Source organism: Uloborus diversus, chromosome 9 (assembly GCF_026930045.1).
Source record: "Uloborus diversus isolate 005 chromosome 9, Udiv.v.3.1, whole genome shotgun sequence".
Lineage (NCBI taxonomy): Eukaryota > Metazoa > Arthropoda > Arachnida > Araneae > Uloboridae > Uloborus > Uloborus diversus.
Genome location: NC_072739.1, coordinates 70794018 through 70938196, shown reverse-complemented (window position 1 = coordinate 70938196; position 144179 = coordinate 70794018). Strand labels below are relative to the sequence as shown.

Sequence of the window (144179 nt, the reverse complement as noted above, 5' to 3'; positions counted from 1 at the left end):
TGCCCGTAATAGAAAAATTAAAAGGTCTTTTAATTCGCCTGTATATTTACAAATAATATATGGTGAGTTTTCTAGCCAATTGGCTTGTACCCATGTTACGGTTCCACGTTATGATAATTTCGTATCGCGCCAGTTGGCTTGTGCCCATGTTACGGTTCCACGTTATGATAATTTCGTAATTTACTCGTCCATCTTATGATAGTTTTGTTCTTAAAATTGGAATAGAAAAAGAACCACATCGAATTTTTAAAAAATCGCTTCTAGGTGCACACCCCCATGCTACAAACTAACTTTGGGCCAAATTTCATGAAAATCGGCCAAACGGTCTGGGCGATATGCGCGTCACAGAGATCCAGACATCCTACAGACATCCACACATCCTACAGACATCCAAACATGCTCCAGATATCCAGACAGAGAGACTTTCAGCTTTATTATCAGTAAAGAACACTAAGTATTTCATAGAAAATTAAAAAAAAAAAAAGATTTGCTATTTTCTTCAAATAATTTTCAAAAGGCAGTTTTTCCACTTGGAAAATATTATTAAAATATTCTATCGATATCGGCTTTATTTTTAAATGTTTCTTTGAAATTAATCATTTTCTCACTCAATTTTTTGCTTTCATTTCATCATTCCTTACTTCTCCGCAGTTTCCAGCGAATTGTTGTGTAGTTACTGTCTGCTCATGAGGCTTGTGATCGTCTCCCTGAAATTGCAAGGCTGATACAGATCTAACAACTTCAGAGCTTCAAACGTAGTCAATGAATCAGAATTACGTAATTTGTTTCATTTTTAATGTAACTATTACTCTCATTTAATGGATTGTTTCATTTAAAAATTAAACATTAAATTTTAAATTTCTGCGATATTGATTTGGGAGAAGGGAGTCAAAAACGTTTAGGAAAAATTGTAGTAAATATAATTTAATAGAAAAGGAAATGAAATTGCCCTCGGAGGAGTGCGTCGAAAACTTTTAGGAATAATTTTAGAAAATACAATTTTTTGAAAAAAAGGAAAAGGAAAATGCCCTCAGAGGAACGCATCAAAAACTTTTAGGAATAGTTTTAGCAAATATAATTTAAAAAAAAAAAAAAAATAAGAAGAAGAAAGGAAAATGAAAGTGCCCTCAGAGGAGTGTGTCAAAAACTTGTAATTTTAGCAAATATAATTTAAAAAAAAAAAAAAGGGAAAAGAAAAATGCTTTCAGAGGAATGCGTCAAAAATTTTTAGTTTTTGCAAATATAATTAAAAAAAAATAAGAAGAAGAAATGAAAAGGAAAGTGCCCTCAGAGGAGTGCGTCAAAAACTTTTAGTTTTAGCAAATATAATTCAAAAAAAAAAAAAAAAGGAAATGGAAAATGCCTTCAGAGGAGTGCGTCAAAAATTTTTAGTTTTAGCAAATATAATTTATAAAAAAGAGGAAAAGGAAAGTGCTCTCGGAGGAGCGCATCAAAAACTTTTAGGAATAGTTTCAGCAAATATAATTTTTAAAAAAAAAGAACAAAAAAGAAAAAAAAAGGAAAAGGAAAGTGCCCTCAGAGGAGTGCGTCAAAAACTTTTAATTTTAGCAAATATAGTTTTTAAAAAAAAGGAAAAGGAAAGTGCCCTCGGAGGAGTGCGTCAAAAACTTAATTTTAGCAAATATAATTTTAAAAAGTGGAAAAAGTAGAAAATGAACTAAGTAATTTTCTCAACAGAAAAACATACGATTTGAAGTTGAGAAACATTTTTTGCCTGCTTCAATTTGCATTAATTCTACAGAACATAGGAATATTTTTTACCTGTTTTAAAATTAATGTACTTGAATATAAAAATTCAATATTGCTGCTCGGAAAATTTTTCTGTGGTCACATTTACAACAATGCTAATATTCTTAGACGAAAAGAATCTGCAGTATATTACTCCAGTTTGACAAAACTTTCGTTTTATGCGTAAATACTCGTATATATATATCTTTCTGTGCCAGCATTTTAATTAATTCCTCCCAAAAATGCGTTAAAAAGTTCTAGAAACATACTTTCAATTATTGCATGCGTTATTATTGTAACATTTCTCAAAAATTCATAACAGAAAATTAATCAAAGTTCTGTGTCTCGTTTATGGTCTGTTGTAAAAATTATTTTACATGCTGAAGCCCACCCGCCATCTTTTTAACAAAGTACGGAGGAGATTTTCGTATTTTTCTTCAATTATCTGAAAATTCCGTTCTGCCGTGCCTCTTTGTTCATTGCCCAACATCAATTATGCAAATTTTCTCCTTCATCAAAGAAAGACGTTCCAAAAGAACTCCCAAGACGTTCCAGACGCGTAACAAAGAATGTGCCGCGTGTCCAGCATGGATCCTTAATCGCGCTCTAGAAACATCACCACCCTTGTCTAAATATACTTCCAGCGTTAACAAAGAAAATATATTAAACCTTTTTTTTAAATCTGCTATCCTCTCTAAATGAAAACGAAAAGGGAACTAAAACAATCGTCCATTGTTTTTGGTGCGCTCCGTAATCATGTCAGGAGGCTTTGATAAATTGTTCTCTCTAGAATTAAATTGGAAAAGAGTGTGCGCGGGGGTGAAAAGCGTAGTTAACTTAGAGGCCGTTAATATTGCTTTAATTATGGGGCAGCCGCCGGCAATGTTTGCTTTCTGGTAGCGAGCTCCGTGATGAAGTGCGCTGGCGACGAAGCCTCAAGTGGTGCTGACGAGACCCGTCCGCTTTTAACTGCGACCGTGCTCACAGGACGATTCCTGGAGACAAAAGAATGGAACGCTTAGAAGGTCTTTGTAGGGAGGCTAAAAGGAAGGAGGCTCATCTCCTTTGGCAGCGGGGCGAAAAAGTGACCGGATTATTCCATCGCCACTGAAAACTTCCTCCGGAATTTCATTCTGAAAATTTTCTTGAGAGAATTTCATGTCGCACACTTCAGAGGCGACAAGCGAAAATGGCTCCGTGGAAATCTTTAAGAGAGAATCCATAATTTTTTTTTTTCATCCTTTTCCCGCTCTTACTCGTTTTACAAATTTCTTTCTCCGACGCAAAAACGCTAAAACTGAATGAAGTACTCACTACCTCAGGAATATTTTTAACTTTCGGCGTCTTTGAAAAACATGGCGCGCATCACGTGTGAAGGTTGCCTGGAAAATAAAAAAACATTTCGGATAATTTTTCTGCTTACTGTTAAGTATTTGGCTTAAGTAATTCAAATGGTACTTCAAATCAAATGAGCTTAAAAGAGGTGGTAATACTCGGAGAGTTTTAAACGTTTTCCGCTATTTACATTCCTTAATTGCTGAGTGTTTTAATTTGAAAATGCTAGAAACATTTTGCGAAACAACTTGTCTTTTTTAACATTATAGCTAAAAATTAATTTGAAAAAGAACAGAAAAAAGCGCATTTTAAAGAAGTATATAAAATAAAAACTATGTTTTTTTTTCTCTCGGTTTTTCTTTAAAACAATACTTTGTATGTATGTATGTATGTATTTTAAATATTATAAGATTTAAAGGGGCAAAAAATATAGTTAAAATGCTTTGATAATACGTAAACATTAGATAAGGGTTGTAGAGTGCTAGACTATTGGCTGCTCTCGTGCAAACCCAGCCGTCTTCCAGTTTCAAAATAAACTGTTTAAAATCTTCAGGGCCAGACTAAAGTGTGTCCAAAAATGGCGATTTTTGTGTTAGCACAGTAATATTAGTAATTATTTAAGAGTATTGTAAGGCGCGACTCCTAATCTTTGTATGCTCCAGACAAACGTTTTTATGCTCTCTTTAAGCGTCTATAAGTTGCAAAGTAGTGATAATGAGACTTGCAGTAGTCTGGTTTTAAGGTACATCATTTAATTTTGCATACTGACTTGGCATACTGTTTTGATCCTGTGGATTATATGTAAAACTATAGCAAAAGTTGGTTCTCGGTCAGGAACATTAATGCTGGTATGCAATCTGCATCCTGAATAGCCGAAGTTCAAGAGTGGTTTACTGGCGTTTTAAATGGAAAATAAAAATTTCACTGTTGCTTGTGTTGTGTGGACCTGGAACGGTCCATGTCCAGAATACAAAACATCCATGCCATCGATTTGACAAGTGAATGTGTCAAGCCGATGCGAAAGCATAAATTTGCCTTAAAAAATGATTCGGAAGCGACATGCACAACAGTGTCTAAATTACTGACGCAAATTGTATCATAAATAACGGTTTTTTTTTTTTTTTTTTTTTTTTTTTTTTTGTACAGCTGTGAATCAACGTGAACTGTTCAAATTCCCCCTGCTGCCGTTTGGACTACTTGGAGGAAAAAAGCTCGTAGCGCCCCTTTTCTACACTGTAAAAAAAAAATTCCGAAACGTTACTGATTATTTCCGTGTAACGTTTCGGGATTTTAATAGTTATTACACTTCCTGGAAAAATCAAGTATCATTGTCAAAAAGCTTCTTGAATTGCTACAAGTCGCACGAACGCAGACTTCTCACTGTAGTCCATCGGCTTCAGTCCGAATATGGCCCGTCCAGACTGATTATGCTCCCAAAGGAAGCAAATAAATCTGTGGACTGCGTAGCTTTGCAAGAGTTGCAGAAGAGTAAAATTCTTGATCCGTGCTCGCAATTCTGTCCTAGCTTTGGACATGATTGCATTACTGCTATTGAAACTTCCTTGATAAATCAGGAAGGTGCCAAGCATTACCTGACATATTATGTGTACCTGTGTTTACTTAAAAGTTCCAGAGGCATAACTAGCTTTAAACGAGAAGATTTCGGAATTTTTCAAGCAGCTTCCAGGATAATTTCAGGAGGGATACCGAATTTTAGCGGAAAACGTTCCTTGTTTTTGTAAGTTATGTTATAGGCAGGAATTGGGCAGATCAGCTACACATTATTTTCCAGGAACGTTTCTGAATCGTTTTTACTGTGCACATCATTCGCATTATTAAAACGTCGTCTCTGAAAAAAAGATAGCCCCAGAAGCAATACAGCTGAAAATCAGTACAGCTGAAAATCAGATGGTACAAGATTTGAGGTGTATGCAACATGGAATAACACTTGAAAACCTTTTTGTCCTTAGAGGATTTCTGGTGTGTTCAGTAAGACTGAACGTACTGGACTATTTGCTACTTATACTATGAGTACTTATTATTATTGAGTACTACTTATACTTATACTATGTTGCAAAAGTATCCTTTTTCTGCTTCAAGTCAATAACTAAAAAGACGTTTTTCGTGGGTAAGTACATTGATAAAACGTGAATTACCACAAATAAAATTCGTTAAAAATGGTGAACCGGTTTCTTTAGGAATCGCTCCCTTCTTCAATGATAAGGGAAGAGTGGAAAATCTACTGCAAGGAATATACTACAGGGTGTTCCAAAAATAACGATACATTTACTTTGATGCATGAACCCATTAACTCTAATATGTTGAATTCTCTCTATAGTTGTCTGCAGAAATGCTGTCTCAAGAAGAAAGAATATATCCATCATTTCCAGGAAACTGAGTTGTAAAACATGACACGGAGTTCGTCCCAGCGAAAATTCGGAAAACAGCCGTCAACAAGGGTTAAATATCGGGATACTTGATGAAAATTAGTTCAGATAAACCAGTATCGTTAGATGTTGATGGTTGTCCAGCACTATTGATCCAGGAAATGGATGATGGTCCAGAATTTTTTTAAGTTTTAGCAAAACGAAATTGGATTTTTCAACTTTTTAAGAAGTGAATTTCTCATTGCACAGCATTAGATATCAATTTATCCAGCACACATTCGTCAACTCAAAATCGGGATTTTTTTTTTATAGTAAGAACTCCCTTCCCCCAAATATAGTGCCTTAAAAACGTGTTTTTAATTTGTGCTAAATTATTTCTAGTATCTAACTTTTTGCCTTTTTGATACTACACTGTAAAAACAATTCATAAACGTCCCTGGAAAATATTGGGCAGCTGATGTGCCCAAATTTCTGCCAGTAACATATATTTTAAGAACCGGGAACGTTTTCCATTAAATCTCAGTAACCTTTCTGAAATTATTCTTGAAACTTTCTGAAGAATTTGGAAATCTCCCGGTTGGAGCCAGTCAAGTCCCTTAAAACGTCAAGAAAAGTTATGTATGTTCAATTTAGTGCTGAGTCCATTTCGACCATTTTTGGAAAATGTCTGTCTGTCTGTGTGTATGTATGTGTGTGTGTATGTATGTGTGTCACGTCTGTGTGTGACCAGTTTTTTGTGGCCGCTCTACAACAAAAACTACCGCATGAAATCGAACGAAATTTGGTACACATATGTGCCCCTATGTGAACTTGTGCCCATTAGTTTTTGGCGCGAATTCCTCCAAGGGGGTGGAGCAATGGGACGTTTTTCGAGTTACGCGTGCTTGCTATTCCTCAGGAAGTAACTGGCGGAATCAAACAAAATTTGGTCCATATGTTGGTATTAACAGGAACAGGTGCTGATTCAATTTTGGTGTCAATAACTCAAACGGGGGTTGAGCTATAGAACGTTTTTTGTCGTCAATTGTGACTGCTGTATCTCAAGAAATAATGAACGGAATGAAAGAAAAATTTATCGGCAAGTAGCCCTTAGTGGGTATAAGAACTGATTTTATTTTTGTGTCAACAGCTAAAAAGGGGGTAGCGCAATCACCCGTTCTTTTTTTCCATTTTGAGTGCCCTATCTCAAGAAGTAATGCTACGTTCTGGTTGAAATTTGGAATATATGTGAATCCATATGTAAACAGGCTTTGGTTCTATTTTGACGCCGATCGCTCCAAGAGGTGTTGATTTTTTTTTTTTTTTTTGCGAATAAAAATATTTTTATTAATGCAACAATAAGAAAGATAAATCATAATAGATTGTCGTCTGCGTATTTCTTGTGATTTTAATTGTATGGAAATGATAGGAAATATTATCCCAATGATTTAAAATTTTTAACTGTTGCCATCTTATGTTTGTTAACAAATAAAATATTTGTAATTCATTCAAGCAAGGCTTTTAAAATAACTTTCAATTTTCGCTCTTTGCTTTGCTTTTGCAATAATTCAGACATTGGGATAGTCGTCAAGTTTTTGCATGTGTCATTTTGTTTTTGTTGGGAATATTGCTTCCTCGTCAAGCATGGGGAGGGATCAGAAAAAAAAAAAAAGAAAAATATAGAAGAAAGTTTCGTGATGGCCACAACATACTAGTTTTAAAATTCAATTTCTAGGTCATGTTGGTAAAAATCTCTGTGTATGAAGTTGAAATTTTATTGAGTTGTTGGGCCATGAGGGCTCCTTCCTTAGCTAACACATCAGCATATTCAATGTTCATTCTCAGCGATGTCGTAAAGCGCCAGAATTCACTGGAAGGATGTGGAAAAATCCTTTAACAATAATCTGCATTCCAAAATTCTTTGAATGACAATGGTAATTTGTAATATTGCCTGCACAGCTGATTTAAAATCTGAAAAGATTGCGGCCCTTTTTGAAGTCAGATCCTCTTAGTAAAGGTTGCTCAACAACTACTGCAATAGCTTATATCTCACTATCAACGGCAGTAGTGACAAGACCTACTGGCAGGTAGAAGCTGAAGAACTTACTAAATATACTGGCTTCAGCACCATGATATTTGGTATCTGTCTAAAAGGGAGTCATCTGTGAACACATGTAACAATTCGCTTTTTGGAAACCAATCAGAATAAAACATAGCATTATTTGGTATCTGTCCAAAAGGGAGTCATCTGTGAACACATGTAAAAATTCGCTTTTTGGAAACCAATCAAAATAAAATATAGCATAATATGGATGCCTCTATTGCCAAATCATTAAACTCCACTTAAAAAAAAAATATCCTCATTTCTGTTTTAATATTGCTTTAGGTGCATTCCACGGTATTTTTGACATTATGTAGAGTCCGTAATGTGACCTTTTTTTGCCATAACTTTTTTATTTGCCATTTGATTTGCAAATTATTTTAATTTGAGCCGGTGTGTTGGTAGAAAAAGATCAAAATAAAATAATATGCTTATCAAACAGTAAATTAAAAAGTTATGGCAAAAAAGGTCACGTTATGGACTCTACATAAATGTCAAAAATACCGTGGAATACCCCTTTATCAATGCTTAGCATGTGAATTTATGTTAAAGTTTTGGTTCAGTACATTTTTGACCATGTGATGGCAGAAAATGTAACACGAGGGCCTATATACTCCTATGGATAACACCACCTTCATCACTTTTCTCTACTCTTTGTTTTATGGAGTTAGTTGATTTGGCAAGGGAAGCATCCATATGTAGAAGTCCTTCCTAGCTAAAGTTCTTGTCAATAAAACTTCCCCTTTAAATAAACAAGCTGCCAAAAAAGTTCATTTTTGACATTTCTCGAAAGTTACGATGGTATAGTTTAAAAGGGCAAAGAAACAACAGGCCTGATTCCCCCTCTTCAGTAACCTGTTTGTTAGTTTTACTAACATATTTCTGAGTAGGCTTTTGAATGCATTAAAAAGCCTACTGTTGCTTATTTTCCTTTCATGAGCTATTTGGTACTGAGAAGCAAAGGGTTGTAAGTGGACTTTCTGAGTGAAACTAAAGCCTTCACATGGAAAATTTCTTCTAAATCATACTGTGATGCAACACATACCAGGGTTACTACTGCTCTGAGATAGTGAAGCCTATGTATTTGCAGGAATGAGTTTTTAAGGTATTTGAGAAAGTCCTTTTTGCATTCCTATAAACAATAGATAAACTTTTTCAGCTTTTTCGTTGCCAGGAATTTGGACATGACTTGAGACCCATTGGAGGACCAAAATCCAGCCATGTTTGATCAGCTCTGCCAGTTAAAGCAGAGCTGACTGACACTTACTGGAATTTAAAATCTAGTCTTACTGAGCAGTACATCACTTAGTACAGACTGAGTGATGTATTCTGGTGACCGTCATATAATTGAAGAGGCAATGTTACTGAATAGCACAAATATGATAGAAACACTTAATTTATTTTATTCGAATATACACGTATTTACAGTATTAAACATGGCACTGCTCTGCGTTCCGGAAGCACAACATAGAAGTTGAAGTATATAGAGAAGGCGCGACACTAGCACCGCCGAATAGAGAAGAGGAGAGTCCTCACAGTCTCCCCCACTTAATTAAGAAACTCCCTTAAGACAATTGATAGTCCCTTAGGTGTAAAGGAAGTCTTATATTCCTTTGAGAACTTTGAGGCAGTGGCACAACAGGTTGGCTGGTATTCTGAAATTGATGTTTTGAGGTGTACCGAGTCTATTTCGACCATTTTTTGAATATGTCTCACTGTGTATATGTGTCCGTGTCAAGTATGTAATCACTTTCTTGTGGCTGCTCTACAGCAAAAAACTACTGCATGAAATCAAGCAAAATGTGGTACACATTTCTGTCCCTATGTGAACTTGTGCCCATTGATTTTTACTCGAATTCCTCGAAGGGAGTGGAGCAATGGCACGTTTTAGTTATGCTGCTTGCTATTATCCCGGAAGCAACTGGCAGAATCAAGCAAAATTTGGTCCATATGTTGTCCCTAACAGGAACAGGTGCTGATTGAATTTTGGTGTCAATAGCTGAAACAGGGGTTGAGTTATAGAACATTTTTCTCGTCAATTGTGACTGCTGCATCTCGAGAAATAACGAACAGACAACATACTAGTTGTATATTTTGTTAGATAATTTCACCTTGTGTATAAACCTGAAGAATTAATCTATAAAGAGGCTTTATAGCTAAACCACGAAGAGAAGGCGGATGACCTTGAAGCAAAAACATCATTTGTGTCCTTTGTAATAGGTTTTTTGTTACTATTTTTGAACAGATAGGATTAAGGTGACCGTACATCTAACTATTCGGTGCTTTCTGGCAGATTTTATCGGATTACAAATGATACAAATGATGTTTTGCTTCAAGGTCATCCGCCTTCTCTACGTGGTTTAGCTATACCTTTTTTTAAAAAATTGTTACAAATAGGCTCCTTTACAAAATATTGAATATTTAACTAAAATCAAAAGTAAAAATAAAATGTAACTGGTGACCTTCAACATGAAAGCATTATCAGGGTTTCCCACGAGTCCTGGGAAAATGCATTGAAGTGCTTTAGTTCAGTGACCCGTTTAAATGCTTAATTTTGAACAAAAGTTCTTTATTTTGATTAAGTGCTTTATTTTTGATTTTTTTTTTTTTTCAAGCAAGTTCTTATGAAAGGAAAAATGATTTTCTATTATATTTTCTTCTCTCTGTCTCGCTCATTGTTTATTACTTTTACTGAATTTGAAGTTTAAGGAAAAGTAGTTTCTATGCAATAGCAGAAACTCGATGATAGATATAGAATAAATAGCAGAGATAGACTGCAAAGATAGTCGGGGCCACCAATAGGCACATCTTTTTCTAGTGCATTTGCAAACCTATTTTTGCATTTTTATGAATCTATTTTTTTTAATAAACAACAGTATAGAAGCATTTAGATATATTGATGACATTATTATTTTTAATAACAATGGTTTTTACAATTTACATAAAGAAATTTACTCAAATGAACTACTGCTGAAACAAACAAATAAGGATGAGTCAGTTAATTTCCTTGATCTCAATATTCCACTGAATAATATAGTTCCCAGTACAGCTTTGTATGATAAACGTCAGGATTTTGATTTTAAAGTGTATTCTTTAATTAATTTTCACAGTTGTGTGAGTAGAAAAGTGTTCAAAAATATAATCATCTCACAAATTACTGGATATAAAAAATATGCAATAATAAAACAAATCTGAAAACAGCTATTCGAGTTTTAACTGCAACCCTAACTGAAAACCAATATCCGGAGCATCTTACGAAACATTTCATTTGCAAGCTTGTGGAGGATTACCTGTAGGTCAATTTTCAGTTCCTTGAATTTTCTGTTCCTTGAATTTGATTGTTTTACGTTCTTTCTTTTGATTTTGAGTTCAGGTATGAATTTTGTTCTCTTGTGGTTTAAATATTGTTCTATTTTCTTTATATAGATCTTGTAGCTTAAATATTGTTCTATTTTCTTTATATAAATCTTATAGCTTAAATATTGTTCTATTTTCTTTATTTAAAACTTGTATTTTTCGTTTGTAAAAGGTTCAATGTTCTTATTTCTTGTCATGCTGATATTCTGGACTTTCAGTACCCCTATGGCTAGTTTTGTGAGATGTCAGGGACTAATGCTGCTTTTTTAGGCAATTTCGCCAGCAGCACTCACGAAGCATCTCATGGTTTTTCCAAAAATAAATAAATAAACAAAGGAAAGAAAGCTGTGAAAGTGTACTGATCAGTCTTTTCCCAAAAGGCAGTTAGTCTACGTTCTCTCTCTTGAGTACTAAGGCACACGTGTAAGCAACTGGAATTTGACAGTAGGGCGGAGAAGAGATAACGCGACGTATGTTGTTTTTAGAATCCATTTCCAGTTTCATTGCATTCGTAAGAGAAATTGATCTGACCGGTCAACAGTTTCTTACTAAGAGTTCAAATTTCGCTGAAAGCATATTTGTTTATTATTATCGGGCATGGATGAGAGTTTTGACAGCTGCGACGTAGATTGGAATCTACCTTCTGATGTCTTTGTTAGTGATTCTTCTGAAGACGAGGAAATAGATTTCGAAGATGTCCGTGTAAGGTGAAAATTCAACGTTGAGAACCCACCACCACCTCATCCGTAAGATTCCCTTTTACCAACATTCCAGGACTTATATTTCAAGTTCAAGATCCAAATGAGATGACCCATTAGAAATCTTACGGAAATTTTTCGATGGTTTGAAATTCTGAAGTTCATCGTTGACGAAACGAATAGTTTTGCTGATAAGTATTTTTTAACGAATGATGTTATTCGTCAGTGAAGAAGTTTGCAATGGCGTCAGGCAACATTACAAGAATTGCTATTTTTCTTTGTATTAATAATTTTACTAAGAATAATCAAGAAACCTCAACAGAAAATATATTGAACGAAAACGGAGGTTTTTGAAACTCCATTTTTTGGGGAAAATTATGAGAGAAAAAGGTTTAGTTTACTGATTTTGAAGACAATAATTTAGAACATGAAGAACAGGCAAAATTGAAAAAGACGTGGCCTGTAGTAAAGATGTTAGTAACAAGATTTTGTTTTCAAGCTATAGTCTTGAACGAGTTACATGCATCGATGAGTCATTGTTGCTATTTAAAAGTAGATTGGTAGGCTTGAAGTACGAGTTATTAGTAGTAGGCTTGGAAAAAGTACATAGTAACGAAAAGTTAGATTTAGGGTAAAAATTTTTGTTGTTTGTGAATCCTCATCTGGCTATGCATCAAACCTAATTATACACACAGGCAAAGACACAGAGTTTAATCCAAAATTTGCAGAATATAAAGGGGCGACAAGACACGTCTTGAGCCTAGCACTTAAACAAAGGACATTATTTAATTGATGACAATTTTTACACTTCCCCGGAACTGCCAGAAATACTGATACAGCACAAGACGGACACATACGGTACAATGAAGACAAAAAGAAGGATCTTCCAAAAAAATATGGGATAAGAATTCAAAGAAAGAAAATGTAACAGCATTTCATAGAGGAAAAATAATGGTAATGAAGTGGCAAGATAAAAGAAAAAAAAAACCCGTTACCATGCTTAGCACGGTTCATGCTGTAAAATTTCAAGAGTTTGAAAAGCGAAACAAACAGTTAAAATACCAGAAGCAGTAATGGTCTATAACACTACGGACGGCGTCGATAGGATGGATGGCATGCATGCATATCAAATAATGGAGCTAAGCGTTTACGCCATAAGAAGTTTTTTAAGAACATATTTCTTCACTTTCTCAATTTTTCTGTACGGAATGCTTCCGTTTTATATAAGAAGTTTGGAGGTGCTGAAAATCATTTTCATTTTAGAAAAAAGTTGGTGGAGCGAATTATTGAAGAATAGAGAAAGCTGACAGAAAAAAAAAGCTCCAAATTAATAACCCTACTAGATTCATGGGGAATCTTTTCCGTCTTATATACCAGCGACACAGAAGAAAAGGATCCATTCAGAAGATGCGTTATTTGCTCCAGCAAAACCAAAGATAACGGAAAAAGAATTCATCGGGAAACCGGTATTTCTGTGACGTTTAACTTTACCTAGCGCCTTGCTGGATTTATCACATCAAGGAATAACTGACCTTTACAAGAATATCGTCTTTCAAAGCGGCCTTATAGATGCGACGAAAAGAAAAAGAGTGCAGGTGGATGCGACCCCCAGAGAAAAAAAGCGTGCTTGTGGATGCGACCCCCAGAAAAAACGCGTGCTTTTGGATGCAGCTAAACAAAAAGAGTGCAAGTGGCTGCAACGCCCCCAAAACAAGCATGTAGAGCAACAAGAGAAGGGCCCCGGCTCTGGATAGTTGGTTTATTTAATTTTAACGGCGCAAGAGCCCTCGGGGGCTATACTGCGCCAAACGATTCTTTATTTTACACTATTTATTTTTCATTTTCGTATAAAAACTCACATTGGCAAAAGTGCACGTATTTTGAAAAAAAAAAAAAAAAACACCGAACAAGTAGTTTAAGTAAACAGTCATGAAAAACATGTAACGAAAGTAATAAATCAACATGAAATGGTTGAAACAATATCGCTCATTTGAAAATGAATGTCAAAATACGAAATTTTTTTTTTTTTTTTTTTCTTTCTTTCTTTCTTTCTTTCTTTTTTTTTTTTTTTTTTTTTTGTTTGAAAGCCTTAAAAATACGTTATCTTCTTTGGAAAATATTGACAGAGTTTTGGTTAAAATATTAACTACTGGAGAGCACAGCAAATTTACTTTTCTTAATGCAAATTGCCTGAAGAGTTAATCATCAAACGCTTCTCTTGTAAAATTTCATTTCTTCGTATTGTGGCAGTCTTCCTCCAAATGAGCGATATATTGACGATAAACCTTGAGTAAGAACAAAAGGACAATACCACATGACTAGACAAAAACTAAATTAATAAAGAGAAACCAATCACCTGGAGGAAGGAGCATAAATTACGATGGGGTGGGTCCCCCAACAACTCCCTAAAGATTGATAACAATCATTAAAACACTTAAAACGTATATGATTAAAATTTGGACAGTTCCTGTACATATGTAACACTGTTTGATTCACATTACATGTAATGCATGTCGGAGCTCGGTCGCGGCATAAAAGGTATTTATGTGTGAACCTGGTATGCCCAATGCGAAGTCGAGTTAATAAAACTTGTTCTCTTCTGGTAAATTGTAATGGTTTGAAACCTGTCGTCGAGGGCTGTATCGAATGCAATTTATTTTTGTGTTCCAAGATTCCAGGTCCGCTGCCAATGCGTGTTAAGACATTCACAAATGGCGTTTTTAATGTCACTGAAAGGGAAGCGATCAAAAGGAAGGATGCTTGCTGCTCTGGTAGCTGAATCGGCTGCCTCATTGCCTGCAATATCCGCATGACCAGGGATACAACAGAAGAGAACATGAAAATTATTTTGCATTAGATTTTAGTATAAATTATATGAATGAATATAAATGACTAAGGATAGAGAGAGTAATGAATAGAAATGATATGAATGAATGAATATGGTGGCTGTTATTGGAGTGAGTAATGGCTTCTACTGAACTCTCTTTGAGTCACTATATATAACCTACTTTTTGTGGGTTGATTGGTGTTTGAAGGTTAGAGCATGGTTATTTTTTGAATGAAAATTCGAAGGTCATTCTCCATTCCATTTTAAAATTTTGTTATATTTTCATGCACAGAAGATTTGGGTTTATATTGCTTTATAATTATGTGCATTATGTTTATCTTTTTCATGATTTGATTTTGGCGTTGTTGCATAACCTTTTTCAATTTTGAGTCTCAAACCTTAAAGATGGCAAATTCACCGATGTCTCTGATACCCACATTTTCGGGACTTGATTCCGAAAATGTGCAAACCATTTTGGAAAACGTTTCTTAGATTGCGGTATTAGAAAAATAGTCTGGAGCATAAAAGCTAATTATACTTCTTCTCAGAGTAAAAGATAAAGCTCACGAATTTGTAAGTAATTTTTTGAACAAAAACGCTGATGCAAATTTTGATGAAATATCTCAAGAATTAAGGAGAAAATTTTCTCCGTCTATCACTTTTGACTTTGCTCAAAAAGAATTTTTGTGCACATTCAAAAACAGAGCAATCTGTTTCTGATTCGGGGGAAATTATAAGCAAGGCTGCAGAAATATATGTAAACAGTAATAACAACAATGAGAAAGATATTTGTGAATTAGTTGAAAACTCTAAATTTTCAAAACTTATTGTAGCATTAAGGACAGATATAAAGGTTGAAACTCAAAAGCAAAGACCCAATTCTTTCAAGCAAGCTACTAATAGCTAAAAATGTTGAAAACGTCCTGAGCAACCCCAACAATTTTCAAATCTCTCAATCAGAGATAAATGTCTTAATACAAAGCCAGGATGAAACAAAAAAAAAAAAAAAAATCTCACAGTTAACAGATTTAATTAACTTGTTAAAAAGCTCAAATTGATCTAGATGTTTTCGAGGGGTTTTTAACAACTAACACGGAGGAAGAAATTACAAGCCTTACAACAGGAACAATGCAGATAAGAATAATTTAAACTAGAGGGGGCTTTTCGACGAGATAATACTGCTAACCATCAAAAGAGTGGACTTGTTTCAGTGTCGTCTGCTCGATCACGTGATCTCGCCTTGCTCTGAAATTGAATTTAAAGCACGTTGTCGCTGTGATAAAGCTGCGTTATTTTTGCTGCAATTTGCGATTCAATTTTTTGATCATAATAATACCGAGCTCAGGCAGATGGTACAAATTAACTGAGTGCCCACTGTACAGTAATAACTTCAATGCATTGAGCATTTTGAATTATCAGAAGAAATTTACGAATGCTGATGCAGGTAACATCTTCCTCGAGGAAAATGCTAAAGGTTTGAAAATGTGTCTTGAACGATTTATGAAAACAGTGGTGTTTAAAGAGAATGGCCATGATGCATTCAAGATAAACAGCGATGTAAAAGCTGAAATGAAGAAAAAAACTATTTATCAAGTTTGGATACACATATCCGGAAATGACTGTCAGGTATGTATTGATATATTATTATTTTTTAATACTTTATATCATTTTACAATTTTATATATCTTTATTTACATCTGAAATAAATAAGTAATACTACAAATACAGAAGGCAGGCACGTCATTTAGGGAATCGAGCAGGAATTATTGAAGCATAATAGAATAATGCATTGAATTTCGTTTTTTTTTTTTTTTTTTTTCTATAAAATGCATGGAGAATATTTCTTCGCAGGGGCCCTGTCGGGAGGTCACTATGGCCTCTCCATATTTCCTTATTCGGCAAAATTTTCAAGACAATTCGCCAAATTTGGAGACAGTATTGTAACTATAATTATACATATTATATTCTTCGTTATCTGTGCTCACTCGTATTTTGTCATTTGGTAAAATACAAAGTTTTATTCGATCATTAAAAAATTTCCAGGCCAAAAATTCAAATTTGATTTCTGATTCTTTGAACTCCCCCCCCCCCCCACCCCTCCATGAAAGTTTTGAAATTACGGACGAACAAAACATTTTAAATTTAATACTTACACATAAACAAGCCTATTAGTAATTATCTCAAAATAATGTTAACTAATTACTACCATTCTCAAGCAATATCCTTTTTTTTTACAGATAAGTCCTGGCTACAAATTCAACCATCAAAATGAAAATCATAGTCTTAAATTTAAAATTTAACTGTTAAAATTAACTGACATTTGTGTCATCAACTAGTCTAACATTTCGCATGCACAATGTATCGTTTTGATATAGCTATTCTTTCTTATTGTATTACTGATGCCTATGCCCCATGCTATACCAATGGGAGGTGAACATGACTTAATCAAAAATTTCCTAATTCAGCAAAATTTGGAGTTCTATAGGGCAGTAAAAATCAGCTGCTTTTTGCATAGCAACGGAACCTGGCGACCGTTGCTGGTGGACAAATAACATCGCGTTCGCAGCACATGCCCTACGTAGTTGCTAGTGCGCCTTTAATTTTTAATCTCTTTTTTAAGTGTGAAATGTATTCCGAATATTTTGGTTGGGTGGTTGATTTGATTTTTATGGCGCAAGAGCCCTTGAGGGCTATACTGCGCCAAAGGATATTTTATTATGTACCATTTATTTTTTATTAAAGAATATAGTATGTTAAAGCATATTTTGAAGAAGAAAGCATAAAACTTCAAGTGCCAGGATTAAAAAAGTGCAGCCGATAAAAACATTTAAACAATTTGATGATAAAGACAAAATGGACGAAAAAATATCTTGAAAAACAGAGGAAGGACGAAATCACATAATGACGAGACAAACACTAAATTAAAAAGGAGAATCCAATCTCCTGGAGGAAGGAGTACAAATTGCGATGGGGTGGCTCCCCCAGCAACTCCTTCAAAGATGGGTTAAAATTATTAAAATATTTATAACGAATTAGATTAAAATTTGGGCTGTTGCATAAAATGTGCAACACTGTCTGATTTACATCACATGCAATGCATGTTGGAACTGGTTCATGACATAAGAGATATTTGTGGTGAATCTGGTATGTCCAATGCAAAGTCGAGCTAATAAGGCTTGTTCTCTCCTGATGATATTTAATGATCCGAAACATCTTGTGGAGGGCTGGATCGAATGCAGTTTATTTTGAATTTCTGAATTCCAAGTCCCCTGCCAATACGTGTTGAGGCTTACAACGATGGCGTTTTTAATATCATCGAAAGGGACACTATTATCGACCAGGGTACTTGCAGCTCTGGCAGCCGAATCGGCTGCCTCATTGCCTGCAATGCCCACATGACCAGGGATCCAACAAAAGGTAACTTGAAAATTATTTTGCATAAGGTTTTTGTATAAAAGATATGACTGGATGACTATAGGATAGCTGTTATTATTGCAATGAGTGATGGCTGCCACTGAACTCTTTGAGTCAGTGAATATCACCCACTTTCTGTAAACGGATTGAGCTATTGATTGTAGAGATGAAAATATAGCTTTTATTTCTGCAGTAAATACAGCAGAAAAATTAAACACGTCTTGCTCCGTAACTTGATCATTAATTATTGTGGAAAAGCCGACGTGATCGTTTGCTTTTGATCCATCAGTGAAAATGTGTTTATAACCAGAATAATTGCTTTTGATCTCATGAAAGACTTGTTGATAAACTGTATTAGGAGTAGTTTATTTTGGGAATTTTGAGAAATCCTTAATTATAGAAGGTATGACTTCGCAACATGGCTCAATTAGTTTTATTGTGTTAACGATTTTGAAATCTGATAGCTGCAGGTCTGAGAGTACCCGACGCATTCGGATCCCAAATGTTGGGGTCATCGAAGGCCGGTGTAGAAATAAAGCAACATTAGATGGATTAAAAATATGGAGATGTAGTGGGTGATTGGTGCAGGGTTTTGTTTTTAAGTAAAAATTTAAAGAATGTTTGAGGCGTCTATTGTTTAGAGATTGTTCGTGTGCAAGGATATGCAGACTGTTGATAGGCGAAGTTCGAAATGCTCCTGTGCAGATGCGCAGTGCCTGATTATGTATTGGATCCAGACTTTTCAGATAGGTTTTTGCAGCGGAGCCATAAATTTGGCATCCGTAATCAAGTTTTGAGCGTATCAGAGTCCTGTATATTCTTAACAGAGACTCTGTATGAGCACTCCAAGAAGTGTTCGCTAAGACTTTAAGGATATTTAATTTTAATGAACATTTCTTTTTTAACTCTTGTATATGCGGTATAAATTTAAGTTTATTATCAAGAGTGAGACCAAGGAATTTTCCTTGATCTTTTACAGCTATTGGTTGATTATTGAGGAAAAGATTTGGATTAGAATGAAGGCCTCTTTTACGGCAGAAATGAATACAGAATGTTTTTTGAGCAGAGAAAGTGAAGCCATTTTCTTCCGCCTACTGGGTTACTTTATTGATTGCAATTTGAAGTTGTCTTCAAAACGAAGAAACGATAATCATGCTCGTTGATGAGAAAGAAATTTGAAAATCATCCACGAACATGGTACCTTTTACAGCGGGAGGCAATTGGACAATTAAGCTATTGATTGCTATAATGAATAGAGTTACGCTTAGTACACTTCCCTGGGGTACTCCTTCTTCCTAAATGAAGGTATCCGACAGAACAGACTTGAGGCGTACACGAAAAGAACGATGTTTCAGAAAATTGGAGAGAAAGATGGGTAAATCACCTCGCAACCCATACTCGTGCAGGATTTTGAGGATCCCATACCTCCAGGTACGGTCGTATGCTTTTTCAATATCGAAAAATACGCTCACAACATGTTTTCGTTTAAGAAATGCTTCTCTTACTGACGTTTCGAGAAGCATTAGATTGTCTGTTGTGCATCTGCCACGCCTAAATCCACTTTGATATGAGGATATGAGATGGTGTGACTCCAGAATGTGCATCAGTCTGGCGTTTACCATCCGTTCCATGACTTTACATAGGCAACTAGTGAGAGCTATAGTTCTATAGCTCTCAGGTTTATCAGATTGTTTATTTGGTTTAAGGTAGGGATAACTATTGCTTGACTCCAGGATTTTGGGAATCTATGTTCGGAATAAATTCTATTAAAAAGCTGCAGAATATTTTCTAATAAAGACTTGCTTAGATTTTTTAACATGCTATTGTGTACTTCGTCGGAGCCAGGTGATGTGTTTTTACTTCCTTTTACAAAAAAGGAAGTATTGTATTCGCGAAAAAATTTTCACTCAAAAATCGCCCTTAATTTCCATTTTGCTCATCCCCAAATGAATGTTGAGTTTTTTTTTCGATTCGACCACATGCGGAAAAGTGCCTAAGAATGTATAGACACGCGAAATATCCATTTTGACCATCACCGAGGTAATTACAACGACTTTTTTCGTGACGTCTGTATGTATGTGCGTATGTGCGTATGTATCTCGCATAACTCAAAAATGATATGTCCTAGAAAGTTGAAATTTGGTACATAGACTCGTAGTGGGGTCTAGTTGTGCACCTCCCCTTTTGGTTGCTTTCGGATGTTCCTAAGGGGGTCTTTTGCACCTCTTTGGGGGGAAATCATTGTTAATTTCGATGTAAACTCAAGTGGCGTTATAATTTGTCGGACACTTGGCGATATATCGCCAGTCTTTTGGTCGCCAAGTTTTGTCGCCAACTTGGCGACAAATTTGGCGGAGTTTTTTTTTTTTTTTTTTTTGGTTTCAATTTGGCCATTGTTGGTGATATTTAGAGAATAAATATTGAATCACATTAAAATAGCGAATAATGGGGAAATGACATTAAATTGGAGTAAAAGGAAGTCATGTGATGCACACATCAGCTCGTTTTCTACAGTTTTGTTTTGTTTTTGATTAGTTGGTTCGATTTAAATTAATTTAGTTGAGTAACTTGTACTCGGGATTTGTGTATTTTGTACTTTAATTTCATTACTATTTTTTTGTAGAGGCTTAGGAGTAGTGAGCTGTTTATTTTTTGATTTAGGAGAGTTAGTTGATTTAGTGCTGGTTATTGTAATGATTTGAGGATCTGTTTGTGTACCTGTGGAATTGAATACTCTTCTTACTGCTGCAGCATATGAAAGTCCAGATAAAGGTGCACGAGACTGAACTATTTTTCGTGCGTCTGGGTATAATATATTCTGAGTAGTTTTGATTACCTGTATTTCTTTTTCAGAGAGCCATTTAGAGCATTTTCTAGAGTAGGACGGGTGGTCTCCTTTGCAATTGACACATTTATATTCCTTTTTGCATTCATTGCTGTCGTGGCCGGGCTCAGCGCACCTGGCACAAGTTTCTGTACCACGGCATGACAGTTTGGAATGTCCAAAGCGCTGGCACTTAAAGCACCGTAGTGGGTTAGGATTGTAAGGTCTTACAGGACATGAGAGGTAACCAGCTTTGACACGTGAAGGGAGGATAAGCATACTAAAGGTCAGAATGATATGTTTTGTATTCTGCATTACGCCATTGTGTTTGATAGTAATCCTCTTCACTTCACTTACGTGTTGGCTTTTCATTTTTTCTAGAATTTCCTTCTCTGTGTAAATAGAAGGTCTGGCTCCGAAATGCTTTTTTACTGATTGGAACTCGCCGATAAGATTTATTAATGCCTTGTTAATTAAGAATGGGGATACAGCAGTGAATGTTAGATTTTCATTCCTTTTGATAATAAAAAATTTTGCAGACATATGCGATTCTTTCTGACGCTCCCCACACGGGGGAGAGGTATTCTTTATGTTGTCATCCATAAATTAACCTGAGAATTGAGGGGAAAAACTAGGGTCTAGCCCCTGTGTAGCCCCCCTGCACAGGGGTAAGGCTTTTACACCAGGGTTCGCCTGCTATCCCTGACGTCAACCGTTTGAGGCACCGACTACCCCCGGTACCACGCAGTCACGGGCACGGTAGATACACCTTGGCTTAGGGAGTTTTGTCCGAATTTGGTAAGCGTGATGAGGGAAGGAAGGGGACAAAAGTCCCTTTCCGCCGATATTCTGTTTGAGCAACTGGGGGTTCACCACTCCTCCCAAGAGCTCGCCCCGAACTCACCACACCGCAAGCCCCCCCCCCCACCACGACAAGGTAAACGGACACGGGGGGGGGGCGAGTATTTTGGAAGCCTTGATAAGTCGCAGCAAAACGGAGATATTGATTAAATTAAGATCATCAACAAAAATAACCCTTATTTATTAAGTAAAAATGAACTTTCGATTGAGCCGTCTAACTTGTTCGAATTGACTTTTACTGATATTGTAAATTATTTGGTTTCTGGCATTAGTGCATTGTTTGAAGAATTGAAATCTTATAAAAGCTTACTATCTTCTCTCTTGTGGATGGGTTCTGGATGTTTACGTCAAGACAACTTCGGATATGTGTGTGGTGATTGAAATGGTACAGCCAAGTGCTCATACTTGGGACAGTTTTGACTTTTACCTTCAGTAGAATGTTAATCATACGTTTTCCATTCGAACGAAATATTCTATTTTTAGGCTGTATTTTAGTACTTCACCTCAAGACAAGGTACATGTGCAGATATGTCCCTTTAAAATAAAATAAAAAAGTTCATTGTCCCAAGTTAAAAACCCTCCTCCTTAACCCGGGACACTTATTTTTTTGATATTTTTTTCATGTACGCAGCAATAGATAATAGTTTGGGATACCAACTGTCATTTTAAAGCAGTTTGTTTTACAACCCAAGAAAAAAAAATCATTAGATAGAAATTATGTAAACTCTCAATGATTTTAGAACGTACACTTGCCTCTCAAAACATTAAGGCTTTCCCCTCTATATTTGGAACAATAAAAGCAATTGATGAACCTAAACTATTAACACAGCTTATTTTTAGATCTCCATATTCGTTATTTCACATCCTTTCAAATTCAATCTCATTCCTTCATATCACGTGAAATTCATTACAAATAAATTAGCCCCATCAATACTTTGAAACTCATTTGCAATAGTAGAACTAAAAAATGTTATATTTCGGCAAAACGTCTTTTGCTCATCAATAGATTTAATTTTTTTTAACATTGACAACTGTTCTGTCCTGTTATGGTATGACACATTTATTGTCATCAGAATAGCCCTCATTTTATAAATTTTTGTACATATATGTTTTGGTTAATACAATTATACACTTTATTTCCTTAATATTCCTTATAGACACTTTTTGTACCTTCGTATCGTAACTTGGAACAGTGTCCCAAGTATGGAGCGTATTTGCAATTTCTCAAATTTACGAAAAAGTAAGTTCAATTGAATTAGTTGGGTGTAAATGAGGTTGCCCAAATAAGGCACAGGTACATAGCCGAGATGAATCGTGAAACAAATTCAAACTAATGCTGCGCAGTTAGCGTAAGTAACTAAAGTTATTTCCATACTTAAAAATCGCAAATTTTTTCGAAATTTTCAAAATCATGAAACTAACCCATAAAGCGGATACACCAAAGTTACACTTACATAACCTCATAAGATATCTACTCATTTATTCTGTAACACCATTTATCTCTTACTGGTGAAATACCAACAGGTGTACCAGCCGTCAAAACTGAATTCGCCAAAATGTCCCAAGTTAGGATACTGTCGTATGAGTATTTGACTGTACGTAAAAATTACATTTTGCATATGGAGTCTCTCAATGTTTTTGGCGATGTCCTTTTTTATTTAAAACTATGATGCATATTTTTAAAAAAAGGAATCATTTTGGGAATATCTTATTTCTCGTGAGATTGATTCCAGATGGAAATAAAGGTCCATGCATTTATTAAATTAGCCGTCAAAACTGAATTCGCCAAAATGTCCCAAGTTAGGATACTGTCGTATGAGTATTTGACTGTACGTAAAAATTACATTTTGCATATGGAGTCTCTCAATGTTTTTGGCGATGTCCTTTTTTATTTAAAACTTTGATGCATATTTTTAAAAAAAGGAATCATTTTGGGAATATCTTATTTCTCATGAGATTGATTCCAGATGGAAATAAAGGTCCATGCATTTATTAAATTGCTGGACGGATTTTTAGCCACATAATCCTTGCCTAGTAATATATACTCATGTTAATGTTGTATTTATCAGTTAGTTTTAGTTTCAATGAACCATTTATGAATACACATTACTACTGTTTTCTTTTTTTCTTCTAATTCTCAAACTTTATGCTGAACTTTGTTTTCTGGGATGCAGTAACATATTTTATGCAGTTTTGTATGAGATGATGAAAAGTTAAATTGTTCGAATTTCATCAAAAAAAAATCAAATTACTTTTTTTTTTCAGCAATGTTAAATTTTTATTTAGATAATATAAAATAAATTTATTACGCGACACACTCAATATGTAAAAAAACTGAACGAAGTATGTTTCATGACTGTTTTTTATTAAAATGGTTGTTTGGTTGATTTATTTTTATGGCGCAAGAGCCCTTGAGGGCTATACTGCGCCAAACGATATTTTATTATGTGCTATTTATTTTTTATTAAAGAATATAGTATGTAAAAGCATATTTTGAAGAAGAAAGCATAAAACTTCAAGTGCCAGTATTAAAAAAGTGTAACCGATAAAAACATTTAAACGATTTGAAGATAAATACAAAAAGGGCAAAACATATCTTGAAAAACAAAGGAAGGACGAAATCACATAATGTCGAGACAAACACTAAATTAAAAAGGAGAATCCAATCTCCTGGAGGAAGGAGTACAAATTGCGATGGGGCGGCTCCCCCAGCAACTCCTTCAAAGATGGGTTAAAATTATTAAAATATTTATAACGAATTAGATTAAAATTTGGGCAGTTGCATAAAATGTGCAACACTGTCTGATTTACATCACATGTAATGCATGTTGGAGCTGGTTCATGACATAAGAGATATTTATGAGTAAATCTGGTATGTCCAATGCGAAGTCGAGTTATTAAGACTTGTTCTTTCCTGGTGATATTTAATGATTTGAAACCTCTAGTGGAGGGCTGGATCGAATGCAATTTATTTTGGATTTGTGAATTCCACGTCCCCTGCCAATACGTGTTGAGGCTTACACCGATGGCGTTTTTGATATCATCGAAAGGGACACTATTATCGACCAGGATACTTGCAGCTCTGGCAGCTGAGTCGGCTGCCTCATTGCCTGCAATGCCCACATGACCAGGAATCCAACAAAAGAGAACACAAAAATTATTTTGCATAAGGTTTTTGTATAAAAGATATGACTGGATGACTATAGGATGACTGTTATTATTGCAATGAGTGATGGCTTCCACTGAACTCTTTGAGTCAGTGAATATCACCCACTTTCTATGAACAGATTGGGCTATTGATTCTAGAGATGAAAATATAGCTTTTATTTCTGCAGTAAATACCGAGCAAGATGTGTTTAATTTTTCTGCCGTAACTTGATCATTAATTATTGTGGAAAAGCCGACGTGTTCGTTTGCTTTTGATCCGTCAGTGAAAATGTGTTTATAACCAGAATACTTGCTTTTGATCTCATAAAAGACTTGTTGATAAACTGTATTAGGGGTAGTTTGTTTTGGGAATTTTGAGAAATCATTGATTATAGAAGGTATGACATCGCACCATGGTTCAATTAGTTTTATTGTGTTAACGGTTTTGAAATCCGATAGCTGCAGGTCTGAGAGTACCCGACGCATTCGGATCCCAAATGTTGGGGTCATCGAAGGCCGGTGTAGAAATAAAGCAACATTAGATGGATCAAAAATGTGGAGATGTAGTGGGTGATTGGTGTAGGGTTTTGTTTTGAAGTAAAAATTTAAAGAAAGTTTGAGGCGTCTATTGTTTAGAGATTGTTCGTGTGCAAGGATATGAAGACTGTTGATAGGCGAAGTTCGAAATGCTCCTGTGCAGATGCGCAGTGCCTGATTATGTATTGGATCCAGACTTTTCAGATAGGTTTTTGCAGCGGAGCCATAAATTTGACATCCATAATCAAGTTTTGAGCGTATCAGAGCCCTGTATATTCTTAACAGAGACTCTGTATCAGCACCCCAAGAAGTATTCGCTAAGACTTTAAGGATATTTAATTTTAATGAACATTTCTTTTTTAACTCTTGTATATGCGGTATAAATTTTAGTTTATTATCAAGGGTGAGACCAAGGAATTTTCCTTGATCTTTTACAGCTATTGGTTGATTATTGAGGAGAAGATTCGGATCAGGGTGAAGCCCTCTTTTACGGCAGAAGTGGATACAGAATGTTTTTTGAGCAGAGAAAGTGAACCCATTTTCTTCTGCCCATTGGGTTACTTTATTGATTGCAATTTGAAGTTGTCTTTCAATGATACTCATGCTCGTTGATGAGAAAGAAATTTGAAAATCATCCACGAACATGGTACCTTTTACAGCGGGGGGCAATTGGTCAATTAAGCTATTGATTGCTATAATGAATAGAGTTACGCTTAGTACACTTCCCTGGGGTACTCCTTCTTCTTGATTGAAGGTATCCGACAGAACAGACTTGACGCGTACACGAAAAGAACGATGTTTCAGAAAATTGGAGAGAAAGATGGGTAAATTACCTCGCAACCCATACTCATGAAGGGTCCTGAGGATCCCATACCTCCAGGTACGGTCGTGTGCCTTTTCAATATCGAAAAACACGCTCACAAGATGTTTTCGTTTAAGAAATGCTTCTCTTACTGATGTTTCGAGAAGCATTAGATTGTCTATTGTGCATCTGCCACGCCTAAACCCACTTTGATATGAGGATATGAGATGGTGTGACACCAGAATGTGCATCAGTCTGGCGTTTACCATCCGTTCCATGACTTTACATAGACAACTAGTGAGAGCTATAGGTCTATAGCTCTCAGGTTTATCAGATTGTTTGTTTGGTTTAAGGATAGGGATAACTATTGCTTGACTCCAGGATTTTGGGAATCTATGTTCAGAATAAATTCTGTTAAAAAGCTGCAGAATATTTTCTAATGAAGACCTGCTTAGATTTTTTAACATGCTATTGTGAATTTGATCTGGACCAGGTGATGAGTTTCTTGATTTTTGTAAGGCAGTATTTAGTTCATGAAGGGTGAATTTTGTGTTGTATTGAATAAAAATGTCTGAATTAAAATCTAGAACTTTTTGTTCTTTGCGTGATTTGATGGTTAAAAATTTTGAGCAATAGTTATTTGCACTGGAAACTTCTGCCAGATAAGTCCCCATGCAGTCAGCCACCTCTTTGTAATCGGATAAAATACGACCATTATTCTCCAGAATGGGTGCACAAGATGTATTGTAGTTGCCAACGATTTTTTTTATTTTACCCCATACGGTCTTTGATGGGGTGGACGTCGTGATTGTGCTGACATAGGTCTGCCACGAGTCCCGCTGGCTCTTCCGTCGAATCCTTCGAGCTTCAGCACGAGCTCGTTTAAGTGCCACGAGATTTTGTGTGGTTGGATAACGACGAAACGTGCTCCATGCCTTTTTTTGTTTCTTATGAGCCTCCTGACAATCAAGGTTCCACCAAGGCTTAGGAAACTTGATCCTGCCTTTAGTGGTTTTTGGTATAGCAGCGTTAGCTGCGTTTAAGATGATGTCGGTTACTCGCTTTACCGCTACATCGATATCAATATCAGTCACGTCTTCTGATTTAATTTCTGCCAACTGGGTAAATGCTGTCCAATCAGCTCGATCAATGCGAAGTCGAGCTTGCTGATGCTGCTGGTAGCTGCAGCGTCCAGTATAAGTTATTTTGATTGGAAAGTGGCCACTGGTGTAGAGACCACCCTGCACCTGGAAATCCCAAAGTGGCAGAAAGGAAGGTGAGGATATTGCAAGATCGATGGCATGGTAGGTTTGCGTAGGAAGGTGGAAATAGGTGTTTTCACCGTCGTTAAGAACACATAGATCATTGTCTTCAATCAAGTTTTCAATAATTAAACCTCTGCTGTTGGAGGCTGGGCTTCCCCAGAGAGGATTATGGCCATTAAAATCCCCCAAGAGGACAAATGGGGGAGGAAGTTGATCTACAAGTGTTTGCAATTCCACGCCTCTCAAATCGTAAGAAGGTGGAATATATACAGAACAGATTGTAAACAGCGAGTGAAGGTGAACTCGCGCAGCTACTGCTTGCAGGGATGTGTTGATACTGAGCTGGCTGGATGCATAATCATTAGCGATTAGCAATGCCACTCCTCCACAACGACGGTCACCTGACAAGCAGTCCTTGCGGTATATGTCAAAACCTTTCAACCTCGGTCTATCAGCAGGGGACAGAAATGTTTCTTGCAGACAAAATATGGCCGGTTGGTGATATTCGACAAGATCTTTGATGTCTGTGACATTATGAGAGTAACTCTGACAATTCCAAGAGAGAATGCTCAGGGCCATGGAGAAAAAAGGAAGGAGAAACGGCCGGAAGGAGAGGGAGCAGCTCATGAGGGAGGATGGTCCGTCCACCCTTCATCGTCGGATGGCGGAAGATCTTCAAAGTCAACATCCTCGTCCTCCTCCTGGGGAGGAGGTTGTTGGAGTGTTTCTATTTGTGATTTTGTCAATTTTACTTTCTTGCTAGAAAGCAAAAAGTCTTCCTTTCTAAAGTTATAAAATTTTGGGGGCCTCTGTTTAGAGGCTACCCCGATTTTTGTGCGCATTTGTAAAAGTTTCTTTTTTTCAATTAGTTTTTTCGAGTTCTGACTGGATGGTTTGTTTTGATTAACAATAACAGATACATTATCTGTTTTTTTTATTTGTTGTTGATTTTGATTAGTTTTCTGAAAAGAAGATTTGGGGCTATTATTTTGTTTATTTGATTTGGTTGTGTTTACAGTTATAGCATTAGGTGAGTTCGGTATTTTATTGCTGGTTACTTTGTTTACTGGAGGTTCAGTTTGTGTGCTTATGGAGTTGAATACTTTTTTTACAGCAGCAGAATATGAAAGTCCAGTTGTAGGTGTACGAGATTGGACAATTTTTCTCGCGTCTGGATATGATATTTTTTGAATGGTTTTGATGACCTGTATTTCCTTTTCGGTTAGCCATTTAGGGCACTTTCTAGAGTATGAGGGGTGGTCTCCTTTGCAGTTGACGCATTTAAATTCCTTTGAGCATTCATTGCTGTCGTGGCCGGGCTCAGCACATCTGGCACAGGTTCCTGTACCACGGCATGACAGCTTGGAATGTCCAAAACGCTGGCAATTAAAACATCGTAGTGGATTTGGGATGTAAGGTCTCACTGGACAAGAGAGATAACCAGCTTTGACACGTGAAGGGAGGATAGGCGTACTAAATGTCAGAATGATGTGCTTCGTATTCTGCATTTCGCCGTTGCGTTTGATAGTTATCCTCTTCACTCCACTTACGTGTTGATCTTGCATTTCCTCTAGAATTTCCTTCTCTGATGTAAATAGAAGGTCTGGCTCCGAAATGATTCCCCGAGAAAAGTTTAATGTTGAGTGTGCTGAAACTGTACAAAGGTATGGGCCTAGTTGTTTGATTGCAAGAATAGGTTGAACTTGTTTAGGATGTTTTATTTCGACTAATAATTCACCTGTACGTAATTTTTTAACCGATTGGAACTCACCGATGAGATTTATTAAAGCTTTGTTAATTAAGAATGGGGAGACAGCAGTGAATGTTAGGTTTTCATTTCTTTTGATTATAAAAAATTTAGCAGAGCTGAACGAGTCTTTCTGACGCTCCCCACAAGGGGGAGAAGTGTTCTTTGAGTTTTCATCCATGAACGAACCAGAGAACTAGGGGGAAAAGATGGGGTCTAGCCCCTGTGTAGCCCCCCACACAGAGGTAAGGCTGCGTACGACAGGGTTCGCCTGCTATCCCTGAAGTCTCCCGTTTGAGGCACCGACTACCCCCGGTACCACGCAGCCATCGGCACGGTTGACACGCCTTGGCTTAGGGGTTTTCGTCCGCATTTGGTAAGTGTGATGAGGGAAGGAAGGGAGAAAAATCCCCTCCCGCCGATATTCTGTTTGAGCAACTGGGGGTTCACGACTCCTCCCAAGAGCTCGCCCCGAACTCACCACACCGCAAGCCCCCCCACCACGACAAGGTAAACGGACACGGGGGGGTCGATGTAGCGGTAAAGCGAGTAACCGACATTATCTTAAACGCAGCCAACGCTGCTATACCAAAAACCACTAAAGGCAGGATCAAGTTTCCTAAGCCTTGGTGGAACCTTGATTGTCAGGAGGCTCATAAGAAACAAAAAAAGGCATCGAGCACGTTTCGTCGTTATCCAACCACACAAAATCTCGTGGCACTTAAACGAGCTCGTGCTGAAGCTCGAAGGATTCGACGAAAGAGCCAGCGGGAGTCGTGGCAGGCCTACGTCAGCACAATCACGACGTCCACCCCATCCAAGACTGTATGGTGTAAAATAAAAAAGATCGCTGGCAACTACAATACATCTTGTGCACCCATTCTGGAGAATAATGGTCGTATTTTATCCGATTACAAAGAGGTGGCTGACTGCATGGGGACTTATCTGGCAGAAGTCTCCAGCGCAAATAACTATTGCTCAAAATTTTTAACCATCAAATCACGCAAAGAACAAAAAGTTCTAGATTTTAATTCAAACATTTTTAATCAATACAACACAAAATTCACCCTTCATGAACTAAATACTGCCTTACAAAAATCAAGAAACTCATCACCTGGTCCAGATCAAATTCACAATAGCATGTTAAAAAATCTAAGCAGGTCTTCATTAGAAAATATTCTGCAGCTTTTTAACAGAATTTATTCTGAACATAGATTCCCAAAATCCTGGAGTCAAGCAATAGTTATCCCTATCCTTAAACCAAACAAACAATCTGATAAACCTGAGAGCTATAGACCTATAGCTCTCACTAGTGTCCTATGTAAAGTCATGGAACGGATGGTAAACGCCAGATTGATGCACATTCTGGAGTCACACCATCTCATATCCTCATATCAAAGTGGGTTTAGGCGTGGCAGATGCACAATAGACAATCTAACGCTTCTCGAAACATCAGTAAGAGAAGCATTTCTTAAACGAAAACATCTTGTGAGCGTATTTTTCGATATTGAAAAAGCATACGACCGTACCTGGAGGTATGGGATCCTCAAAACCCTTCATGAGTATGGGTTGCGAGGTAATTTACCCATCTTTCTCTCCAATTTTCTGAAACATCGTTCTTTTCGTGTACGCGCCAAGTCTGTTCTGTCGGATACCTTCATTCAAGAAGAAGGAGTACCCCAGGGGAGTGTACTAAGTGTAACTCTATTCATTATAGCAATCAATAGCTTAATTGACAAATTGCCCCCCGCCGTAAAAGGTACCATGTTCGTGGATGATTTTCAAATTTCTTTCTCATCAACGAGCATGAGTATCATTGAAAGACAACTTCAAATTGCAATCAATAAAGTAACCCAATGGGCAGAAGAAAATGGGTTCACTTTCTCTGCTCAAAAAACATTCTGTATCCACTTCTGCCGTAAAAGAGGGCTTCACCCTGATCCGAATCTTCTCCTCAATAATCAACCAATAGCTGTAAAAGATCAAGGAAAATTCCTTGGTCTCATCCTTGATAATAAACTAAAATTTATACCGCACATAAAAGAGTTAAAAAAGAAATGTTCATTAAAATTAAATGTCCTTAAAGTCTTAGCGAATACTTCTTGGGGTGCTGATACAGAGTCTCTGTTAAGAATATACAGGGCTCTGATACGCTCAAAACTTGATTATGGATGTCAAATTTATGGCTCCGCTGCAAAAACATATCTGAAAAGTCTGGATCCAATACATAATCAGGCACTGCGCATCTGCACAGGAGCGTTTCGAACTTCGCCTATCAACAGTCTTCATATCCTTGCACACGAACAAACCCTAAACAATAGACGCCTCAAACTTTCTTTAAATTTTTACTTCAAAACAAAACCCTGCACCAATCACCCACTACATCTCCACATTTTTAATCCATCTAATGTTGCTTCATTTCTACACCGGCCTTCGATGACCCCAACATTTGGGATCCGAATGCGTCGGGTACTCTCAGACCTGCAGCTATCGGATTTCAAAACCGTTAACACAATAAAACTAATTGAACCATGGTGCGAAGTCATACCTTCTATAATCAATGATTTCTCAAAATTCCCAAAACAAACTACCGCTAATACAGTTTATCAACAAGTCTTTCATGAGATCAAAAGCAAGTATTCTGGTTACAAACACATTTTCACTGACGGATCAAAAGCAAACGATCACGTCGGCTTTTCCACAATAATTAATGATCAAGTTACGGCAGAAAAATTAAACACAACTTGCTCTGTATTTACTGCAGAAATAAAAGCTATATTTTCATCTCTAGAATCAATAGCCCAATCTGTTCATAGAAAGTGGGTGATATTCACTGACTCAAAGACTTCAGTGGAAGCCATCACTCATTGCAATAATAACAGCCATCCTGTAGTCATCCAGTCATATCTTTTATACAAAAACCTTATGCAAAATAATTTTCGTGTTCTTTTTTGTTGGATCCCTGGTCATGTAGGCATTGCAGGCAATGAGGCAGCCGACTCAGCTGCCAGAGCTGCAAGTATCCTGGTCGATAATAGTGTCCCTTTCGATGACATCAAAAACGCCATCGTTGTAAGCCTCAACACGTATTGGCAGGGGACGTGGAATTCAGAAATCCATAATAAATTGCATTCGATCCAGCCCTCCACTAGAGGTTTTAAATCATTAAATATCACCAGGAGAGAACAAGTCTTATTAGCTCGACTTCGCATTGGACATACCAGATTTACTCATAAATATATCTTATGTCATGAACCAGCTCCAACATGCATTACATGTGAAGTAAATCAGACAGTGTTGCACATTTTATGCAACTGCCCAAATTTTAATCTAATTCGTTATAAATATTTTAATAATTTTAAACCATCTTTGAAGGAGTTGCTGGGGGAGCCGCCCCATCGCAATTTGTACTCCTTCCTCCAGGAGATTGGATTCTCCTTTTTAATTTAGTGTTTGTCTCGACATTATGTGATTTCGTCCTTCCTTTGTTTTTCAAGATATTGTTTTGCCCATTTTGTCTTTATCTTCAAATTGTTTAAATGTTTTTATCGGCTGCACTTTTTAACACTAGCACTTGAAGTTTTATGCTTTCTTCTTCAAAATATGCTTTTATTTACCTTATTCTTTAATGAAAAATAAATAGCATATAATAAAATATCGTCTGGCGCAGTATAGCCCTCAAGGGCTCTTGCGCCATAAAAATCAAACCAACCAACCAACTAAAATTACGAACGTGCATTTTTATCCAAACAGCTTTGAAAAAATGAGAGTTGGTTATGCGTTTAATCTTTTTATCTTGGGTGTGATTAAGGGATTTTACTTCTATGAAAAACATGTTTGCCATTATAGTAATGAACCTACGATTGAATTTGTAAAAATGATAAATGTTCTGATCACAGCGATGACCTCAAGGAGATGGAATGCGCAGAAATAGTTGCCAGGAAAAAGAAATTTCGAATTTTTTAAGAATTTTTATCGCTATGGAAGAAAAAGTGTTGCAAAAGTGGTAAAGGATTCCTCAGTAAAACTACGGCTATTGGTTTTCAAGTAACTTGGCTTAACACTCTCTCCCTATTAGAATACTTGACTGAAGTTGTTGAATTCAAGTTTTTAATGACATCTAGACTCAGTCAGGACAAAATTGAGAACCTGTGTGGTATCGTTAGAGCTTCTAAAGGGTGCCAGACCACCAGTTACAGGAGGTAATGCCTTAAGATCCCCACACAAAGTTCTTCAACTATTAAACAAACTTCTATTGAGTTAGCAATTGATCGTTTAATTGAAGCAGGCAAATTATCGGATGTTGATTATCGGATCATGAAGGAGGATGGTCCGTCCACCCTTCATCGTCGGATGGCGGAAGACCTTCGAATTCAACATCCTCTTCTTCCTCTTGGGGAGGAAGTTGTTGGGATTTTGTCAATTTAACTTTTTTGCTGGTAAGCAAAAAGTCTTTTTTTAAATGACATACAGGGATTATGAAATTTTGGGCTTTTTTAATCCAATTTTAGCACGTGTTCGCATAATTTTCTTTTTTTCAATATTTTTTTTCGAATTCTGTGTGATAGGTTTGTTTTCATTATCAACGGCATTTGAAACACCGAAGCGGATTTGGAATATAGGGGCGAACTGGACAAGAGAGATAGCTGTCTTTAACACGTGGCGGAAGGGTGGGTGCACTAAATGTCAGAATGACATGTTTAGTGTTAATCATTTCGCCATTGCGTTTTATGGTGTTTCTTTTTACTGCACTTACGTTTTGGTCCTTCATTCCCTCCAAGATTTCCTCCTCGGGTGTAAAGAGAGGGTCAGGTTCAGAAATGATTCCAAGTGAAAAAATAAGAGTTTTATGATCTGAAGCAGTTACAAGATATGAACCAATTTGTTTAATAGCCGTTATAGATTTAATTTGTTTTGTATCTTTAATTTCAACTAAAATTTCACCGCTGCGTAGTTTTTTTACAGACTGGTATTCTCCTATTCAATGAGTATGTGCTTTATTTATCAAAAAGGGGGAAACTTTACTTAAATTAAGGTTTGGATAATTGCGTTTAATTAAGAAAAACTTAGCAGTGCTCGAAAAAACGTTCTGACGCTCCCCACAAGGGGGGAGAAGGGTTATTTACGTTATCTTCCGTAAATAAATATGGGAACTACGGGGAAAAGTGGGGTCTAGCCCTTGTGTAGCGCCCCTGCACAGGGGTAAGGCATTAACACCAAAGGTTCGCCTGCTATCCCTGACGTCAACCGTTTAGGCACCGACTACCCCCGGCACCACGCCGCCATCGGCACGGTTGACACACCTTGGCTTAGGGGGTTTTGTCCGAATTTGGTAAGAGTGATGAGGGAAGAGAAGGAACAAAAGTCCCTTCCTGCCGATATTCTGTTTGAGCAACTGGGGGTCACTACTCCGCCCAAGAGCTCGCCCCGAACTCACCACACCTCAATTGGGGTGTGGTGAGTTCCTCCAGTGACTCACCACACCCCACGAGTAAGCCCCTCCACCACGACAAGGTACAGGGTGCGGCAAAAAAATGGCAACTTTTTTGTATCAGTCTTTACGCGGACATGCTTAAATGCAGCCACATGATTCTTTTATTATTAAATTCTCAATATTTTTCTGTGCCAGTCATTTATCATGTTTCCATCGATTAATTGACATGCTTTTCTATGCAGAATGTCAAACAAACGTGTTGCAATTTTGGAGCTGTTTCGACAAGGAAAACGTCAATGTGAAATTGTGCGTTTGCTCGGTGTTGGAAAGGACGTAGTGTCTAAAGCAATTAAACGATACAAGGAGCTTGGCCACGATGGCTGCCGTCCAGGAAGTGGCAGAAAGCGGACTGTCAACGCGTCTGCTAACCGCAAAATCATCAAGAAGAGAGTTCAACGAAATCCGAGAGTCTCCATGAGAAAAATCGCTCGTGAGAACGGCATAAGCGATCGGTCAGTCCGCCGAAAGGCGAAAGAGGAGCTCAACTTCAAGGCCTACAAGTTCCAGACAGTTCAGCTTCTCACCGACGACAACAAACGCGTACGACTGCAAAGATACCGCCAAATCAAGCGTCGGGCCGCTACTCAACGATGGGAGCGTATCCTTTTCACGGACGAGAAACTGTTCACCGTCGAGCAAGCGCACAACCACCAAAACGACCGAATATGGTCCGTAGAAGCTCCAAGTACCTCAGCAGTCGTCGAGCATCGTCAAAATCCCGCTTCGGTGATGGTTTGGGGCGGGATCTGCGCCAGCGGCAAGACCCCACTCGTTTTTGTGGATCAAGGAGTGAAAATTAACCAAGAAGTCTACCGCCGCGACATTCTTGAGGCTGTTGTGCTTCCCTGGGCTCAGCAGCACTTCGGCAATACAAATTGGACGTTTCAACAGGACTCGGCGCCGGCTCACAAGGCAAAAATGACGCAAGACTGGTGCAGGACCCATTTTCCAGATTTTATCTCATCGGCGGAATGGCCGCCCTACTCGCCGGACCTCAATCCAATGGACTACAGCGTGTGGTCCATTTTAGAGGCTGAGGTCTGTGCTAAGTCCCACAGAAATTTTGAGGCGCTGGAGCAATCCTTGCGCCGGGAATGGGCTCGATTGCTGCCGGAGGACCTGCGGCCCATCGCTGAAAATTTCAGGTCACGTCTGGACCTGTGTATCGCCGCCGGAGGAGGCCACTTTGAAACAGGCTGAATATGTTATGACCATAGGTCCATGCTATTGTTATTAAATGTTAAAAAAAAATTTTTTGATAAAATTATACAAAAAAATAAAGTTGCCATTTTTTGCCGCACCCTGTATACGGACACGGGGGGGGGATGGTAAGTTGCTTTCTGATCTATTATTTTTAATTAGCTTAATATAAATAAGGAATGTTCGATCATCTGTCTTATATGGCGGAGGAAATTTTGATCCATTCCCTGGTTCCCAGGATTCATTAAAATTTTATATTTCCAAGGTATTCATCAATCTATTTCTAAAATAAATCATATTGAATAAGGGTCATTTCACGTCAAACCGCCTAATGCCGTGTGCCGTCATGTCTCAGATTTTGTCCATTTTTTTTTACGGACATATCTATGAGAAAAGCCCAAATTATTTTTTTAGATTTTTTGAATGAAAACTACGTTTTGTAGAATTTTTCCAAAAATTCAATTTTTGATCATTTTCGGAGTCACCGTTTCGGCATGAACTCAGAAAATCTCCGTAATTTCTTGATTTTTCAACCAATCAAGCTGAATTTGGTATCAATTTCAGGCTAATATTTTTCTCTTTCAGTGTGAACGACAGAAAGTATTCTATGAACAGTTGGGTATTGCCACTCTTTATCTAAAGTCAGTTTTTATGTTTTTTCAATTGGGGGATTAAATAAGTTATATCTCCGAAGTACCTACTACGATCGGCATCTGTTTTTTCTTTTCTTTGATTTAAATATGCTACAAAAAAAAAAACTCTTGTTATGTAGAAAAAAGTAGAAGGGTGTTTATTGTTGTTTTTAAATAAAAAAAAATGAAGTTTGTTTTGCAGAAAATACAAGTTTTATATTACTATAAATCCCTTTTAAGCTTAAAAAAGGCCAAAAACTTTTCAGAACAATTGATACTGTACTCTCAAAAGATTTGTATCAATAGTTAATCGCTAAAAAGTTGTTTACTTTTGAAAAGAATTGTGCAAAAACCTCCGTTTCATCAGACTTCGCAAAAATTAATAAGAAAATAAATAAATAAAAGCACTTTTGATAGAAAGTGTACTAAATATTAAGAATAATAATTTGAAGAATAGTATAAAAATATTTTTGTTAACGCCTCTGCGCGTGTCCCAGAGCGATAAGGAGCAACGCTTGGGGCCTTGGCTCTTGGATAGGATCTTGCAAGGATACAAGCGTATCCTATTATTATTTTACTATGCTTATACCTAATTGTAAATAAATTAAATTGTTTATTTGTTTTACCCACGACTCATCAACGCAGACACCAGTTCTTACAATACAGGCCTACTGCCGGAAAATTAGTTTTTCTACTGAAGCCAGGCGGCTTTAATTTTTAATGGAATTATTATTATTATTATTATTTTTTTTTTTTTTTTTTTGACATTAAAGGATGGAAAAAAAAATACTGTTGAAAACTTTTCTAAGCATAATCTTGTTTGGATTACATTACACCTGACAATGAACTTCCACTCTTACAATACTCATGCAATTCGCATCATTCTTCTTTCGCTTTGAAAAAAAATCGACACATAGCTTTCGTCGATTATAAAATGTGAAATGAAAGGCATGCTTGTGCGGACGGCATTTTTTAAAAAATTACCTATTTCCTGTATATCAGAAGATGAAAAAGTAAGAATTTCTATCAATAAGTTTCAAAGCGGTTTTAAACTATACTTCAATCAGCAAAAATAATCTTCTTCAGAGAAATCAAGAGTTGTGGAGTACTTTCTGTAAGTGTGGAAGTTCATTGTCAGGTGTAACGAGCATCCATTCTGTTTGGAGCTGAAATCACATCAAGATGTATGAATTATGACACTTGCTAGGAAGCTCCATCAGATCTATCGAAAGTAGACACATGGAAATACTTTGAAACAATGGTCAAAATTCAATCCTTATTCATTCATGTAATTTTTTGATGTAAGAGTTACAAAGGGTGTAGAGAAGTAATTACTTGAGTACAGCCACACTTTCTTTAAGCCAGGAAAGGGGCACTTTAATTTACAAAACTTATGGAATATGATTGTTAGGCCTTATTCATTCGCTCAAAGATGTGGCATGTAGAATCGGTTAATTTTGAGTTTTCTATGACAAAGGGTCTTTCACGTCAGAAATTTAAATTGTCTGTGAGAGAAGAAGATAGGAGACGACTCGAAGAACAGAGCTGGCTGATGGTTGCTTATTGGAAATCTATGACTTAATGAAAGAAAATAATCTATTAAATTGTATGATTTCGTTGTTGTTTTTATAGGATGTCGGGATCATCATTGCTGACTATGTGCAGGAAGAAGATGGAGATAGTGTTGGAGAATCACCCTTTTCTTCATGCATACTTGCTGCAACTCCAATGATTTTAACAGCGGCACAATCCCAAACAACTGCAGCTAAGGCACAAACGCCAGCAGCTGAGCCACTAACACCAGCAGAAGAGGCACGAACGCCAGGGGCCACGGCAAGGCCTACGCTGCAGCTTTTTCGCCGCAACGAAAAAAAGCCAGTGCAGTAGCAAAATTCGTCTACCCTGGCTGCAAAAGCTATTACAATGGAGTCTGAGAAATCGTATAAGGTTGGATAATCTCAGAAATGAAAGAGAGGGGGAGAGACACGTGCTAGAAATGCAAATATTGAAACCTGAACATCAATTAAAGCAAAAGGCTCTTAAGTTGATAGACACTGATCCTGCAATTGCGATGAAATATCTTCTCCCACGTTCCTTGACGAAATAATGTGTACATTTTTCTTTAAAAAAACTTTTTTTTTTTTTTTTCAATTACAACTTTGTTCGTGATTAATACTTATGACAAAAATAGTACAGAATTGCAGTTTTGTTTCAATCATTTGTGCTGTAAACTGCAAGAGCACTTATATTTCGCGAGCTCATTGAAATTCCGAGGATTTAAATCTCGCAAAACATCTTGTAATATTGAGGTAAGTTTTAAATTTTGAATGACGAGCCGAAAAGAAGAACAGAAAAAAAATTCAGTAATACAAAAAATGTTAACAGCAAAATAAAGACAATACAAACACAAGGACATTTTTTGGGTTTGAAATGTTGGTTGAAACTCATTGCACGACACACCCTTTTTCATGTACTATTCTTTTCTGAAAAGTGACTTTCATAGAGAAAGATTTTTTAATAACTGATAAAAATGTTATGTATTTAACAATCATGGGCAATCAGCTTAAAGCGCGACTGACTACAGAGAGACATTTCTTTCATTGTAGAACATAGTATACTGGACCTGTTTCCATAAAATTTAGTAAAGGGAGTAGTAATAACGGTTACTTTGCACTTTTCATTTGCCTATCCAGTAAATATATACACATTTAAGTATACTCCTGTTTGTGAAAATTGCAACACCACGAAGGACTTACGCAAGCAAACTGAAAATTGCAGGAAATGTAAAATAGGGCACGATATGCAAATGATTAGAATTGCAGACCGGTAGCGTATGCTGAGCAGCGCCCTCTGAATGGCGGATCGAACCGAATATAAATAGACGGCTGGAGAGAGGCGTGTATGATTATCGGTGGTTATATGCTAGAGTAGACGTTAACTGAATCTCTACTATGCCTCTTCGACGAGAGAAAGCGATATTTGAGCAAATATCGGAGTTTGAACGGGGTAGAATCGTCGGCCTTCGTGAAGCTGGATTGTCTTATCGTGCAGTAGCCGCTCGTGTGCAGCGTAACAGCAGCACAATCATGTGTGTCTGGAAGCAGTGGACGGACGAAGGTCGGACAGCTCGGAAATCCGGGAGTGGACCCCGAAATGTGACGTCAGCTCGCGATGACAGACAACTAATGCGTATGGCGCTGACGGACCGCACAGCTTCTTCTAGACAATTGGCAGCACAGTGGTCAACAACTACAGGTGTTTCATTGCGTGCTTCATCAATTCGGAGACGTCTGCTGCAGCGTGGGCTGCGCGCAAGGATTCCTTTATACAGGATCCCTCTCACGCAAAACCATCGCCGCCTGTGGCAACAATGGGCCAATGTGCATAGAAGCTGGCGTGCTGATTGGCAGCAGGTCGTCTTTCCTGACGAATGCCGCTTCAATTTGTGGCACCATGATGGCCAGATTCGTGACAGGCGCTAGCCGGTGACTGGCACATTCCGGAATGCATTATCGAACGCCACAGTGTACGATCACTCGGAGTTATGGTGTGGGGTGCCATAGAATATCATGGACGATCACAATTGCTACGAATTGTGGGCAATTTGAACAGTACCCGATACATAAACGAAGTTTTACAGCCCCATGCTATTCCTTTCCTGCAAGGATTGCCAGGGGCTGCATTCCAGCAGGATAATGAACGTCCACATGACGCCAGGACTGTCAAATCCCACCTTGATTCGCAGCAGGTACAGCTTCTTCCTTGGCCTGCATATTCCCCGGATATGTCACCGATTGAACACGTGTGAGATTTCGTTGGGCGGCGCCTCGCTCATGATCCTCGTCCTGTTGCTTCGACAGACGAACTTTGGTTGCGCATACAAACAATATTGAATACGCTTCCGCAGGCAGATATTTAAACTTCGTTTCACTGTATGCCGAGTTGTGTAGCAGCTCTTATTGCGGCGCGTGGTGGCCGCACAAAATACTAATTTCTATCTCTTTTTACTGTTTGTTTGGTTTGAAAATGTAATCATTTATTTGTACCAGTACAACTCAACTGTGTATTAAATTTTATTCAACTATGATGCTTCCTTCTTGATATTGCAATTTTCACAAACAGGAGTGTAGTTAGCGATCTAAAACAGAACCTATCATTGTTGCTTTGCGTCGCTTTAGTGCTCGTCGCGGCATCCGTCGCCATGTATACAGCGACAACACCACTAATTTTCGTGGGGTTCATAGAAAGCTGAAAGTCAATTAGATTCTGTCGTTGGTTACACGACACGGTTTACAATTGAATGGCCTTCCAGTCCTCCCTCTGCCCCTCATTTCGGGGAAATATGGGAATCTGGAATTCGATCTGTAAAATGTCACTTCAAACGAGTTTTAGGAGAGACGACTCTAACCTCAAAGAGCTAGCAGCATTAGTCACTCAAATTGAAGCACTACTAAATTCACGTCCAATCACAAGGGTAAATATCAATGATATTGACTCTATAAATGCTTCTACTCCTTCGCATCTCCTAACTGATGATGTGGTTGGTTCAGTTTCGGATTCTGCAACTCTGAGCGAACATAGTTTGAGAGGAAAGGGGGAGCTCATCCAGAATCTCCTTAAAGGCATCTGGAAGCAATGGTCTAATGAAAACCTATCATGTTTGCAAAACCGTCAAAAGTTGACTAGTCCTCATCTCAACATTCAAATCAACGATCTGGTGTTACGAAAGAAAACCTCATCGCCTGAAGTGCAGCCCTCAGCTTGAGTTCTGAAAGTTCATCCAGGAGCAGACGATCCGGCCCGCGTAGTAACCGTTAGGACAACTAAAGGAATCTTGAAAAGGCCAATCTGCAAATTCTCTCCTATTCCCATGTATAAAGGGTGGAAGTATGTTAGTTAATATGCAAAGGTGCTGCCCACTTGTTAATGGAAGTATATACAATTAAGCTCGATGAGAACGAGAGGCTTCTCACCTTATGACACCCAGCACTCCAACATTCGGACGCACATCAGTTCCTCTACACGTTGCAGAATAATCATAAAACCAAAAGAACTTTTACTTTACGCTTAACTATTTTTTTTTAGCTTTCTGTACATATGTTAATAGCCAATGGAATATTTTTAAGCAGTCGTTTAATTTTTCTTCCGTACAAAAACACCTTAAAAAGAGAAAGAAATTTTCATTTGAGGGGTGACGGAAATTGCTCCTATTCAAATTTAGAGACTGCTTTGGCATCTTTTTCGAATTTAAACAATTGTCAGGTGCAGTATAGCCTAGTAACTCTTGCGCCAAGAAACCTTATCTAATCAACCAATCTGAAAATACTTTTGTTTCTACTCCACTTTATATTTTATCAGCAAAATTAAAGTTTAGGGAAAATACAAATTAAGTTTTAGCAGATATTTATGATATTTAGTCTCCTGATTTCCAAAATGACCCCTATATTCCTCCGTCACGTCAGGATTTTTTTGTAAAATTGACTGTTTTATTTTTAATAATATTTTCCTTTAAAAAATATAAATGGGAGAATATACGGTTAATGAATTTTTTGCGTCTCGAAAGAAAGTCATCTGTTTAGTTTCGACATTCATATTTTGATTAGTTGCTGTTATGTTTGTGTTAGTTAAGATTATAACCAGAAAATTTTTGAATTTTTTCAAGTTTTATAAGTACTCGCGAAGGGTTTTGAGGATCCTCCATCCCTAAGTATGGTCGTATGCCTTTTCATGTCGAATAATACGCTCACTAAGTATTTTCTTTTAAGAAAGACCTCTCTAGTTGATGTTTCTAAAAGCAGCAGGTTGTCGATGGTGTACCTGCCGCGTCTCAATCCACTTTGGTTTGGTTGGTTGGTTGGTTCGTTGGGTGGTTTATTTATTTTTTTATGGTGCAAGAACCCTTGAGCTTTTAGTAATTCAGTCATATTTCTTGCACGAAATTCTAAAAGAAAATACGTTTTGAACAATATTCGTGTGAATGGTGAAATCACCGAACAGTGCCTTTTTTTTTAATGGAAAGCATGTATCCGCATGCTGTCGAATGCGGTGTCGGAAATAATAACGAAGCTAAATCCAGAGAGCCTTCAACTTCACTCGTGGATTCTTTTCTGTATGCATCAAACGGAAATATACCTTCAGATGCGAGTGCAAACAGTGACTGCATATTCAAAGAAATTGATACTTCTACCGACGAACAATCAGTGTCAGCTAATGAGAACCAAGTCGGGAAATCAGAACATTGGAATCTCCGAAGATTGGGAGGTACAAGAAATATTGGCTCGTCAAATGAAGTGGAACAAAAAATGACAGGAAAAAATGCAAAGAAGACAAAATAATCAAAAAGAAGCGTAAAAAAAAGAAAACATTCTCCTGAGTCTGAAGATGTGGTTGAAGTCTGCGAACAACTCGGCTCTTTGTCCTTAATAGCTAGCAAGCAAACGGTTCGACCGTTAAAAAAAAAGACCTGGACCATTATCGCCATTAAATCAAAGTTCCTCAGTTTTGTTTGAGGGTGTAGATAAGGGACATAAAATTAAAAAACGGAAGCTTGATGGTTGAATATACGGTTAATGAATTTTTTGCGTCCCGAAAGAAAGTCATCTGTTTAGTTTGCATATTCATAATTTGCTAAAATGCTGTTACGTTTGTGTTTGTAAAGATTATGACAAGACGATTTTAGAATTTTTTTTTTGAGTTTTATAAGCACTCGTGTAGGGTTTTGAGAATCCTATATCGCCAGGTACGGTCATATGCTTTTTCAATGTCGACAAATACGCTAACAAGATGTTTTAGTTTAAGGAATGATTCTCCTACTGATGTTTCAAGAAGCAGCAGGTTGTCGATTGTGCATCTGCCACGCCGAAATCCATTTTGATATGAAGATAGCAGATGCTGTGACTCTAGGATGTACATGAGTCTGGCGTTGACCATCCGCTCCATTACTTTACATAGCTTGTGAGAGCTATAGGTCTACAGCTCTCAGGTTTAGCAGATTGTTTATTTGGTTTAAGAATGTATGGATAACTTTTGCTTGACTCCAGGATTTTCGGAATCTATGTTCAGAATGAATTCTATTGAAAAGCCGCAGAATATTTTCTAATGAAGACCTTCTTAAAAGTTTTAACATTCTATTGTGAATTCCGTCAGGGCAGAGTGATGTGTTTTTTGATTTTCTGAAAGCAGTATTTAATTCTTTAAAAGTAAATTTTGTGTTGTGTTGATTAGAAATGTTTGTGTTAAAATCTAGAACTCTTTGTTCCTTATGTGATTTTATATCTAAAAATTTTGAGCAATAGTTTTTTGCATTAGAGACTTCAGCCAAGTGAGTTCCCTCGAAGACAGAGGGGGAGTTTCAATCTGTCTTCGAAGTTAATGCCTTAGCTTATCATAATATAATCAACAATCGTAGGAAAAAAATCACGGCGAACTGGAAGGCATTTAAAGTTATTTAATATCTGAAACCCCGCAGATGCCATTACTGCCTCAAATTCGGCCATATCAATACGGAATGTAATACAAAGGAACAGCACTGTACAAAATGCTCTCGTGATCATGCCAGAGCTGACTGCAAGGCTGTGGTTTCTTACTATACCAATGGTGGAACAGCAAACAAGGAAGAAAATAGTAAATTAGACGTGATGCATGAGCCCATAAGTCCTGATTGCCTCATCTACAAGTACCATATTAAAAGAATTCAAGACTCGACTATCATATTCAACCTTAAAATAGCGCAGATTAATGTTAATCACTGTAGAAAGGCACTTGAAGCTCTTAGCCACCAGTCTAATTTCTCTTCGCCCCCTGACTTAATTTTGTTACAAGAACACCTAATACAAAATAATCAGCTCCAAAACGTTCCACTTTCGTGGACGAATTACTTCCTTGAAGATGGTAGAGTAGCCATTTCTATAACTAAGCCCAGCCTAAACGTAACAGTAACTAGGCTTAAGAAAAATATAATTGCAATTAAAATTAAGAGAAATAATAAGGAAACTAGTTTCCTTTCAGTATACCTTAATAGGGACCTCTATCGAGCAATCGATAACATTAATGACCTACAGACAATCATAACTGGCCTAGTTAGGCTCCTAATTGGCGGTGACTTTAACTCCAGTCATACTCTTTGGGGATCTACCCAGGCAGATAATAGAAGTGAAAGAATCATTGATTTAGTTAACTGTAATAATATAGATATATTAAACTCTACCGATAGCCCGCCAACTTATCTCTCCTCAGTTGGAAGAAGTTCGACCCGACTCTCTGCTCTGCCAACACAGCAAACCTAATATAAGACTGGGAGGTCAGTAGCAAAGAGACCTTTAGTGACCATTGCATAATTATTTTCTAATTAAATTTAAAACAGAAATCGAAAAGATTAAATTCATCAGTAAAAGTAAAGTAAAAATAGAAAAATTGGTCAGTAAAAATTCCCACCTATTTGAAAACCTGGATAGGGACCATGATAGCTGTAACAGCCCAAAGGATCTAAATGAAGTGGCCAAAAAATTCAACGATGCATTAGAAGAATTAGTCAAAGAAAAGTTAACAAGGTGCAGATCAAAAAAAATAATAATAATAAATGGTGGAATATGGGTTTAAATATTTGTAGAAAGAAAACTGGGACACGGAGAGGAAAATATAAAAGCACAAAAATATGAAGATCCAAATTACCTTAAAATTGTAGTAAGTTACCAAAAGCACCGGGCGAAAGACAAACGACTTATAAATTATGACAAGCATGTGTGATGGAAACACTACATAGAAGAAAATAAAAGCGATCTTTTAGGGCTACCGTACAAAATAGCAAATGCAAAAATCCGTAAACAGACTACAATAATTAACGAAGAAAACAAAGATAACGATAAGATAATCGCAGAAATAATTGATAAAATCTTCACGGATGATAAGTACTTTAACCGATACAATCGAACAAACAAATATACGAAATAGAACAAGACATGAAAATAGCACACTAGACAAATCGTTCTCGCATAACGAGGTAAAAATTATTGCAAATTCCCTTAAAAAGGCCAGTGGCTCAGATAACATCTCGAATTAATTAAATAGATCGAGAGCAAAAACAACAGTTTTAACAAACTTATATAATAAATGTTTAGATTTGGGAACATTCCCCACAGTATGGAAAACAGCTACAGTTATCCTAATTAATGAGACAGATGAAAATAGTAAACCAAACAACAAATATCGACCGATTACACTATTAAATACCTTGGGTAAAGTATTGGATAAATTAATATTGCACAGGATAATTAACCACCAAACACTAACGAAACTTATCCCAAAAAACCAGTTTGGCTTTACGAGGGGAAGAGGTACGGAGGAGGCCTTTACGGCTCTTATTAAGTAACTTAGAGAAAACAGATCACAGAATAACCATTCCGTGATAATAAAAATTGATATCACATGTGCGTTTGACAACGTCTGGTGGCCGATTATCCTTAAAACTCTTGAGGACAGTAAACTTCCACAGAATAAAATGAATCTAATTAACGATTGCTTTAAGGATCGGACCATTTCTCATATTAACACACTAGACAAAATTTCGTACACTAAGCAACTAAACAAAGGATGCCCTGAAGGGTCAAATAGTGGCCTAGTGTACTGGAATACACTGTGATTGCGGACCTACTAAATAACTATAGGGTAGAAGATACGAACATCCTATGTTACGCGGACGATATTCTGTTGGTTGCCCAAGCTAATTCTTTCCACAAATTGCAGAAGGCAGCTAACGAGGGAATCGAATACATTCATAATTGGTGTAAAAATAATAAACTCGAAATTAACAAAGAGAAAACTGCGGCATACTCATCCCTCCTCTTCTTCCTTCAAGCACTCGGTCTCATTTAAAACGAATAACAAAAGCATTAAGAAAAAGCATGAACTTAAGTACCTCGGACTAACAATAGACAAAAAACTAAACTTTGACGCAAACTTTACAGAAAAAAGAAATAGAATTGAAATACTACTGATAAAATTCAAGAGTCTTATATACAAACTTGAGTACAGTAATAGAACTAAATTACTTAACAAAATAATGACAGTAGTAGTTCAGCCGATTCTACTTTATGGATATGCGGCATGGAGACAGAGAGTAGTAGAACTCAAAAGATTAAGGACAAAGTTAAATAGTTACACAACTATTTAACTATTAGGGCCTGGTTGATAGCAATAACGGGCTGTTACAGTACTAAATCATCAGATGTCTTGTATTTGCTGTCTGGACACATTCCCTTTTTCCACTTAATGGAAGGACGCCTACAACTATCAAACTTAAAGTTACGTTTAATCAATGAGATTATACTTCCGCGAACGACTTGGAGATAGAGCACTGGGACACCCATCCAGCTGATATTGAAAATATAAATTTTGATCAAGATCCCCCGGAGCCATTGCAGAAGTACAGCTTATACACTGATGGCTCCTAATTAAATAACGCGACGGGCTTATCGTTCGTACTATACTACCACGATAGCCTAGTATTGATCCACAAGAAAAGACTAGCAAATTATAATACAGTCTCTCAAGCAGAAATGAAAGCACTTGAAGAACCCATTGACTACGCGAAAAATCTAAGGGACGGTGCTACCATACCTACTCAGATAGCAGAACCTCACTCCTAACTCTCTCCCATCCCAAACAACTAACCAAAATTAATAGACAAATCAATAAATCAATTAATAACCTTGCTAATAGGAATATAAGAGTGAGGCTACATTGGATTAAGGCTCACATCGGCTGGATGAGTAATGAAAGGGCTGATGCTGAGGCGAAGGCAGCAACAGAATTAGAGGTATAGGAGCAATTGAATATTAGTCCAGTCAATAGATACATTTTACCTTGCAAAAAATGGGGTCAAAGATTTTTTTTTTTATTTGTACGTATTGGTGCCGACATGGAAAAACCAAGTTATCCAACAAGAAAGACCCCGGGAGAACTTTTGGGGGCCGAAAAAATACAAAAATTTATGACTTTTTTAGTTTTTTCCAAAATATCTCCGAAATGGTTCAACTTAGAAAAAAGCATTAAATATAAAGTTTAAAGAACATTAAATTTCCTACAGCTTTCGTATTTACAACTTTTTTGTAGCACAAATAGCAAGCTTGCTATAGCTCTTTGAAGATAGGCAGTTTTCCTCCACTCCGGAAAAAAAAAAAAAAGCTTTCACACCGAAAGCGAGGCGTCACAATTATTAGAACTTGAATAGAAGCTTTAGTTTCAGAGTTTTATCGACAGTTTGAATTTCTTGCTACCCCCCCCCCCCCCCCACACACACACCGGACACTGAGTAGCAATTCTGGCTGACAGATTAGTTCCCACTAGACTCCAAAAACAGACGATGTATTATGAAACTGAAATACATATATAGACATTCATTTAAAGCATATACGACGATGCAATAATAATAATAAACAAACCTTCCCCATTGCTCACGAACTAACATTTGTTGATTGACAGTCTTCATCAGACTCAAATAACAGATGATATATTGCAGTTTGTAACTGGATTACACAATATATACATTCATTTGAGGCATATGATTTGTACATTCTTGCCTAATTATTGCAAACAAAGATGCGATTTTTAAATATTAATGTGAAGGCATGATTATTACGTAGCTAATAAGCTAACAATCAACAAAATCATGCATCCTATGCTGATACAATAATAATAATAAACCCTCCCCCACCGCTCACGAATTAATATTTTCTGGTCTGACAAAGGTAGTCTTCACCGGACTCCAATAACATATGGTTTATATTACAATTTGTAATTGAAATACATAATCTTCACATTAATTTAAAGCACATAATTCCTACCGTCTATTCTATTATAAGCAAAAATGCGATATTTGAATATAAATGTGAATGAATAAATATTAGTGTGCTAATAAGCAAACAATAGACATAATCATGCATAAATGAAGTTACAATAGCAATACGTAATAAACACTTTGAAAAAATTCTGCAGAAACTGACTTTTTGAGGTATGAAAAACCCAAAAGAATTACCTTTCAAAATGAAAATCCAACTGTAGAAGCATAATCATACATCTAAATTACAGGGAGATTTATTCTACCTTAAAGCAAATAAAGAAAGGACAACAAAATACGTTGTTTATCTTTTTCGAAGCCGTTTTGAAGGCCCAGGTTCTCCCGGTTCAGAATCTGTAGGGGGTTAGAAAGATGCTGTAGTCCTTTAATTGTTCATCTCCTTGTTGCGATAATTACAAAATCTCCTGGAACAAATCATCTTCTTCGGCAGTCTCATCCAAAGATGAAACTTCTGCAACATTTTCACAATCTGTGCTACTGCAGTGTTTGCACGTACTGGAGCATTTTAAACCTGCCTTGCGACAAGAACAGGCTCTAGTACAATTTTTCTTGCAGGTACAAGATACAATCTTCAAAAGAGTCTGAGGAGCTGAATCTCTTTTCGTGTCAACAGGCATTAGACCTTGCGTTCTGCGTTCCCAACCCCATTTCTCTAGATCAATTATGTTGCCCAACCAACTTTGAATTTGGTGGTAACACCGATATGAGTGATAACGTCCAGCATCGCAAGTTCGAGGTAACCCTGCAAGATTTATTTTGGCTCTGTATACTAGTTTTATAAGAAGATTAAAGCGCAAAGTATCCAAAGATAGGTTCAAATACTTAACGTCACTTGAGTGTAATATTTTCAAAATGTTTTCTCCAGTTGCAGCTACGGCATCATGATGACTGATTGGGTCCATAAATACTGCAATAGCTTCCTTAATTTCAGGATTTTTTTTGACTATGTTGCACAACCTAATTTTGCCTTGGCCAAAGATTGCATATGCCGTATCACACCCATTAAACGCATGGATGAAAAGAATATTGCTGGGGTCACACTTAAAGGATTTAGTGGGGGGGGGGGGAAACAAATCACAAACATTCTCTCTTCCAGGTTTTAAACACAACAAGTTGCTGAAAGTCTGTCCTAAAGCTGTCATCAGCACCAACAGATCTATATCCTCTCGCCCACTATAACAACCTTTTCAATTTCCTCCGCCTTTGAAAGAGCAGTATGTAAGTCGGCATCTTCTTGAGTCTGTCTGACTTCAATGCCACACTCTTCGAAATATGTCTCAAGAAGTTGGATAAGACGATTCTTGTTGTGATAATTTGCCAGAAATCTATCTTGAGGAATTTTGTTAACATGTTAGATTCAACCATTACTTCAAGTTCAAGTCAACCATAACGTACAATCATAGGCTCTTTGTACTATGGTTATTTTGTCTTCTCTGTTGTAGGTTCAAATGTCGGACGACATGAAAATTTCTAAAGCCGAGTGCTCATGTCCAAGGGGGCAGGGTTTATGCCACCATATGGCAGCTCTACTAATTTACGGCCATCACAACATGTCCGTGACGGATGACCGTTGTGGATGGCTGCAGACCGGTCCTAAGGATACACCAAAAACCCGGACAGTCTCATCTTTATTTCCGCATGCTGGGTCTTCGCTTCACTTAAGCGAGGAAGAAAAGATAGCTACTATCAGTGAGGTAAGCAGTGAGTTGGCCCGCTGTGAGGAAGTTGTGGGATTCAGCTGGCTGTTAATGATGAATCACCGGTAGAGGAATCTGGTATTATTGGGATAAAAATGGAGCAACTGATATTTTCTGAGGAATATGATTCCAGTGATAATAAATTCGGATTTTTAGAGAATTCTTGCTCATTACCCGTAGACCTTATTCCGGTGATTGCGGAAGAAACAATTGGCCAAGTCACAAATTGGAAATGGGCTGCCTACCGCTGTTATTGATTAACAGCGAGCAATTTCGGTTTCATTTTGGCGGCCATGAACAGAAATAGGTTCCCACCCACACTATTTAAGAGACTGCTGAGTTTGTATAATCTACATGGTGTAAAATCAGTGAAACGTGGTTCCCAAAAAAAGCACACTGTATTGCAAGTGATGGAACAGCATCTAAATAGTAAAATTTGCAAAACAGGTCTCTGGCTGCACCCATGTGGCTATCTAGGTGCCAGCCCAGACGGCATAGCTACAGATTACGCTGGTGTGTCCTACCTTGTCGAGGTGAAATGCCCCTACAAATATCGAGACTCTATGCCATCTGAGGAATTAAAAACGAATAAAACGAATTTTATCCATTTCGATGAAGCTAATACATTGAAGGTAAATCATAATCATGAATATTACCACCAAGTTCAAGGGGAACTATATTTCACCAATTTAGACTCCTGTATTGTGGGAGTGTAGACCCCTAAGGATTGTGTTCTTGTACAAATTCTTAAGGATGCTGAATGGGAACCAAATATTGAAAAGTTGAAACATTTTTATGTTGATACATTTGTACCATGGGTTCTGGAAAATCCCATGTAAATGAAGCTTCTTTTATACATGGGATTTTCCCATTGTATCCCATGTAAGGAAATTTTGTTCGTCACTATTTGGAGTCGACTAGTGATTATGCACAGTGCAACTACCATACCGGGAGGCTGAAGAAAATGGCGATTTCGTTTGGTATTTCAGTCGGGAATTGCGATCCCATGTTCTGTACGTGGCCACTTATCATTCAGATAGAACAGAGGCGGGGCAGGAGGTGTTCCTGCAGTTAATAGGTAGGATTGAACCAGATGTAGAGCTGACTATCCGGAACAGGAGGCTCCTTACCCGTAATGGAGACATCAATGGTTTAGGTAGAGATATATACGGAGATGCCATGCCTGTTGTAACTCACGCTGCACAAGCAACCCCCATCGCTGTTCTTTGCGTGACTGATGTTCGCAGGGCGGCCAGAATAGCAGGAGTAACCCAGGATATGCTTGCCAACCTTATAGGTACCGCTGAAGTAATCATAGGATAGTTTCTGTCGTTTGGCCAGCTTGTCGACCCCAACCTCGTACAAGTTCTGGCCACTCAGCACCCGGGTCTAGTTATTAATATTGCTGAAGATCGGTTCTTGCAAAATCTGCAATGCAACCAGGTAGTAGATGGTTGATGGTAGTAGATGGTCCCATGGTTGATGAAAATCTTTTTTGGGTCCTTGAATTGGTGGTTCTTGGAATATGCGGCAAAGCAGCAGACACCAGTAAAATACAATAGACCTTTCAGAAAGAGCAAGCACCTTTTTCGGGATACTAGGCTCGACCGAACCTGCGTAAGTGTTGCATGCATTAATGCAATAGTGTTGCTAATGCATTTTTATTGTTTTAAAAGAATTCTTGAATCATACATACATGGTTACTAATTGCGTGTTTAACATTGGATTCTTGTAGGCGAGCCATCTTGGATCACCTTGTTAACGTTAAGCAATGGCAGCAAGGAAATCGGTCATCAAAATACACGAGATTGTAGATTTCTTTAAGGATGAAGTGTCTTTAATAAAAAGAGGGGAAGATGACATGGAGGCTAAATATGTTTCCTCCATTAGCTACGACAATGTCTCAGGCGTAATAGCCGGATATGTCGCAGCTAGCATGAAAGATAAAACTTATACAGTTAAGGTGCGTAAAGGTTATTTATTTTATTAGTTTAAGTTTTGAAATATTTAGAATGTACTTAAATGTAGTCTTTCTGATCCGTTTTGTGAGTACATATATCTAAATATGAAATCCATGCATTATAGTTATGTATAGAAAGTTTGGGTCCTAAGCGTTCGAGTGATCCAAATGTGATATTTTACTTTGTAGAATGCATAGTAATAAAAACATTCAAAGGATAGTAAATAATATTTTTTTGAAAGTAGTAACACTAAGTTTGAATATTACCAGGAGAGAACAAGTTTTATTAGCTCGAATACGCATCGGTCATACCAGATTCACTCATAAGTACCTCTTTTATGTCGTGAACCAGTTCCAACATGCATTAAATGTTATGTAAATTAGACAGTGTTGCACATTTTCAGTAACTGCCCAAATTTTAATTATTTTAATCCATCTTTGAAGGAGTTGCTGGGGGACCCACCCCATCGCATTTTGTTCTCCTTCCTCCAGGAGATGGGTTTCTCCTTTTTAATTTAGTGTGTTGTGTCGTAAAATTGTGATTTTGTCCTTTTCTTGTTAAGCAAGATTATTGTCAACCTATTGTTTTATTCATTTAAATGCTTTTAACATTTACATGTTCTTCGCAACTTATTTTAAAGTACTGAAGTTTTATACCTTTTACGTCAAAACAAATTTATTTTTACAATGTTATGACTTCATATAAATAATATTAAATAAAGAAAACGTTTGGCGCAGTATAGCCTTCAAGGGTTCTTGTGCCATTAAAATTAAATAAACCAAACAAGTTTGAATAATCTCTAGTGTTTGCTTGTGTTCTTGTGTCTGGTTCAAAATTCATTTAGCAGGCTAATTAATTTCGAAAAAATGAACATGTTGCAATTACTACATTTAAATATTGAATTCTTATCAGAAAGATTACCATTGAATAAACATTATATCATTATTAATAAATATGATTTCAAAGCTTCAAAAAATTATTTCGTAAATGTTTCACAACTCTGTTCCATTCTTGTTTATTTTTATTTATTTTTATTTTTTGAGTATTGAAAAGGTTTTTTTATTTTAAAAACTATCCCTGGTTATCTTATTCTAAATTTGAAATAATTAAATTCATCATCCCAAATGCAAATTAATAGTATAGTACGTCACTAATTCTGTTGGTGTTTAACTGTAATTCAGAATAAATCAATTATTTATTTCTGGATACATGATTTGATAACTGATAATAATAGTAACATGTTATGTTTTATAAAGAATCTTGTGGATTAATTGGATTTTGAGTTTCTTTAAACTTGCTTTTGCGAGGTTCGATTGCACTTATATTACATGCGAATACAATCCATAAGTTATGGTTATTAAATGTTGATTGCAATCATTATTTTATTTAGTCAGTTTTTAAATGAGCTAATTTGAATCTTCATACATTTAGTGTCTGATTCACGCCTTCCCATCTTTGCACTTTCATATGAAACTGGGTTCACCCAGGGTATATTATTAAGAGAATCTCATGTATGTTGAAACAATTGGAGAGGATTTATTATGATACTTTAATGAGTCGTGCTATTTAATTCTAAGTTACAAACGCAAATATTAATAATCAAAGTTAGCCAACCATTGTTTCGGTCACTCGTCTGGTATGTGCCAATTCTATATATTAGCTACCAGTTTGTTGTGCTCTCTTGGCTCCCTTAAGACGTTTTCCACCTCCAGCTCAATTACTTTCCTATTCCGGGCTGATGAGTGCTAAAAGCAGGAACCTACAGTCCTCAGAAGAAAATGACTGAGCTGGCGGTGTATTTTAAGTAATTCTTCCCTGGCTGTAAGGCAAAAATTAACTGAATTTTTTTTTAATGGCATGGACACTTTGCGGCACCCTTCGCCTCTTTTTACGGTACCCCTGGGTGCCGCGGCACCCTGTTTTAGACTGAAAAAAAAAGCTTTATTACTGGCTAAGTTTTAATTTCTCATATGATGAGTATTATATTCAACTACGTAGCCTTTTCAAAATGTTACTTCATAGAATTTAAATTAAAAACAAGTGCTGTACACTTTCGGCTCTTTGTACTATGGTTATTTTGTCTTCTCTGTTGTAGGTTCAAATGTCGGACGACATGAAAATTTCTAAGGCCGAGTGCTCATGTCCAAGGGGGCAGGGTTTATGCCACTATATGGCAGCTCTACTAATTTACGGCCATCACAACATGTCCGTGACGGATGTCCATTATGGATGGCTGCAGACCGGTCCTAAGGATACACGAAAAACCCGGACAGTCTTATCTTTATTTCCGCATGCTGGGTCTTCGCTTCACTTAAGCGAGGAAGAAAAGATGACTACTATCAGTGAGGTAAGCAGTGAGTTGGCCCGCTGTGAGGAAGTTGTGGGATTCAGCTGGCTGTTAATGATGAATCACCGGTAGAGGAATCTGGTATTATTGGGATAAAAATGGAGCAACTGATATTTTCTGAGGAATATGATTCCAGTGATAATAAATTCGGATTTTTAGAGAATTCTTGCTCATTACCCGTAGACCTTATTCCTGTGATTGCGGAAGAAACAATTGGCCAAGTCACAAATTGCAAATTGGCTGCCTACCGCTGTTATTGATTAACAGCCAGCAATTTTGGTTTCATTTTGGCGGCCATGAACAGAAATAGGTTCCCACCCACACTATTTAAGAGACTGCTGAGTTTGTATAATCTACATGGTGTAAAATCAGTGGAACGTGGTTCCCAAAAAAGCACACTGTATTGCAAGTGATGGAACAGCATCTAAATAGTAAAATTTGCAAAACAGGTCTCTGGCTGCACCCATGTGGCTATCTAGGTGCCAGCCCAGACGGCATAGCTACAGATTACGCTGGTGTGTCCTACCTTGTCGAGGTGAAATGCCCCTACAAATATCGAGACTGTATGCCATCTGAGGAATTAAAAACGAATAAAACGAATTTTATCCATTTCGATAAAGCTAATACATTGAAGGTAAATCATAATCATGAATATTACCACCAAGTTCAAGGGGAACTATATTTCACCAATTTAGACTCCTGTATTGTGGGAGTGTAGACCCCTAAGGATTGTGTTCTTGTACAAATTCTTAAGGATGTTGAATGGGAACCAAATATTGAAAAGTTGAAACATTTTTATGTTGATACATTTGTACCATGGGTTCTGGAAAATCCCATGTAAATGAAGCTTCTTTTGTACATGGGATTTTCCCATTGTATCCCATGTCAGGAAATTTTGTTCGTCACTATTTGGAGTCGACTAGTGATTATGCACAGTGCAACTACCATACCGGGAGGCTGAAGAAAATGGCGATTTCGTTTGGTATTTCAGTCGGGAATTGCGATCCCATGTTCTGTACGTGACCACTTATCATTCAGATAGAACAGAGGCGGGGCAGGAGGTGTTCCTGCAGTTAATAGGTAGGATTGAACCAGATGTAGAGCTGACTATCCGGAACAGGAGGCTCCTTACCCGTAATGGAGACATCAATGGTTTAGGTAGAGATATATACGGAGATGCCATGCCTGTTGTAACTCACGCTGCACAAGCAACCCCCATCCCTGTTCTTTACGTGACTGATGTTCGCAGGGCGGCCATAATAGCAGGAGTAACCCAGGGTATGCTTGCCAACCTTATAGGTACCGCTGAAGTAATCACTGGATGATTTCTGTCGTTTGGCCAGCTTGTCGACCCCAACCTCGTACAAGTTCTGGCCACTCAGCACCCGGGTCTGGTTATTCATATTGCTGAAGATCGGTTCTTGCAAAATCTGCAATGCAACCAGGTAGTAGATGATAACACTCCCATGATTGATGAAAATATTTTTTAGGTCCTTGAATTGGTGGTTCTTGGGATATGCGGCAAAGCAGCAGATACCAGTAAAATACAAGAGACCTTTCAGAAGAGAGCAAGTACCTTTTCTGAGATTCTAGGCGCGACCAAACCTGCCGGTGTTATGTTTCAAACAGCTGTGTACACGGCTATAAAAAGTACCTTTGAAGCCTTGGCTATGACCGGGACCACCGTAACAAAAATGCGCGCTTTCTTCGGTCCTTCCGAGCCTGGAACAACTGAGAAAAACCTAGGTGGCGCTACAGTCTAAGCGATTGAGATTCAAATCAACAATGCAATGTTTTGCTTTACGTTTTCCAACGACCGTTACTGAAAATGTTTGACCTTTCACCTTTCTGTAAGCAATGAATTGATGATTAACTGAAATAAAGGTAAGTGATCTGAAATGTTACTTCAAAAGATTTAGTAACCTTTATTAAGGTTATGTTTTAATGTTTGCGTAAGACAGTTGTTTCACACTTCTTACAGGTTGAATTTGTTGTTAGTCTCTCTATTGCTTTTTTAAAGGAATCCTTCCGATCTTTTAAATTCAGCTTTGCACTTGCATTAAAGATTAGTAAAAACGTTCAGATTATCATTTTTATTAAGTTAAAAAATCTGTGCAACGATTTAAAAGGAAAGTTAAGAATTCGATTGCTGAATCTCAGACAGCATATTGCAAGTTATAGTGTCTTCAATTTACAATGTAGTGCTATACCTACAACATCAAATATCTTGAAGTTTTACATGAATAACTTTAATGTTAATTACTTTCTAAAATGCCATCTTTCTAGAATGGATAAACAAGTGAATAAAAGTAATTTCATAAGTTTAAAATATTGAATTGGTATTTTGGAAGTAAAAATGTTATACCAATCCAAATATCAACTGAATATTCGGTGCATCTGCAATTGATTATCAATGTTTAATGAATATTTAGAAAAAAATATTTTTTTAAACTTTAGCTGCACATTTGGTTTAAATTATAGGAGAATGAATTTAAAGTGCTAAATTTTTCTCTTATTTCCTTAGTAAAATATTCAATTATTTAGTTTATTTATTTTGGTTATATGCATGAGTATATAACGTTTTCTATGTTTTTCTCTTTTTAACCTACTATTTTTACTTTTTGAACTAATGCTGGTTATTTTACAATAATAATTGTTCTGATAAGTACTGTGTTATAGAGAAAGAGATATGAGAACCTTTCCTGTGTCTTTCAAAAGGAAGTCTTAACTCTAAATTTGACCTATCTATTGAATTTATAAATATGCTTTAGTATATATATTCTTGAAAAACCATTCAACTCAATCTTACTTAGTTGGGATTTGTTTTCAGTGCAAAATAATTGTACACAGAAATATTTTTATCTTAAGACCTATCAAAAAATGACATCATTTTCAGCCTTTCTTTGTTTTTGTTTTTTAATTTTATATTACATATTTTAATGAAATTAAGAGTTGCCACTAAAAGGCTCGAAAACGTATCGATATTATCTTAAACGTTTGATGGAATGTATATTGATTTTTAAATTACAAGATAATAATGATAACAATAAAAAAAATACCTTGTCTATTTATTGGTAAACACATTTTCATAGTATTGTCATGTATAATATGCAATTAATAATTTGTTTCTGTTGAAAAATATTTTTTTTTTTTTGGATAATCAGGCTTTTAGCAACGCTTTCAAGAAAATTTATTTTGAAGATTTTCACCATTTTACTTTTTGTTGAGAAAATATTTTGCTTCAAAATTATTTGTTGTTATTTTTTTCTTTTTACTTTAATCTGTGGAAAAGAGTTCATGGGTAAACACATTTTAAGAAAATTTAATTTGCTTTTTCAATGAAAAAAAGCTTGCAATCGAGTCTGTCAGCGAACGAAGCAAAACGTTCGATCGCTTAGCGTGACTCACTCAACTGTGTTCCGGGCCCGGGTAGAAAGAACGCGCGGCGACGAATGGAGCACGCGCTTTGTCACGGTGGTCCCGGTATGACTAAACAATAACTACCTATGTCGTAACCTCAGCTGTAGTGATGAACTAGCGAGGATTAACCGGTGGTTACACACCTTAATGATATTCCTTAGCCAGTTTTTGTTTTCCCACATTTTCATGTTAATATTTCTGTGATTTTTTTTTTTTTTTTGGTATTGTTGGTTGCTGGGATCAATTCCGTGGATTCTCTTTGCGTTCAAAGTGTAGGCCATACATCAACATCTATTAGTAAAATAACAGATGGGCTCATGTCGATCTCACCAATGGAATAACCTTTCGATCAGGCTCGTGTGTTGCCTGGAATACATATGATTAAAAAAAAGAATCCACTGTCAGCAGGAAGTTTGAAATTATCAATATGTTCCCAAATATAAAAGTCTAAGCAAATTTGACAAAGTGTGTGAAGTTGGTTGCGGCGGGGGAGCGTCTTAGAGTGAAGGTCTTGTCAAAACTATAGAATCATGGAGCAACAATTATAATAGCGTTATAAGGCCTATAAAAAATGAAGACGGGGTCGGCAATGCTTTTTTCTTTCTAATGGTACGATTTTATGACAATCACAGATACAAAAGAACAACTGGATAAAGGATAAAAACAAGTGGGCAAAGATACAAAAAATAAATAAATAAATAACAGAAAAGCGCGCGGACAAAGATACAATAAACAACAAAAAAATAAAATAACAAAAGAGCAACTGTAGCAAACGTCTATGAATTCAAAAGGTCCCTAAACTCCCAGTAGCGGTTCGCAAGCGAGCGTTTGGAAAGAGTAGGGAAAATGACGAGACGGTCAGCGTCCATGATCCGTCTCAGTTCACAAGGATTGCAGAGAAGACTTGAAATAATTCGAAAACGTACGTTGTTTTGGGAGATAGTCATGGCCATTTTGTAACTGATGATATGTTACTTTTGCACGACTTTTGACTTATTCTCAGAGCGGAGTACTTATTGAACTCCTCTGTCATAGTATTTTCGATTTTATAGACAATGTTTTTGCTCCTTATTTGAATTTCTATTATGCATTAAATTGGTTACCTGGTGATATTTGTACAATACATGAAGCTGTGTTTAACTACGACGGCTCTGGGGGAGGGAGGACTGTATGAGGCAGATAAAGCGTGCGCATGGGAAACATAACGATACGTAATCAAGAAAAAGTTGCCAAGTACAAATTATAGCGTGATAACGTTAAGCATCAACTCAACGATGAGGGAATACCACAAAATTATTTAATTTGGCAAAACTGGTATTAATTTATGCAAGAGATTTAACAATGAATAGCAAAATGTTTAATCCATTGCATAAATTAAAGCATAGGGCGCATTGGCAGTGAGCGTGAAGAAAGAGCGTTGTTGAAAAAAAAAAAGGGCGCATTGTCTGATCTTGATATGAAACCAGTACAAAGTCTGTCAAATCATACCATTGATATTGTTAAATGATTTTTTACAAGTGATGAAGGACTTTGTCAGTGAAAGACAACAGCATAGAAGGAAAACAGGAGGTGTTGTTCATATTCCTGCGGGAGATTGGACTTTTATCTCCAATTTAGTTTTTGTTCTTTTGTCCTTGTGCTGTTATAAATGTTTTCATGCTGCTCAAAATTATTTTTCCATCTACTCTTTTGGCTTATTTTTCAAAATTTAAAACTTTTCTTATGTACTTTCTTCCGTTATTTTTTTTACAAATTCTTGAAGTTTTAACTTTTAATCACTAAACAATCTCTCTTCTTTGGCTCCTTCTTCGAATTTAAGCAATCGTATGGCGCAGTATATCCTCTTCAGGCTCTTGTGCAACAAAAAAACCTAATTATAACCAACCAATCAAAAAGGTTGATACTTAGTAATTTAAAAGAAGCGGTTAGTTTTCAAAGAAAATTTTCCAACTTCACAAAAGTGGAAATTTTAAGTTTTCAGAACTTAGGCCTAAAAATTGTGTACTATCAGGCCATAGTGTAACAACCTCAGTCTGTGTGTGCACCATTCATCAGAATGTGAAGCTTATGTTTGAAAATGCAAGAATGAGTTCAATGACAGATGGCAAAATGAAAACAAATAAGGACTGCCTGCAAATGATTGTTCGCAGCCCCACCATCTACTGATTGCTTCTTTTCTAATTGTGTTTCATGTCCAGGTACCAAACGGATTAGAGGAGAGTGGAAGAAAGCTGGAAAAAGCATATGAAGACAATGCAATTGAGACTGTCACATACAGACAGTGCATCTCTATGGACCGATGTAACTTGGAAACAATTCAAAACCCGGTTTGTAAATTCATTGAAGTATTTTCAGAATAATTTCCTATCTTACTTCGTCATCACTTCACAGCAAAAGAACGAAGTGCACTTCTCAGACATATTAAAGCAAATCTTCTGGAATGTAAAGTGGCTGTCATTTGTGACTTTTCTGAGAATTATTCGATCATTTTGCAAGATGAGGCTCAATCATATCATTGGTCAAACAGTCAGGCAACCATTCACCCTTTTGTGGAGTATTTTAGAGAGAAAGAAGTCAAATATGTAAATTCTATAACAATATCAGATTGCCTCATCCACAACACTACAGCCGTCTACCTGTTTCAAAAAAAGTTAATGGAATATCTCACTTGCAAGTTTCAAAGACCTCCCAAAAAATTCCATTTTTCGGACGGCTCTGTGGACCTTAAGTAAAGATCAGTTTGAGGGAATGATTGAACTCATCAGTACTCAGCATACACCTGATTTTACGAGAGAAAAAAAAGGATAAATGTTTTACAACCACTTAAAACAGAAGTAAAGCAGAGTAAGTGAAACGTTTCCTCTACATTTTAGTGTGTCATTTAGTTTGATCAATAGTCTATGAACATTTAATAAATAAAAATGTTTTGTTTTATACGGAGATACTACTTAGGCTCCTACGCCTAAACACCCCTATCTAACCAAACATATAGAGCTATTCTTAAATTACTTAAAGGCCAATTTGGGAACAAAAATGTAGGAGGACAAGAGGAACTTTTTCTCTTCATGCTCAAAGCTATTACTTCTCATCAGTGGAACGTAAATATATGATGTTACAGTGATCAGAAACGGTAATCTAGGAATAATGTTTTACATGTGTAAATCACCAGCACCTAGAATTAAGTGTTCAATTGTTATGAAGAGGATTTGCAATTGTCTGCATATTATGGATACCATGAGATAAAACTGTTGGGATCACAATCTATTCTTTTGAAGGTAAGTTGCATGTCAGAGATAAAATAACTTCTTCCTTGTTTAAAATGAATATGGTTCAATCATCACTTTTATTTTATCTCCAGTAGAAAAACTAGGAAATATTTATAGTGCAGATCATGAATACAAAACCCTTTTACCTCAAGTTGTACCAATTTACTTTTGATCACAAACAAAAATAAGGTATACTGCAGGTTTTATGGTACTCTGTTGTTTAAAATGAAATCTATATCTCCTCATGCACACAAGTTTTTAAGACATTGATGAGACAGATAAGGCTTACACTCTGAGCAGTAGTGAAGATGACGAGGACTCCGAAGATTCAGATGATGAGGAGGGGGAGGTGATGAACACATAGGAGAAAGTGCTCTTAGAGATATGGACCAAAAAGACTCAGGCGACGTCCATACTCAAGCAGCTAACAAAATTCTAGTCATAAAGTTAAGTTCGATTAAGTATAGTTAGTTGAAGTTCTAAAAGCTAGTTAAAGTTTGATTAAGACTTAATGGAACAAGAGACTTGGGAATTCAGATCCAAATGCTAGAATTTCGTCAACCCCAATGAAGGATCTGTAGGAGCTTACCTGAAACAAACTTATGATCACTCTTTCAAGGGGTGACGATAGAACTAAGATAGTTTAAAATGACTACTCATTGTACATTGCGCATTCTAATAACTTAATTTTACTTCACCCCAAAACAATTGCTTAACTTTGTTCCAAGTTTAATACAAACCCAGTCAAAGAGCCAATAGATTCAAATTTCTTAGGTTATATTAAGAACAAATTTCTTTATTTATCTTCTGACGATATTGCATTAACTTTGATATAGAAAGTAGTTTGATTTCAAAGGGGAAATAATGTTGGATCAGCTCCCGATTCTATTGAGGCAGCTACCTCTGCTTATGTGATTATGCTCAATAGCTTATTTTCTTGTTACAAGACGTAATACATATCTTACCAGTGGAATCTTAAACAGCCGGTAAATTGCATCAATTAAGACGTACCATTGGGCATTTGATTAAGTCCAAAACAAATTGTTAAAAAATATACTCCCAAATCTATTTTCTTTCTTTTGCGATTTTTAGTGCAGGGCGTAAGAAAGACAATACGCCAATAATTTATCTTGACTAGTTTCAAGTTTTTTCGTAGATACTGAATACTTCTGATTTGCATGTAATGCACAAAATGAATTGCATTAAAATGCAATTAATTTGCAAATGTTTGCAAAATTAAATTAAATTCATGTGATTTGCAATAAAATAGTTGACTTGTCACTCGATATAACATGACGTAAGTAGTACTTGCAGTATACGTTGGAATTTCAATTTTGGCATTACGATAATTATAACAAGAAAGTTTGAGTCATTTAATAAAAGAATGAATATGACATTTGCGTAAAATTGATTCGCACTACAAAACGAAAAGAATCAAACAATTCATTTGTTAAACAGTGACAAATCAAATGAAATTAATAATTTTTCCTTGTACAAATTGTTAATTGCACAACGTTTAATGTATTCAAACTTTTTTTCTTTCATTTTTTTAGATTGTGAAATGAGCCAATGAAAAATAATGCAGATCTGGGGCTGAGTTCAAAAAAAGAGCTGAACTAAAATCAGAGCAGACCAAAACATAGTGATGTCTTAAAAAATTGGCTGTCACAAGATAGAAGTGCGAAATTGAAAAAAGATGACAATTCATTTTTATAGACTAATAAATAGTAGTACCTCACCTGTAGGAGGGAAACTAGGGAGACTTGACCCAATTTTAGGGTTTTTTTTTTTTTTTTTGTGAAATAATTACAACGAAATATAAATATCTTGCTTTTTTGCACAACATTATGGCTAAAATTAACAGCCTAAGTCTAATAAGAAATAGTACAAAGAAATTATATTCCTAGTCTGCATATGAGCCAAGTGCCCCTTGATCTGCAAAGACTTGATCCAATACTTAGTGAGACATGACCCACCTTCATGAGTGCAAAATTCATAGATACTGAAGACAAAAACGCAGGTCTGATGGTGTTTTTTTGCTTTAATATGTTAAGTGATACTTGAAGTGGATGAACAAATTTTCACTCTTTAGGTGAAGTGTTACATATTTTGTTTAAATTAATTTTGCTCCACATCAGCAGAAAAGCAGATGTCTAATTCAAAACGTAATCACGTAATCAGCTCAGACCTAAACAATATTTCAGTAATTATAATGAGTAACAAATCATTAGGCTTGAAGATTATTAGTATTTTAGTTATTTTTTATCAAATAAAAACTACTTATTAAACCAAAATATTTTAGTTATTCATAAAATTAAAAAAGAAAATCAGGCCTTCATATTCACAATATTAGAGTTATTGCATAAATAAAATCATTAGGCCTAAATCACAATATTTTAGCTATTCATAACAAAAACATCAAATTATTCTTAGGGTCAAGTCTTCCTAGTTAGCTTGAGTCATCGCTCCTCAGGTAGCTCTCTTTTGTTTACCTTAATTTTTTAGCAACTTAGATTAAAATTACATAAAACAGCTGCATATCAATATATAGCTAAAAAGTGACTAAAACATGAACAACTTTAAAATTCATTTCCCTCAAAAATGGATACTAAAATTCAACAAATAACAAAATCTTCACACTTTACTTGAAAGGTAAAGTATCATTTACCACTGAATTTCTTGTAAACCACTAATAGTGAAATGGTTTCTCCCTGCAAAATACTGTTGTGTGATTGATCAAACGTGTAAAATTTTCCCTAAATATCCTTTTAATGAAAAAAAATCCCCATGGGCCAAGTCTTCCTATGAGTCAAACCTCCCTAATTTTTCCTACTCTTCCTCCTGCACCTGAACCAGTCTGAGCCAGATTGAAGTATTCAATTTGAAAAGAACCTGGTCATTCTCGGATGTGAAAAGTTCTTCCACAAGTAAAGATCAACATAAAACTGGAAAAAAACTTGCAAATGTGGAACATTTTGTTTTGACCCTAATACAGCAAAATGGACTTGCATGATTACGGATCCAATAATGGTTAGGTCCAAAATAAAGATGCAGATGTTTTGCAAACAAAGAAGCTGTATGGGTCAACGTTTTTAGTCTTTACCCATTTGTAACATTAACAAGAAGTTGGCCAACTGAGAGAAACAAAACAGAACATGATTGGTGCACCCTGACTGTAAATGTGCAGTCGTTTGTGGCCTTGCCATCTTTTCAGTTCAGAAACACCAGCATCTTCTGTGAAAGATTTAGTGACTGGAAAAATACATCCTCCACAATAAAGACATCCTACAATGAGAGTTAGTAGAAGCAAACTGGTAAAGTATCAAAAATTCAGGGATGTTAATGCTTATGGGACAACTGTGCTTAGCGTACTTCTGAATAGAACACTGAAGAGTAAATTAGCTCCTTAAAATATTTTTTACATAGAATTTTATGTAACAATTGTATTAAGTGTATTTCTATATAGTGATATAAATATAAAGAAGCTCTTTGAAGTGTTTTTATTTAGAATTTTATATGATTTTGAATGAAACGTATGCTATTTTCATATTTTGACGAATGATGCCAAAATATCCTGATCTCAATGTAAATTCCATTATTGATTGTTCTGCTGAACACATGTAAAGAAAATGTTACTCTAACACAACAAAATACCCCAAGTGTATCTTTTTTACATATACAAACACTTTTGAACTAATTTCTAAGAAATTGATAATATTCTCACTGTGTAACCATTTTGAACTAGTTTCATCAACTGGCTCATGGGAGGAAAATAGTTTTTGTTGTCCAAGGAACAGAGCACCGTAGGGTAGAAGTCCGTCTTAGCTCTTTGTCCATTTTAGTCGCCTCTTACGACATGCATGAGCTACAATGGGACTATTCTTTCCCACCAGTCACCATACGGGCAATATATGTAACAACGGGCCTATGTCAATATTAATACTAGGGAGCTCTATCCCCTGCTCCCTTCACTCGCCAACTCCTGTTCAATGGCTGCGCCTTGTGACAATTGATTTTAGTGATTTTCAGTGCGGCAGAACATCCCTAGATGTTCCAGTTCCTTAAGGTTTAGAGGAATGAGACAGGGCAGAATCGCTTCCCCTGGATGCCCTACCATCTAACGGTACCAGTATTGACATGATTAGGGATTGCAATACCAGACCGAAAGTTCAATACCGATATACCGTATTTGTAAAACATACTGGTTTTTGAAATTTCTTGGAAAAAGTCTTTAAAACATATGGTTTTGTTACAACACATAATACTTTTTCATAAATAATACAATTTTTGTACAAAAGTATTGTGAACACATATAAAATGAAGGAACAAATATAATAAAAAAATAAATATTAGTAAAAACAAAATGCATTTATTGAATTATCTGAGCCAGGAACACATTTTAGCACTTCACTTTCCTACAATCGAAAATACTCTTTCTGAATTCATGCAGGTCAGATGTACTGTTAACAATGTTTGATTAACCACTTTTGTCTTCAAATGATTTGATCTCTTTCAAGTTATTTTTGGATAAATCCTTTAGTGTGTGTTGCTTTTGCATTGTGTGTATTATTATTATTTAAATTTAGAGCTAAACGTAAATTCTTTCCGAAAGCCGGATTAAAATAAAAGACGGACTTTTCCAATATTAACATAATTTTATCTTGAGCAGGAGAGGTTTGTGTTTGTTTTTTGTTCGATCTCAGGTTTAAAATTTACGATTAACTTGACTAAATTTGACCTTGTTATCTTTCAAGGATGAAGCCACATAGCAAGACAGGATAACAAACCAATACTGGTGACAACGAATTACTATTTGGTATGCTAACAAGAAAAAGTTTGTCAAAATTTAGCACAGTTGAGACAATTAGAAAAAAAAAAAACAAAAAAAAAACAAGTATTACTGCAATTGTTGGTTAGAATAAATTGTTCATGTGATCATGTGACATGCATTCAAAATTACACTTGAAATTTACTTTCACAAAGGGAAAGTGAGTGATCAGAGAAATTGAAAAAATAAAAACATGATCCATAAAAGCGCACAAAAATGATTCCTCTCACCATCTAGTAATAACTATCATTTTGCAATCTTCCGCTACTTTTGTTTAATGATATTCTATTAATTTGTGCTTTTGAAGCCAAATTTTTATATCAAAAGATTGATTTTGATTCTGCATCATGGAAAAAGATATTAAATATCTACTTATATTTTAAATGTATATAAGTTCAATTGAAACTATTTAATATTTTCAGCTAATATCAAAAATACTTGTATTTTACCTCAGCAAATACCGGTATTACGAAATTGCAAAATCAGTCATAATACAGGTATACTTTGATTCGAATCACTAGATATAATAGGACATTGCCAGTCCGTAGATAGGATTACAGACATATAGGGTTACACACACCGATGTCCACAGGTTTTAATAGTATAGCCAGCATACTTCATGATTATATCACTAACCATAAAAACTTTAAACATAAAAAAGACAAATACAATTCAGAAGATTCAATACTACACAGGATTAATTCTCATTTACCAAAATGAAAATTAATGAATTTAAAAGAAAAAAAAAGCAGTAAGATGTGACTAAATTAAAAAAAAACTTCAATACCTTTCTTAAATTGTGCAATATCAATTATTTTGTCTAAGGAATGTCTAAAATATTTTGTAAAATTCGTCATAAAAAGCAAATTTACCTATAAAAACAGTTGACAGCCTTGATGCAAGAACCAGTTAGGTCCATCTTTTTTTTTTTTTTTTTTGTAATTCATTTTTGCGCGTGGAACATAAGAAATCAAATAACTAAAAACAAATTTGAAGCAACCTACGATTCACTTTCACAACATCAATAGGATTGCCAAAGCTTGCTCTTGTCAAAGTTTTGAACATTAGTCGTTGTAACTTGCAAAAAAGCATGCCTTAATGACCCTTTTAATGTCCATCATGGGTGGACATTTTGACTTTATGCTTGCTAATATTGCTAATACAGATTCACAGGGATATGTGGGGGGAAATGCTATAAAATCTTTAAAAGTGGTGATAATGTGGAAAATATTTACATTTGATCTCGAATCTGAATAAATTCCAGTTTGTTTTACTTCCATATTTTATTTTAGAAAACATTTTTGACTCCTTGACATTCTCTGGCACTCTCCTAGGTGAATGCATCCAACCATCTTGAAAACCCCTATAGTACATCATCAGCCCCCCCCCCCCTCATTTGTGCACAAATGCAAACAATTAGTTTTCAAATATAATTATGTAACATTTACAATCAAAGAGAACAGCCAAAACTAGAAAAAACTGCTTTATGAAAAAATGTAAAAATGTACAAATGTTGAAATTCATACAATATAAGTTATTGATTACATTCATAAAACTCATCTACATGGTATATTTACATCAGATTCAAATAATATGAAACTGCAAATCCAAGTGAGAACAAATATAATTCAACCTGAAACAGAAATTTAATTGAATGAAATGAAAAGATGAATTATCTCATAAAAAAAGAACTAAACATAAGTAAAATTAAACTTTAAAAGAACAAAGGGATACCCGGAAATAACCAACGTTGTTTAGCACAAATAAACAGATTACAGAATACACCTGTTTCGGGGTTTCAAGGAACCGCTTTTTTAATTCAAAGGTGTGAGCTTCTAGATGTAAAGACACCCAGTAAAAGCAATGAATCTGTAATCTGTTTATTTGTGCCAAACAACATTGGATATTTTCTGTTATTCATCGGAACAAAGCAATTTATTTATTGCTTAACAAAGGGATAATTCCAAAATTTTGTAAGAAGCCCAGTTTTTGAAAAACATTAGTAAAAACCCGGGCTGTAGAGACAGAGTCAAAGAGTCTGAGTTGGACAGATTTTTAAGAAAAGGAGTCGGAGTCGAAGGTTCAAAAGTCCAAGAGTCTGAGTTTGTCATTGACCCTCAAAGTCCGCAACTGTGCCAGTGCTTGTGGAGTCGGAATAGGACTGATTTTGGGGTACAGGATCCAAAAGAATAGCTTAGATACATATCAATATACAAGTTCGAACAATTTAGTACAACAAAACAAGGTTCAAAGTTCAGATTGATTTAGACCAGGTATAAAATTTTCCCTGTCAACACCTAGAACAAAAAGTGTGCTGATATAAGCGCAATTAATTTTATGCCTACTATAAGTGTTCTTGGACTTAAGTTTTTTTTTTCTGGTCATTTAAATATTCTAGCATTGAAATTCATATACACTATGCATCACTTCAATGGTACATAATCTATCTCAATGAATCTTAATCAAGCTAATTAGGTAGTAAATGAAGTTTTGGTTGAAATATGCTTTCTGGACTATTTAAGGGGATAAAACTATTTGGAGACACAAAAATACCGACTTTACTGACCAAAATGTATAAAATACTGACCAATACAGACTTAATACTGACCACATACTGATTAAAATTTAAAAACTTAAACTTTGGCGTAACAAAAAAGAGTATCATACTTAGTAAAATAGATGCTAGCTTTATTTGTAATGTGCAGCAACATGATGTAAAGCTTATTTGGTACAAAGTATGACTGAAAGTTGCGACTTTATCATTTGCTGAATAATGAATAAAACTTTTTTGAAACTAGGAAAATAAATTAAAAGATCTTGTAACTGGTCAAAATATTATTAAATGATTAAGAGCACAGTGCTTCATTCACAATTTTCTTTCAGAACTCACTGGAAAACACAACTTTAAGAAAAATCCTGATATCAGGAAATACAAAGTGAAAAAAAATCTATAAATTGTACAAGGCATGTTTTTAAAGTAAGGTTGTTTTGAAATTGAAAAAAAAAACAAGTACAAATAGAGCAAAGAAATTTATTGCACAAAAATCTACCACCGTAACGATATATTTCGACATTACTCCCGTGATTTTCCAAGCATTTGTCATAGCGTGGTACAGGTTTTTGTAGACATATTCGTAGAAAATGGCCACCTGTATAGTCAACCATGAGGACTCTTACAGGGCTTTGGTTGGGATGTTTTTGAACATTGTCGGACTATCCCGACCTCGCTCGCAGCAACTTTCATTTGTTTCGGAATCTAAAGTCTTTCCTAGGTGGTGTGTGGCACAACAGCAATAATGAGCTCAGAGAACATGTTACCTCATGGTTGACAACACAAGCGGCCATTCTGTACCAGTAGGTCTACAAAAACTTGCACCACACTATGACAAATATTTGGAAAATCACGGGAATAATGTCGAAATATAGCGTAAAGGAGGTAGATTTTTCTGCAATAAATTTCTTTGCGCTATCTGTACTCATTCTTTTTTCATTTCAAAACGGACCTTACTTAAAAAATACCCCTGGTTCATTTAGCCCTGTTAACTTTTAGTTTAAAAAACATTTTAGCAAAACCCAGAATACATTTAGAAGATTGTTTTTTATTTAAACTAGTCAGCAAATATTTTTTGTGTACAGAAACTAAGGTCACTTATACAGCAAGAACTTATGACGAAAGTTAAAGGCAGCAAATCAAGATAACAATTTAAACATTAATTTTTTCTTATCTCAAAATTTTACTCAAATGCATACCGTATTGCTCTAATATTATCTTCATCTTATTTTACACTTTGGACAAAAAAAAGTAAAGTTTCTCTAAGAGATTTTTCAATGATTATAAAATGTATTATAAGAATGTAAAGCATAAAAAATTGGTTGTATAAATTTAAATATTAAACATCCAGGCAATGCTTTTCTGCAGTGAAAATAGAATAGAGTTTAGTAAATATGCAAATAAATTGGAAAATACTAGTTTGTTTTCACAGAAGTTAGTATATAATGTGTTCTTGTGAGAATTTATCACATGCAATACATTTTAAAATATTGTGGGCATGAGCAATAGACTGTAGTGTATAAAAAAATACAGTAGTTTATCTATGATACTTGAGCTATACTTTTGTTAAATATGTAATGCAATTTATTTTATTATTTTCAAAGATTATTCATGCATTTATATACTTGATAAAAGAGAAAGTATTAAGGGGTAAAACTGCTTGCAGAGTCAAAAATTTTAGTGACCAAAATTTATTAAACACTAACTAAATACTAACAAACATTTTAAAATACTGCCGAGCCCCCCAAGTAATTCAAATAAATACTTAACTTACTTTTAGTGAAAATATTACACGATGTAACAGCTTTGCATTATACCTTTATGTAATTGCAGTATTATCAATATCGACTATATTTTAATGCAAAAGAAAAACTTCTTTCGAAAAAATATATCAGAGGGGTAACTTGCAAATAATATAAAACAGATGTCATAATTATGTGCCCATTGAAAAGGATTACAATGAACTTGGAAGAAAAGCATAAAAATTTTGAGCTAATAAACCGTTGCATTAACTAGGATAAAATACTACAAAATTCACTTATTTCATGAAATCTAAATATATAAAGGTGACGGTGTTTCTTTCTTTGTTTCTTTGTATCCGATGACTAGAAAACCCCATAGCACCTACAGCCCTGAAACTTGGCCCAAAATTCGAACGTACTCCAGAGGTCTGCACCTCGACGCCCGAATTCTAAATTTCGAATTAGTTTTTTTTCTAATTAATTAAGCTAAAAATTCACATGCTTCGCCAAACTGGTAGTTGAAAAAATCCCCCACATCCTAACATTATATATCGTTTGAAAGGTTTTTTTTTTTTCTTTTCTGAACAACGGAGTGTTTGTTCCATTTCTCTCACTTAATTAGAACCGGAGATATAAGCGATTCTAATTGAGCCAGTTTTCAAGGCTTCTTTTTGGAGAAATTGCTATAACACTAGGTCCACTTTGCAGACAATTTTCAATTATAACATTAGGTCTATTTTCCAGACAATTTTTCAATTATTTTCTTTTTAAACATTTTGGAGGAAGTTGCCTTAGTTGCTTATGGATATTTTACTTTTGTTACTTTATTTTAAATTCATTGTGGTATGTTAACTGATTTTCTTTTTAATTAGAAAGTCGCTTGGCGAGTTTGGCAATGAATTATGCAGTTTCTTACATTTGAAAGCTACTGCAAATGTAATTTTGATGTAATTTGTTTTTCTTTAATTCAACGGATTTTCTTCAAATTTTTAGCACAGGCATCGCTGTGCGGGTACTGCTAGTATGTGATAAATTTCAAATTTTATTTGAACATAATTTCATTCTTTTTTAAAACCATATTTCGCGAGGTTTGAATTTTCGCAATTATGACGAGTTCTGGAAAATTACGAAAATGAATGCCTTGCGAGAATAAGTGCTTTTAGAGTACCCAAAATCATCACATAAATGTTATCCTGAATTATTTTTGATCTAATGAACTAGTTTTCATGAGCTGAATATCTAACTTCATGGTTTCGAAAAGAGCCTTTTGAGTATGCTATTTAAATAGCTCTATTCGCGAATTAATTCACCTTGAAAGTGCTTATCCTAAACTTTTTTTTTTCGGGTCCCTAACAGCCAAAATATGGCTAGGTGGGTATGGGGGGCAAGGGCATATAGAGGAGCCGAGGCACCCCATACCAAATCAAAAAATAAAATAAATACTGGAAGTTATTATTTGGTTTTCGTTTGCTCCACAAATAATTTGCAAACTAAAAAAAAACAAATAAATAAATAATGACAGCGATAACAATAATTATAATACGTTAGATCAGAATTTTGTGAACTTGGTGCCGCAGGAAGAGGTGAGAGGAGCCGCGAAGTGTCCACGGAAACAATAATTATAAAGAATAATTAACTAGGGTGCCGTGAGAAAATTATTCTTCAAAGGATGCCAAAAGGGGTTAAAGTTTGGAGCCCCCGCCTTAGAGGTTACCATTGGTGTTCAGAAGGGATCAGGGGATTCGTGCCCCTTACTCAAGAAAATATCGTGTCTTAGAAAAGCGAAGTTATTTTAACAAAAAGAAAGCGTTGGGGAAAAAAATCTCAATTCTTTCAAAAAGAAATCTTTAAATTAAAAATTTTTACAGATGCGGATTATTGCTTAGCAAATTAAGTCCTCCTCTCTTTCTTTCACAGCCCCTCCCCCCTTTTTTCCCTGGTCACTCTGAAAAAAATGGTCTTCAAAATATTTCTTTCTTTAACTCTCGTCCCCTGCAAGAAATTAAAAATAAGTTTTAGTTTTTCGGTTGGAGTATTAATGGAAATTTATGTCCTAAAAACGCATTTATTTAGGCGTTTTCCGGACATTTCTGAGGGATGGTTCCCCAACCAACATTCTTTCACTGAGTTAAGAACCGAAAATAGTCTGAAATCGTGCCTTTAATATTTCAATTTTGAAAAATTTCAAAGGAATATCTCTAACCGCTCCAAACAATACTCCAAAGATAACCTGATATTGTGTTTCACCTTTCAGGATAGCTCCTAAAACTCCTTTTTTGGTTGTGCCGCTAAGCGTGACAGTATGAAATCCTTTTCCCACTTCGAAAAAAAAGACAAAACTAGGGCACTGTTGCCCCCTTCCTCACTAAAACAAATTCAAATTTCAAAAAAAAAAGTGGGAGGGAAGCTAATCCTTGTTATATGGGCCCCTCCAGGGGGAAAAAAACAAATGTGCACCACGGGGGGGGGGGGACCACAATTAGGAAACTGAGGTGGTCCGTATGAAAGCACACAGAAAGCACTGGCTGCCATGAGACAAGGCTCATAAAATCAGCTATATTGTGACACCATATTATTGAAAACAGATTAATATATAGTAGGGGAATGTGGGGCAAAGTGAAATGATAAAATATTTACTCTGCTTTTAGCGCCACCTATCGAGTAGTATTTTAACTATGTTGTAACACGTATAGTCTACTCCAGTCAAGAAAAAATTATATCTGAAAATCACAGAATATGATAATACAAACAATTTTCAAAATTTTATACTCTTATTGAAATATTTTGTTGCAAGTCGAAAATTATTTTTGGCATTATCAAAGGATAAAGTTCTTGTAATTAACATTTGAAACATTTAGACCTTTAAATAGTCGGTGCAGTTAATATTACGCATAATTTATTTAGTTTAGATTAAGCTTACTTGTATCTTTAATATTTTGTACAATTACATGCAGGGCAAATTGGATGGAGCAAAGTGAAATAGATAATGTCATTAAATTATTCAATCACTTACTAAATCTCTTACTTGTTTATTTCTTTGTTTATTCATTCAGTTATTGTCTTGTCCACTCACTCTTTAACTCACTCCTTTATTTGTCCTCATGCATTAATTAATTTATTTAATAATTTTTCTTTTTCAGTAACATTTCATTTATTTTCAACCTTTTATTTACTGATTCATTTGATCAAAAATATTTTTTATAAGCAAATATCGGCTTTTCCCCTTACTTTTGATGTAACATAACACTTATCAGTTCAATCGTGACTTTATCCTTATCAAATAGTCTAACTGATGATAAAGCGCTATCAACTAGCAGTTTTTTGTCACCAGGTAACAGTGGTACCGATGGGTATGACAGAAGAGATAAAAACGTGGTTCGCCTTATTAGTATTCCTGTCACCAGGTTTGGGTGGAGGATATGATCCATCGCTGCATATGCTGCTCATTTGCATGAACTGTGAGCAGGAGGGAGCGAAAAATAGAAAATAACGAATTACACTGTGTGAATAAATAAATAAAGAAGTGCGGGGTGATGGGAGAAAACAGTGGTTATATTTGGATCAGAAGGAAGGTCGTTTTACATAAGAATCAGAAAGAATGGTGTTCCCCTAATACATTTAAAAAAATATCGAAAACGCTATATTTTTTTATACTAGGGTCTGTTTTACTTTTTTTTTTTTTCATTTTTCGAGGTAAAACCAGGGTTTTGAACTCTTGTATGCCCCATGTCCAAAAAATGTTTTTCGTTATAAAAAATGTTTTAAACAGGGCATGAAAACGATACATGTTGCATTCAAGCCGCACCACAGATCTTCAATAAAGGGATACACCTCCCCCATCTTTTATCACTATATCAAGAACAGTTAGGAGGCGGCCCATGACAGTGACAGTGAAGACGATCTGTGAGCTATGGAATAGCAGCAATGTTATATTGCAAAAAACTTAATTAAATTTTTAATCTTAAATATTTGAATAAAATAATTTGATTAAAACAGTTTTTGAATATGGGGTTTATAGGAGTGAGTCCGATACTCTCAGGTTTTACACCAAAGAATTACTAAGCAGGGCTCCCAACACATTTTAGCTTCAGGAAAGGGTAAAAGAGGACCATTTTCAATCAAAAAGGGGACTAAAGAGGACCAGTTAGGATCAAAAAGAGGACCTTGGGAGGACCACTCATAGTTTAACCCAGGGAAGCACCAAAAGGCAAATTAGTTGCTTGCTGCTAAATTCGTGAAGATAATTTGTTGATTAACTATAATAATGAAATACAATTCTTTTATCACCTGCATGTGAAACTGATCTTTTTATCCATACTATTTACACAAATATTTGGATGGGGGGGGGGGCACTTAGTTCAGCACTTAAGGCAGCCTCTTTAGAACTAAATGGCATAATGATACATTTTGACTTGAATTAGTGATGCTGGTAGTCTCGCTGAAGGATAGATAAAGCAGTGCTTCATCTTTATTTAGTTTAAAATTATTTTTATGTTTTTTCTGTCTTTTAATGCTTCTTAATGTAACGTTATCATACACCAAAAAAAAAAAACGTTATTCTCTTGTTGTTTTCCCCAGTCTCTAATTTTGTTCCCATCTTCATCAGTTTCATCTAACTATTTGCTGAGAAATTTGCACCTCCTCATGACTCACACTGAAACCTAAAAAATATTGTTTTGATTTTCAACAAAGCTACAACTGAGTTTATAGTAAAATTATTTTACATTTGAATTTTAAATTTAATCTCTTATCACAGGGGGCATACCTTATAGGGAGAAAAAAATTCATGAACTTTTCAAAAGTAAAAAAAAAAATTCAAGGTACTACCCAAAATTCGCGCTATAAATAATACATGCAGATTTCATTTAATGCTAACATGTAATAGATTTAAAAAAAAAAACATGATTGCAAGGCTATGAGTGCTTTGAACTTTTATGGGGGGGGGGACTAATTCCCCCTCTTTAGCAGGCATCATGACAATGAAACGATGTACATAAATTCAACTTTAAAAAAATTTTATAATTCAACTTGGTTTTAAATACAAACACTAAGTTAAAATGGTATGCACTCAATTTTGTTTTTACATTTAATATCTCCCCTCCCTATAAAAAAAACAGTAATAACCGAAAATAAGCTAATAATAATTAAAATTAAGTTTGAAAAATTAGAAATTTGAATTTAAAAAAATTATTAATTTTTTAGTTATTTAAATAAAAATTAAAACGAGTTAATCTAATGTAGCATGTCAAAATAACTTTAAATGTCCAAAAATATAATAATATTTATCAGATACAAAACAATTGAAACCTCAGATAAGCAAACTTTCACGAACCAAGTTCAATTTTGGCATACTTCCCATAAAATAAATTTATTTATTTTCTACTAACTTAAACATAAAACATGCTAATCTTAGGTAGCACTTCGGGAAAAAAAAACATTCGATTGGGCAAAATATTTTAATCTTTTCATGATGCAAAAAGATTGAAATTTCAAACACTAAAACTCATTTTCCCGCGAAGTCTGAGTAAGTTCAATGTTGCAATGGTTTCCAAACTAATTCCTTCGTTAATTATTGAAATTAAACGAAAAATAAGCTAATCTAAAGTAGTATATGTCAAAATAACTTCCTGCTGTCAAAAACATCAAAATATTTACAAGATGCAAAAGGATTGAAATTTCACACGCGAGAAGCAGTTTTCAACGAAGTCCGAGTAAGTTATTTCCAAACGAATTCCTTCGTTACTTATTGAAATTAAACAAAAAATAAGCTAATCTAAAGTAGTATATGCCAAAATAACTTCCTGCTGTCAAAAACATCAAAATATTTACAAGATGCAAAAGGATTGAAATTTCAAACGCGAGAAGCAGTGTTCCGAGTAAGTTTTTTTCAAACTAAGTCCTTCATTAATTATTGAAGTTAAACGAAAAATAAGCCCTCATGGAAATGTTAATGGTTATTATACTCCCTTCTTGTCCAAATAAAAATTATGGCCATGAAACTGTCCAAAACTGAAAGAAAAGGGGAAGGGGGATGGAGATGGGGCGTTAAAACTAAGCCCCCCTTCCAAAACCTTACCCTTTTCCAACCTACAATAGTCTAATACCGTACGGGGCTCTAGATTGCGTAGAATGTAAAGAAAAAATAAAAATGTGTTATTCATGCGTGTGTTACTTTAAAATAATACATGTGTGTATTTTTTAATACGTTTTTTCAATTTCAAAAAAATCTGCTAACTTTCTCAAAATGTCTTTTAGCAAAAAATCTAGCATTTAAATGCTTTTTTCCCCATCGTTCAAAAATGGCTGAAAACACTAAAGGCAAACTCATTGCAAAACTTGAGTTTTTTTTTTGCTTCAAATCGACATTTCTCTCTCTCTAGCCACAATAGAAGTTTTTCTTTCCTAACTCAACGTGCCGATTCTGGAAGTCCCCTGGTCTTCCCTGGGGTGACCACGTGCGTAGTAAATAGTAAACAAATCAAAGCAACAAGGGGAAACCTCAATGCCTGAAGGTTGTCCATTATTGGGATTCCAGCTAATAAATAACATGTGAGGGGGTCCTAGATACAGTATCAATTCCTTCTCTGATTGGATGCTCGCTTGTCAATCATGTGAGCTTAGCACATGCCTTCTCGCCATGTCGAAAAAAGATCTCTAGTGAAGTGGTGGGCAACTTTCAAATTAGATCTCTATCCAGCGCCACCTGAAGGGATAAACGGCTGAATCGACCAGAATCATTTGAAAATGGGTTTTGAACCATTGGGAAAATAAGGGGACAACAACATTTACATCTACATTACAACATTTAATCTACAACATTTTTTTAACAAAAAATGTTTTTTTTCCAATGGTGGGATAGGGGGAGAGGGGGGGGGGGCGATCAGGCAGGCCAACAGACACATTTCTCCATCTCAATACCTTGCTTTCAAAATTTTTATTTTGCAATATTCATTAACTTAGTTATTTATTTGACATTTATTTCTTTTTAAGATATTTTTACAATTGAATATGCATACATTTATTCTTTAAAATATTTGTGTAAAGTTGACTAAAAAGCTAACAGCAAATTATTCTTATGAAATAGTGCAAACTTTACCAGGTTGGCCAGATTAGGTTGCAGCATTGGCAATGTCTCACATTTTTGACATTTTGTAAAGTTTATACAGAAAACAGGAAAAATACCAATGCTGATATTTTTCTTAAAATGAATCCGGCAAATTAGCAAAAAAATACTGACTTTACTGACCAAATTTTGAAAAAACTGACAAATTCTGAACAAGATGAAGAATACTGACTTTTACTGACGTGTTTTATGCCCTGCTATTTTGAAATGCAAGACTGAAAAATAATGATAATTGAATGAATAAAAAAAGAGCTACTTGGCTTTTTTTCTCCATGTAATTTTAGAAATACTTAGCTGGTCTGCCTTGTATATTTATGTACCTAATAGAAAAGCTGCATTGATTAAAAAAAAAACAAAATAAAATAAAGGAAGAATGAAAAACTACTTAGCAAACTTGAATTACTTTAAAAAAATATCAGTTTCTTCAATTATTTAAATCTGTAATTTATCAATAAAGCTTTGCTACTTACTTTGCATCAATTGATTTTACTCTCTGCAATAATATGTAAAATTCATGAAAACATTTGAGAGAAAATGATGAAGTTTTTCCAAAAAAAAAACCATTTGAAAAAAAAAACTACATGTTTTTTTTAAACTCTTTAAATTTTTTATTAATTTAATAGGTTTTAATTGGTTTAAGCCATGCTTTAAACTAAACAACCCTGTTTCCCCACTAAACTGAATTGACACTTTTTTAGAAATATACACAGGGGTACTTTTACAAAGAACTACAGTGGAATAGACATCTCAAAAGAGGGGGGGACTAGAAAATCCGAAGGATGACAAATGGGATATTTTAAGTCATTTTGTACTGTTATCTTATAGAAAGTTCTGTCAAAGCATTCAAGAAGAAATATTTTTTGTCCAAATAACTGTTCATTATTCGGGTTAGTGTCCGCTATTCAGAGTGAATTACACGGAACAACCTATATTGAAGGACTGGAATTTACAAAAATTACTTCTAATTAGAGGTGTCCCCCCTTTGGGAGTGTCCGTTAAAGGGGGTTTCATTTAATATAAATACTTCAATTCTTATTTTTATGTTAAGTAAACATACACTGAAGAAAACAAAATAATAAGATACCTTTTTGTTCATGCTGCAGAATTTGAACTGGACACAGTATCCACTGCTACCTGCAAGATAAACAAAAGGTCTTGAAAATATTTGATAACTTGGTATATCAGGGTGGAGACAAGAACTGGAAAAAAAGGTTCCCTGAATTTTCCCTGATTAAGTTCACCAAATTTCACTGATTTACGTTACGATAATGGTTTTCTTTTCTTTTCTGTGTCCTACCTGAAAAGCATTGCATATTAAATAAAATGCAATGTTTAAAACGGTTTTAAGCTGTTAATTAAAAATATATTTCGAAAAGATGCTTTTTTTTTTTTGGTAAAAATTGTACATTAAATTATTGGTAAAGAAATATTGTAGGAAATCTAAAACAAATACTTTACGTTCAGGAACCAGTTAACATAAGAATTCTAAGAAATAATTAAAACCACTATTAAAGACCTATTTAATCATGATAAAACTAAAAAATTTAAATGGAAATAATCTTGAACTGAATTTTTAAGCAGTATAATTGTTGCTGCAAGAATAACAAACAAGTGATAGTTAAAGTACGGAAGTAATGCAGTTTTACTTGCGTAAAAATTACTGCCATGTGCAGGTAAACGGCAGGTACTTGCAGAAATTAGTTTTCAAGATATTTGAAGAAATGTGTGGTGGATTCAGTACTAACAATAGAAAAAATGTTGGAATTCGACGTTTTTTTTTTCTTTGCCCCTCTTTTTCAGCGGAAACCAAATAAGAATGTATGTAATAAAGGTAAATGTACCATAGATGACAAAAATGTAAAAGAAAATGAAAAATGTTTAGTTTCTGCCCTTTACCTGTACAAGGCAGAATAGACATATTTATGTAAAACAATTTGAACTCTTTCAACAACCAGTCATACTGAGCTATTCTCTAATCAAGAACTTAGGTTTTAATGAATGATTACAGCATTTTAACTATTAAAAAATAATGAAAATATTTACTTATGTACACAACTCAATTTCAAATGATTTCATTAGTTGTCGAAAAAAAATCTTTGATTACTTTAGTAACAAACAACATTGAAATGCAGAAACAATTATTAATTTCAAAATGTGTATGGTTTTAAAATAAAAGTTTTAAAGGCTGAAAAAAAAAACCTTCCTGTAATCTGAAGTGACAGCAAATAATACCATGGCGAAAAAAACATATTTGATTTTAAGTCAAAATTCAATTTTAGCAAACTACCGTAAGCATAGGCTACTTGAGCCCAAAGGTCTAACTTGAGCCCAAAATAAAAAAATGTTTTAGCGTACTCTCTAGAGTAGCTGGACAATAAGTACTACTGGGTTTCAAGATTTTCTGATAGGTGGCAGCATTTCCTAGAGCCTGAGATAGTAGTTGCGTTTCTGGACTCGAGATTTTAGTGCACTGTTGCAGTTTGTTGTGTGTTTCAAGAGTTGGTTAATTTTTATATTTTGTTAACTTTTAGCTGTGCATCGTATATTTAAAGCTTCTGGAGCTCAAGTAAGTGTATTTTTTATTCTTTATTTGGTCCTGAAATGATTCCTTTCATAAAATAGTGCAATATTTAGTAGGACTCGACCGATGCATCGGCGCCGATGGTTCAACAATTTAGCCATCGGCATCGGCGGCCGATGCTAAAGTGCAGGAAACATTGGCCCATCGGCCTTAAAAAACATCGAAAAGCCGATGGAATTATCCGATGTTTTTGAAAAAAAAAAAGGACCTTTGTTGTTTTACTTTTTAATACGAAGTAAAGGGAGTTATAATTGTTTTCATATAAAATTGTTTACTTAAATTTCAGTATGAATTTCTATTTTAGTCACCCCTGAAAGTTTTTTTTTATACAGCATTCAGGTACCAAATAAGTTAATTGTTGCGTTGTTTCTTGCGGCTGGATGTACTTATCTCTCATAATTCATAACTCAAAAATGGTAAACTGAAATTTTCGCATGTGGGGGTGTGCGTGGGTTCCAGTTGTGAACTTCATTTTTTGTTTTCGATCGGGTGTTCTAAAAAGCCTATTTACTCATTTTTTGTGGCTATTCATTACTTATTTCAATGCTAAACTAATATAGCGTCTCATACTGACGATCATTCGGTGATATATTGCCGAATTGGAGACTATGGAAACAAATATGAGATGGCGAAACCGGTTTTGTTTCATTTTGTTAGATTCCAGTTAAAACGACAATAATTTTTAATTTTTCAATATTTGTAATATGAATCACAATAATGCAGTCTTTTCTGTATTGCTTCGGCGGAGCTACAAGTTTGAGGCCCCTCGAAATACATTTTGGGGCCCTATTTCTCTAGAACAGAAGTTGTAAAACATTTATCACAAGCATTTTTGTAACTCCTACGGTTCCCCTATGGTTATGGGGCCTCTTGCGCAATCGCAACATTTCCTATATTTTGAATCCGCCACTGCACGGCAAAACAAACTCGGGTGCAAGTTTTAAAAGGGTTTTCCTGGCTCAATGTTTATGATTATTTTGTAATCTATTTTTTCCGATTATTTTTTGTATTTCCGAGAACACTTGCGTGCCCCTCCTCCAAACCGAACAATTTCTGAAATTAAACTGTAGTTGTACTTCTGAGTTGTTTAAAACTAACACCATTTATAAAATTAGAGATTTTTTTTTTTCAAGCTTTATCTATAGTTGTCAGAAATTGATTAAAGGCGTTTTTGAATGGAAACATAATTTGGAAACCAAAGGGACTTTTGAATTTGTTCTTCGAAAGTGCTGAAGTAGATTCAGAAACTCTTCCGAGGTGTTGGTGGTAGCGGTTCTGTACTAAAAAAATTGAGGCTGAAGTTTAAAGTTGTGAGTCACTCCAAAATCAGAGGGTGACCCCCCTAACCCACCCTCGTCGTTTCAAGCACTTCTTAAATATTTAGCGATTATTTATTTTGGTCAAGAAATATCATCTTGCGTATTTCTTATACTTGTTTCACCTATATTTCGTAATGCGCCATCTTTTTTGCATCATTAGTAGTGATCGATTTTTTTTTCTGTTGTAACTATTTATATACAGGGTGTACCAAAAAGAATCATCCGATTTCAAAAAATCATAACTATTCTGTTTTTCGAGCTAAAGGCGCCAACAACGCACTGTTAGAAAGAGGAAACTCTCAAGTTTTACGTGATTTTTTCTTGTGGGGATTTATCAAGGACTCTGTATATGTGCCTCCTCTACCAACAACACCTTTGAAAATGGAAGGACATATGGAAACTTTTTCAGTTTCCCTTTCATCCAAAAAAATTTGTAATTGCATATGTTTATTACTGTTCGAAACATAGACATGCCAAATCAGATGATCCTTTTTGATACACCCTGTGTGTGTGTGTGTGTATATATATATATATAAAATAAATGAATAAGTTACTTTCGTTTTCATCATATTTTTAATAATATGTTATAGAAAAGTTTCTTAGGATTTTCTATTATGCAATTTTTTAAATTTCAGAATACTATTGTTAAATTTCAAAATTTAATTTGAACTTGTTTGTAGTGCTTCATAAAAGATTAAACAATTAAATTGTTCAATATTACGTGTGAAAACATCAGATCAAGTAGTATATGTATTCAGTTATTAACTTGATGTAAATATTGAGTTTGTTTATTGTGGCTGCGTTTCAGGAACCTCGCTCTTTTCGTGGCTATTTCTTTTTTTTTTGCAAAATTTATGTCACGGTTATAGCTTTTATGAAAAATTCAAACTTTTCCTTTAATAAATTTTAAGTAAGTATAAAAATATTCCTATTATGATTTAATATTGTAATTTATCTGTTCCCTTTTTTGTTTAATTTGATGACTAAAAAACGTCTACGTGCAATCTTTCCACTTTAACTGCATAATTTGTTGATGGTTTCATAGTTTTATTCTTTTTTTTTGAATGATTAAACAACATAATTTAATGTTTTTTAACGATGTTTAGTGTTCCTAAATCCATACATTATTACAATATTACTGAAATCTTAGTTATATGTTCAATTTTTTTAAAAAAGTCAATTGGTTATTAAACAGTCTCTTTGTTTCTCTTCCTTTATTTTTATTTTATTTATTTATTTTTGCTGTTGTTCTTTCTCTTCCATCATACAGCAGTCAAAAAAGGAGAAGCATAACTACACCCTATACAGATTGTACGTAGTACGATCCAAAAGTTCGGGGGACAAGCTGTATAAAACCTTACCCAAAATACTTCACATTACCTAAGCACATGCACCTTCAAAAGGGCACCTTGAGAGACTGTGTACTTCTGCTAGTTTTCATGTAACTCTTGGAAACACTCCTGGAAGCCATTTTTCGCTACTTTCTGTGATGCAGCTTTATCTTCTCCTGACGGAAGAAAGCGGCGTCCATGCAAGTGTTTTTTTTTTTTGCTGGGAACAGGTAAAAGTCACACGGAGCTAAACCCGACGAAACGTTATGTTATTTGTTTGTCACATCAACGTTGGCAGAAGTGCATAGTCATTCAAGGTGAGTATTTTGTAGATAGATGTACTTCGGTAATGTGAACTATTCAGGGTAAGGTTTTAAACAACTTGTCCTCGAACTTTTAGATGATACTACGTACGTATGAGTTTTCAACTTACTATTTCATAACGTTTCTGAGTGACGCAAGTTTACATGCATGAAGCCATCACAAGAGAATTTGCGATAATTAACTAAGGAGGAGTTCAAAATAGATATTTCGGTCATCCATATGTTCCAGGGTTCATGTTTACGCGCTATAGCGGGTTTTTTTACGCAAATTCGCGGGAAAGGGACGCAACTTCCGCGAAAAATAGAGTCCCAGGGACCCAGAAAACCTAAAAGATAAGAACCAGAAAAAAAATGGGAGAAAATGCTAAAGATCTATTTAGTAAATGCTTTTAAGCTTCAAAATGACCAGGAGAATCAACAGAAAGGGACTAAAATGACCCTATCGGTTTATCAGCTATTCAAACACACCCCAATTGTGGACCAGTCAATGGAATTTTAGTGATAAGACTGGAGCTTACAGTGACCTCCTGGGCAGAGTTCAGGGAGCAAGTTCACAAATAGCCCATTGTACTGTATTCTAAGAATAAGCTTTCCCTCAACTTTTATCTTGAGGAAATTCCTAAAAACAGAAATGAAGACTAAAAATGAGAGAGGCTTTCAATGCAATCTTCAGGATTAATACAAGACAATTGTACAGTAAAAATATTGCAATTTGGCATTCATGTAACCAGAATTACTTTTGAAAATCATCATTTTGCATCCCCAATAAAAAGACAGGAGAAAAAAATGGCGAACATTTTCCAGATCGCGCTAAACACAAAGAGTTCGGAACTTTACATTTTTCTTGTTAAATTGCTTATGAATACTTGAATTTTATACAAAAGCACTTTAACCTTGTTCTTTTTCTAGTAATTCATCTCTTTCTGATGGGTTATTTTTATTTGGACTTGCAAAAGTCGGGTATTAATCGATCGCGCCATTTTTGCGCACCATTTTCAAAATGGCGTGATTTTAAAAATAGAACAAAAATCAAAACAGATATTTTGAACAAGTCAAAATAAAGTCAAATATACTGATTTAAGATTGCAAATGAGCAATTTTCACACTCATATGAGAAAATGTTTCGTTTTTGCGATCGCGATTTTTGCGTTGGGTTCATTCGCTTGCGATTTATTATTATTATTATGTAATTGCCAATGATAATTGGGAAGGGGGGGGGGGGGGGGGGTCTGTTTGTTTTTTTCACTAAGAAAAATTTCCAGGAAAACAAAAGTTAAAGGAGTGCTTTTTGCTTGATCAATCAGAGGCACTTGTTTTATATTTTATGGTAGAACCCATTTTTAAAGTAAATTTTGAGTTAATCTAATTGTAACTGACCAAATAGTTTCTCACATAACTGAGTCTTGCAAGTGTATTATTTGAAAATAATTTTACAATGATAAAATCACAAAAAAATTAGGGCAAAAATAACCAATTTATTTTATTTCATGCCTCCCCCCCCCCCCAAGTATAAATATTTTTATATTATTCATTTACACACTAAGATTTTCTGTTTAAAATTTAAGGGACTCATTTTTTTCCACCAAAGGACCCAAATCTATTTCATTAATGGGGCCCTGGGACCCATGTTACAGATAGTTGAGCGCGAACACTGGTTCTTAGGTACATATGCATGTACAGATGTGCCGAAAAAACTAGTGAAGTTTAAATTGGTTGATCGTAAAATAAAAATTTAGGTCGAAATCCGATTTTTTCTTTTTTTTTTGTGATTACAATTCCTTGTTCGTAGAAAGGAAGTAAAGTGAAATGAATCAATGATGCTTTAAATCCCTGACAATCTTATCAATTTATTTCTGTTAGATTTTTTTTTTTTTGGCATCGGCCAACGGCATCGCCGGCAATCGGAGGGAAACAATCGGCCATCTTTGAACAATCGGCATCGGCCCATTGGCCAAAAAATGCCATCGGTCGAGCTCTAATATTTAGTGGATGTGCTTCATATTCCTTGAATGGTTAGAATGTGTCAATTTAACCTACAAAACGGGTTTCTTGAGCCCAAAGCAATTTTGAGCTCAAGTAATCTTTAACGACTTATTTTGTAGCTACATTTCATATTAACGAGGGCGCAAGCAGTCTGCGCATAATTTTGCTATTTTATTATATTAAATTTTTATTATTTGTCACAGAGACGGTAATGCCTTCCAAGTATAAAAGACTTCCTGGTAGTCGGAGGTATGCGGACTACACTAGTGAAGCTTTAGAAGAATGTCTGGAAAGTGTAAGGACCAAAAAAATGACGCAAAGAGAAGCAGAGACTTTTTATAAAATAAGTAGGGCTACAATTAAGAGAAAGTTTAAAAATCAACATCCAAATAGTCAAGGTCATCCAACCGTGTTTACACCAGAAGAAGAGCTGGCATTTGCAAGCCATTGAGTCAAAGTCTGATTATGGTTTCCCTTGCGATGAACTTGACTTAAGGTTCATTGTAAAAGCTTACTTAGCTAAGCAAGGAAAAACTGTAGCAGCATTTCAAAACAATCTCCCTGGTAGAGACTGGGTGAAGTCATTTTTAAAGAGACACCCTCAACTCTCTGTGAGGTTTGCTGCCAACATAAAAAGAAATCGAGCAGCTGTTGATGAAAATATTATAAGTGAGTTCATCGAAAATATTAGTGATGTTGTTAAAGATGTTCCTGCAGAGAACATTAACAATTATGATGAAACTAATATGAGCGATGACCCTGGGAGGAAAAAACAATAACAACTGGTGAACAATATTAATTTTTACAGATAGCATTTGCTTAAATCAATTTTGATGCAACTGGATTGACATTTTCAAGTGGGCGTGGCAAGAAGACGAATTTACAACTTTACAGATATGTACAAACATGTAATGAAAACAAAAGATAACAAAGGTTGAAAATAATGATCAGTGCAAAGTTTTTCTAGTCAAAGGAATAGAATCACATAAAAAATTAAAACGATCCTGTTTTTCAAAAGCGGATGCAATTGGATTTTGAAATGCGCAAAAAATTGTGACTAAGCCAAAAATCATATAAACAAGCTCCTAATGCATAAAATTGATATTCTGCCAAAACTGCCAAATATGCTAAAGGAACTGCAGCGTTAAATGCTAAATTGCAGTTTTGGCGCTAGTTTGTCCAATTTAGGTACAGGGAAGTCCATTCGGCAGTCTTTTGGAGCAGTTTGGCGCAGCTGCACATTCCTGTATGATAATTTCACAAGATGTTTTCAGAAAAAATAAGGATACTTTAACAATTAAAATACTGAACATAAAAAATGAAAAATGAAATTAATCCATAATAAGTAAAATAAAACATGTCATAAATATCATTTATTATAATAAATTGTAACAAATTAATCTTGAGGCAAAAATTATCAAAATTTCACTCTCATCATAGTTATCTTTTCAACTTCATTTTATCATGTTAACTTCCATCTGAGCTATTGCTCAACATCCAAAGGCCAGTTCCTTTTTCATTCAACTTAACGTCAAAAATTGGATACGTATGTTAAATTAGCAACTAGAAGATTATAAAATACCCTTGTTATATTTATTTTCCAAGAATGCCTCAAACTAATTCCAAAAATTGTTCCTTTCACCAGCGATGGACTTTCTGGCATTGATGTTGTATTCTTGTTGAACAGATTTTTTTCATTCAATATATTGATTGAAATCAGAAGAATCATTTTTCCGGCCTACTTGTAATTTCTCTATAGGCTGTGTCTTACATTTCAGAGTATACAAAGTATCAATTTCATCTCCTTAACTTTTTTATGAGCTCAAGGAAAGAGACATGCGACTCCTTTGCCAAAAATTAAACTCTGCCATGCCTATACACACATTATTATTCTAAATGAAACTAAAAACAATTTTGCCTTGCAATGATAAGTTAAGACGACTGAGGGGCTGACATGGGGAAGACAGTAAGTCACAAAAAAGTAGATTAATTAACTTTGAACTCAATTTTTCACACAATTTAGAAAATTGTGTCAGGTGACAAATTTTCTGACTAATAAATAAATCAAAGTTTATGTGACTTCACATATTTGCCTTCATTGAATTATAATTGCCTACATTCGTAGTCTGGAGCTTCACAGTCAAAATACTTACACTGGATTCACCATTTGAGACACCTGTACTTGTCTTCAGCCTTTTTGCTTCTGCTTCATTTCCAGCTTCTTCTGGCTTCTAAAAAACACAATGATTATTATTAAGAGTATTTATAACTAAGATCTAGGTACTATAATCAAACAAAAAGAGATGTAGAACAAATATTAAGTGTAGGTTAAAGAAAAATAATAAAGCTTTAAAGATTTTTTTTTCTTATTAAATCTGAATATAGTGAAAGGTGTATTTTCTTGTTTATAATATAGTTGATCTGCTTAAACTGGATTTTTTTTTTTTTTTTTGGAAAGGATTTGAAAAAGTTAAATTAGGTGGGAAATAAAGCGATCTCTTGATATAAACTACTTGTTTCTGCCTTTGCAGAACAACTATTAATGATTACATTTGTAAATAAATGAAAGAAATAATGGTTTGGATCAAGTTTTAATTACAACACTATAATATTTAAAATAACTAATACTTCTTCATAGTATAAGTAAATAGCGTTGTGTTATTAGTTGTATTATTTTAACTTTCCGATGGTTTTACACATCTTATCACGCCATAGCGAGCCTGTTTCAAAAGTGTTATACATATATTTTTTTAATGCTAAATGTTTGTTGTCAAAGGGTCCGAGACACAGAGCCGTAGCGAGGTATTGATATAAGGTAAGGCACTAGACTTACATGGCAGCTTACTCCAAAAAATATTTCAAGGAGAAGAATTTCACGCATCTTACTCATGGCCCAGGACTCCCAAAGTACAAGTTGAAGATAAACCTTTCTAGTTATTTAATGGTCAAAGCAGGAGTTATAGTGGACATACATTAAAAATACAGAAAAATTCTTCACACCAGAGTTTTTGCTTTTCTGTATTTATTTTAAGAAAACAGCCAGTATAAATGGAATTTTTTATGAAAGTTTCAAAAATGAAAATATTTTGTAAAAGTAAATATTTGTCCAAAATATTCAAATAATAAACTTCTTGAGAAAAAAAAAACGACTTCAATTTTTAAAATGCCACTTAAAACTTTGACCCTGACCTTGGATGAATGCACAACTTAAAATAATTTTCATGATTTAAATGTAGAACATGACATTTCCCACTATTAAATAGCAAGCCCAATGTCACTGCATGCTAAGAATTTTTTAGTGCCCTAAGATTAAATCTTCTGAAAACAGACTACAGTAAACTCCTGATTATCCACAACCTTTCACATCTTCAAAAAGAAAAAAAAATAGCGATGATTAAAAGTGCACACATTTCAACTTAACAAGTGCAAAATCTCTGCTTAGACATACCTATTTGATTCTTCCATCTCCCTTCCAATAGCATCAAACCTTCTGAAGTCACCAAAATATGACTAGTTAAACTGGATTTTTACATCCAGCACTACTTACTGCTTCAAATCTAAACTACTTACTAATTTTTTGATATATCCCATTTACTGAATTTTAGATCAACAGTACTTATGTACGTAAACTAGTGACTGAGAAGCCTTGAGAAAAATTCTCCATCCCACCCTATGCCTTTTTCAGTGTAAATTAATTTTATCTGTTGCAGGTAATCAGTTAGCACGATCTACTTGCTCATGTGTGTAATCCGTTTGCAACAATAAAGGATTCTTCTTTTAGCTTTTAAATGCTTTTTTATATACACAGTTATCCTTTTAGCTATAGTTCAAATGTATGCAATTGTTACTAAAATTTTTAAGCTATTGCACACTAACACTTTTATCTTGTGTGTAAATTATCCGCGAATTTGCTTATTCGTGGTTATCGTGCCATCCTATTCCGCGGATTTTCGGGAGTGTACTGTATTTGATTCCAGCTGCTCTATGAAAATTAGAATTCTATGGGTGTAGTCCTGCTCCTGAAAAGATTTACAGACTAACAAAAACTAACATTGAATACAGTTGATCCCAGCAACCTTGAACTTCAGAGGAAATAGAAAAATGAGAATACAAAAAGTTTCCATTTTAAGGTTTAGATAAAATAATTTTAAAAATGGCAATAGTTAAACAAAAGTCTAAAAGTTAACATACTCTTTCTAATAAAATTTTTCTATATTAGTGTCATTGAGGACTTTACCATTTAATACATATTACATTTTGTTAATATTAGCAATTATATTCATAAGTAACGTTTTTAAACATACCTTCGGGAGAAAATGATTTTTCAATGATTGTTGTTCGAAAACCTTCAAAGTTTTACTTTTATCACAATGCAAAGAATATGTAACTTCTTTTTCACTTCTCGGTCATTCCATGCCAATTCAACACAAACAAAAAAAGTTATCTTGTTTCCCCCTAGATTTCCTTCAAATTTAGTACAGATTTACTTACTGTTTGTAATAGATGAAAAACAATCGAAATTTTACTGAGACAAGAGCATTCTTTCTTGAATTTGGTGGTTGTAAAATTCATAACAAAGGATTCAAAAACAAGAAAGAAGAGCGGTATGAATCGCTCTAAAATTTTTCCTATTGAAAAAGACACAATCAGATCTCATTTATAGCATTTCGTCTGCACCTTCTTACAATATGAAAAACTGTACCAGTTGTGAGATTCAAAAAAACAAAATCCTAAAATAACCCCCCCCCCCCTCAGCTTCAAAGTTTTCAATTTCTTTTTTTTTTTTTTAAATAGAACACAACATTGGACCTTGACTGGGAAACTGGGGAAAATCAGGCAGCATGTGCTAGTTTGCAAAGATCTTATGTAAACCAAATCCAAAGCAGGTTCAGATAAGCAATTTCATGAACAGATTTGACTGCATTGTAGAAAGTAATCACCTGACAATCTTTGTCCCTTTTTTAATAGGTCTAACTTGTAGCCTAGTGTTAATGAATTCAGCTCATAGAAAAAAATATCATCCAGATTATAATCTTGAAATTGTGACCTTTGCTGTGGAAAACAAAGAAAGGAGAAGGTTATGACATTATCAAACTATCATTGAGCTGCCTGGTGGTTTTCATAGGCATCAATATACAAATGCAAGGCAGTTATTCTTACATGTCTTACAACAAAGTAGCTTTACCCGAAGGTGATCCGAGCCAAAAAAAACAATGAAATAACTTTGGAGAAACTTAGACCATTAAGACTCCAACGTAATTTCACCCAGTGATACAAAATTAAAGCTAAACATTGTTCACATTAGGGCCTCAATGGACATTTTTGACCCTAGAAAAACCTGCTTTTCACCGCCTTCCGGTTATTAGCGGGGTTAATGTGGAATCTTTCTACTCCTGCTAGCTTCTGGAGTGAAAGCGGTGTTTTTACCCAGAATGCATTACGCGAAACAAGTTCGTCTACTAGCCGCTAAGGATGCTGGGTAAAAACCACTTTCTCTGTTACAATGGGAGAACCTCCTTTTACATGGAAACGAGGAATTTTTCAATCTGTTTTTTGTGGTGGCAGAGTGGGGATTTACCAAGTCGAAAAGTTTGTTGTGAACGCGGCTATTGCGGAGGCCTAAATCCAGCTATAACAAACTCAAGCAATTTAAGAGATTAAGCTTTATCTAAAAACAGACTAAACAAACCTGTAACTTAAAATGTATAACACTATAAAAGTACCATAAGAGTTTAATAACATGTGATTGAGTCATTTAATAATTTTACAATTTTTTAATGTATTAAAAGGGAAACTGAAAACTTGTATTGTATCCATGCTACTCAAAGACATTTTAAAAACTATCAGCAATGGGAACATCTTTTTAAAACAAAAGCTTGATAAATATAACCAAAAATTGCACCTTCCAGTCACTTTTATGTGATGTACTCTTATTATTCCCCCCCCCCTTACTGAAGTTTCAATTTTTTCCTTTTTTAAAAAGAAGTTGCTATGTTCACAAATTTATCTGTCCTGAAACACTGTGCTTCCATCTTTTGTTATCTCATATTCAATGAGGTTTTCTTAAGGTAAATGAACCTAGTAACTAATTAAATTAAGTTCTGTTTTTTTAAAAAACTGCATAAATTATTGTTGTATACAGGCGCATGAGGGTGGTTCAATTTTTCTTTTAGCTAGAGTCCAGGACACCCCCCCCCCCCCTTTTTTTTGGCTTACTAATAGTATTATGCTGTAAACATTTTAGCTTTTTAATCAAATTTTAAGATGGTACTCTATGACTCCTTCATTTAACATTACCGTAGCATAGAAAATGCAACAAATTTAGAAACATTTGATTTCCGAAGCTGTTTTTTTTTTTTTTTTTTTTTTGTAAATACAGTACAGTCTCAAAAATCAGAGTCTTGAAAGTTCAAGGCTCTGCTTAATCTGAGGGGCTTCATTAATTTTTAAATTTAATTTTTAGTCACTCAAAAAAAATTTTCATTAAAATCTGAAAACAGAAATTTTACTTCTGTAAAACTAATTAACATCCAACAGGAAATAAGGAAAAGATTGAGAACTTTGTTTCAACAACTCCCAAAGAGACAAAATATTTGATTAAAAAATATGTATTATGACTACAAGATATATTTTCAAAGATGCCTTAGAGATAATTTGATACGCAAAATTGACATTGATTTTCAACAAAGAACGCATTAACGTCTTTTGGAGTATTTGGTTGCAATAAACAAAAAGGTGCACAACTCGACGCCACATGAGTTTCAAAAAGGAAATTTAACCCTATCACAACTGTTTTTTTGTTATGCAAGATACATCTCATACATACACACTCCGATACAGAAAACTCTTTGAAATGGTATCGGGCGCAGTCAAAATGCATGTTTTGGTTGCTTAAAACTGTGCACATAAATACGCACTGATATCGTGAAAAACTAAAATCATAATTTGTTTCGACGCAATTAAAGGGTAACTTTATGTGGAAATTTGAGTAATAAATTTTGCCTGAAGAAAATACTTTTTTGCACAAGGAAGTAAAATGTGTCCCTCCTATGTCGTCCGAATAGTGTCAATTTTCAATCTGAAAGAATTTTCTGGATAAAATAGGTTTTCATTAATCCGAGGAGACAAGCCCCAATTAGGATTTTCAAGACTGTACTGTAATAATTTTATTGCAAAGTATATTACTAATGTATACTATAATATGCAACATTGTTTTTCCAGTTCAATGTATTTTTTCACCCCCCCCCCCGCCCACACTAATGAAGTTTGGCGTAGGGGGTTGAGCACCCTCTTTCAGTTGAAACAGAAAGAAAACAATTCTTCCAGTATACCTATCAGTATCCACAAGTCTAAAAATATTGAGAGGTGTCCTGTTATCTAGGAGGAACTTATTTCTTACATGTATTTTTGAACCACCCTAAGGGTATCTAAAATGTAATTATCGCTGCAGGTAGGTTAACAATATATTTGGTGCCAGGACCATAGAAAATATTGTTGTAGACATGTTTATTGTTACAGACAGTATTGTTATACATTGGTTTCACTGTATTTGCACTTGATTCCCGGAATTTTAAACTTTGGCTTGTAATTGTGACACAATCGAAAATAAAAAACTAATATCTATTATGATATAAAGTATCCACTTTCTAAAAAGGTATTTGTGTCTTTAAAATATAAAGATTTGTACATCTTGTGAATGTAATCGTAGTCACATCCGCTACATACACAAATCATCTTAAAGAGCAAAACATTTTTTTAGAAAGTTGATACTTCATATTATGATACATAAAGATTGGTTACGTTCGATTATATCACACTTAAAGCCTTAAGTTCAAAACCCAGGGAATAAAGTACAAATATATCCGTAAAAATGACATATCCTTGCAAATGAATAAGCAAAAGGGAATGTAATGAATTTTCATTTGGATTCATAGTTTCAACTAATAAAAGCTTGTAAGATCTATTTTAATTAATTACAGTCGATTCCAGTCAATAAGACCGCATTGGGACTGGATTATTTTGGTTCTAATAACACGATGATCGAATTAAGCAAACGAGACCTGTGAAGCTTGACCAAACAAGCTATACACACAATATATAAATGCCTTTATGGTTTTTGTGAGACCCATTTGTATGGTAAGTATACAAAGAAAAAAAAATGGCTATTTAAGAAATTTTATTTTAATTTATTTTTTAATTGGAAAAAGAATAATATGTTTACACTCTTTCAGCAAAGTGTTCAGACCACTACGGTTTTAGTCATTCCTTCCAGTCCGTAATGATTCAGTTCAATAACCAGCAGTAACTAAAAATGTAATAGCGAAAAAATAAGCGATAAAATGTACTAATTGGTCATTAAAATTCCAATGGAACGTATATTACGTATTTTAGAACTAAACATTTTTTGTTTCAAAAATATAACCATATTTTTAAACTTGCTAACAGAACTGAAGAAAATTGAAACTTTACTGAAATTTTGATCTATACAGGAACAGTGCCACTATGCAATGGGAGTTCTTTAACCATATTTCCCCCTACAAATATTTCCAAATTTAATTGCAAGTTACAAGGAACCATTATTAATTCTTATTGCTCTAACTATTAACTGCTTTAACATACTTGAAACTCGTTGCAAGTGGGTGATTTTTTTTTTTTTTCAAATTCGTTCTCATGTTCATTGGTACGATAAAGCAAATTTTTGGTCCCAATAATGCGAATAATATTAGGCTTGTGTAATGGGATTTGTTTTCGTTCTTTAAGATTTGGTCTGAATAAGTGGCTGATCCGATTAACCGGTGGTCCTATTAAGCGGATACTGTACCTTAAGTTACATAGCACAAACTACATAGGAGAAATTTTTGAAGGCAAAGCAGTTTATTTGAATGGGGGGACAGACATTTTCTAATTAATAAATGCAGTTAAATGCTTCAAGGAAAATAATTTCAGAATATGAACCAAAAAACTAAGTTAAACAAGCACATTTTATGAATATATTTCTTTTATTTATATCTAAATTAGCTTTGTATAAAGTAACAAACATGCATACAAATGACATTCAACCAACTTACGATTAAACATTAAATATAAAAAATTGCACTGTATAAATATTTTTACAAAAATAAAGCTATCTTAATGTTCATATCACATGTAAATGGTTTGAATCAAACATAGTTCACCTTGCGCTTCAGCAGATGTGTTATGTTAGACACAGGCTTACTACTGCTACTAGTGCTGCTTTCACCAGCTGATTGGACCGGCTTTAAACCCTGAAATAATTTTAAGTGCTCAAAATTAAATTCAATTTAAACTAAATTATGATAAACATTTTGATGATGTTATTTCAGTCATAGAGCAATTTATTATGTTTATTTTCGGCCAAATAAAATTACTCATGTGCATGTAAGTTAATCAGACATTGCAAAAAAAAGTTTTAGACATAATACTAAAGTGTTTGAAATGGATATTAACACTCAAAAAAGGTGTAGAATTTGAAGAAAGCAAAAATGGCTTACACTTCCATCAATCTAACTATATTGAAGAAGTATGTAAAAGATTTAGTGATTATAATTTTCTTATCTCGTCATTACCAATAAGTAAAGGTATTATCTATTCAACTAAAGATTGTCCTAAAAATGACGATGAGATCAAACAAATGTCAAAATTACCGTACAGAAATCTATTAGGATGCTTAAGTTTTATTGCAAATCATACCAGACCAGATATATCTTACGCAATTTACATTTTCAGTCAATTTCAAAGTAATCCAGGTATTATTCTTTGGAATGGATTATTAAGATTACTAGGTTATGTTTCAAATACAAAGAATTCAAAATTAAAGTTAAATTGTTAAAAAATCCAAATCAGTGCTTATACTGATGCTGACTTCGCATTAAACAGAGATGACCGAACATCGGTTGGAGGTCAGTTAATCTTGCTAGACAATTTGCCATAGAATGGCACACTTATAAAGAAAAATGTGCAAGTCTGTTGACTATGGAGGCGGAATTTATAGCAATGACTGAAACTGTCAAAGAATTGCTATGGTTTGATAGGATTTAAAAGGAGTATTGAAACTAAAATTATTAAAAGTAAAGTAAAATCTTCGTTATTTGTTGATAATCAGACTGCTATTCAATTTGTTAAATCGTCAATTGAAAACCACAGAAGTAAACACATCGACGTTCAATTGTTTTTCATTCGAGATTTGATATATAAAGATGTTTTTTAACATTAAATATGTCAGAAGTAAAGATAATTTGTCAGATATATTTACAAAACCAATGACCCACACAGAATCGTTAAAATTTATTGAAATCTTTCCTAAATTATAAATGTATAACAATATTTTTAGCGCATTGAGTTAAAACAAATTTTTTGTTTTTCAATATGATTATACTACTAAAAATTTATCAGTTCTTATACATCAAGTACTGATTTGAGCAGTTACTTTTTGTATATTATTATTGCTATTCTCAGACTGATTGTGCCTATGGACTGACATGTAGGACTAATTATTGTTGTTGAAGGATGAAGGTTATTTTCTCTACAATGTTACAAGAAAATTTTTTGTGATATAGGTTACTGTATTTATTCCCGTTGGAAAAATACTTTTCATATTTTCTACTAATATTGTTCTAAAGGAATTTAACATATGTAAAGCTTGAAGCCATATGACTTATTTTTAACTTAATTATTTTTGAATTCGTAAGAAAATGAGATGGGGGAAAAACTGATAAACATAAGTTTATCTAAATATATTATCAGTAATTTATTATATGTATCTCAAAAATTTACAAACAATTATAGTCATGTAAACGTAAACTTACTGGGAATATTCGCGGTGTAATGATAACCTAAGAAATTCACTTTACTAAGCAATCTCGCGATAAAACAACTTCCGGTATGAATGAAAACAAGCCGGAATTTTCTCCTTTTTGCCTCCGGATCAGAAGATAAGATGACGTCATGATTGTTCTATCACGTTCCATGAAGTTCTCGAATGATTTGCACGCGTCTCTTTCCGAACATGGCAGACATGCGACGACACAAGTATGCTAAACAGGCACGCAGTATTTATAGAGACTTCAGCTGTTGAATCTCTTTCTCGTGTTTGGTTTTAGTTTGCCTGCTGTTAGATTTCAGTAGGGGCTTTTGACTCTCTGGCATTATCAAACCATCAAGTTCCCCGTTCATATATTTTAGGATGTATTAATTGAAACTTAGTTTTTGATTGTCGATAGATATGATTGAATCATCAAGTATTATCCAAACTTAGTATTCGTTGAATATCTTGAATTGATGTTAGTATCTAGGAATGCAGATCATGGAATCTTTTTTGATACCATCTTCGGTAATAATAAATTGGAATTAGTAACTAGAAATAAGATTGAATTTAGAAATGCTTTAAATGAAGTTTAATTTTGAATATGGCTTTGAGTTAGTAACTTTTTCTTTGATTTTAATTTATACAATTGTTATTCATTAATAAACTTGTTATTGTTTATAATAGGACTTTTTCATCACTTAGTTTAAGATGATTCACAAAACATAAAAATGAATTTCAAATGGATAGTTTGCTACACTATTTATGTATCACACTTTGCTAATTAGCTTTGAAATATTAGTATTCTTAGCAAAACCTGGACTATTACTACCTATGCAATATGCTGAAATATTATTGTCCATCAGTCCCCTCCCCCTAGTGGGCACCCTTGCATGATGTTTTTTCTAATAAATTAACCTTATCTTGTGCTTTATGTACTGTTTATTATTAGTATACACATTTGAAATTAAACATCCTACCATTCATATTTTTACTGTGAATTGTATTTTATGTTTGTGTCTATATTTTTGAGACAGGTTGTAAGTTCATTATACTGCAAAAAGTTATGATGAAAGTGAAAGGCAACAAATTAAAATAAGAATTTAAACACAACAAATTTTTACTGATATCAATATTATACAAATGCAGCTTTCATGTATACCTTATTACTCGAAAAACTTTTCATCTTACCTTGTATTTTGGGAAAAAACAGGAAAATGTTTCTAAGAATGTACCCAATATCAAAGGGTGGGGAGGGGGGAGCTAGGATTTCCATAAAACTAAATCATCCCAATCGAATAAAAGAACAGTAAAGATCTTTATCAAGTAAAACAAACTACCAGGTAAGGTATGCCAAATTGGACTCCTATATTAGCAATTTATTGCTTTGGCATTTTTTAAAGTTTGTCAAAAAATGAAAACAAAATCGGCAGTGAATATTATCTTAAAACTAATTTAAAATAAAATTAAATGGGAATGTAGTAGAGGAACTTTGAATACAACTTACACAACCTATATTCAGTTGGTTCTGAATTACTGCAATGAAGTTTTGATCACAGCCTCAGACGAAGTCATGAAACCCCTTGACACCTTCAAAAACCAAGTGCTCTGCATGATTACGGGAGGAATTAATACTCCTGTGCTTTCCATGCAATTACTTTGTAACCAACAACCAATGACTAATTTAATACAGAGGAATGCAGCCATTCTATATAATAGATTAACTAGACTCCCAAATAATTTCTGGAGAGATTAGTCATTGTGGAATTCGTAATCTAAAGACTCAGAGAGGTTTCATTCAATGTGTTTGTGAGAACTCCCAATACAATGACATTAATGATGCTCCCAATGAACTTCTGTCTTTTGCGAACCCACTGAACCATTTGGAACTCGATGTCAGACTAGACTTGGTTCTGGACGCAAAAAAATGCGACCTAAATCCTACTGAATTTTGCGCTATTGCCTTGGAAACAATTAACACTCGTTTCCCTCCAGACGAATGGCTTCACATCTATACTGATAGGCCCCTGTTGGATTTTTCCCGGGGTGCCGGCGCTGGAATATTTTGTGACTATTTTTCTTTTTATCAACATGTTGGATCTTTCACAACCCATGTCGATGGAGAACTTGAAGCCATTCATGTGGCAATACAACAACTTGCTTCACATCTTTATCCCTTCCAAAAAGCAGTAATACTTTCAGACTCAACCTCTGCTTTACAGGTTTTGTCTAGTAATAACCATGAAAGTAAGGGGTCTCGTATTCAGAGCCGTAAAAAATTCCTGAGGGGTATTGAGAAAACTGTGGCTTTTCAGTGGGTATCATCCCACTGTAATCTGCCCGGAAATGAGAAAGCAGACTTCTTGGCCAAGAACGGATGTAATATTCTCCAAAGGTCTCGCAGACCCTTGCCGCTCCTTGGATTGGAGATTAAGAGAGTGCATAGGGATGCGTTTCGTCGTGTTGCTTCCCGGGCTGCTGAAGGTAAACCCTGGGGGAGACTGTGCAATGAGTCCAACTGTATCCCGAATTTTCCTCGAGCTGCTGCTGTGGCTGCTTCTAGACTTTTAAGAGGACACGATTGTCTCAATGCCTATTTGTTCCGCTTTCAACTGAAGGATTCCCCGACCTGCACTTTATGCAACTCTGGAATATTTTTAAAAAACTGACTTCAACTAACTTTTACTGACCAGTTTTATGCCCTGGAGTGACAGTAAAACATCTAATCCCAGAAATAACAGTAAGATATCCTACTCATGCTCTGACGTGACAATACAAACTTTGTCGACATAGATGATGATCTTCAAGTGTGTGGAAATTTATCGGATAAAGACATAGTTGACGAGTTTAGATCACTCTCAGAAGAGGAAGATAAGTAGATTGAAGAACTTATCAATCCAAAAATGATCACCTTTAAAGACGCAAAAGTGCCATGTATGTCATGAGGGCGTTCATTGAATCAAGACCTGATATGGACAAAGACATACAATGCTATTTCCCATCTGGAAAATGTAACTGACGTGCAAAGAAAAAAGAATACCTGTCAAACTCTTTTTGACAGTTATTTTAAATAAAGTATGGTAAGTTCTTATTTTGTAATTGATTTTGTTAATTTGGTACATAGTACTTATATTAAATGGAATGATTTTTTGTTAGATTTTTGATAACTCCCTTCGATTTCAAATTAGCAAGAGTGGACTCTATTAATATCTTTTTCTAAAAAGCTGTTAAAAACCAATTTTATTATAATCTTTCTTAAATAATTTAAAGTTCATATTCAAAATGCTTTTTTTTTATTTTAAATTAATACATTTAGCTGAATATTTGGTCAACTGAATATTTAGAAAATGCAGACTACTAAACAATGACATAATATTCAGTTCATCCCTAGTTTTCACATACCATAATCATGCATTTATTCGTAATTCCCTTTGTGAATTGAATAAAATATAGTGCTTAAGAAAACATGAGCAATCAAGAACAGATTTAAAATTTAAAGACAAATTTCAAATTTAAAAACAAAAAATAATAATACTTACTAATATTCCATTTGCAAAGGCATCTTCCAGCTCTTTCTTTGTATTACGTATCAATTCCTCTGTGTCTTCAACCTTTTCTTTAATATCTCCCAAAATACTTTCAAGATCTTGGATTTCTTTGTCAATATCTGCATTTTTAAAACTGTCTTTCTCATCGGGACTTTTAGAATTTCTGAGATTTTTAATCCTCAGTTCAAGAATGTCCATTGTAGTTTTGAAGTTTTCTCGTGCATCAGAATACTGTTTATCAAGCATTTGAGCTAATCCCATTTGGTAATATCTAACATAGGTTAAGAATTTCAAAAAAAACTAAGTCACATATAGGTAACTAGCAGAAAGTGCAGTCGATAATTTAAAAGAAAAAAACATGAAAACTAAATCCATTATTCTCTTTGAATACATAAAAAAAGTTTTCACTAAGTTTTCAGATAACTATGATTACAAAACATACAATATTTTATTAAGGAATATGACTTTTTTCTTTTTTAAATTCTGCATGCTAGTTTAATGCTTTTCTTTGCAAAAATCTAGTTTGCTACGCGAATCAGAAATTTAACTTTATTTAATTTCAATTCTGTGACCAGAACAGCAGACGATAATTAAAAAATGAAGATAAACCTTGTTGTAGAATATGAAATCAACTTAAAATAAAGAAATAAGGGTCATTCTAGTTATTCTTCAAATTTTGACAACAGTTCATATTCTTAGTTAAGAGCTTCTAATGCTGCAAAAATCAAAGAAATGCAACTTTTCTTTTGATGAGATACTCGCAAATTAATGATTTTCTATAAAGTTTGAATAAAAATTTTGGAATACTTTTGATGAAAGGCAGTGTATTTTCTGTTCTGCATCCCGGATAATATGTATACAAAATTTCATAATGATCGGTTGAGTAGTTTAAGTCATGAAAGAATTACAAACTCACTTTTGTATTTGTAACATTAAAGATAACAGAAAAAACTAACATACTTAATGTTAGTTAATATAAGTCACTTGTCATTTAAAAACACATAGCAACAACAGTTACCAAATTATGCTTCAGAATTGGTCAAGCTAATTATTTGTGATGGCAATATGGAAGATTGCTTTTATGGAAGATGTTCCGTTTGTGGAAATTTACAGAAATTTCACAATGTCATGGAAGAGCTAACTGAAGATTTGAATTTGGAAGAGGAAATTAAATATTCACAATGGATGAGAGATGAGACAAAAACCCTTTTCAGGGGAAATGTTTCTTCTACTTTAAAAGATGCTTTAGAAAAATTAGAATCTAAACTTCCACAGTTTTTAACACATGTTTATATCAAGCGACAACAAGATACTTTTTTTTTAGAATTGAAGGCAGGCATATCAACCAACACTTTGCTATTACATTTCGACTTCAGTGAAAATTATAGTTTCTTCTATCAAGATGAGATACAGTCGGCTCATTGGGTCTCGAAATCGTGCACAATATACACGGCCATAGCATATTTCATATATCAAAATGAAAAAAAAACTGTGCCAATAGTTGTAGTATCAGATTACATGCAGCACGACAAATACGCAGTAGCTGTATTTAATGAAAAAATCATAGAGAAAATTCAATGCGACTATCCTGAATTGTTTATTTCAAGACTTATATACAAATCAGATGGAACTGGACAACACTTTAAGCAAAAATATTCAATCTGCATCGCCATGTTCTAAAACTTCCCCATTGTTGAATGGCATTTCTCTGCAACCAGTCATGGTAAAGGACCTATTGATGGACTTGGTGGCACGGTGAAGAGAAGGGTCAAAGAAGCCACCCTCTCCAGGAAAATTGATCCACATTCTGCAGAAGAATTTTTTCTCTGTGCACAAGATATTTGCCCAAGCGTCACATTGTTATATATTTCTGACAACAACATAAAGGGAGAAATAACTAAACTCAATGATATTTGCTCTCCAAACGGAAAAGAAATATTTCCGATTCCCGATACTCAGAAATCCCACTGTTTCATTAAAGTAAAGAAATACATACTTAAATTTTCAAATGTTTCCTTGAACCCCAAAAAATTTTGTACAGTTGATTTAACCAATGGACATGTAGATACAGAAAAAGATGGAGATGTAGATGTGGAAAAAGATGTAGATATAGAAGAAGCAGATGAAACAGAATTTGATGTCGGCGGCTGGGTTTTAGTACCATTTGCAGGAAAGAAAAGTGTCAAATATTTTGTGGGACAGATATTAAGCAAAGATTTGTTTTCGATAAACGTGAAATTTCTGCAATGTAAAGGAAGTTACTTCACGTGGCCTTTCAATGAAGATTCGTCAGACATTGACATTGAAGAAGGTATTAAAAAATTACCGGAACCTAACTTTGACCGGCGGTTACATATCACTTTTCCCACTTATGATTTTACCATGTATGCAATGGCTTAACTTTAATTTACTATATATACAGTGACTAAACTTCCATTTACAAGATTTAAAGTTACTTAAATTTGTTCAGTATCCATTGTTGTTATAAAATTTACATACTGTAGTGTAAGTCACAAAATTAATGTAGTGTAGGTCACGCACAGAAATGCTAATAAATATTTTTCTTTAATAGTTAAACATTTGTTTGTATTCAATTTTATAGCTTTAAACTTTGTATTAAAAGAATACACTGACAGAATGTTAAATTACTGCACCAGTGAAGAAGAAAATTGAATTTAGAATGATATCTAAAACTTGACTTCCTTTCCTGTAGTGTAAGTCACATCATGACAATTTTATGATTTTTTGGTAAAATACAAAATGTAAAAAAGTTTTTGTATATTGCTAAAAATACTACATGTTCAGAGGTAAACTGACATACAATAAGATTTTTTGATTAAATGAAAATTGATTATTAACTATGCAAACAATACTTGTTAAATTGTCAATTGTACTGTAAGTCACGCATGGAAATGACCACTGGTAAATTTAAGTGGTAATCACATTTTTGCAATAGACCCAACCCTTTGCAGTTCTTTGTGGCCCCCTGAAGCTCATAGGACACCTTCTGGAATCAGTGTGTGGTTTTGACTTGTCAGCTAAATAAATTTGTTTTCTAATGGTGACAATCTAATGTTTGCATATTTCATTTGAATCACTGACTCAAGCCTCTTACAATTAATTTTTGAACTGCAGAAATAGCTTGTGACTTAAATTTATAAAGAAAAACCTTGCTTAGTGCGATCTATTCTATTACACCACTCGCAAATGAGCTCCTTATGAATGCTACTTTCAAAAATTTAGAGTAATTTTAAAATCTCTTTTAAAACATTAGTACAATTTGTTAACTTACATAATTTTTCATTTCAGGAATGCTCTTCAGACTTCAAACTTCAAATTGCATTTAAACTAAAAAGGATACGTTTCTGCGAGAATTCTATCATCTGGTTTAAGATGTTTCTGTTGTATCGTTAAACACTCTTTCAGATCAATTATGGCAGCTTGATTGTTGTCAGATTCCATGCTTATTTCAGCTAACAACTGCAAAATTTCTGCTACTTTAAGCTGATATTGAACACCTTCTTGTCTACAGTAAAATTAGACAAAAAGACTTTTTAGAAAAAATGAAAATAAGTGCATGCATGATGAAATATATTTTAAGGCAAACAAAATGGACACATAACTTCAAAAAATTAATAATGATCCAATGACTTAGAAAGCATATTTTCAATTCATTTATGAAGCATAAAAAACTGTCTCATAGAACCAAATCTTAATAACTAAAATTCAAAATAGAAAACCTTTTTTTTTTACCTGGAAAATCTTGATACTAAGTCGGATACTTTTACCTCAGTAATTACACTATTTTAGTTCTTAATTATAAAATCAATTAAACTAATTCCCAAATTTAAAAAAAAATGAAGTGCCTCTATAGCTTTATAGTAATTTTAAATTTGGAATCCCTTAATACTGATTACTCATAAATAAATTGCTTTGCTAAGCAACCTCATTTTATATGCATTTATTTATTCTTTTTTCATGGCTTAAACTTATGCTTTTCCTTTCTTTAAACCCAAGTTTTAAAAAATACACTATTGTTTCAAAAAAGAAAACTTTCTATAGTATTTTGGAAATGTGCAGCATTTTGTAACCTTATGCATTCAAATCAAGACTAAAATTTAATTTCGATAAAAAGTAATATTAATTTGTAACTTCAAATTCTGATCAGAATACACAATATTTGACAACAAAATATGAATTAAGTTTGCTTAAACTCATGCATTACTAAGTTTGTTAGTATTCCAACCATTTGAAGGAGATATTTACTTAAGAACCATCATTGATTTCAGCATGCTAGTTTACAAGTTGAGGATCTTAAAGTAATGAAAACAAAAAGATGTTTAAGAGCCATAAGAAATTGATTGTTATAATACGTAAATTTTGAGCAACTCTTTACAAAAATACTGCATTTTTGTTAAGATTTCTTACTTTTAAAATTGAGGTAAATTTTATGCATCAGAGGTTACATTATCCTAAGTTTCAAAACCCTAAACAAATCTGCTTCTTTTAAAAATGTATATCTTAGCTAACTCTGGAGCTAAAGTAAAGTTTTAAGATGGTTATTAAGGTACAAGTTTATTAATTTGTTTTTTAAAAAAGTGGACTTGTTTAGCATAACTTTTCATGATATATTTAAATTGTTAATTTTACAAATGTCTGCCTCTATTTTTTGGACTTAAAAAAATCAATTTAAAATATTACTTTTAATTATAGATTTAAATTTGTTAATTTCTTTTTGTAAAGGGAATGTGCTTAGCTTAAGTCTGAATAATACATTTAAGATGTAAATTTGCCCCTTTAAAGAGAGTAACTTTATTTTCTGGAATTATAATAAAATTTTAAGTTTACTGTCTAAGTGCATTAGTCTGTTTTAAAAAAGTAAACATGTTCAGCATAACCCTTGATAATATATTTAAGATGTTATCTTTTAAGACCTAAATTTTTTGGAATTTATATTTAAGGTTAATTTGCTTCTTTTAAGAATTTTCATCTATTTTCTGGAATTAAAGTGAAGTTTTAAGATGATTATCAAGGTATAAGTTCAAAATTTTGTTTTTAAAAAGTCAACTTGTTTAGCATAACTCTAAATGATATATTTGGGTGTTAATTTGGACCTTTGAAGACTTGTGTACCTGTATTGTTTTAGAATTAAAGAAAATTTTTAAGTCGCTAATTTAACTATGAGTTTACTCATTTGTTTTTAAAAAGGAAAATTGTTTAGCATAACTCTTAATATGTTTCAGATGTTATTTCACATCTTTTTAGAATGCATACCTGTATTTTTTGGAGGAAAAGTTTGAAATTTGTTTTTTAAGAAATGAACTTCTTTAAAATATAGCTCTAAATAATATATTTAAAATGTTAATTTGCTTCTTTTAAGAATGTGTGTTTCTATCCTTTGGAAGTAAAGTAACATTTAAAGTTTATTATATAAATATAAATTTATTAATTTGTTTTTTAGAAAGTAAATGTGCTTAGCATAAATCTCAATAATAAATTATGTTAATTTGCACCTTTAAAGAATGAAAAAAGTGAAGATGGGCCGTTTTAGTATTTTCTTTTCCTACTTGAATGTTAGAAAACTTTTACATGTATACTGTTCTTAATAAAAAGAATAACAAAGCAAAATTTTGTTTATGTCATTACAAAACTGGAAACAAGAAAATGTATTACTTTATAACAAGGTTATTCCGTCTCTATTTTTTTTTTTTTTTGAGCAATCACGATTGCTTATTGTTCTCACTTGACTGTTTTTGGTGTGCTATCATTTTATTTTCCCACCAGCACCCTCTGCCAGCACCACCGTCGCGTCGACCAGCCTCACGATGCTGCTCCTCTTGCGAAAACAGTCTAAAGGTTGGGTCCATATCCTACACACACATACACTCATGCCTGCGCACAAGCACACACTCTTACACACTTACACATACACACAATCATGCCTGCACACAGACACCATATGCCTACATACACACACACAAACGTCTACACACACGTGCGCGCGTACACACAGCACCGCATACACAACACGCACACACATGCATACATACATACCTACACGTGCACCCACACACATAGGTCTAAACAAACAAACATGCGTCTACACAAGCACACACGCGCATTCATACACACACGCTCGTGATTGCGAAAAACATAATTTGAATTCAAGATGCCAAAAATTCAAATTAATACATATTTTTTTTCCAAGTCATGTAAATCTACAATTATGACTTATCGTAAAGATAAACGTGAACAATAAAATTATTTAATAATATGTTTTTAAAAAAATGATGTGTGAAATAAGCGATTCATTATTTTGATGCAGCATTACATAAAGTATGTGAAGAAGCAATGTAACCAAAAGCAACTATAAAGCCAGATATCCTCAGGATATCCGGTCCACATATCCGAATCCGGCAAATGAAGAGATACAGGATATCCGGAATCCGGTATCTGGCAAAATCACTTTCTGGTGCATCTCTAGTGCATAAGCAAAATTGTTCCTCTCTTCACCTTAACAAAAACACTTTTTGTCCTTATCCATATTCTACAACCTAAGAAAACAATTCTATCAACACTTCTCTTGAAAAAGAACCATTCTAAATAGTTCATGGAGAAGTATAACCATGAAAAATGCATCTATGCTCTATTACTAGAAGTGTTTAATTATGTCTTCAAAAATTACCATTTCGTAAGGATATTAACAAACTACAGTAATTGTCTTATTTTTTACTGGGATTCATTAATTTAAAAAAATAAATAAAAATAAACAGACTCTTCAATTAAAATCCCAGAATTTCAGGATAGCCCCCAAAAAAGCCTCCCCCCCCCCCCAAGTTTCATGACAATTCAGCAATTATCTAGTTCTACAGCCACCATGACAAAAAATATCATAGCGAAAAAGCTGTTGAAATTAAATATTTTAAACTGAAATATTGAATATCTATAACACAATCTTAGAATTTTTCATTAAAATACAGTAACGTTGCAATTTTAACACTAATTTCAAATTCCTTGACAGAAATTAAATTCTTGTCAAGTAAATAATTTTTTTTTTTTTTTTTTTTTTTTTTTTTTTTTGTTGGATTGATTCAATCGAAAACAGAAAAACAAACAATTTAGTAATCATGACTGGTAGGTTAGATACATATTTAAAAAAATATTGCAAAAAAAACCTTTTGGCATTGTTCAGTCTTTTTTTTTTTTTTTTTTTCAATTTATCTAAAACAATGGCAAATTTAAATACCGATATACAAAGTTTTAATGCTACTTTTTTCAATGCTGAAGGGGGATGCCATTTGAATTTTAATCAACTAAATCCTGTTAAAACAAACTCCAAGGGGCCATAAATTTTGTTTGTTACAAAGGGAATTTCATTGTATTGGTAATTGCTGTAACAAAGTTTTATTGTAGTTAAGGCATATTTGAATATAAAAATGACCCTTCAACAAAATTTAACAATTGCCATTATGTAATGTGCATTATTTCTAATACATCTCTAGAACAAAAAAATATTCAAATTATGAAATAATGTTTAGTTTTTATTTCTCATCTAAACTAAAAATAAAAAACTCCCGTTCTATCCCTATTTCTCCCTGATCTTCACATTGTTGCCTGCTGCATTTAATTTATGAAATGAAAATATTTTACTTTTGTTTCTTATGTGAACATATGTCACATTCTAAACAGATCTATTATCTCAAGGAACAGTAAAACAAAACAGAAATTTATAGTCAACATAGAAAGTTGTGGTATGCATGTATAGTAGGGTGTCTCAAAAAAACAGCTTTCAAAAGTTGAAAGTCTCACCCTCTTAAAAGATTCTTATGGTGGACATTAAACCACTGGTAAAATTTTATAACTCTACGAAAATATTTCGAGGTCCCTCAAGAGGGTTTGAATTTTGCCAAAATGTCCCAAATTTAGCAAAATTTCACTAAAACAAGGGTTTACGCCCACTAACGCCCCCTACATTACTTTAAAATGTAACCATTTATACACATACTAATACCTTAGTTGCAAACAATTTACTTATGAAAGGGTACCAATTATTTCAACTGTAATCATATCACTGTAAACTAGTAAAGCCATTTTTTCCTTCTTTGGATTCTATGCTGGTGACATCAACTGCTGGTGATAAAAAAAGGGATATATAGCTCTGATTTAAATTCCTGAATAATATCTATCAGTACTAGGAAAATGATAATGTATGGCTCATTGAATCTGAAAATTAGGAAAAAAATTTCCCTCTGGTAGGGTTGAGGACACTAAGAACAGTTTAGTGAGAGAGGCTGTTATGGGTAAGGGGTTAATTAGCTTCAAGAGGGTCTTTGATCTTCATTGAGGACTAACAAACTGACTAGGACCAGCCTAGCTGGGCCCAGAGCCTGTTGCTTGTCATCACATTTGTATATGCATTTGAATAGCCAATTAAAAAAATTCCATTTTTAAGGAATAAGTTAATCTGCCCTTTTAACATGCCCTTTGAAGAGCTCCTGGTTTTTGAATGGAGTTTTAACATTTGTTCCAACCATCAAGACAAAGATTCAAAAGTTCTCTGTGATCATTTCAAAAGGATGCTTGTGATGAAGGAGCTGGCACATGAACTGATGTGGATGAGACTGTCAATGGCTTAGCATTGTTTTTCTGATTTTTCTGTTCTTTTTTCAAGGATAGTTAATTATTTATCTAAAGCACCAATACATCCTTCCCAATATAGTTGCAATTTGTAGAACTGACTGTCCTCATAATAATTTACAAGTTGTTTTGAGTAGGCATAGTTTATATCAAGCAATTGATCAGGATTTTTGATTCACCTGATCTCTTGGATAGTTTCTGTTTCAATGCTTTATTAAGTTTGCTTGCTTTTTGTATAAATCCTTGACATTCCTTGATACATGTTGTTTTTGACATTCTTGGCACTCTAGAATTTTCCAAAACTTTGATCATACACTAGAACAGTTCTGTCTTTGATTGTGCGCTTCTTGGTAAGATGAAAAAGATGTTTTGCATTACATCTCTTCCTGATGGTAGTAGTGCACTTGTATTTTTCTTATTTGGATATTCAAATACAAATGTGATGACCAGCAACAGGTTCTGGGCCCTACTAGTCTGCGTCTTAGTCAGCTAATTAGACCCCAATGAAGATCAATGGTCCTCTTAAAGCTATCTACTCCCTTACTCATTACAGACTTTTCCGCAAATCTGTTCCAAGTGTCCACAACCCTACTGAAATGAAATTTTTTCCTAATTTCCTTATTTAATGAGCCCTACATAATCATTTTTCCTAGTGCTGATAGATGTTATTCAGAAATTTGAATCAGAGTTATGTATCCTTTTTTTTTATCACCAGCAGTTGATGTCACGAGCATAGAATCCAAAGAGGGAAAAAAATGTCTCTACTAGTTTACAGTGATATAATTACAGTTCAAATAGTTGTTACCCCTTTTTAAGTAAATTGATTGCAACTAAGGTATTAGTATATGCATAAATGGTTACATTTTAAACTAATGTAGGGGGCGCTAGTGGACGTAAACCCTTGTTTTAGTAAAATTTTGCTAAATTTGGGACATTTTAGCAAAGTTCAATACTCTTGGGGGACCTAAAATTCTACCAGTGGTTTAATATCCACTATGGGAAACTTTTTAGAGGGTGAGACTTTCAACTTTTGAAAGTTGGTTTTTTTTTTGGGCACCCTAATGTATAGCTAAATAATTTTAATCTTTAATGCAATTTAGAAACATTTAAATTATATTTAACATACATTTTAAGTTCATTAGGGTGGTTCAAAAAAACTTTTTTTCAGCTTAGAGTACAGGACACCCTCTATTTTTTTTAAGACTTACTAATAGTATTATGCTTTCAAAGTTCTAGCTTTTTACTCAAATTTTAAGATGGCGCTCAATGACCCCTTAATTTAACATTGGTCGTAGCATAGAAAGTATACGACAAATTTAGAAATATTTAATTTTCCCAGCTGTTTTCATATAAATAATTATTTTATTGCAATGTATATGCAGGTTACTAGTGTATATTATAATTAGCAACATTGTTTTTTCAGTTCAATGTACTTTTTAACCCTGCTCCTCATACTTTTGAAGTTTGAGAGAGGGGGGTTGAGCACCCTCTTTCATTCGAAATAGGAAGCTAAAATTCTTCCAGTATATTACTATACACATCTAAAAATATTGAGGGGTGTCCTGTTATCTAGGAGAAACTTTTTTTTTTACATGTATTTCTGAACCACCCTAAAGTATATGCACATGTATACCTTTTAAATATTTGTTTTGCTGTCTCCAGTGTGTTCCATGCTAATTCTAAATCATCTTCCTGAAATGAATGATACATTAATAGAGAAACACTGCCTAGATTATAAGATAAAAATTTAATACCAAGCATTCTATACTTTTATGATTTCATATTAAAAACATTTCGACTTGATAGAAGTGATTTTGCATTACTTTTCCAAGACTTATTTGTGTAACGAACAGGGCTCTAGAAATTCAAATAACAGAATTAAAAAAAAAAAAGATGCTAAGCACTTTTCATAAATGTGCTCAAAAGGACAAAATAACTTTTCTGGGTCAGAAAGGACAATTTAAGTATTCCTGTAGTTTTAAAAAATTCTAAGAAAATAACACCACAAACACAGAAAAGTGTGGCTCAAGTCATGAAGAGAATTTCTTATCATTATCTAGCTTTCAATCATAACTTTGAGTGTTGAAATATGCATATTTTTCTTGTTGGGAAAGTAGTTCAGTTTGAAATGACTAGAACTGCACTTCTCTTCGTTTGTGGCATCATTTTCTTGGAATTTTTGAAAACTACAGGAATACTTAAATTGTCCTATCTGACGCAAAAAAGGTTATTTTGTCCTTTTGAGTGCATTATGAAAAGTGCTTTTTTTTCGTGTGTGTTTTTTTTAATTCTGTTATTTTATTAAAACTTAAAGCAGTTGGCACTAAAAATGAATCCTTTTTCCTCTAGGGTTTATTTTTTAGCTAATTTAATTAAAACCATTAAAGGTTTCCCAAACTAATTTATGTTTCAAAATATACAAGTTACTTGTGATAAAGATCCTAATATGTATCTTTATTTGTCCCCATAATCGATTATTGGCATAGATGAGAGCTTGCTCCAGAGAAGCCATCACTCAAAATTTTCATTATGATAACTATTAATATTTCTGTTGCAAGACAATGAATATTCGTAACAATGGGTTTTATATTTAATCATTTAATGGGGACATTACATGAAATTTGCTGTTTTCCCATTCAAACCGAAATCACAATTTTATTTTAGAACTAGTGGTACCTGCACAAAGTCTCTAAGTGGTGTAGATGCTGAGATATAAGCAAAAGCCGTCCTTGGACTTCCCTTGACTAACATTCCAGGTTATTTAAAAGTGCTTAAAAAGAAGTGGTATTTTTGAAATTTCTGATAGGCCACAGTATTCATGTATGCCTGGATGAGATCAACTTTTAGAATTTAAATGCTGAACAGGTGAAAGAAAATTGAATAATTCAACAAAATAAGCTGAAGTATACTGAATATTTTGCATTTTAAAAAATTAAATGAAATACAGTATTGGATACAACTTGAAAAAAAAAGCAAAGGTATCTGGCGGGGGGGGGGGTATTTTTTTCATTAATGCTACACTTAAAGAAAACATCAATTGCCAGTTCTGGGTATGACAATTTGCTTAATGCTTCTAATTACTATAAAATTCCAGTCTTTTCTAGCATAGAAAATAAAATTTAGAGGCTGCAGAAACACAAGTACAATTCTGGCGATGCTAGGTTTGAAGGTTAAAAGAATTACTTGAAAAATCTTACAAAATAAAACTTGGATTTCTATTACCACAACACAATTTAAAAAGAAATTTTTAAAAGCCTTGTAATTTACCTCAGAAGCCTGATCCTCTTTACCCTGGCTTTCTTGCTCTGCAGAGTCTTTTGGTTCTTCATTGCTTTGCTCTTCATTCGCTTCATTGGTTTTACTGTCTTCATTTCCCTCATTGCTTTTTTCATCTTCATTTGCTTCATTGCTTTTGAGCTTTTCTTCTTCCTTGTTTTTTTGTTCTTTACTATCTTCTTCCTTGTTCTTGACTTCTTTACTATTTTCTTCAACCTCACCGGCTACTTCTTTCGCTTCAGTACTACTTTCATCCAGAATTTGTTGAGGTGAATCAGTTGACTCAGAAGGCTCGTTTTCCTTTTCTTGCTCGTTTTCATCATTTTCTTCACCTTCATCTAAATTACCATTAAACATTAGAATAGAGAATTTCAAAACAAAATGACAAAGATCACTACGATAGACCAGGGGGTTCTCTACCCAGCTAGGCACATAATCCTTTTAATGTACCATTTTTAACTGGCCATACCCCATACATAAACTTATTGAAGAGTTATATTAATTGAACATTAACTGCTTAACTTTAATGAATGAATTAATAATTAAAATTAAAAACAAAGCTAATTCAATATTTGTTTACAATGTTTGGGCAGATGTTTGGTCGAATACAGCAGTAAATCATCATCAACATTAAATTTGCTTCTGTACTTTTTTCGAAGGTAAGTTAAACAGGTACCCCAAGAAGAAAAGTCATTGTAATGTCAGCTAGTTTTTCCTGTTCTTTTGCAAAACCAGTCCAAAAGTTAATTATTAAAGTATTAAAATATATTTACATCAATAGATCATACTAGATAACTTAAAGTTCAGCCAGTTAAAATCTAGCTTTATCAATCTTATTTTGAACTCCTTCTAATAGTTTAAATGTCATGCCCCTGAGATTTTCGCATATTAACGGTTGAGAACTATTTAGGTAGACCAAAGATTAACAATGAAATTAAATTTTGATTTTATATAACTGCTAGTCCGGAAGTCCCTCCACTTCAGGTGATACAAGCAAGTTATAGCTCATAAGACTGACAACTTAGTGCACAAATGTGAGATAATTTTTTTGCAGAGCCGAAATATACTAAGTACAGAAAGTAAATGCATGAATTGGAGATAAACAAAATAAATCAATTGCAAGTACTTATTATTGTAAGATATTTTTAATGCTGTAATCTGAGTTAGCAACTTTACAAAGTGAAAATCTGGACGTTGTTATAAAAAATTGGGAATGTTCAACTCAGGGGTCTGTCCAGGATTTTTCACAGGGTCCGTTTTTGAGAAAAATCAAATAATTTTGTGAAAAATGAATTAATTTTGTGAAAAACCAAAAAATTTCGCGAAAAAACCAAAAAATTTCGCAAAAAAAAATTTTTTTTTTTTGTTAAAACAAAATTTTAGAATTTAGAGATGGCACAAACTGCATCAATTAAACTTAAAGTTGAGTGTTTTCCTCTTCTACGTTGAGAAAATCGTTCTGGATTTTTTTTCTGATATTTGGCGGGGGGGGGGGGGGGGGGGGGGGCATCGCTCTTTCAAGTATCAATATTTATCTACCATTCTACATTATGTTAAATTATACTAGATATATTTCTGTACAGTACTTAAAATAATTGTAACAAAAATATAAATAAATAAAATAAAATTCAAAATAGGGTTCAGCATTCAACTTTTTGACCCAAGACACTCTTAACTAGTATGTTGTGGCCATCACGAAACTTTCTTCTATATTTTTCTTTTTTTTCTGATCCCTCCCCATGCTTGACGAGGAAGCAATATTCCCAACAAAAACAAAATTACACATGCAAAAACTTGACGACCATCCTAATGTCTGAATTATTGCAAAAGCAAAGCAAAGAGCGAAAATTGAAAGTTATTTTAAAAGCCTTGCTTGAATTAATTACAAATATTTTATTTGTTGACAAACATAAGATGGCAACAGTTAAAAATTTTAAATCATTGAGATAATATTTCCTATCATTTCCATACAATTAAAATCACGAGAAATACGCAGACAATCTATTACGATTTATCTTTCTTATTGTTGCATTAATAAAAATATTTTTATTCGCAAAAAAAAAAAATCAACACCTCTTGGAACGATCGGCGTCAAAATTGAACCAAATCCTGTTTACAAATGGATTCACATATATTCCAAATTTCAACCAGAACGTAGCATTACTTCTTGAGATAGGGCACTCAAAATGGAAAAAAAGAACGGGCGATTGCGCTACCCCCTTTTTAGCTGTTGACACAAAAATAAAATCAGTTCTTATACCCACTAAGGGCTACTTGCCGATAAATTTTTCTTTCATTCCGTTCATTATTTCTTGAGATACAGCAGTCACAATTGACGACAAAAAACGTTCTATAGCTCAACCCCCGTTTGAGTTATTGACACCAAAATTGAATCAGCACCTGTTCCTGTTAATACCAACATATGGACCAAATTTTGTTTGATTCCGCCAGTTACTTCCTGAGGAATAGCAAGCACGCGTAACTCGAAAAACGTCCCATTGCTCCACCCCCCTTTGAGGAATTCGCGCCAAAAACTAATGGGCACAAGTTCACATAGGGGCACATATGTGTACTAAATTTCGTTCGATTTCATGCGGTAGTTTTTGTTGTAGAGCGGCCACAAAAAACTGGTCACACACAGACGTGACACACATACATACACACACACACACACACACACACATACACACACACACACAGACAGACATTTTCCAAAAATGGTCGAAATGAACTCAGCACACCTGAAAACGTTCGAATCCGTCAAAATTCGAAATTCGAAAATTTGCACGAATCCAATACTTTCTTCTATATATTAGATATAGAAGAAAGTAAAAAGCACAGAATTTGGTTTAAAACTTCTAAATTCCGTGATTTTAACAAAAATAAAAAAATATTTCAATCGTTTACCTCTTAACAAAGCGTAATAATCATTAAAAATTCGAAAAATCGGATTCCCATAGCGGATGCAAAGAGATCGCAATTCTCAAAGTGAAGGCATCAAAAGTATAAAAACAGCTTGTAAAAGAAATATTTTTGATAAAATTATTTTAAAATTGCATTTTAGAGTCCTATAATAAACATATCATTAATATCTGTGGACACAGTTGACCCAAAAAATAAAATAAAATAAACCATCTATTTAGCATTTTAAGTTTTGACTCATAACAGAAAATGGAATTTTGCTTTAAAAACTTGAAATGAGAGTTCTAACAGAAATAAAGAGACTTTTCATTTATTTGAATCCTAATAAAGCGAAGTTAGCTTGAAAAAAGAACAAAATGTGATTCTCATATCGGATGTTAAAAGATTGCATTTTTCAAAATGTAGACATCTAAAGAAAAAAAACGGTAATTAAAAGAGTTTATTTAAAGTTAATCATCCTTGTTAGCATCGAAAAATCAAAACCCATATAAATTTCTCACAAAATAACAATTAAACATCGCACCACACCGTAAAAACGCAAATATTGACAAGCTGGCAAAATGATGAGAATATTTTCTAATCAAGTCATTATAAAGGTTCAACGCCAGACACTAAGTTGTGATAATTTTGAAGTTGGTAACACTATCTGAAGCGATCATATTTTTTCCTCACCCTTACTATCCCTTTGCAGTTCTAAGTTCATTTCGTAGATATATATTATTATTGTTTATTAAATCATGAGCGGAGAAAAGTGCTTACCAATGCTTTTTCAGAAAAGTTTACAAAAACACCGCTGCTAATTAGCTGTGATAAAACAAACAACCATTATATTTATTTGGCAGTAGCCATTTTTTATCGCTTGCAGCATTCCAAGAGTGCCGATATTTTTCTTTTTTCAAAATTAGCCGATTTTGTGTAAGCTGATCCCTCTACTTTGACTTAAAAAAAGGTTCCGAAAATTATCGGTTTATACACAGAAATATGCGTTATTTTGCTTTCAGATTTGCTCTTTCAATAAACAATTAGTGAAAGATCCGATCTTGTTTATTAGAATTTTGTGAAGGGTCCGTTTTGTTTGATCGAGATTTTGTGAAAGGTCCGTTTTGGTTGATCAGATTTTTGTGAAGGGTCCGTTAACGGACCCAAATATCCTCTGGCCAGACCCCTGCAACTGGAACCAAAAATCAAATTCCTGCATAAAGCAAGAAAGCTACTGATTTAGACAGCATCTTAATACTGGAGTTTAAAGGCAGAATACCAAATGAATGAAACATTTTACCATTGGGGGGGGGGAGAGATGTGGCAATTTATTACTTATTCAGGTCAACTAAAATAATATGATTTCAATATAAGTTAGGTACAGCAGACTAAACTTCTCATACGCTTCAAATCTGGTTATCAAAGTCATGTATCACTTTTGGAGCATAATTAGATAAAAGTAAAGAAGTTTGAAAAAAAAAATATTCCCTTTATACCATTCAACTTAACTAACAATATCTAGGTTTCCAGTTAGCAAAAAATAATGTAATGAGCTAAAATCAAACAGTATTGTTACAAAAAGAAAAAAAGAATAAGTTATTTTATGTAAATTATGTAAATGTCCTTACATAATTGTTGTAATTTATTGGAGCAACAAAACAGATCTTGCTTTTTCGAAAATGTAATTTCAAGCATTTGCTCTTATGTTCATAATTTGTAAATGCAATTTTCATTACATTCTTTTACAGGATGTTCAATATTCAGTGGGACAAAAAGAATAGTTAAGTATATAATAGCAATTCTGAAATTAATCTATTAAGCCAAAACAAATTGATTCTGATGCTACAATCACAACTGTTATACAGCATCAGAGAAAAGTCTTCTGGTTATGATATTGTCGCTAGGTTGAGCAAAATAGCACCATCTGCCAAAAAAGAGAAAATGCGTACTGTATAATACTCTGAAACATAATAGTTAATCGCAGTAGTTCAAAGAGTTATGCATGAAATCTGTTAAATAATCACTACATAGTCCAGCATCAAACGGTGGAAGAAGCTATCGTAAGTTCATAGTTTGTTCATATACTGGGACCAATTTTTGAACAGAATAAAAAGAAAATTATATTAACAAATATATCTATAGTATAAAAAAGATTTATAAACTTATCAACTTTGCTTTTTATTTCTTTAGTGAAATTAAACCCAAACAATTATAAATTTAAATGCACTAATTAAAAAAAGGAGGGGGGATATCTGTTTTATACATTAGTTTAAGAGAGGAGATAAAGAATCTTTCACACTAATACAATGATACTGGTGGGAAGTACATTACAATGAGCAATGTAATGAGGCAGGCAAAATTCAAAACATGAGTATATTCTGAACTTCATATAATGTCATATATTATTTAAGATAAAATTAAGATTTATTATTTTATGAAATGATCACCAAGTCCCTTAACAAATATGACCTTTCAAGGAATTTAACCAACACAAATAATGCATTAAAAATTAAATACAGAATTTTGACTCACCTGAATTTTTTTCACTTTCATTTTCTTTACTTTCTTCACCTTAAAAGATAAATTATTGAACTGTAAACCTTTGTAACACTAAATAAGCACTTTGTTTCAACTTATTTGTAAACAATATGCTTACAAGCTTTTAAAACAGTACCATTTTTACCAACTTGTTAACTCCAAGGCTCTTAAAAACTAGTATTAAAATAATAAAAAAAGGACCGAACAGATTTTATTTTTTAGAAATAGTTGCTCTCATTTCTTTTTAATGATATGTATTATTTACATTTAACCCCTGCAACTGTTAATTTATATGACTAGGCTTAATTCATGCCAAACAAAACTAAAATCCTTTGGTTGAAAATCTTATTTAGAGTTCTGCTATCATAGGATTTTAAAATACCGTAGAAGCTCATTATAATGAGCCTTTGTAGTCAAACCAAAACAAAATCAGTCCCTATTGAGAGGTTGTCATAACATAAGTGTGAAAGATCTTTTACGTTATTTTTACATTTGTAAAAATAGAGGAATAATTTTTACAAGTCATGTTTTGTTTTAAAGTACAAATCAAGAAACCGAATTAAAGAAAAGTATAATTATACTAAAAAACATAGTTGCCTCAGAGCAACAGTATGATAGATTGTTATTTCTGGTCTTAGATGTCTGAACTAATGCTCGGAGCAATGATATATCACTCATTTGAAAAAAAGTACCACAAGATTAAACTTTTAATTTTCTTTTTATTTCCAGGGGTAGAAGTGGTCAACTTTTAATACATAGGACATTTTTCACCAAAAATATAGGACAAATATAGGACATGTTTTAGGAATAATACTGATATGAAAAAATAAACAATACATAGTATATATAATCTAGATATTCTTGCATAAATTACTATCAATGATTTCAATTAATCATACTGCATACAGTTAAAAAACCCAAATAAAAGTTATAACTTTTACTTAGAATGAGTCTGCAGTTCTTGAATGAATAGCTTCAGAAAAAAAAAGTTTATGCATATATATGTATTTACGTTTGAGGCCATTTTCTATGCCTTGACTGCCTACATTAATCAGACTGTGCAAAATCAATTTTTCACTTTTTTTTTTTGGAAGGTACATGAACCATTTCTTTTGTCTCTGATTGTTATGCATCTCTACAAAAATTTCCCATATCTTTATGAATTTTGTAAAAACGGAACTCTTTTCTTGGTAATGCACGCATAATTTATTGCTTTGCCAATTGCAGTACCTTAATTAACTTAAAAACTCTTATTACAGAGTTAATGCTTTAAGATGATCTTTCTTATGTCAGTATCTTTTTGTTTGCTAGAAAAACCTCTTTCAACTGATGCTACATCTTATAAAGGTGCTAAAGACTTTCATTACTAAAAAAACCTAAGTATTTGCATCTAGAAAGCTGATCAATTTTTATCATTATAAAGTATTTTTCCAAAATGAATTAATTTACATCCAAGTAACATCCAATCCCCATTCCTCAAAATTTTTAACAAGATAATGACATATCAATGGAAGGATCCTGTAAAAATTTTATTTTTTTTTAATTTCTGAAAAGCTTTTTTTTTTAATAACCAATTCTGCTAAAAATAGTGTTCAAATAATGTAAAATTCTGATTTTAGTAAGAAGTTCAAATTTTGAATCCAGGCAAGGTTAATTTATCTTTTATATATTTTTTTTACTTTTTTTTTTTTTTTTTTTTTTTTTTTTTTTGCATAAATATTTACATTTAAATATTTTAAATAGACTTTTTTTTTTTTAAACATTAATAGAGGCTGAATCTTCCCACATTTTGTTAGTGAAAATTCATTGGCAAAGTGCTTCATCAACAGTTTGGAGAGCTTGTCATAAAATATAGATCACTGAAGCTTTCTCTTAAAACAAATTGAAAATATTGTCAAAAATACTCCACAAAATTTAAGGAGACAGGAGCTGGAAGAGATTCCAAAAAAAAAAATACTTTTTTTGTAAACAAGCATCTTGTTTTTAAGCAGTCTTGAATTAGAGAATCAAGTGATCAAAAGGCTTTTCAATGGTAATTTTCAACAATTTTTTATAACAAACTATAAGAATACAGGAAATATAGGACAATTTCAAAAATATAGGACACTTTTGATGCTTTTTTTGAAAATATAGGAAATATAGGATATATAGGACTATTTCTACCCCTGTATTTCTCACTTAATGGGCTTCAAATAACATTAATTTCTTTTGAAAATAATGAGATTTTTTCTTCTAATATTAAATATTGGAGAGCACAGCAAATTTACTTTTCTTATAGCAAATTTTCTGAAGAGTTAAATTTCAAACACTTCTCTTATAAAATTTCTTTTCTTCGTATTGTCGCACACTTCTTCCAAATGAGCATCTATACGCGTGTCTCTGTTTAACCCACAAGACATCTATTTTTACAACCATTAATCCTAGATGCATACTTCAAATTGCAAAAATATCAAAAGATGCAGAGTTAAGATATGAAAAGTTTGAAGAAAAGAAAATTAGCACAAAACCCAGATTTATAAAACAGGAAATTAAAAGCATGAAAAAACATTTCAACCACAAAGAGTTACTTTAAAAAACACTGCCAATATGAATAGAGAATGTTTCTTGGCTTATGTTCTTTCCGCTCGGTGAGTAAGAGCTCAAACCACCTGCTGAGACAGAAGAAGGTTGTCATCAAAACTCTTACTCACCAAGTGGAAAGAATCTGCGAAACCCCACATTTTGATTAACTGAAACATCTTGAGCAAGCATTTCTAGCTAATGGATTCACTACACGGGAAATTAGAAAAGCCCTTCATCCCAGGAGATCTTACAGAAAGGAACAGACGGCTACCCCACCTGAACCATTAGGGAAAGTGTTCTTACCCTATCTACACAGAGTTACAGACAGAATTGGAAAACTTCTAGAAAAATACAACATTAAGACAGTTTTTAAGCCCACAACTCAACTAAGGAATTGTTATCGCCCTGTGAAGGACCCTCGTGACCCTTTCTCTACATAAGAAGTGTACAAAAATTCGTGCTCTTGTGGATCAGTCTACCTTGGAACCACCAAGCGCAGCATCAAGATTTGCCTTTCGGAGCATGAACGTCATTGTGATTAGGACACTACGAAAAATCAGCAGTAGCTGAACACAGCCAACAAGGAGTCCATGACATCAAATTTAGACACTGAAGTCCTGGCCAAAACATCCCATTACTATGCCAGCCTTCATCGTGAAGCTATTGAAATCTTCAAACATCCGATAAATTTGAACAGAAAAGAAGAGAACTTCAATTTGCCAAAAACATGCCACCCTGCCCTTAGATCTGCTTGCCACAATGGCTTAAAACAGAATGACATCCTCTCCCATTTTAAATGTGAAGCCACTCTCATTTTCCATCAGTGCACCAATTAGAGGAGACCACCATTCAACAAAAGGACGCCATCCAATCAAGAGTCAGCAACCACCGGCAGTTTTTGAACGCCATCCAATAAGGAACCGGCACCCACCAGCAGTATGTCTAAAATACCAGAGCAGCAGCCATTAGTCACTGCGAACCCATCCACCAATGATGTCAGCCACAGAGCGACGAAACGTTTAGTTTTTCTTCTTTTTCCTTTAGACCTAGGCCAATAAGCCCGGAAATGTTCTCTTTCCACGGTTACACTTTAGTATGGCTAATATTCACCAAGGTATGAAACACAGCGTTTTGCGACTTACACCACTTTACTCTTGCAGTATACAGCACCTTTTGGAGGGTACGAGCTTTTGTTGTGTTTTTACGTACTATAATGGGGGTGAGCTGGTTGGTCCTCGTCCTGCCCCTGGATAGCTGTTTTTGTTAACGGTGAACGGAACGCCAGCACTCCGTTTTGTGACCGGAGCAGAATAGTCCCAACGTAGTCCATGCGTGTTGTAAAAAGACTAAAATGGATACCCAATCTAAGGTGTGAGGCACCGTGCTGATGGATGAATGGCATCTGGGTTTTCTGATGTCTCAAACGGTCCCTTCGAGGAACCAGGCGAAACCTCGTTGTATCCAGCCTTGCACCTGTACAGGGAGGCTATGCTGGTGTCGACATTTTTTCACCTCCCAGTTCTCAGGTTCCCTTATGGATGATTCAATTACAAATGAAGAAATAAAAAATGATTTGGAAAATAGAAACAAAAAAAATGAAGGGTTGGGTTCTTCTGCTGAAGGTACCCAATCAGCCTGTGAAACGGCTCCTATGGAGCTGGATCCTGGCACAAAAGATGCAACAAGCAACCTTGCTGTTGGAGGCGACGAGGATGCAGTTCTGCAATCTGCCAACTCTGCAGTAGGGGGACAGGGTGCACCTTCAAAATCACAAAAGCGCAACATGCGCGACAAGAGAAAAGAAAGCAGGCACGGGAGGCGAAAGCTACTGGGCCAGCCATTCCTGAGAAGGTTGGTGGAACCAAACGGCTTCGGTCGGAGGTTTCAATCCCTTCTCCTGCTCAAACTATCACAGCTAAAAGAGTGAGGACAGGTCACTTGCCGACCTATGCCCAGGCAGCAAGTATGTTTAAGATGGCTGTCATTAGAGAAACCTATCCAAGGGAGAGGTTTTCTCAAAATGAGGCGGAGAGGATCCAACTCGAAATCCTCAAAAGAACGGATCTGATCCCCACTGGGGAGCATACGCCAAAAATCCAAAGGGCTGTCGCACATGCTGGTGCATTGATTGTCCATTGTGACAATACTGAAACCACTGTGTGGCTCCGGAACATACTCAACAGCAATGTTGAAGTTGTTGGTGGCACTGCACTAAAGGTTGTCTGGGCTAATGAGTTACCAAAGCCTATTAAAGTTGCCTTCAAAACCAAGGATGTCTTTACTAGAGATGCAGGAGTGCTGCTTAAAAGAATCAACAGATTAAACCCCGAGTTGAAATCTGAGGAGTGGTGTTTCATCCACAAAGTGGAGGAACAATACACCATAAGATGGATCTTTGAGGTTGATCTGGAGTCTGCTGAAGCAATCAAAAATGCTGATTATGGAGCCTGTACTGGCCTTGATCGTGGTACTTTAGAGATTCTGAGTGATCCCAATATCAAGACCGGTGTGGCTCAAGTGGAGCAGGCTTCTACATCAAAGGAGCAGGGTCCCCCTTCACAGGAGGAAACCACAAAAGTAGCTCTGAAGAAGAGAGTACTATGCTCTCTCTTAGTATGTTAGAAATTGACTCTGGTTCTGATGAGACTCTCGCGCCTACTTTGCCTATGTCGCAGGATGAGACTTTATCCGAGTCTAAAGGGATGGTGGCCTTTCAGATGACGATGATGTTAATGATAAGACATATTTACCAAATATATTAGAAGGAGAATCAAGTTCAGAAGAGCATGATGAAGAAAACGATCGAGATATTTCTGTAGAAAACAACGATATGGATAACTCTTTACCATCAAAATCCCCTGATGTCATTCCCCAGAGTTCTACCTCCAAAACAGCTAAAGTCAAAAGGAAGAAAAACGAAAAGAAAAAGTATGAATGGGAAGTAAAGAAATTCGTTTCTGTTCCTTATCCTGGACCATTGGTGTTTTCTCAATTGAAGGTATTTTTTAATTGCTACATTTTATTTTAAAAAGAGAAAAATGCTAAGAAAAATAAAATAAAAATAATTTTATTAACGAATAATGCACAAAAATAATAAAAAGAAACTTCAACAATTTCAATATTAAATTAAATATAATCTTCTTTGAATTAGAAGCCTCTGTTAGTGACTTTCCCAATATTAAAAATTTTATTTATTTTTGACAGGTTCCAGAACCAGTAAAGACACTTTTGCAGTATTTTGTTCAATATTTCCCCGATCAGTTTTTTGAAGACGCTGCTGAGTATACTAATCAATACTCCATCACAAAATCAGGAAAATTACTAAAAACTAATGCACGAGAATTAAAATTATTTTTTACTGCCAATTTGATCATGGGATGCGTAAAATTTCCTAGATTACGCATGTACTGGCAAACAGAATATCGATATCCGCCAGTAGCCGACATTATTTCGCGAAACAGATTTTTAGATTTGAGAAATACTTTCCATATTGTGAACATTAATAAACCTTCTGCAAACTTGAATGAAAATAAACTGTGGAAAGTTCAACCTATCCTGGATGCCTTCAGCACAGTATGTCTAAGTTTACCACGAGATAATATATCATACTCTATAGATGAGCAAATGATTCCGTTTACGGGCCGTTGTCCAATCAGACAATTTGTTAAAAACAAACCTAGGCCTGTTGGACTGAAAAGTTTCGTTCTCTGTACATCAAATGGCTTAGTATTGGATTTTGAAATTGATCAAGGAATTAGCTCATCCTGAACTCTGACTTGGACCATCTGTCATACTTAGATTAGTTCAAACTTTGCCGCCAAAGAGTTTTGTGTTTTTTGACAGGTATTTTACAACTTTGCTATTGTTAGAAAAATTGAATGAAATGAACATCTTTGAAACTGGAATTATTTCAGGGAATCGCATTAGTTGTGTTGAAAAAGTTAATGTGGATAAAATGGATCGTGGAACGTGCATAGAACATGTTACGAAAGACAATAAAATTGTAATTGTGGAATGGAAGGACAGTAAGAAAGTTATAATGGCATCGAATTGTTTTGGTACCGAACCAGTAGAAAAAGTGGAACGATGGTCAAAAAGCGAAAGTAAATATATAGAAATATCATGTCCTTCTGTGGTGAAATCATATAACCAGTGCATGGGAGGTGTAGATGTTTGTGATCAGCAGATGGAATATTATAGAACATGGTTCAAGACAAGAAAGTGGACATGGAAGGTCATTTTGCACTTTTTGGACTTAGCTGTCACCAATTCTTGGTTTCAATATAATCGGGATGCAATATCAAAGTTCCCCAGAAAAATAGAAAAGACTTGTTAAAATTTAAATTAGAAGTGGCTGAAGGTCTTGTAGCGACTCGGCCTGTTAATATGAAATTTTAAGTGATGATGAAGATAGTGATGCCGAAATTCCTCCTGTGAAAAGATCAAAATTTTACAACCCACCTGCTAAATTACCATGTGAAGATAAAAGATATGACGGGTATCTCCATTTTCCACATGTTGATGACATTTCAAGAGCTCAGAAATGCAGATTAGAAAACTGCCAAAGCAGTTCGAAAACACGTACGTTGTGAGAAGTGCAATGTTTATTTATGTCTATCAAAATCGAAAACATGTTTTAAAGATTTCCACTGCAAGTAAACAGTCAATAAAATAATAAAACAATTTTTTTCTATTAATTCAGATCAAGAAAATGCATAAATTGACAAATTTTTCATTTAATGTTTTCACAGGTAAAACCCAACCCGCACCAACGTGCGGGTGCAGTTTGTACAAGAAAAGCTCAACCCGCACGAACGTGCGGGTACCCTCAACACGTCAGGAGGCGCGCAATTTTTTTAAAATTATTTTTTAAACCATCAATGGAGTCAGTATAGATGTAAAAACAAGGTAAAGTAAAATTTAATTGAAAAAAAAAATTTGGGTCTTAAAGGGCTATCCTTTGGTGTCTTGTTGTAGATTCACTGCTTGAAAGCATTATTTCTTCTGGCCTTTTTTGCTGTGACTATGCTGATGATGTGGTTATTATGGCCAGAGGCAAGTTCTTAGACAGTCTCCTCAATCTTATCACATGGTTTAAAATGTGTGGAAAGATGGTGTCATTCTGAGGGTCTTACTGTAAATCATCTTAAGACCATTATGGTTGCTTTTACATGTAAAAGAGCAATCCAGGAGAGTAATATTACTTTTTTCGGACAAACTCTCAGCTGCGCTGACGAGGTCAAGTATCTTGGGATTTATTTTGACTCCAAGATAAACTGGAAGAAACACTTCACTCACTGTTTGGCAAAGGCTAATAAAGTCCTTTGGTCTTGCAAGAGAGCTATTGGTAGAACCTGAGGGCTCAGCCCTAGGGTTATCCATTGGATCTACAAGATGGTTATCTGTCCCATCATTACGTATGGCTCTATTGTCTGGTGGTCAAGAACTAAACTTGACATTGCTAAAAATGAGCTTAACAAGCTGCAGAGGTTAGTCTGCATAGCCATGACTAGCTGTATAAGGACAACGCCTACTGCTGAGCTGGAACTACTTTTAGGTTTGGGTCATTTCATGCGAAATCAACACAGTGATTTTTAGTCACCATCTCCAATTTCGATGATTTTTGGTACAGCTGTTGGTTGTATTGATATATGACTATGTGTCAAATTTTATGAATTCTAGTTGATTTTTACCAAAATTATGAGTTATTGATTATTTAAATTTTGATGAAAAATTGCTATTTCCAAATCTTCAAATTCACTTTTGGGATCTCTATGGGAGACAAAGATATGGCACATAAATGGTACTCATGTTTTCGGAAAAAATAAAAAATCGCAACTTACATTATAAAAACATTGAGCAACAAAATTCTGCATTAATATAAAAAGACAATTCATAGAAATATAAGAAACTTACAATCCATCATTGAACATTGTACTGAAGGAAAACCATTTCAGTTTTTTTATAATCAAGTTTTGAAAGTGCATACGTACGCCCTGTAGCAGTTACTGGGTGTACAAGACACAAAATGTATTTCGCTGGTATCCACAACACATCTGGCATTTCAGAGTACGTGTACGATGGAGATTGCCCTGATGGGGGAAGAAATGTTAGTTTTATTTCCTCATCTTCATTTTTTGCAAGAACATATGCCACCCACCACTTTTCACCATACACTGCTGTGACATATCCACAGATTTCGTGATAATCTACCATACATGTTAAACGTTCTTGTACAGAAACTTCGCTTTTTGAGAAAAGTTTAGTTAGAATTTTGGATTTACTTTCCATAGGCAGAAAAGCATGTAATTTTCGAGTTCCTTCGATTGTACATATGTTTTGGAAGCGATTTTTTAAAAACTTCTCCGATTCAATATATTCTGCATATGGGACAAAACAGAAATCCATCCCTGAAATGTTTTCTTTTGTCCAGTTGTAGAGTTCTATTGGTGTCGTTAACTGATCAGTATATGGTCTTTGAAGACTTGCTTTTCGAGCAAGTCTTTTCCCTGTTCCTCCTGCACCATCGCATGGCCCTTTCACATGAGCTGTTGCGAAAAAGTGCCACTCAGCCTTCACACCAAAGTCTTCAAAATGATAACATAGATTTACGAAGTTTTTTTTTTTTGTATTGTGAGGCAGATCCATCGGAAAAATAATAAATTTTTGTTAATGCTGTCAGTTTAATTTTCAAAAAATTCATAAGTTCCTTTTGAAATGTATACATGGCCACAGTATTATGTTCCAAGCAATCTGATATAATTATAAAACAGAAATGTTCAATTTTTTCAGGTCCTTTAAAATAAACTACGAATGGATGTATAGTTGCCTAATTATTACTCCAATGGAAAGATTGTGTCTCATCTTGTAGCAAAAATCCATAATTTTCTGCAAAGTCCGCTATTACTACAATTTCAGAATCGGGTAGATTTTCTTTTATTTCACGAAGAAATGAACTTTGTTGTTTGGCTATGAAGTCATGTTTACAAAGAACTGCAATATTATCAGAAAAAAATGTGGCAAAATCTTCAACTGAATTTTGAACAGTTTACAGTGTACACCTATCGCCACTACCTGAGACCCATTGTTTAAACATTACAGTCTCTATCATTTGTTCTTCAAATGCATTTTGAAGCAATGTATCAATTACCTGTACTCCAGGACAAGAATCACAATTTCCTAAGGAACAGTTAGTAGTTGCTGGTGTGCACATTATCATTTGAAGGCAATCTTTATATGTTTGTATAACTCCAGATGTTACAGAAGATAATTTTGCATTTTCAATCATTAATTTTATGTTTTGATGTACACTACATACACAAACACTATGTGTACCGCTCGAACCAGCTAAAACACAATTTTTGGGACGCAAAGAAGCAAATTTTGAAAATCCTATTTTAAGATCTGGATTTGTCTCTTTAAATACACGGAAAGCTTCTCTCAGATTAAGAAGTAATAAACGTTTGGGAATGAGTCTTTTTTGGACAGAAACACAATCTTTCATGCCTGGCATTGCCCTGCTGATATCATCACTTTCATAAAAGTCTTGAACGGCTAAGACTACGTCTACAGGGATGCTTTTTCCCCACTTTCTGGTCTGGGGTAGATAAAATACCCTTATTTATCACAAGTTTCTTCGCCTGTCTTACCATATGATCTGGGGCATTGAACTCTTTCTTTATTCGCCTAATGCTCCAATTTTCAGGAAGTATTGTTAATAACATTAATTTTTTCTTCCTGCTAAGAGTTGGAAATTTATCTTTTAGATGAGTCATGAGTGTTTCTACAATTTTTTCATCTTCATCAGAAGACTGAACTGCAGAAAATAACTTTTTATGGGAAAACTCTTTTGGCTTTTTTAAATTTTTTTGTTAGTATTTTTTTTTTTTTTTTGTTTAACTTTCTTACCTTTAATTGGAGACTCTCCTAATTCTTGAAGTGATTTATTTAATCCTCCTAAAGTTTCTTCTTGGAAATAAATATTTGGGTCACCTTCAGAATCAACACTGATGTTGGAATCTAAATCATTATGGCACAGTATAACTACAACTGGGTAAGTCAGCATTTTGTTGGTCCTTCATTTTGTATGCTTTTTTTCTACAAATATCACATATTTTTGAAAGCTTTTCTTTTTCTGGAAATAAGGTAAACATCCACGAAGCTAATGGCCGTAGTCCTTTATGCACACGCGAATGGTTTAATAATCCAAATGGGTTGCAGCAATATAAAGCCACTCTATTGTCTGCCATTCAAAACTTTTAAATATTTTTTTTTTAATATTTTTTTTCTTAAATTAAAGGTTAAAGATATAAAATTCAAAAAGAAAACATAAAAAAGCATTAAGTTTTCAAACAAAAAATGGTTGATCAATTAAGCAGCCTTGGGCAAGAGCACCTGTTAACTTGTTAAGAGGCAATATCACTGGGACAACTCTGTTAAACAAATGTAACTACAAATGGATGATGCTATCACTGCACAGTGATTGCATCATCCAATCTGAGATCATGTGTTTGGATGATGCAATTGTGAATGATAGCTAAATCATTCAGTATCAAATCACAAAATAAATTAATATCATTTTTAAAGAAAAATATTTTTGGAATTAATTTTAATCAATTAAAAATTAAAATTTAATATATTATTTTTTATTGATATCAATTTTTAAAAATTCATTTTATTTTGAAGATTGTACATTAGGGTGGTCCAAAAAAGGCCCTTTTTTAAAAATTCCTGATTTTTATTGGTCCTACCCCCTCATTTGGTTCCATCTGATTAAAAAATAATTGTTGTGAAGTTTGAGCTCATAATTTTAACATTTAGAGGTAGCTCAACAGCCTTAAAGTTCCTCGTTTTACCATTTTATGCCATAAATGCAGATAGAAATAAAATTGACGCTAGGAAAAGTATATAATTTATTTAATTAAAATTGCCAGCATTTTGTAAGTTAAAAATAGTTACATAGTAATAATATTTCAACAGTTATGTATATGGCTTTCCATAGTACACATTACAAACTGCTTTTTACATCCGGGATAAGCTCGTCAATGTTCTGCGACAACTTGCGACAAGAATTGGAATTTTTCTTCATTGCCTGTCATTTTTCCATTAAACTCTTTTATAAGGGATATATCCCTTTCAGCATTATCATTAACCACTGAAATTCCTTGAATAATCCTTTTTGCTTTCTTAAAATCCTCCTGAAGCTCCCAGATTTCTGGATCTACGTTAGTGAAGGTATCAGGTAAACCCATGCTTTGAAAAAATGAAATTGACCCCTTTGTCACAAGTTCTTCAAATTTCATATCCATAAAATGTTTTAGCAAAATCTTAGAACACTTCACCACATTTTTTTCGTTTAGTTCATTCCTCGCCTTCACCATCTGTCTTTTAATGCAGTGTGGCACTTTATTGGCAGAAAGGGCTAATGCCATGAGTTCTGTTGATAAATACCACAGGTGATTGGTAAATTTCTGCTTTGCAGTTTTGCTTACATTTTCATCAGTCTTTTTATACTTCAATAAAGATTTCATTAAAATCGTTATACGGTGCATTTTTAGGCATAGAAGCAGTCATCCAAGCCTTTAAATAAACACTTACAACAAATATGCACATTTTTTGCAATCCCTTTTCTTCCATTGACGTAATGGTAAATTGACAGTTAAACATCCATATTTTGAAGCAATACAAAATTTTGGACAGCCATCTAGCATGATGCATAGCCCCAGGTGCTACAAATTTGATACCATGTGGAGGAGCTTTACCGAGAAATATTAAGCAAAGTTCAAGACATTCTCGATAATCATCTCTCGCTTGCGTGTCATGCAGTAATCTTTCAGCAAATACTATTGTATCATCCTTTACATCTGTCACTTGTGCTAAAATGTCCTTATTGTTGATGCCTATGATGTCCTTGTCTATGAATTCTCAGTAGGCCTGGATTCGTTTGAAAAGAGGTACATCTGGTGCGGAAGAAAAAACCCAAACATTTATTAAATACCGCACCAATAATTAATTCCATAATGTGATCTCGACATGGAAAATATAGTAACCTTTTCTTTAGTTTTTACTCTTGTAAAACACAGGTACCCTTGCTTTCCCCGGTGTCGACACTCGTTGTGTCAAAGCACATTTCAGAAACTTCGTCAGTTAGGCCCCAGTCCTGCAAAGCTCACCTTCTTTATTTTTTTGTGTCATTGTACTTCTGTTTTTTTTTTTTTTTTTTTTTCAATAACTTCCATTCTTAATAAAGTTTTTCTAACTTGGGCTGACAGTTTTGGGGTCTTTGTACGGGCATTCTGACTTTCTGCCAAAATTTTGTTATTTCTTCTATTGTATTTCTTGAAGATTCTCTTCCGATTTCTTTAATTCAATATGGTTATGAAGAAACGTACCCAATGCCATACAAATTGAAGGTAGTTTACTACCTGTCAGCTCACTTATGGTTGAACTAAGAAGATAAGCCTCTGATTTTGATCTAATTGATGTATTTGCCATGCTCTGTTATTTTAAAGTAAAGAGACATATGCATTTCAAAAATAAGTGCAAACTGCCATTCCAACAGTGGTGAAATCAAGACCAAAACAATTTAGAATACATACATAAGCAACAAGTTGAAAATTTATTCGATCACGACTGTTAAAGGAATAGATTTTATGTATTTATTTGTATTTACAAAAGTATTTTCATAATGGCTATTGTTAAGTCTCTATATAAAATAGCAATTTTATAAAGCAATTGTTTTCTTGTTAATAAAAATAGCAACTGTATTTTACCTTAGTGAGGTCGATGGTCGTGTGTCGTACGCGTTCTATTCAGCAATGATGAAAACTTTATCTGCGTTGAGCTACCTCTAAATATTATCGAAATGTTTTCAAATTTTGTCTGATTTATTTTTTAATACATTGGAACAAAATGGGAAGGTAGGACTCAAAAAATTTACACCTTCGAAATTTTGGACCACACTATTGTACATAACAATATGCATATGTTGTACTGAAGTAATATTCACAGAATGTAATAATTGAAATATTAGTTGAAACATATGTTCATTAAAATATTTACCGATTGAAAATGCATGATTTTTTATTTTTTCCGAAAACATGTGTGCCATTTATGTGCCATATCTTTGTATCCCATAGAGATCCCAAAACAAAACTTTGCATGATGTAAGGAGACATTACAAACTTACTGTGAAAATTTTTTCAGAATTTTAAAATTGTCACTTTTTTAAAAATTTAAATTTTAAAATTTAAGAAATTTAAATTTTATAATTTTTTTTTTGAAAACCAGCTCATGTTACATATTATATTAAAGGTCTTTTAAATACCTTTAAAATGAGACCAATTTTTATAGTGGTATCTTTAGTCGTTTTTGCTCTACATGAATTTAAAGATTTGAAAATAGCAGAATTTTTAATCAAAATTTAAATATTCAATAATTTATAACTTTGGTAAAAATCAACTAGAATTCATAAAATTTGGCACATAGTCATATATTAATACAACCAACAGCTGTACCAAAAATAATCGAAATCGGAGATGTTGATGAAAAATTTTATCAAAAATTGTTTTGATTTCACATGGAATGACCCGTTTATGTCCGCTCCATATGCGGATTGAAGCTGAAGCTTTCTTGTGCATGGAGAGGCTTAAATGCTCAAATCAATGGAAAGCCTACTCTTGTTACCTTTCCTGGAAGTACTTTGATGAGGATGTACTTACTCATCCTCTTTCTGGCCTGCCTAGTGACTACATGCTTGGCGAGTATGCTTTTGATAAGCCATATCAGGTTATCTTTCCTTCTAGGAGTGACTGGAGGGATGTTACCTTAACTCATGGTAAAGATTGCACTCTCTGGTACACCGTTGGTTCTAAGATGAATGAAGGGACTGGGGCTGGGGCTTTTTGTCCCGGTGATGGTATTGAATATTCCTGTCCTCTGGGCAAGTTAACCTCTGTTTTTCAGGCTGAAATTTATGCTATCCTGGTGTGTTTGTGGTATTTGCTTGAGTTGTGGCTATAGAGACCGTTGTGTTCATATATGCTCTGATAGTCAGGCTGCCTTAAACGTACTCAAGAAGGTTGTTATGACATCCCACATCGTTTGGGAGTGCTATAATTTGCTCTGCAATCTTGAAAAGCTGAACAAGGTTACCCTCTGCTGGGTACCTGGACACTCTGGAGTGCAGGGAAATAAAAAGGTCGACTATCTTGCTCGGAATGGTTCTGATATCCCTTTTGTTGGCCCTGAGCCAGCAATTGGGATTTCGAAAAATCTTATTAGAACTGCTGTTTTTGATATTTTTGGTAAAAAACAGTATAATAACTGGCGCAACCTTTATGGACAGCGGCAGGCGAAAGAACTTAATAGAGGTTGCCCTAGTATTAAGGCAAAGGAGCTCTTAAGTCAGAACTGCAACAGCGTCAGAAGAGCTATTGGCCTCCTTACTGGTCACTGTACCTTGAAGCGGCATCTTACTATTATGGGCGTCACTGTTGACCCAATTTGTAAAGGCTGTCGCTTTCATAAGGAAACTGTTGCACATATTCTGTGTGATTGTGATACCTTTTCTGCCTATAGGTTTGAACACCTTGGCCGCCACTTACTTGATCCTTGGTCAATCTATGATATTCCCATTAAATGCCTGCTAATCTTTGCTACGGCTACTGGTCTTTTTTAAGATTTTTGTTTGGGGTTTGGTACAATAGACCTCTGGTCGCAATGCTTGGCTCTGCTGAGCCCCCCACTCCTTCATTTCATACGTACTATAATAGCATTACATTTGCTTTTTTTTTTAATTCCAATGAAAAATGTTTTTTTTTTTCACTTCCACAACCTGTCATTCTTCTGAAAGGGTGGTAAGTTCTAATCTCATCTTTTGCATGGGCCATTAAAACATTGAACTCGAATATCTCCTTGAGTTTTAGTAGTAAATGTTATAAATTTTTTGTGTTGGAATTATTTTTCAATGGAAATAATTTCCCTAAACATAAATTAAATCCCATATAATTTTGTATCTTTTTTTTTCGTTTTAAGCTTCTAATATCTTTATTCTGCACCTTTTTGGCCATTTCTGCAATAAAAAATTGCATCTAGGACTAACAGTTATAAAAATATAGGTCTTGTTGACACTGTATACCCCCCCCCCCCACTATTCACAAATAACACATAACTTCAAAATATATTTGAGGACAAAATGCAACATGGTTTGCTTTTGTTTTGTGTAATACTGTTTCAAATAAGCTATACTTTTTCCTTTTGAATTGATGTTGTAGAATCTTTCCTCTTTTTTGACTTTTTCATGTTAATTTAAAATGTCCAAGCTGTTTGTGTGCCATTCTTGGCAGTTTTTTGACCCTTTCACTACCAAGTAATCTTTTTAATGGAAATGTTTTACCATAAGGATAACAACATACATAAAAGCTAAGAGATTTAAATAATAGTTTTCTTACATAATGTTGATAATTGAAAAAAAAATAAATCTTGGTTGTTCTATCGAGGTGAAAGGCTCAGTTTTAACACTCTAATGGACACTTAAACTGAACTTTGAAGTGGATATAACTTGGATATTTACACATAAGTTTAACACATGCTTTCTGAAAGCATGATTTATAAAATAGTGATAATGATTTCATTAATGTGTGGTTGTAACACATTTTAATATTGTAATAATTATATCCTTCAAAAATTTATTTCAAAAATTCGGTCATTTTATAATCCAGTAATTCTATAAGTGGTGGTTATTGTACTGGAGATTGTTTTAAAGAGCGTTGTTGACTGTATTTCAAACTGATTGCCATGCGATTTGGGTTGGTGTGCTTGATCTTAAATGGTAGCGATTGAGAATCAGTGATCACTGGGACATGCAAAGCTATTTCAGATGACATGTGAGTCGTTCACATTTGGAGACTAAATTTTAATTCACTAGATTAAAGGTCTATAACCTAATTTAAGCAAGAAATGACTGAATTTCTAAATGGTGTTTTATATGGAAAAATAAATATACATGATTTAATTTCATAATTAAGAGCATTGTTCTTTTCCCATTTTTATAACATAACTATTTTTAAAGTAATTATTTCTTTTGCCTCTGTAAAATAAATTCTGAATGAAAGTAAAAGTTTACTGAAAAGCTCAATTTAGAACAAAAAAATATATGAGTAGACTGTTTCAAGATATACTCACCAGAAGTATTACCACTCTCATCATCTTCATTTGATCCTAAAATAAAAATCTTGGTAAAACCAAATTATAAAAATTCAGGGGAACTATACTGGATTTTGTAAATACGGTAGACCCTTATTTCATGCTGGGGTTACGTTCCATTGAAATGTCACATAAATCAAAACAGTGTAAATTAAGACTTAATAGTTTTAAAATAGGGGGGAGGTTCCATAGATTAAAAAAAAATCATTGTTGTGATATATATTTATATTCGTTTACGTGTATTTATTCCGATAAATATGCACATTGCACAACGTGTTAAACATGAATTAACTTAATATTCATTAAAAAAAGCTGGTTATGATATTCGTTTGGAAGCCATTAACTATTTTTCTTAGTTGTCATCAACATTTCTAAGACCACTCACATCATTTCCATAATAAGATCTTCCTTCGCAAACAAATTAAAAAGAACATTTTGCTCATTTTCAAGAAGCGTGCCACAATACGAAATACTTAATTTTTTTTTCACTTTAAGGCCATCAAAGGATGTTATCTTTTTTGGAAAATAATGATATTTTTTGTTCAAATATTAACCACTGGGGAGCACAAAAAACTTATTTTTCTCAACGCAAATTGCCTGAAGGGTTAAACTTCAAACACTTCTCCTGTAAAATTTAATTTATTCGTATTGTGGCACTCTTCTTCCAAATGAGCGATTTTTCATTGTCAAGGAATAGCTCAAAATTTTCCGTGTGAAAGCTTTTAGTTGTGTGTCATCGATGTAGGTATCCTTGTTGGTTTCGTTTTTTTCGTCACTTCTAAAAGCTCTTCTTCAAGTGATCTCTGCATTGCGTGCGTTTAATAACTTTACTTCTGGCTGGAAACAGCTCTGGAATCAATAGCAAAAAATTTCTCCAGTTGCACAAGCTCGCTTATTAACACTACAAAATAGTTCATTAATGGGTCATTCTCGAAAAAAACCAGGAATTTGTGTTTCTGGTTTTTACTATAAAGAATAAAAGTTTAGAAAGTAATTCAAGTGAATAAAACACTTTTATACAACTGATGGAATATACTGAAGTTGCTATATGAGAAAAAAATATTTTATTTACTGTTCAAATTTCAGCCACAGAATGTGATTTTCCACATGTGTGAACTGTAACCACTAATCTTTTTTGTTTCCATATTTTATATTTCATGCACCAAACAAGAAATTAGCTATTTAAGCTATATTTTCGATCAAGTACACATTTAGTACACACTTCTCAAAAATAGTTAAAATTAATTTTCATATTTCATTTAATTTCAAGTTTAATGCTTGTAACCAGAGAAATAGTAACATCTATGGACAGAAACGAAAGTGCCAATAAATTTTTCGGAACTGATGTGATATACTCCACCTTTGGCGACTTTTTCCTGTTGGCGCCAAGAAAGCATCGGCAAGAAAACGATGTATGACGACATATGTCATACATCGTTTTTAGCGATGCTTTTTTAGCGCCAACAGGAAAAAATCAGATAAAAAACATGATCAAAGCACTTCAGAACACAATATATATAAAAACAACATAAAACCACTACAAAAAACATCACGAATATACTCTTCAAAAATACCAGAAACTAGAAAGTTTTCGTACGCAAAGAACAATTACTAGAAAGTATTTAAAATGCTTAAATTGACAAATTACTATAACAGCTCATCAATGAAATGTGTGCCAATAGAAATAAAAGCTATTTTCCAACATGCATTTCATCGAACAAAAACTTTTCTCATACTCTGCTAAAAAAGAGCAAAGCGATTCAAATTGCAATGTTTAAAGCGGAAAACATCTACAAAATCAACAACTATTTCAGCCAAAAAAGCGCTTAGTTACTCAAATTTCGATGTATGAAAAGTAGAAATGTCTCAACAGAAACATCCTAAACATAAACACAGAAATACCATACATTTATTTGCTATCCAGACATGCTTTCAAAATATACCTATTATATTTTACATAAAATAACACCGTTATATTTTTATAAAATGCTGGAGTCGACTTATTTTCAGAAATTCAGTACCTGAAGGAGGCATGTTAATAGAATGTCTAAATAAATCGTGGCATTGATAAGAATTAACTTTCAGAACAAAATAACCGTACTATTTTTGTAAAATTATTCATACAGTAAAAATAAAGTTAAAAACTACAAGAACCCCCTCAAGGATTTGTAAAAACAAAGAATTTCGGAAGTGCGTTTTTTTTTTTTTTTTTGAATTCTAAAATAAAGAACTTACCTTTTTATGGTATTAATCCTCACACTCAGTCTAAAACAATACATCGTATGACAATGGCACGTTATACACACCACATTGGAGTTAACTTTTAATTAACGTTCAAGTTTGAAGAAACTGGCATTTTCTAATGCTTTTACTTTAAAAGCACAACTACTGAATTTAAACTAACACAAAATAAGCTTTCCTGTAAGGTATATTGCACGAAACAACACTTATCTCTCCTGCGTGAAACCGAGTACAGGGTTCATACACTTTTGGCTAAAAAAAGTTCCCCGACTTTTCCAGGTTTTCCAGGTTGTTTTTTAGAAAATTCCAGGTTACTCGCTTCATTAAAAATTTAAGTTTAAATAGTAATATTTTCAAAATAATTAAAATTGTTTAAAGTAGCAATGCAGAAGAACTGAAACTTCTCCCCTTAGATTTAAAAAAAAAAAAAAAAAAACTTGGATTTTTTTTTCCTTTGTTTTCTTTGTCAAAATTTTAAGTTTTTTTTAAACATTTTGTTCAAAATTGTTTTAATTTGTTTACTATTTGTTGAAAACAGAGTACTTTCAACTTATTTTAGCGTTTTTTTTTTTTTTTTTTGATGTCACGCGTAATATTATAGCGTTTTGCTGTAGTCCTGCAGCAACCTTTTAGCATCCGCTTTTGGTTTACAATACTTTTTATTTTCTTATAAGTAGGTTACACAAAACATATTGAGCAAAATGCAAAGCTAAATTTTAATATAAATATGGTTAACTTGTTGCATCAATTGGCATACCATGTAATGCATAGTAACAAAAATCAAAATCCGCCGATCATCTTAATAATCCGCCAATAATCTTTTTTTTTTCACATATTAAAGGACGCTTACATTAAAATTTCAAATTTTCTTTTCCAGAAAGTATTAGTTAATTTTCAAAAATTCACAACTTTTTGCACATTTTAATGTTATTTTCAATGTTACTCATTGATATAAACATCCAATTCTGTTTCTGGAAGTTTAAGTCTACTTCCATTGTGCAAACAATCAAATATGACGACAAAGTGAAAAATTTAAAATAATAAGTAGATTTTTGGATTTGTAGTATAAAAGTAGTAATAAATAATTAATAATCCTTAAAAGGATACAATAAAAGCAAAATAGTCAGTACATAAGAGTATAAATCAATTAAAACAAAAAAATGTTATGAAGATTAAATTTTGCATTTTTCCAGAAAATAATTACAAATTATCCGAAAAAAAGGCACAATTTGTGTTGTTTTCAATAGTTTGCATTGCAATTAACATCCAATGCCGTTTTCGGGAACTTAGGCACTTAAAAAGTGTTGTGTACTTCCATCTTGGGAATGACCAAATATGGCGGCTATGCCCAAAAATAAGAAATAACTTTTTTAATTTGTCGCATGAAGACAATTAAAAAATAATTAATCTTCATGAAACTACAATTCATTGAAAAGTTTTTATCACATTTGCGTCCGAGGCAGTGAGGATAAGATTAAGTTTTAAGAACAAAATTTTTCATTTCTCAAGAAAATTATTTTAAATAACAATAGAAAATCAATTTGTAGACCATTTTTTGTTATTTTCATCAGTTTTCAATTAAAGAAAACATCCAATTCTGCTTTGTTTTTAGAAACTTAGGCATTTTAGGATCGTATCTACATCCATCTTGTGAATGACCAAAGATGGCGACTACGTTTCACACGTAGCTGAAATGATTTTCCGATCAAAAAAAAAACTATTTTCCCCGATCGACCTTCCCATCTACAGGCTGTGCTTCCGAAGCAGTAAATTGTCATCTCTCCTTTTGAGTTTGTACATAATTGCTGTTCACCTGATTTTTTTTTTCCCTTGGGAACTACTGAGAGCCAAAAATGGCGGCTGCTGAAGATTTTTTGGGTCGCCACTTTTTTCATTGCTTTAAAATTGTTACAATTATTTTAAATACATCGATAAAAATGAAGATTAGATCTCATAAAACCAAATTCCCTGGGAAAAAATTGGGAAAAGAAAAATTTTGGGGACACATTTGGAAAATTCCCTGACATTTTTGACTATGTCATTTTCCATGATAATTCCAAGTTTTCCCGGAGCGTACAAACCCTGAACCGACTAGAATGTTGTGGCAACCCATCTAAAACTTTAGGCAGTAGAAAGAAATGCGTTCCCCTCACTGACTCCATGTAAGAAAATTTTCGCTCTTTTGGCGCATTTTTCGTTGTGAAAAAAAAAAAAAAAAAACGTTCATTTCTCGATCGTAGTTTTTAAGTGCCAGCGTCGGTTTAGATAAAAATTTACAATTTTTTTCGTGAAATCACAATGAAAACGAAGACTAGATCTCATAGTACTTAATTTCTTGGGGAAAAAAAATGGAAAAAAAATTTTTGGAGGACAAAATTTGAAAACTCCCTGACTTTTCCCTGACATTTTTGACAGTGTCATTTTCCCTGACAATTCCCGGTTTTCCCGGAATTCCCGGAGCGTACGAACCCTGGAGTAAATAACCCAAGTAAACAAGTTTGTACAGATCTAAGATTGCCTTTGGGTTACCAAACACAGGTTAGTTCCGCCAGGGATGCCATGCTTAAAAAATGATCACCTCATTGGCGAGAAAAATATTTCGATTTTGTGCAAAAAATCGGATGTCGCCAAATGGGGGGGGGGGTATATTACATCTGTACTAATTTTTCCAGCTCGTTGCAGCTCCAAACTGTATTGGTTGAAGGATCAACTCTCAAGAAGCCATTTCGTTTAGTCGGACAGAAACAGAAGCTTGTTTTCAGCTTTCTGTGACTTTATTTGAAGTTTTTGTCCTTGATTTATAAATAGTAAAGATCAACTTATCACATCTGTGGCTCATACAGATTTGAAATAATCAGGCATGATAATACAATAATTCAATGATTTGATAATATTAAGTTTAAAACATTTGTTTTTCAACTTTCAAGTCAAAACTTCAAACGCACACGTTCTTAAATGTAGAAAATGGTTCTTTTTATCACATCCATGGACATCACCTGTGGATAATTTGTCCATGGATGTGGCACTAACAAAGTAATTTTAAAAAATTAAATTTTTTGCTCACTTGATCTGAACCACTATAATAGCATTATCACTTTAGGATAGATCTAACTTAATCTTAAGTATTTAATATATAAGGAAAAATTTTGTTTTCTTAAAAATCAGCATCAAAATTCCTGCTTTTTCTTAGAATGACCTTAATGTGTCATCAACAATCTCAATCTCAAGAGTTTGGATTTTAGAAGGAGAAAATTTAATCTGTTTGCAATGTCAGGTAGGAAGAAACTCAAAACTCATCTGTATAAAATAAGATAAAGGTGTCGAATCTTAAACCGGGTATAATCAAATCCACGTAAAACGAAGGTCAACTGTCAGTTCATATTTTGCTATTTTAACTTTAAAGCAACATGTCGACAAATTTATGCTCATTCCAATTGTTCCTTACAATATGGAATTGATCAGTAACTCGGCAAACATTTAAAACGTTATACAAAAATATAAATACCTTCATTTAGAGCATCACCAAGGACACCAGCTTGTTGCTGTGAAAGACGAAACAGAGCCTTGCCATACAAGAAATATACTTCAGCACAATCTAGGGCCAGTTCACCATAATGATCAGCATACATTTCACAAGCTGTAGCTAGATTCTGAACAGCAAACTTATAGTCTTGCACCAGCATGTGCCGTTTTCCTGCGATAAAATTACCAACAGCTTCTTCTGGGATAGGACTTTAAAAAACAAAAAAGAAATTAATTTCAACATGGAAAAACAAATTTTAGACATGCATGTAATAAAAATTCTCTTTTACGCTTTGTTTAAAAAAAAATCTTGCATGTCAAAAGCAAAGAACTGCCAAGCTTTCGAAAAATTGACAAAAAAAAATCATAGAAATTAGCTTAAATGTGGAAAATCTTATATGACAATATTTTACAATAATAAAAACAAGCTTGCTGTTCAAATAATAAAATTAAAAGAGTACTTCCTAACTATAGTAACATCTTGATTATTAAAACCAATTTTTGATACACACAAAGTTCTAATTTACAATATAGTACCTCTGGTACAAATCTAAAATCTTTTTAAAATTATTTCACTTATTATTGAATTTTGAGACAGTGTAATAAAAAATAATAGTATAAGATTAACGATTAAATAAGAAAGAATTTCATTTTTGAATTTTACAATCTAACAGTATCAGTGGTTGATTCAAACTCAAATTAGGTTCGCTTTGAGACATTTCAAAAAAATAGGGAAGTTGCAACCTATTAAATGTTTATATTTTGGCTATTGGATATTGTTAATTGACCCTCAAAACTAAAAAATTCAACATCGCTTAATTTTAAAATACCGTGGTTGATTTTTAATGAATTTTTAAATATCCACGCGCAAAAGTGCGCGCTTCTGAAATGTCACGAGCCTACGTCACAGGGCGCGAATGGGCAGCCTTCCGCCGAAGATCCTTTGTTTTCGCTAGGGACATTTTGAGCGCGCTGATATTTTTATTTTTTAGAAATTCAATAATCCTTTTGAACACACTATGGAGATCGGATTCGTTAAAGCACAATCTAAATAATCTTCCTTATGTAACATCATCAATGATGATATTCGAATATTTCCGAGAGGATGAGAGGTTTAATGTTCTAGAAACGCGAGGAGTTAAATGCGAGGAGATAAGCCTTTTACGTTTCGTCTTCGAAGTCGAATGTGTGACCTCCGGCTTCTCCCCTATCGGAAGAGGGCATGACATCACTTCCTATGCCATTTGACGTCACAAGCGCTTGAACTTTAAAAATTAATTTAAAAAAAACTATTTATCGTATCGCAAAAATTTTTTCACCTATGATGTTCATACATGTTACTCTATCATATAAAAATTAAATTGAAAAATCGAAAACTTCCCTATTCTGTCCTAAAAGTAGCCACTTCATAAGATTTCACATCCTAAAAGTAGACATCAAAATTCATTTGTAAAAAAAGTTCTCTCTCTTTCATCAATCTGCCTACAAGAAAAAAAAAACTTCCAGCTTTCAAATCATTCCCAGTGAAATGTTTTTGGCCAAACAGATTTCAGCTTATATTTCTGATAGCTAAACATGATCTATATTTTTTCAAAAAAAAAAAATGCCAATTTTTAAATAATTTTTTTCTCATAAAAAGTTTTTTTTTTTTTTCACAAACTGCAGACCTAACCACAGAAACTTGGATTAACACTCCATAAGCATGGCTCCAACTTAACAGTGAGACAGTGAGTTCAGGACCACAAAAAATAGCAGAGTATAAATTTTAGTGGCCCATTTGACTAGAAAAGTTTGAACTCCATCCAAAAATAAAAAGCATCAAGCTTTTTAATTTGTTAAAAGATTATGGCTTTATTTACAATGCTTGGGTTTTCTTTGCAAGAAATGAAACATGCTACAGCAAGCCTTACACCTGGGTAAATTTTTCAGTGAAATATAATTACAAAATACCAGTGGCGTAACTCTGAAGAGGGATGTATAGTAGTTACGCAACTTCCATGTATTTTGATGGAAGTGAATGATGCTTTTTTTCGATAAAATACATTGAGTACATACCCTTCGCCCTCCCCCCTTCTGCAAAATTTTGAAAAATGAGTCCTGACCCTCTCTCTCCTAATATCAAACCATCCAAAATTGCATTTTAGAGCTAATTTTGAACATTTTCGGAGGATAATCCCTGCACCCCTTCTCCATTACATCATCTAAGAGCATTTAAAATTGAATTTTTGTCAATTACTGCATTTTTAGAGCTATAATTTCGGAAAATTTCCAGGGAAGAATCCCTGGCGCCCCACTTTTCTTTGAGAGCATTATTTCATATTGCTATCTTGTCTTTCTTTATGTGTAGAACTATAGATACAGATTGATAGATAGATAATCTAGACTAAGTTTTTCTGGTAATGGAGTTTAAGAGAAAAAAAATTCTTTTTTGGAAAATTGCTTGAAAAATCGCATATAAGTATTAAATACAAAACTCAAACTAGCTCTGATAGAATTAAAATAGACCAACTCTAATAATAACCCAAAAATAATAAAAGCACTACACAAATTCCAACTGCCCGAAAAAAAGCAGGAAATACAAAATTTCGGATGCGCAAATTTTCCAGACTGTTGAGTGTGTGAAAGTTCTAGAGCATTTAAAAGCATTCTATGTAAAAAGGTTACAAAATCCTAAAAAGCAAATTTTTTGGTAATTATTTCAAAATAGAAGCAAAATTAACAAAATTGTTACTGCAAAATTAGCCCTTTGTGATAATCGCAGTCACTAACAACTTCTCGTGTAGGATAACAAATTATTTGTATGCCTGATCCAAAATTCCTTCAAAACGTTTTGTTTTCATGCACTTCAAAATACTTATTTGTAACTTTGATTTAAAAAGAAGAAACCTTTAATTAAAAAGAAGTCTTTAAAATCATGTTCCGTTTTTCGAGATTTCTGGGAAACAGAGGTCTGGATTTTATAGTGTGCACTGTATACGAATATAAAACCACATGTGTGACAAGGGGGGGCTCTAAATCCCCCCCCCCTCGCCCCGTTTTTTACTTCGCGATGACCCAAGATCATATATTTCAGAGATGACTTTCAAGTTTAAATTCTGATTTGATCAACACAAATTATCCATTTGCAAGCTGAAGATCTTCACTTGCAAAATTGTTTTTTTTTTTTGTTGTATTTTTTCTTCATTTCCGGTTCTTGTTTTCTTTTATCTCCCCATCTCAGTGTAGAAGTTTTGCAGTTCAAATCAGTCTTTGACGTTTGTCAGGTCAAAAACTAGGTTTCTAAGTGACAAGCATCAAGTAAAACCATTTAAAGTCAAAATGCAAACTCTGATACGTTTTGTTGCTTGATCGATTACTAATTTAGTCTGATGCATGATTCATATTTTTTCGTAAGTTTTCTTCCATACATGATATTAAAATTCATGCTTTTGTAGGTGCTACCATATAGCATTGTTTATAAAAAAAGTTTTAATGAAAGCTCACCTCTAAGTTTTTAACTTTGTACCAGTTCTACTCAAATCTTTAAGGCCTACTTACATCCATTTGCTCCTCACTACCTCCAAATAACAGGTAAGTTTTCGAGTTTCGGCAAAGGTTATATTAAAAAGTTGTTTTATTTTACACATTCCTACAAAATGCCTTTGAAATAATTGTGAAGAAGAAAAGTGTAAAGAAATGGAAATAACTCCGTAACGATAAATATGAGCACCAAATTAAAAAATATAGTTACTATAATTATTAAACAAATATAAAATTGCGGCAACCAAAAGCATATCTAGCTAATGACTTTTGAAAATTGGTTGTCACCCTAGAAAAAGAAACTAAGCATTGAAGTTTAATTGAGTTCAACAGACAGATAGAAGTCAAAAGTAGCGTCAATAATAATATAAATACTTGTTTAAATTTCTTGAACTAGAAGGGGAATTTTCAACTACAGCACACTGTTCCTTAGATTCATCCATTTTGAAACAGAGAAACGCAGGACAGACTTAGCAAAAAACCTACTTTAAACGTAACTTTAAATACTAAATTAAACGAACTGTCTTTCGATATTAATAAGTTGTGAAAGTACCCGCTCCGCAAGCAGTTACAATCACAGATAATTGCAAGTAGCGGCAAGATTTTAGAGTGCATTATCTAAGGAGCGACAATATTCCTAATAGACCTTTCCTACATTGTGGCAATGGTAGAATCCATAGGGACTCTAGGCAATAGACACGTTTAGTGGTGACGTCAGGGGTTGCCAGAACACAGCCATCTTAACACAAGGCCTGCGCGCTCATTCAACATGGCCGCCCGTGAAGGCGGTTTGTTTACATCTCATAATAGCTCTACCGTGAATAAAAATTTAGATTTTTTATAATCCATTAAAAAAACAGTTAATTTTTACGTGAAATACTCCGATGCATCTTTAAATTAAAAATTTATATCGTTCGAGTTTTAATATCGACACAAATAGTTCTTAAATAGTAAACTAAATTAAAATTCATGCATGAAACATTAAACATTATATTCGCAATAAATATATAAATAATGAATAAAAATGAAAATTTTAATGGGTAAAAAGAAAATACACTTCAACTTCAAATCATAATGCAAAAGAAAGTACGAAATAAATTTTGCTTACTGTAAATTGTAAAATGATTAAGACAGACGGGGAAGATAAACGGGAAGTGCATATTTGTTATTCATAAACTAATAAATATTTTGCATTTTTCACACGAATGATTTACAGTAGTATTGATTTCCTTTGATAAAAATACAGACAAATGAAAAAAAATAATAATAAGATGGAATAAAATAAACCAATATTTAGCCATATTTCTAACCGTTACAAACAAAAGAAACAGCATATATTTTTGAGAAAAAAATCACTCCAATACCCAATAATAATTACAAAACATCTGAACAATTGAAACAAACTAAACAATTGGTATAAAAGGACAATACTGATGCATATATTTCAGAGTAAAAAATATAATTAAGATTTATCATGAGTTATCTGTGAGTTTTTTTTTTTTTTTTTTTTTTTTTTTTTGAGAAGTTATTCTACAGTAATGTTCTTACTGTATTCATCAGTTACTGTATTCTACAGTAAAATACTGTTATAAATCGTTTGCATAATATTTCTCAAAATCAAGAAAATGGTGTGAAAGCTAAGCTTGTAATGGTCACGTACCACATTTCTAATGCATGGCTCGCTAATAGTTGTTAAAAGCTTTAATTCATTTTCATTTGCTATGAA

At 34.1% G+C, this 144179-nt stretch overlaps 1 protein-coding gene across 1 annotated transcript; it reads right to left on the bottom strand.

The window, feature by feature from the left end:
• Positions 1-67199: 67199 nt before the first annotated feature.
• LOC129229583 (histone-binding protein N1/N2-like) lies at positions 67200-142991 on the bottom strand. Its single transcript, XM_054863920.1, has 12 exons — positions 142829-142991; positions 138918-139144; positions 133151-133186; positions 116399-116437; positions 110957-111303; positions 109323-109381; positions 102414-102578; positions 99044-99323; positions 93859-93948; positions 86836-86913; positions 78230-78279; positions 67200-67362 (listed from the first exon to the last, which is right to left on the bottom strand). The coding sequence occupies exons 1-11, from the start codon at positions 142894-142896 to the stop codon at positions 78238-78240; spliced, it is 1431 nt and encodes a 476-aa protein (XP_054719895.1). The 5' UTR covers positions 142897-142991; the 3' UTR covers positions 67200-67362; positions 78230-78237.
• Positions 142992-144179: the final 1188 nt, after the last annotated feature.

Bases quoted from the DNA above. Each gene is read 5' to 3' on its own strand.
- LOC129229583 (XM_054863920.1), bottom strand. From the start codon at position 142,896: ATGGATGAATCTAAGGAACAGTGTGCTGTAGTTGAAAATTCCCCTTCT. The intron at 93,949-99,043 runs GTAAGTATTATT...AAATTATTTCAG, and splicing joins CCTTTGCAAATGGAATATTA to GGTTTAAAGCCGGTCCAATC. The intron at 86,914-93,858 runs GTGAACTATGTT...TGTGTTTTTTAG, and splicing joins CACATCTGCTGAAGCGCAAG to AAGCCAGAAGAAGCTGGAAA.